The 141,371-nt window shown below is 38.7% G+C and overlaps 3 protein-coding genes across 3 annotated transcripts; all 3 read right to left on the bottom strand.

Moving 5' to 3' along the window:
• Positions 1-11,266: 11,266 nt before the first annotated feature.
• On the bottom strand, positions 11,267-41,462 carry LOC134677398 (uncharacterized). The gene is made up of 19 exons (XM_063535851.1): positions 41,319-41,462; positions 37,153-37,286; positions 36,065-36,181; positions 33,237-33,347; positions 31,360-31,470; positions 29,471-29,521; positions 26,596-26,745; positions 24,812-24,897; positions 23,345-23,423; positions 21,873-21,950; positions 19,741-19,832; positions 18,671-18,767; positions 17,156-17,242; positions 15,301-15,424; positions 14,372-14,557; positions 13,849-13,986; positions 12,933-13,048; positions 12,134-12,327; positions 11,267-11,413 (listed from the first exon to the last, which is right to left on the bottom strand). The coding sequence occupies exons 1-19, from the start codon at positions 41,321-41,323 to the stop codon at positions 11,336-11,338; spliced, it is 2,034 nt and encodes a 677-aa protein (XP_063391921.1). The 5' UTR covers positions 41,324-41,462; the 3' UTR covers positions 11,267-11,335.
• A 34,793-nt stretch (positions 41,463-76,255) lies between these two features.
• On the bottom strand, positions 76,256-80,389 carry LOC134677337 (uncharacterized). The gene is made up of 4 exons (XM_063535772.1): positions 79,485-80,389; positions 78,821-79,031; positions 77,269-77,410; positions 76,256-76,437 (listed from the first exon to the last, which is right to left on the bottom strand). The coding sequence occupies exons 1-4, from the start codon at positions 80,387-80,389 to the stop codon at positions 76,256-76,258; spliced, it is 1,440 nt and encodes a 479-aa protein (XP_063391842.1).
• Positions 80,390-81,276: 887 nt separating this feature from the next.
• LOC134677484 (serine protease Hayan-like) lies at positions 81,277-139,275 on the bottom strand. Its single transcript, XM_063535966.1, has 9 exons — positions 139,117-139,275; positions 95,465-95,548; positions 89,509-90,111; positions 88,713-88,900; positions 87,870-87,973; positions 86,814-86,966; positions 84,119-84,210; positions 83,347-83,507; positions 81,277-82,220 (listed from the first exon to the last, which is right to left on the bottom strand). Exons 2-9 carry the CDS (start codon positions 95,532-95,534, stop codon positions 81,396-81,398), a joined length of 2,196 nt encoding a protein of 731 aa, XP_063392036.1. The 5' UTR covers positions 95,535-95,548; positions 139,117-139,275; the 3' UTR covers positions 81,277-81,395.
• Positions 139,276-141,371: the final 2,096 nt, after the last annotated feature.

Here is a 141,371-nt window from a genome sequence, read left to right as displayed (position 1 = left end):
TACAGTAGGTATTTGTATTTTAGAGGGTATAGTCACCTGCAATAATATGTTACACAACGAAGGCCGCAAAAATATCTGACACGACACAAAAACATCTTGTTTGCAAAGCCATAAGAGCGTGTCACATATTTTTGCGGCCTTCGAAGTGTAACATATTATTGCAGGTGACTGTACAGCAGGTTTTTAGTGTGGTCTCATTTAAATATTCCGAGAATCTGATTAGGTATATTTTTAAGGTAAATAAACAAAACCATGTGACATGTGGGTGAATTTTATTTTTGGGAAGCAGGACCCCTATTCGACAAGCGACGTTTGACGTATCGTGTTGATCTCCCGTTGATGTGGGAAAAATGATAAGTTCTCGAATACGTACAATTTCAAAATTTGACATTAACAATCCACAGTTAGGGTGACAAGCAAACCAAACCGAACCACCTTTAGTTTAGAGTTGAGTTTTGGTTGTACCAAATCATATTATCCAACGTTGATGGAATGCAATATGCAATAAAATCTCAGTATGCAATAAAATCAACTGTTGATTTGACGTGGATGCAAAATCTGACAGTTGTACATGTCGAATTTGGCCCCAGGGAAGCAGTGCAGAGCCCGTCACATTACGCCACAAGGTTTGTTTGTTCAGTCACAAGAAAAGATGCGACTCATCTCGGAATACACAGCAGATGCTTTTTTTTTGACATTTAGATTTTATTCTAGAAATTCTAGACTAGTATTTTTTTATACAATTTTTAATTTTTTTTAAATGTTTGACGATCCTTTTGTGAAATTCTTAGTGTTAAATTTGACATGTATAATAATCCAATTTTATTATGGAATAATATTAACATCAATAAATTGCTCTGATAATTTATTAAGATTAATTACGATTCATAAGAGCTTGTTGCTAGGCCTACATGAATAAAGTATATTTTGATTGATTGATTGATTGATTGCTGTAATAAACATCTGAAGAAGATGTAAAGGCCAATGATGAAGTTCCTTGTTGTACTAAATAAAATAATTCGTCCAAGCTATCATTGCATAATTTTGAACTAAGGTACCTACCTAGGTATATACCTTCATATTATTCGAACTAAAAATATTTTTAAGTACTAAAAGCAATATACATCTTAGGATACAAAACCGATGAGGAATCAAAAATGCATGAATAAAAACTATACCTATTTTATTTTAAAAACTAGTAATTTTTCTATACAGCGTACCCAAAAAAGCTAAAGTGACGTCACAATAAAGTTTGTAACTAACGCTCCCCCTTCCCCTTTGTCACAACATGACTCATTTCGTGAAAGAAACGTGTGACGTAATTAATGGATGACCCCTTAAGTTCTGGTTTCCCAAAGAGCGGTTTTCCTAGGATAGCGGTGCCGTCATATAGCGGCCGTCTCCATACTAAATAATACGGCTAAATATGGATGCTATCCTAGGAAATTGGAGCGTAAGCTACAAAATACTACGACATAATTATGGATGTCGCTAAATATGGATTTAGCCGTATTATTTTGTATAAGGACGGCCGCTAAAAGACGGCACCTCTATCATAGGAAAACCGAGCTTACTAATGCTCTAGTTTCCTAGGATAGCGGTGCCGTCATATAGCGGCCGTCTCCATACAAATACTGCGACATCAATATTTAGTATGGAGACGGCGGCTATATGACGGCACCGCTATCCTAAGAAGACCGATCTTAATGCTCTAGTTTCCTAGGATAGCGGTGCCGTCATATAGCTGCTGTATTTACACAAAATACTTCACCATCCATATTTAGCCGTATTATTTTGTATAAAGACGGCCGCTATTAAATTAAATTATAAATGAAATAAAATATCATTTATTATCAGGCAACTAAGGCCCATAGATATACCTTACATACATACTAACATACATACAATAGTAAAAATCTTACAAGCTAAAAATTATTTCGGCGACACGGCGGTTTTCAGTTGTGTCGCATGTTCCGGTGTAGGATTTGGCAGATTCCCACGGAACCGCTATACGACGGCACCGCTATGATAGGAAAACCGATCTTTAGACAACTAGGGTAAAGGCACCAGTAGTCAGCCTTATAACGACTTTTTTAAGTTTGAACGTTCGGCATTTCTACAGGATTACTCGGATAATTAAACAAATGACATAGTTAGATCAATTGTTTATCATAATTTTAAAACAAAATATTTAAAAAAATAACAATCCTCTTTATAATATCTCTAATTTAGTTTAAACAAAAAGTGACACTTTTCTCCAGTAGTCAGCCTCCAAAATCCAGTAAGCAGCCTCTGTGTACCCAGTACTCAGCCTTTATAATATTCATAATGATTTGATCAAAATCACTTATATTTATATAATAACCAACAATATGATTATCATTATTATTTTTTGTATATCATTTTTTTTTATTAGTTTTGAACCTTATTTCAATGAGATAGGGTTTAAAAATGTGGACTTATTTTTGACGGCGACGTACCAAGCAAAGTCAATGGCTGAGTATTGGATCCGCGAAGTGAAGTGAAGAAGTTCCAGTGGTCAGCCGCATTATAACGTAATTTCAAATGCGGCTGACTACTGGATTTTACTTAAAATTGACTAGGGCATGCCTAACTAAATTTGAAAATGTAAATTTAACGGTCCTAACGGTCGCATTGGCTCGAAAATAATAAAATAAACGAATAACCCAAAGGTCAGCCGTGAGGGGCTGAACACTGGATTTTTTGGAAAAAAGTGTTATCCAGTGGCCAGCCCCCTCAATTTATAAGTGAAATATTGATATTTTCATCAAAACATAATCCAATTTAATAGATAAACTAATAATCAAACCAATCATTAACAAAAATAATAACTTATAACATTAAAACATAGTTTTTCTTGCCTGTTAAGAGAACACCACGTGCAGAAAAAAATATGGCGGACATGACACTTTTGCACTCTTTGACAAACAGCACCTGTATGAACGAGTATATTTCTTCCCCCCGTTCCCTCACCGCACCTGTCGTGTGACGTATTAACCAATAAGGAATCAAAGCTCCTATTTGAGTAATCGCGATTTGTTTAAACGAATATACCAGATATTTATGACCAATAAACGACTCAAAAGGCTGACCACTGGTCCCTGGCTGGCCACTGGTGCTGTTACCCTACGCAATACGCAGTACCAAATACAGATCATTCATTCATAACCCTCTCCGTTCCCTGCGCCCCGTTTTCCGGTCAATGGCCTGCTTGCACAAAAACGCACCCTCTACTCACAACTGCGTCATTCAATAAACTGCGTAGTATTTGAGGGCCTACCGCGAACAACGAAGCACAGAATAAATAATAGTATGACCGTACAGAAAGGACATTTCCTACTAGAGATGCACCGGATATCCGGTTACTATCCGGTATCCGGCCAATCCGGCCATTATTTTACTATCCGGCCGGATACCGGATAGTGACCTACTATCCGGCCGGATACCGGATAGTGACCTACTATCCGGCCGGATACCGGATAGTGACCTACTATCCGGCCGGATACCGGATAGTAACATTGCTTGATTTCGGAGTAAACTAATTGGATTTAAGAAACATACACGGTCATAATCATACTTGTTTATTATTTTAAAACAATTTAATCATTCCACTGACTTGTACGCGCACTCATATCGTACCTAGAAATGTGTCCGCGCGAACGTTTACTAGGAAACAGGTCAAACCTGCAGAATGCGCACCTGAAAAACCGAAATGTAGGTATAGTTCCGCTGGCCGAAGATTCGGCCGATGTTAAGGCCGAATATCCGGTATCCGGTATCCGGCCAAACAACTATCCGTTGCATCTCTACTTCCTACAAAACCGAAGTTCGACAGCGATTCAAGCTCGAATCATGATATCCCTTTCTAATATATGGCAGTACCCCTTTCGGCAATTTAGGGTTGTCACAATTCAAGTAACTTCTTATCTGTGGTCGTGTACGGAAAGGGACGTCAAGTTGTGTCAAGCCTAATAATTACTCGAGCAATGCTGAGCCGAAGGTGCCGAGTTTGCCCGAAGGGAGCAGTGTCTCCACACGGGTGCAAGGGGTCATCCATTAATTACATCACACGTTTAGGGGGAGGGAGGAGGTCAAGAAAATGTGACATGTTGTGACAAGGGGGAGGGGGGAGACACAAACGGGGGGGGAGTCACTTTAACTTCATCAGTCGAAAATTTATTTATATTATTTTATTCGCTGTACATTTCAATAACAAGTTTTTAAAACGATAATCGTTTTTATTCGTTTAATTTTCTTTCCTAAGCAGTTTTAGGTTATAAAATTACTAATATTTATATCGTCAAAAATATTTTGATAAAATATTAATAATACTTAGGTACTTACTTAATTCGATTTGGCGATTTCGTAGAAAAAATGTGACGTCACGCTAGGGGGGAGGGGTTTGCCAAATGTGACCAAGTGTGACAAGGAGGGGGGGAGGGCTAAAAAAACCTAGAAATTCGTGTGACATAATTAATGGATGACCCCCAACAGTGACAGTTGGATTTCGTTCGATGCAGAGCGTAAGCGACTGGCATGTTGGCTACTTGGCCGCCCCCTGCTCTATCTAACAGGGAAGTAATCTATGGCATAACATCTAATTTAGTGTGGAACGGCATTTCATCTTGACCATAAATAAGGAACGCTTTTTAAGTGGAACTGAGTATCAATAACAGTCGCTAGGCGATGTTTACAAAACTTAGCTGCATGTGGCTGCTTACTTGACAGATTGGGTCGATAGGTACATTAAATTTCATTTGATACCACACATCTAATATGAAAATGTTCTTAATTTGCACTGACCACCCATCGGGGCCCAGCCACGTAAGTGCTTTTGCCAGGGGTGCGAAACTCCTGACTTCGGTCAAACTCGGCTCCGCTCGGCTCAGCATTGCTCCGAGCAATTATTACGGTTGGCACCACTTGACTTCCTTTTGCGTGCACGACCACAGATAAGATAATCACTTGATTTTTGACAACCCTAAATAGCCGAAAAGGATAGTGCCATATATTATAAAGGGACAGCATGATTCGACCCTGAACCGCTGTCAAACTTCGTTTTTGTAGGAAGTTTCCTGTCTGTACGGTAGTCCTGTATTAATTATTCTGTGCTTTTGCGCAAATCTGAGGCGCTTTTCGCATTTTCGCTGGCGCCATTTGAAGGGATAAGTATATTTCGGCGATCTCGGAAACGGCTGTAACGATTTCAATGAAATTATGTATATGGGGGTTTTCGGGGGCGATAAATCGATCTAAGGCCTTATCGGAAAACGCGCATTTATGAGTTTTTGTATGTTTTCCAGGACCCCTATTCGACAAGCGTCGTTTGACGTATCGTGTTGATCTCCCGTTGATGTGGGAAAAATCATAAGTTCTCGAATACGTACAATGTCAAAATTTTACATTAACAATCCACAGTTAGGGTGACAAGCAAACCAAACCGAACCACCCTTAGTTTAGAGTTGAGTTTTGGTTGTACCTAATGATATTATCCACCGTTGATGGAATCAGTATGCGATAAAATCAACTGTTGATTTGACGTGGATGCGAAATCTGACAGTTGCACATGTCGAATTTGGCCCCTGATATCATGAAGTACTTTGTCCCGGTTGCCGTCGAGACGGCGGGACCTTGGTGTGCCGAGGCCAAAGCCTTTATTAAGGATATAGGGCGTCGTTTAAGGGATAGGGGCTGCGACCCTCGCTCTGGTTCTTTCCTTGTCCAACAAATATCACTGGCCATTCAGCGGGGTAATGCCGCCAGTATTTATGGCACATTTGGTCCGGGAGACAATCAGAGTGGGGGGCAATATTTTATTTGTTAAGTTAGTTTTACTCATTCTTAGGTTTATTTTAGTTTATAATTTGTATGTTTAATCTGTTTTATTCTAAAGGTTTTTAATAAAACGTCTGTTATTTGAAAAAAAAAATTGTTCAAATATTACTTCTAATAGTAACGAAATAAATGTATATGCAAAGGAAAAAAAACCAAGGCCTCCAGTGCCCAGAGCTGGAATCGAACCAGCGTCCTCCGTTTTGATTGAATGCACCTACCTAGTCGGCAAAGGATAGAAAATCGCGTGCGATTTATTGCTATGTCTGATAGGCTATTGCAAAGTGCCACTTTTATCCCTCCTAGCAGGGAAGAAAAAGCTCATTTCTGAATAGGTGGTGTGAAAACAATTTTGCGGGCCCCTTTCAATGCGCAAGCGCATTTGGTCACGCATAAATAAGGTCAATGCACCATACTTGCTATTACGCAGTAGTCTGGAGGTTACTTGGTGCAAAAGGCCAGGGAACTCGCATACCTTAACCTCTAGCCGCCTAACGTCAAATCTTGCCAAGCAAAATAAAATTTTATTCTATCAACACAAAGTTCTAATTAAAATTGAACAGGAGACCTTTTTATAGGTCTCTGGGCGGCTAGAGGTTAAGGCGTATCCTGACTAGCACAAACTACTAAGAAGATCAGGGGACCGATTTTTTAATTTCGATCGCTCGATTTCATCACTCGAAAATCGGTGCAAAACGGCGATATGCTAGTTTTTGAAATACGAGCGATCGAAATTTGGAATCGATTGGTATTGACCACTGTGGAGATATTATTTAACGAAATACACGAAATCGAGTGGTCGAAATTAAATAAAAACCGGGCAAGTGCGAGTCGGACTCGCGCACGAAGGGTTCCGCACCACAATGCAAAAAAACAAAAAAAAAAAGGATAAAAAACGGTCACCCATCCAAGTACTGACCCCGCCCGACGTTGCTTAACTTTGGTCAAAAATCACGTTTGTTGTATGGGAGCCCCATTTAAATCTTTATTTTATTCTGTTTTTAGTATTTGTTGTTATAGCGGCAACAGAAATACATAATCTGTGATATTTTATTTGTTAAGTTAGTTTTACTCATTCTTAGGTTTATTTTAGTTTATAATTTGTATGTTTAATCTGTTTTATTCTAAAGGTTTTTAATAAAACGTCTGTTATTTGAAAAAAAAAATTGTTCAAATACTTCTAATAGTAACGAAATAAATGTATATGCAAAGGAAAAAAAACCAAGGCCTCCAGTGCCCAGAGCTGGAATCGAACCAGCGTCCTCCGTTTTGATTGAATGCACCTACCTAGTCGGCAAAGGATAGAAAATCGCGTGCGATTTATTGCTATGTCTGATAGGCTATTGCAAAGTGCCACTTTTATCCCTCCTAGCAGGGAAGAAAAAGCTCATTTCTGAATAGGTGGTGTGAAAACAATTTTGCGGGCCCCTTTCAATGCGCAAGCGCATTTGGTCACGCATAAATAAGGTCAATGCACCATACTTGCTATTACGCAGTAGTCTGGAGGTTACTTGGTGCAAAAGGCCAGGGAACTCGCATACCTTAACCTCTAGCCGCCTAACGTCAAATCTTGCCAAGCAAAATAAAATTTTATTCTATCAACACAAAGTTCTAATTAAAATTGAACAGGAGACCTTTTTATAGGTCTCTGGGCGGCTAGAGGTTAAGGCGTATCCTGACTAGCACAAACTACTAAGAAGATCAGGGGACCGATTTTTTAATTTCGATCGCTCGATTTCATCACTCGAAAATCGGTGCAAAACGGCGATATGCTAGTTTTTGAAATACGAGCGATCGAAATTTGGAATCGATTGGTATTGACCACTGTGGAGATATTATTTAACGAAATACACGAAATCGAGTGGTCGAAATTAAATAAAAACCGGGCAAGTGCGAGTCGGACTCGCGCACGAAGGGTTCCGCACCACAATGCAAAAAAACAAAAAAAAAAAGGATAAAAAACGGTCACCCATCCAAGTACTGACCCCGCCCGACGTTGCTTAACTTTGGTCAAAAATCACGTTTGTTGTATGGGAGCCCCATTTAAATCTTTATTTTATTCTGTTTTTAGTATTTGTTGTTATAGCGGCAACAGAAATACATAATCTGTGAAAATTTCAACTGTCTAGCTATCACGGTTCGTGAGATACAGCCTGGTGACAGACGGACGGACGGACGGACGGACGGACGGACAGCGAAGTCTTAGTAATAGGGTCCCGTTTTACCCTTTGGGTACGGAACCCTAAAAATCGGCCCCCTGACTAGTAAATTTTTCGCCAATCTGATTAAATTGCCCGCGTGTGAATCGAATCAGGGCGTGCGGACGCAAACGCCTATTTGTGACGCCAGTGCCCAGTATTTTCGTTCTGGGGCATTTTTTTCAATTTAGAGGGCTCTAAAGCTCTAATATCACCATAAATCTAAAATTGGAGATTGACGCTAATTTCATTTCTGATCAAATCGCTCGATTTGAACATCCCGTCTGGATACCGCTTTATTGTAAAAACGCAACGAAAGAGTTTTCGTCAGATTATGTACTTTTCAATACTAAAGGTTGTAATAAATAAATTCTGAGCGGCCTACCGCGAACACCGAAGTTCGCAGATTGCGGGCATTTTGCCCTTTTACCCAATTAAGGCGTAATTAAAGTGATACAGAAAGATGCCATGCAATAGATAACCAATAAATATAAATAAATAAATAGGGAATATTACGCAAAACTCTGCGTAGGGGGCGCCACTACCACTATCCATCACAATCCGCGAAACAAGAAAATCTAAATTTTGTTATCTAACCTCTCTATCACTCTTGCATATTTGAGCGATAAAGAGGCGGGCATTTTCGCATTTCCCGGTAGGCCCTTGTTAACAAACCTCCTTGATGCATCAATATCATATTTTATTATCTGTGAAAACTTGTCAAAAAAAAGTTTAAGGAGTCGAATCTCCCGTTTCGCGGTAGACCCCCAGATTGTGATGGATTGTGATAGTGGCGCCCCCTACGCAGGGTTTCGCGTAATCATCATCTCAGCCTATATACGTCCCACTGCTGGGCACAGGCCTCCTCTCGAGCGCGAGAGGGCTTGGGCTGTAGTCCCCACGCTAGCCCAATGCGGATTGGGGACTTCACATACACCTTTGAATTTCTTCGCAGATGTATGCAGGTTTCCTCACGATGTTTTCCTTCATCGAAAAGCGACTGGTATATTTAAATGATATTTCGTACATAAGTTCCGAAAAACTCATTGGTACGAGCCGGGATTTGAACCCGCGACCTCCGGAATGCAAGTCGCACGCTCTTACCGCTAGGCCACCAGCGTTCGCGTAATATTACTGGAGTCAGTTATGTAACGCTGCCATACATGACCCAAAAATTTTTTATTAAGCTATGAGCTTCATCACATCTGATATTTGAGTAATTCTAAGCATTTCTAGCCTGAAGTGGGGGGAGGGTGGGGTACAAAGACGGCCGCCATCCGTCATCTTTAAAAAAAATCTACTCTGATCCTGGTGGGTACTAGGGCAAGTTTGGTATCATTTTCGTATAAACCAAAGACGTAGAATTCATTGCTGATATTTGTTTTTTCAATTTCATAGTAATTTTACAAGAAAAACGTAAAAAGGTGAAAAATTTGGTTGGAGATTTTTGCTACGCGGAGCCGAAACTACAAAAGATAGAAAGTTGAAATTTGCACACTAGATTACATTTATAAAGTGTACAAGAGATAAGAAGCGATTTTGAGAAATTCAACCCCTAAGGGGGTTAAAAAGGGGATGAAAGTTTGTATGGGGTTCAAGTTTTATTTTAAGCTAGGAATTTGAAACTTCGTAAAACGATATATTATTAAAATACAAGAAAACTAATTTCAGCGTTTTTGAAAATTCATCCCCTAAGGTGGTGAAAAAGGAGTTGAAAGTTTGTATGGATATCAAAAAAATTTTCGAACGCGGGACTTGAATCTTTGTATTTGGGGATATTATTAAAAGACAGGAAAAGTAATTTCAGCGTTTTGTAAAATTCATCCCCTAACAGGGTTAAAAAGGGGTTGAAAGTTTGAATCCATTACAAATCCGAGTAGACACACATTTCTTATTGCCTCCCAGGCTTGAAATGCTTAGAATTACTCAAGGAACATATGTGATGAAGCTCATAGCTTAATAAAAAATTTTTGGGTCAACTTTATAACTGCTTCCGCTAATATCCCCTATTAAGTTACTTTTATTTAAATAATCAAAGAATCCGTTTAGAAGCGGTTCTTAAACATGTTTATCTAAATTCTAACTTGTCGCAATAGATTTACGGTTGAACGAAGGTCTCTTGAATGATTCTTGGAAACATTGAATGTTTCTCGGAACTGAAGAGTGTATGGGCGCTGTTTGTATAAATATTTTGATTCTACGCCATATTTGACTTTTCCTGTAGGTGCGACGGTCGGCAACAGACGGCCCGCGAGCCATCTGGCTATTTTGTATGTAATATCAGGCGTGGCTCACTCCGCGATTTCGTCGCTTTGCTACAGGTAGCTAAAAGTATATCCGTTCCACACCAATTTTGGTGGCTAGCCATAAGCCGCGAGTGGCTCTGTAGCCACCTAGCGGCCATATTTGTGCTGATCGTCACAGACGCGTTTTGTTAGAGAGTAAGTCTTCTGTACCTAGTACTATTATTTATTCTGTGGTAATATTGACAAACGACAATGTCTGATAAATTCATAAATATTAACAAAGTGCGGCCCGCGTCAACTTCGTTAACTACTATGTGGCCTTTGGCTGCTAAAAAGTTGCGACCGCTGCGTGTAGGTCAACGATTTCTTTGTCTAGTTTAGTATTTTCCTTTTGAGGTACGCATCTCTAAAAAAGAGAATTTGATTCTATATTATCTATATATTATTAAAACTCTGTATTAATATAATTATTGTGTGAATATGTTGCACTCCCGGCTTAAGGATTGAGCCGCTTGTAGACTCCGCTGTCCGTCTGTCTGTCACCAGGCTATCTCATGAACCGTGATAGCTATACAGTTGAAATTTTCACAGATGATGTATTTCTGTTGCCGCTATAACAACAAATACTAAAAATTGGATGGGTGACCGTTTTTATTGCATTATGGTACGGAACCCTTCGTGCGCGAGTACGACTCGCACTTGCCCGGATTTTTTATTATTGTTTTCGGGGGCCCTTGCGGATACACTTCGACCCATAGGGATCGTGGTCTAGCATAAGTTGCGTTCCCGCGCGCGAGCCATACTTGAAGTCGCTCTTCATGTATGGAGTCGCGCGCGAGAACGAAACTCATGCTAGACCATGACATTTATGTGGTTACGACTAGGCCATCCTGACTATGTGGGTACCCCCGTGCCTTTTTTTCTCATGATGACTTTGTTACACAACAAAAGGAGTGTAATGAAACACAGTTGTAAATAAAACTCTATATTAATATAATATAATAATCCATTATTGTGTGAATATGTTGCACTCCCGGCTTAAGGCTTCAGCCGCTTGTAGTTGGCGAGGTGGCTGTTCAGGTGCTGCGCCAGCTGGTCGGCGCGCGCGAACGACGCCTGTCAACAAAAAACTAAATTAAATCTGTCATTGCTTTTTAGTTAGTGTAGCCACCGTTGGCGCTAGTAGTATATGCAGCTGTAATGCTCAGCCATGGTATGGTCGGACCGGATCGAAGCAGCGATTGCGAGCACGATGCTTGTTTTATGTATTAATTAATCTTAATTGTAAATAGTCGTTATGTTGTATTTTCTTGCTGTGTAACTTTTTTTCTTTTTTAACTACTTGTTTACTGTATGTTATTTCTGTCTTATTTCTTCTTGTCTGTTACCTTCCGTGATTCTTTTCACTTGATGGTCTCATTGGAAGATCACCGCTGGAAGCCACCAGCAACATGCTGATATGATTATGGGGCCATTTCGTGGCACTTTAACTAGACTAAAGTTAGCTAAAAATCCCCCCTGTTAAGGTGTATCCAGATTAGTACATTTTTTGCCAATCTGATTAAATTGCCCAATCGAATCAGGTGCTGACGCAAACGGCAATTTGGCTCGTCGATTCGATTGCCCGATCAAATCTGGAGGTGCGGACACAAAAATGCCAATTTTCGAAGCTAGTATCTATGTATGTGCGTTTGTTTATGGTTCTAAAATTGGCGATTAAATTGTATACGTGTGGACGCTAGATGAGACTGGCGTCAATTATTTTCCTGATCAAATCGACCGATTTGATCATGCCCGTCTGGATACCACTTTACCGTGACGTGGATGGACCCTCACCTTGCAAACGACGCATCTATACAGTTGGCGCGCATGGTTGTGCGCGTGGCGGGTGAGCGAGTGCGCATGCGTGAAGCGCTTGCCGCACTGGTTGCACGCGTGCGCGCCGCCGCTGTCGGCGCGCGCGCACGACAGCCGGTGCCGCGCCAGCTGCTCGTAGCGCTGGAACGACGACCCGCAGTCCGTGCATCGACCTGGACACCAATTTTAATATTATTGAAGAAGAAGAAAGCATTTATTAGTACCATAACGTGACCTTAAAACTAAGAATAATTACACAAAATGAAAAGTTGCGCTAAATGGTCCTCACTCAGCTATACTGTATGCAATATTATTCCGTATAATCCAGGTAATCACGGATTACTAATTAAATAATTTTATTCTACTCAACGATAGGCCAAAGGTATGGTGCAGTCTTTTCGAGCGAAGGCGCTATAACCTTTGGCCTACTCGCGAGTAGATGCCGTTAATATATTAAACAAGTTATTCAAATATCAGTGAAAGAATAATGATCAGAGTCAAATGGCGTTCTAACAGTTTATATTTTTGTCGAAAGATGGCAGTAAATTTACAGTGGCTACGTAATCTACTTTGACAATCCGCCTCCATACACTCTATTCTCTTTGGTATGTGACGTTATCTATGAAAAGGGTCCTTATTGTCGATGGCGCTTACGCCATCATTAACTATGCTCCGATAGAAAATACAATGCCGCGCGACGCTGTGCGGCGTAAGCGCCATCGACAATAAGGTCCCTTTTCATAGATGATGCCCCATATAGTCTAGTAGATGTACTGACCGGCTCTGTCGTCGGCGGAGTGTGTGGCGGCGTGGTGCGCTAGTTCCGCATCATCCTCGAAGCATTTGCGGCACACTTCACAGCGGACTGTCATCGCGCCGCGGTGCGCGCTCGCTCTGCAAATACATAATAGTGGTTTATGTGACTGCTACATAATGAAAGGTATTAAAACTCGAGTGTGGGTTTATGAAACGAACGCAGTGAGTTTCATAATAGGATCGCACGAGTGTTTTAATGCCTAATTATGTACAGTCACATTCACTGCTTTATATACACACATATTATATACTCTCTATGATATATTCACTAACCTAACTATGAATTACAGCCGACGATACAGAAGACATTATAGAGGGTTTATGATAATATATGTGCGTAGATAAACGTATTAACCCCCTTATTGTAAAACTTACGGGTCTGATTCAGTTAAATTATGTTTTATCCCTTTCTTATAAATACATAAGTCAAATCGACAGATAAAGACAAACGATTCATAGCTCATTCAGGGCATGAATAACTCCATAAAATTTTTATCTAGCAATAAAATTGGTCAAGGCAGAACTGAGGCCATTACACAACATTAGGTCAATCAAAATTAGATCAAAATTAAAACACAGAATAAATAATAGTACTACCATAGAGAAAGGAATAGTACTTCCTACAAAACCGAAGTTTGAACGCGATTTAGTCACGAATCATGCTAACGCTTTCTAATGCATGGCACTATCCCTTTCGGCTTTTTAGGGTTGTCAAAATTCAAGTCATTATCTTATCATCTGTGGTCGTACATGCAAAGGGGCGTCAAGTGGTGACAACCCTAATATATAATTGCTCGGAGCAATGCTGAGCCGAATGGAGCCGAGTTTGCCCGAAGAGAGGAGTTTCGCATCCCTAGTATAAGTTACAGAGCGCTCACTTGTGGTCCCACAGCTTCTCGCGGCGGTTGAAGGTCATGTCACAGCAGTCGCACTCGTAGCGGTCGGAGCTGCGCGTGCGCTGCCGCGAGCCGCCGCCGCCGCCGCCGCCGCGCGCCTGGTGGGAACGCCGGTGAATCCTGCAATCGCATTTTATTAGCATTCTTAGGGCTCCGTACCCATAGGGACCCTATTACTAAGACTCCGCTGTCAGTCTGTAACCAGGTTGCATCTCATGAACATACCTACATCGGAGTTTTCGGTGCGGGAATGATTTCGTGTATTTATAACTTTGTTTGTTGTAAATTAATTACCAAACTATGAATCAAACGTAGGTAGTAAGGTCCAAAAATGTGCTTAGAAATGTTAAATTAGTATCGTTTTTTACAGTTTTTATCTGTTGTTTAGCTAGTGCTGAAAAGCCCGATGTATGCTCATTTCGAAATTTTTACAGATGATGTATTTCTGTTGCCGCTATAACAACAAATACTAAAAACAAAATAACACCTATAACAAACTACTCACTTCAAGGTGACCCTCGTGGAGTACCACTTCTTGCAGATGTGGCACTGGAAGCTCTTGTCGGGCGACTCGTTGTCGGACTCGCTGATCTCGTCGTGGCGGGGCGGGAGGGGCAGGGCGGCGCCGCGCTCGGGGTCGGAGTCGGAGCCCGACGACACCAAGCCCGAGTACGACCACGCGCCGAACGATCTGAGGAGGGGAACGTTTGAATTAACCATTTATATTTTATACCTTTTTAGAGTTTCGTAGTCACCTAGATACCCTTATAACTCCGCCATGTCTGTCTGTCTGTCCGAGGCTTTGCATTTGCCGTGATCGTTAGTGCTAGAGAGCTGCGATTTGGCATGGATACATAAATCATGTATTGCGACAGAACGGTAAAATAAAAAGTGCAAAAAAATGTTTTTGGGGTACCTCCCATAGCGCGGATCGACGCAGACTGAGCTGCAGCTTTCCATCCAACAGAACGTGAGTAAACCGTTTTAATATATTTATACACATGACATAACCCTAAAGGCCTGTGCATGCCGGATGCGTAACATGTGTAGACGTGCACGTTGTAATATACAGATCCTTATGAAAGACGGCATACCGCTTGCATGACGTGTGCGACGTGTGCGTGCACACGCAGCCGGTGTGCTATGGCATTAAGTCCCTATTGAATTTGACTCCTCCTAAGGATATTTGACCTGAGAACCCTTAATACCTGTCTTCCTCGGCAGACTGAAGTGGGCTGGCGGTTCTCTGCTTAGATTCAGACTCGCTGTCCGAACTGTCTGAAGAACTGGATGCTGGACGAACTGCCTGACTCACCTGTCATCCTCGGCAGGCTGGAGTGGGTTGGCGGTTCTCTTCTCCGATTCAGACTCGCTGTCCGAACTGTCTGAAGAGCTGGACGAGGAGCTGGATGCTGGACGACCTGCCTGACTCACCTGTCATCCTCGGCAGGCTGGAGTGGGTTGGCGGTTCTCTTCTCAGATTCCGACTCGCTGTCCGAACTGTCTGAAGAGCTGGACGACGAGCTGGATGAAGAGCTGGATCCGCTGGACGAACTGCCTGCAATGGGTTTGAAATTTGAGACTTAAAGTCGTAAAAAATAGAGCGCGAGCCCTGTTGCTGGCTATATTTATAAACAAGATAACTCGTGTGGTAAACAAAGGTGTATAATGAAATCTCGTGGATGTCAGCCGCCGCAGGGTTGTGAAATGATGATCAAACGCTAATAAAAAATATTTTTAATAATTTTCATTAAGCAACAGACATGGCTAATGAAAATGCTATTCTCTATAACTTAAACATGCTATTCTCTAAAAAATAATGCAAAGTCATATGAGCCCCTCACCCGCTTAGCTATTATTCTGAAGCTTAACTGAACTGACTGAACAGCGTACAGGAAGTAGATGAAATGTTATGTAAGTTATTGTGTTCTATGCTTCTTACTATGTACAGCCTGGCAAAAAAGAGTAGAAATTAAAAAGTGGCAACACTGTAGTGTCGTCCCTTTCCAATCAACATATACAGGGTGTCCCAGAAATCGACGTCAAGCCGTAAACGGATGATAGACCAAGTCATAACAGTTATCATAAAAATAAAAAAATCCAACTCATGTTTTTTAATAATTATGGTCACTTTAAAAATTCACTAAAAAATCCACACCCTGTAATGGTTCTTTAACTCTAGTTACTACAAATTAATAAAAAATTTATTCTAATTTTTTTATTATTGTGTAATCTTGAATAATTACAGGGTGGATTTTTTAGTGAATTTTTAAAGTGGCCATAATTTTTAAAGAACATGTGTTGGATTTTTTTTTGTATTTTTATGATAACTGTTATGACTTGGTCTATCATCGGTTTAGGGCTTGACGTCGAATTCTGGGACACCCTGTATAAGAGAACGGGACGACACTACAGTGCTGCCACTTTTTAATTTCTACTCTTTTTTGCCAGGCGGGTTGGCCAAAAAGACACCTCTAGGTCCCCTGTATGCGATATTGGACACACGATTTCATACAACGCTCCTGGGAAATTTCAAGGGAGGTTTTATACATTTTAAAGTGCTGAGACTAGAGGGGTTAAAATTAAAAACAAAAAAACCGGGCAAATGCGAATCGGACTCGCGCACGTAGGGTTCCGTACCATAATGCAAAAAAAAACGGAAAAAAATGCAAAAAAAACGGTCACCCATCCAAGTACTGACCACTCCCGACGTTGCTTAACTTTGGTCAAAAATCACGTTTGTTGTATGGGAGCCCCATTTAAATCTTTATTTTATTCTGTTTTTAGTATTTGTTGTTATAGCGGCAACAGAAATACATCATCTGTGAAAATTTCAACTGTCTAGCTATCACGGTTCGTGAGATACAGCCTGGTGACAGACGGACGGACGGACAGCGAAGTCTTAGTAATAGGGTCCCGTTTTACCGTTTGGGTACGGAACCCTAAAAACAAATAATTGACATTGAATAATTTTACGGTTTAGACTCACTTGTTTTTAGTCACTCTACCCGCCACTACCACTATGCCCGCCTACAATAACAGCGGAAGACCTCCCCCAACCTGTTTTCTCGGCGCGCGCGCAGCGTGCGACGCGGCGAGCCGCAGTACGCGATACACGGCCGTCGTGAACGCTGCTCGCACTGTTAGTGCTTGAGAAAGGAGACCTAGGCTCTCCGAAACATGACCCGCGACGCGCGAGTGACTAAAAAAACAAGTGAGTCTAAACCGTAAAATTATTCAATGTTGGTATGTCTCACAACAGCTTAAATTCGACAAATAATTGACGTACCAGAGCCTGAACTGCTGCTGTCGGAGTCAGATCCCGAGCTGTCTTCGAGTTTCTCCACTCGGTCCGAGTCCTTCACTGAGGCCCGACCTGGAAACATACATTTAAAACTAACTGACCTATGGAAACTGGTGAGAGGTTAAAATGATATAAAACTAATAAAATCATTTCTACATTTTTTTTTTTTCATTTTGAGTTTTACTCGTGTGTCGATAGATGGCAGTAAATTTACTGTGACTACAAAATTTACTATGACAGGACCCCTCTATACTATTCTTATCTATTCTTTTTGGTACCAGGTACAGAGGACTCGCTCTCTAACAAAACGCATCTGTCAAAACTATCAGGACAGATATGGCCGCTAGGTGGTGACATCGCCACGCGCGGCTTATGGCTAGTCACCGAAATTGGTGTGGAACGGATGTACTTGTAGCTACCTGTAGCAAAGCGATGAAATCGCGGAGCATAGACTAGGAATCCTTAGACTGAGTTTTGAGCAATTATTTCATGCAACCGATGATGCCAAAAATGCGGGGGTGCGGGGGACGAGGTGAGCGAAGTGCCGTGCCGTGATTGGTCCGTTCAAAGACACGGACGTCCTTAGAGGATATAACCAATTGTTAATTACTCCGAGCGGACGTCACACAAAGACACTTTCGACTCGAACATGGAGTAAAATTACCGTATGCGTGGCAGAGGGGGTAGCGCGACTATGCTCAGTCTGGAGGATGTTTTGGCTGTGTCTCGGAGTGAGCCACGCTTGCTACATATCGTCGGTGCGAATAAAAAAATCACTATGTGTTTTTTTACGATTTTTTGATATTGGCCTATTTGAATTCCTTTTTAAATTTCCCGTCGACCCACATAAATATTTTTGTTATATCTTTATTAGTTTTGAAAATAAAAATTCCGCTATGTGAACACAGAACAACATTTGTACAAAAAAATAACAGAATAGAAACAACAAAATAGCTATGTGATTTTTTAGCACATAACGATATTAAATGTCTTGTTTTCCGTCGAGGGTGATGGCGATAATGTTGCACATGGCGATTTATTGTAGAATGGATTACCCGACAGACCCTAAAATCCGCTATGTATCATGTATCGCACTATGTTACTTTGGCAACAAATCGCTATGTGTATACAAACTTCACACATGACGATTTTTTCCAACCAAATTTAAGTCGCTAAATTTGCAAAATTTGGCCAAATTTTGCTGTAGCAAAATTTGGTTAATTTTAACCAAATTTTGCTACAGCAAAATTTAATCATTTTATGATTATTTAATCATATTGTAAAAAAATACAAAAAAATCTGTTTATATTCTTCATGAGTATCATGTAAAAATCATTGAACTATCAGAAAAAAAATACAGGTGCAACAAATATATTACAAACAGGAAAATAAACAGTTATTTTTGTCTCCTGAAAAGTAGCTTAAAAATACATGGCGATTTTTTTATTCGCACCGACGAATATTCTGTGAGTCCACCTACAGTTATGTATGATGTGGTACCTTCGGAGCTCCTCACGGAGAGAACGTCGTCATCCTGCGCCCGCTCGTCGGGTTTCTTGAACTTGGCCGCCAGCAAGTGTGCTTCGTACAAGTCATCCTGACAATAATTAAAAATGGTTCTTGTAAATAAATATCTGGGGACATCTTACACAGATTTAACCTAGCCCCAAACTAAGCAAAGCTTGTACTATGGCTGCTAGGCGACGATATACATAAATACATATACTTCTTACCGTGTTGTAAGCAGACCTAAGAATGGTTAGACAGCAACAAATTAGCATAATTTCCTGTCGTATACTGATTGTTTACAAGTAAGTTCATTAACCCTGTCACCTGTTAGGGTTAGAACAAAGTAGTTTTTTGCATGGATGTTTAATTTAGAAACGGTTGCCCATATTAACATAGTTTCTATGGAGAAAATATAGAACTAAGGCTAAACTATCTCCCATTTCCGGAAAGGTCCGTCGTCAAATTCCACCCTGTATATGACTCAGGACCAAATATTTGCGTTCATCACAAAAATTAATGCCCTTACCGGGATTCGAACCCAGGACCATCGGCTTCACAGGCAGGGTCACTAGTGTCACTACCTATTAGGCCAGAACGGTCGTCTATTATGTATTAAATTTCAATCAAATCTGAGGAAATCAAAGGTTTTAATCATTTGTGTCGAAAGATGGCAGTGAATGCACTGACTACATAATTTACTTTGACAATATTCCTCTATTTCAAATTCACTTTGCTTTAAGTTTAAAAGAAAACAAACGTAATTCTGAATTTAAATTTTTGACACATTGGTTTGCAGACACTAAACTGCAAAAAGTAATTCAAGACCAAAAAAAGTAAAAAATATTGCCACTTTTTTACTAGCCCGTCTTGTGTTTATGTAAAAATAAGTAAATAAAAGTACTTTTTTAAATTGCACGAGTAAAATTACTAATAAATGAATTATCTTAGCGTGATTATTTATCAGAATTAATTTACTATTTTACAAACAAATTATTGCAGTGGCAACATTGTCTTATCTTTTTTTAGGTCTTGAAATACGTTTTGCAGTATGATTAACATACCTTATCTATGTTAGCGTATTTCTCGTGTATGTGTCTGAGTGCGCGGAGATTCTCGTCGAGGCTCAGAGAATCTGAGGCTTGGCTCGGCGACCCTGCACAATATAAACAAGCACTTGTAAGTCTTACCAGAAAAAAAAATGTTGAAGATGCAACGGATAGTTGTTTGGCCGGATACCGGATATTCGGCTTGACCATCGGCCGAGTATCCGGCCGCCGAATATTCGGCCAGCGGAACTATACCTACATTTCGATTTTACAGGTGCGCATTCTGCAGGTTTGACTTTTTTTCCTATAATTGTGAACGTTCGCGCGGACAGTCGGACACATTTCTAGGTGCGAAATGAGTCCTCAAATCTTAAAGGCATACATATAGTGATTTTTGGGTTTTTATCAACAAATCAAGCATATACACCCAAAAAAGTGACATTTGATGAAGTGGAACTGCTGATGATGATCAGAACGGAACTCTTTAACGACGCATAGTTCACGGTTGGCGATTTGTCCTCTTCGTTATGTTTGTTAAGCAAGTTAAGTTTTTAAGCCACATTTTTGTCAAGCTCGAGTTCTGATGATGGGATCCATGAGGAATCAAGGGAACTCCTCAAATCTTAAAGGCATGCGTATAGAGATTTTTGTATTTACATCAGAAAATCAAGCATTTTCATTAAAAACTGTTGCATTTGATGAAGTGGAACTGCTGATGATGATCAGAACAGAACTCTTCAACGACGCATAGTTCACGGTTGGCGATTTGTCCTCGTCGTTATGTTTGTTAAGCAAGTTAAGTTTTTAAGCCACATTTTTGTCAAGCTAGAGTTCTGATGATGGGATCCATGAGGAATCAAGGGAACTCCTCAAATCTTAAAGGCATGCGTATAGAGATTTTTGTATTTACATAAAAAAATCAAGCATTTTCATTAAAAACTGTTGCATTTGATGAAGTGGAACTGCTGATGATGATCAGAACAGAACTCTTAAACGACGCATAGTTCACGTTTGGCGATTTTTCCTTTTCGTTATGTTCGTTAAGCAAGTTAAGTTTTTAAGCCACATTTTTGTCAAGCTCGACTTCTGATGATGGGATCCATAAGGAATCGAGGGAACTCCTCAAATATTAAAGGCATACATATAGATTTTTTTGTATTTTCATCATAAAATCAAGCATTTACATTAAAAACTGTCGCATTTGATGAAGTGTAACTGCTGATGATGACCAGAACAGAACTCTTCAATGACGCATGGTACACGTTTGGTGATTACGAATTTCGATTTTGACTTGGACTGGGACCCGGACTCGGACTCATACCCGGATCCGGTTCGGACCCGGACTCGGATCCGGACTCGGACCCGGTCTCGGACCCGGACACGGACCCGGACTCGGACCCGGACTCGGACCCGGACTCGGACCCGGACTCGGACCCGGACTCGGACCCGGACTCGGACCCGGACTCGGACCCGGACTCGGACCTTGACCCAGAAAACCACTATGATACCTTAACTAAATAAACAACTATGATTACCTATCATAAAATTAATGTAGGTATAAAGTACGATGATGCCAATCTTACTAGCCCCTCCCGCTTAAACCCCCGTACACCGCACGGCATGCGCCATTAAGTGGGTTAGGTTAGGTTTGAACTGCGATCCTCACAGAACCGAACAAGGATTAGGTTAGGTTAGAACTGCGAGCCTTACAGAAACGAAATGCTACTTGAAAAGTGGGTTTGATTAGGTTCGAACTGCGATCCGCACAGAACCGAACTGCTATCTGAGGAGTGGGTTAGGTTAGGCTAGAACTACGACCCTCATGGCTCCTCTTCACGATGGGCCAACGCCGGCCACTCCAAGGGACGCATTTATGCGTTAGAGGGAGCAAGTGATATTGCTATCTCATTCTACCGCATGGCTGCGTCCCTTGGAGTGGCCGGCGTTGGCCCATCCTGTAGAGGAGCCATTATACAGAAGCGAAATGCTAGTAGAAAAGTCACCCACGTTTTACCTCCTTTTCTACATAGTGTACCATCTACAATAATCTTTCATCGGCCCCCATGGAAGTCGGTTTTTTTTTCTTAAAAATTATTAAGTCTTAATGTATAGTTTGTCATATAACAGTGACCTAACCCTCCACATACCTAGGTCCGGTTCGTCGTCGCTGTCCAGCGTGATCGGCTCGTTGTTGTCAGGCATCAGGTTACTCCTCACACGGATCTCTGAAAACGAACATATTAGCTTTAACCACGATATCCACATAGCAGGCGTGGCTCACTCCGCGATTTCGTCGCTTTGCTACAGGTAGCTAAAAGTACATCCATTCCACACCAATTTTGGTGGTTAGCCATAAGCCGCGCGTGGCGCTGTCGCCACCTAGCGGCCATATCTGTCCTGATCGTAACAGACGCGCTTTGTTAGTGAGTCTCCTGTAACTAGTACCATTATTTATTCTGAGACATAGGTCATAGATACATCTATTGTCACTTGACATTACTACTACTGCTACTTAGCAGTGCTGATAATTCCGCTACTCGATGCTAGATGTCGACTATGAAAATATTTGTTTTTTTGGTGCCAAAACTGATGTATAGAGTGAGCACTCTTGTCTTACTATATCCTCCTAAGGCCCAAGGTCCTACCCATAGTACTTATTCAGTTCAATGAAATTTAAATCATATTCGATTGGAACAGAGTTGCTTTTGCTGTGTTTAGTTCAGTTTTTGAACAACGCAAAATCAACTCTATTCGCTACAGTGTAGGTTCAAATTTCTGTGGCAAATTTTGCATTTTTCATTTGTATGGCTGGGCCTTAGGAGGATATTTCTCTATGATTGTACCAATAAAGATGATTATCTAACCTTATCTCCACTATTTACAAATTTGGGATTTTTTATCTTATTTCTAGTTAGAATCACGAGCTCTTTCGATTGTAATAGAATAATTATTTAATAGAAAAAAAATCATTCATTTCATTGTCGAATTGACAACGGTCGACCGTACCACAGTACAAGAACAGTAGTGAATCTTCATAGAAATGTGCCGCTGCCGGCTTGAATGTGTGCGTGCGCGCCGGACGCCGTGTACGCACGCGCTGCCACGCACACATTAGCATAAAATACGGGGGAATACGGTGGCGGCAGTGTGGGCTGTACCGCGACTGTGATCGCGTACATTCGAGTACGCTGCCCACCCGCTCGCATTTGTCTGCTCTCGGTAGGCCTCAGCACAGCTCGCCGCGGTCGTATTGTATTGTAGGAACAATTGCATCATAAGTCAGAAACCCACATGTGACACCCTTAATATAGGAACATCCATTGCCTACGAATACCGCTTAGCGTTACTTGTTAGTCTCCATAGGCTACGGTGGCTAAAATCGAGAAAAAACTCTTTAAAAATTGAATTTAGCGCTACACAAGTACCAGGGCCCCATGAGTTACGAGAAGGTGTCGTTGACCAACCCGCCGTGGGGCGCCGGGCGCGGCGGCCGGGTCGCGCATCAGTATGAAGGTACAATAAAAGTGGCAACCCTAAGCGCCAACGCAAGAGTAGGCAAATAACTTGCCGAGCGGCCTTAGATTCACTACTGTTCTTAGTGTACTGTGACCGTACTCACTGGGTTGCTGTGGCTTGTGGTTGTTGGCGTCCTTTCGGGGGCGCCCCCGTTTTCCTTTCACCCGCTCGGCTGCTGGCGGCTGGTGAAACATCATTTCAAAAACTAAATACATATACAAATGATCGGTAAATTTTTGGTACAGTCACCATCATATATATCGGAGCGACCAAGGTGTTCACAATATCTGAACACGCACTCTAACGCCTTGACAATAGAGGCGTGCTCAGATATTTGGGAGCACCTTGGCCGCTCCGATATATCTGATGGCGACTGTACAAGCTTTTTCTCAAAAATGGACGGTAAAGTCGACTTTGCCGTCTAAAAAATAGGTCGCGAAGCGCGTAGTTTATGATCAGTCAAAAATTAAAAAGTTAAAAACATTGCAGTCTCGATTTTGGGACTGCAATGTTGCATAGTTAGATAGATTTTTTTGTGTGTGTTTTTTTATCTGTATTTTGTATGTAATTCGACATTAAGAGACCATATACATCTCTTAGTAATTGTAATACGTTAGATTGAATTGTTAGTTTTATTGTATAAAATTGTTGATGTTATTATTTTTGCTTTTATGTAAATTCAATGTTGACGTGTAAAAGTGCCCTTGTGGCCTATTTGCTGAATAAATGTTGATATTTGATATTTGATATTTGCATACAAATTCCATTATTTGTCGAGTTCCAAACTTTTTAAAAGTTGTAATGACCATACCAAATGAAGGCACAGGTCCATTAAACAGCCAAACAGATGATTAGTACCGCGACTATTTAGATGCCTCAAATAGGTTGGCGTATTTTTGGCAGAAAAATACACTTCTATTTTTTATTAAAAAAAGTAAAAAGGCGGGAAGGGCTTTTTTTGTCAAAATATATATGTACAAACGTTGCTTTTGTAAAATATTTCTAAGATATTTATATTTCTTGCACCATTTTTGAGAAAAGCACTATATATGACTCGGCTGGAAGGCTACTTGCTGGCTTCGGATTCAATTAAACGGACTCGCAAGGTCGTCCGTTTAAAACGAATCCTCAGCCTGCAAGTAGCTACTTCCGAGCCTCGACAATAATGTACTATTATCGTTGACTGTTCTTTTCTTTCCACAAGCAACTAATACTCATCGAGACAATTCTCAAATCTCCAAACACAAACCAAGGGGACACCGTCGTCCTTGAAACGTCAGAGGTAAATCTTAGATTTTAAATACGCGATTAAGTCCCGTTGTACAATTTAATAATGTATAAGGGACCCCCACATCTAGCGTCTTTCGAGCGTCGGCGTCTGGTCAGCGCTATGGAAAATGACGTCGCTGCGCAGTTGCGTCGACGTTGCGTCGAGCAGCGGCCATAGAGTTGTAGACGCCGACGCTCGAAAGACGCTAGATGTGGGGGGGCCCTAAGTGTGAAGTCTTCAAAAGACTCACCAATACATGTTTAGAATAAATTTGGAGCATGCTAAACCTAAAAAACTCACCGAGTCCTTATTAGCTCCAGGGGCCCGCTTAGTATACTTGCGCTTGACCCTCGGGGTCTCGCCGGCCGACGAGGACGCCGCCGATTCTGCAAACACAAGCTCATTAGGCCTCCAACCCGCGTGGGCCCCATCATCATCATCATCCTAAATTTTGCCCCGTACTGTGACGGGGTCCGCGCCCCATACATGAGAAATATCCCGTCATAGTATGAGGGATTATCAGTCAGACCTAGAAGATGCAGAAATGTGGATCACTGATCGTTTTGCCACGTTCCCACTAGAAACCACCACGGTGGTAACAATTTAGAATATTTTCCCAATAGTTTTCTTTTGTTACCACTGGGGACAGGTTAAAAAAAAACTCGGTTGTTACCACTAATATCTGCTGTTGGCAAGTAGTGGATGATGTACGGCTTTGCCAGTTTTCCCGGCCTAAGCCAGTAATGTATGCAAATCTATTGGCATTTTGCTAGATTATATCTTCAAGCACGTAATGACTACATTTCCGCACATGTTACAGATAACTTCTGTGTTTGATTTCAATTCTCTTGTGGCTTAATACATATATAGTACTTAATACCTATATTTTAAGGTATATACTCGACAAGTATTGAAAATACGACAAAAATGGCTAAATTGCTAAATTATAAAAAATGGAACCCGTACAGAAGTAAAAAGATATACACTTCACAAAAAACCTGTTTTACAAAAAAAACATCATATTCACCGTTTACTAACTACATAAACATAAAATAAACAAATAACATAAAATACTAATTTATACAAATATTAATTAGTGATATTAGTAAACAATACAATTAGTAAAATTTCTATCTACCGTAAAACCAATCAATCTATGTAAACTTTGGATGCATATGTTTTCTACCAATCAATTTAAAAAAAACTACCATGCCATGATCAAATCTACCAAACTTGAGCTATTTCCATTTATTTCTTGTTTTTCTTACTCAAAGTTTCCTTCCGATCCCAAGTTCTAAATTTAGTTAAGAAATATTTATTTGCAGTTTTCCGGTAGGTCACAAAATATACGTGTAAAAAGTCAAAAACGTCACATCCGGAACTGATATTTTGGAACTTTGAGTGAGAAAAAAGTAATATTTTTTTTAAATGTCTGAAATTCTATTGTGTTCAAAATTTGAACACATGATTTTTTTAATAAACAACCATTTCCTGTCTACATATAAACATAACATTAAGTAACAATTACACCTATTAGCATTACCCCATTTTAAAGGCAATCAGCCCAGAAACAAATTTTTAAATAAATAATTTAAAATTGCTGATATGCTTTCAATCTGAGAGGCACAATTACTGAAGAAGACAGGTTATAAAGACGTTAAAAATTATTTAACAAAATTTGATATAATTGACTAGATTGTATTGCATATCGTAACATTAAGTATCTATTTGTAAACAGTTCTTGCAAATAAATATAAATTATTTAATAATCTTTCCTTTTATTTTAATAGGTACTACTAAAAACTCATTTTCTACCATCACATGTTCGATTTCAATTTGGATTGCATGTCATATATGTGCACCACTTTGTAAAAAAATATTATATACCTCATGCATTGCACTCTTTAATCAGGATTCCGCTCGAAAGAGCGATTTGTGTTTGCGAACCGTTAGTTTTTTGTCATTCACTAAAACATTTTTTTTTATAAGGCTTGCCTTCCTCGAATAAACCTGCGTGCCTCTCATCAGCTTCAGCCGTTACTACCTACACAGCACATGCACGGGCCTAAACATGGACCTTTTACCTTTCCTCCTAATCAATTTCGTATTCCTTCGGATAACCACCTTTTTGTCGCCAATCTTTCGCGCCACGCGCTGCGGGACTTTTTTGAGGGACTTTTTTGGCGGTAACTTTTTCGACCGCGTGAGTACTTTCGTTGATTTCAGTACTTTAGCTTGAAAATACATGAATGATGATACTTGAGTATTTCTAATGTCCCGGGTTAGTATGGATAGTGAATAACACATACGAAACAAAAAAAGCTTTATTACGTGGTGCAAATATTAACAAGATTATACTGTCGAAATTCTATAGACTGTATCTTCAGGTATTTAAAAAAAGAGTAAACAAAATCTATTCTTAAATGGCTTCTTAAGCCAGTTGAGGGTAGATGAAAACATTACATGATCAAATAATGTAGGTTAAAGTCAGGTCGTTCAGTGACAGATCCAGGTGGTTTTGTATTTGGTTGGTTAATGAATAAATGTTATAACTACCCGAAAATGTACAAATTAGTTGTTCACTTTTATTTTAAGTACCTAAAGATATAGAATATAGTTCACGTTTTCGTTCATCATCTAAATAAAAGCTTTATTTATTTCGTAGTGAAGTTACTTTTTGGTTTTAAACAAGTTTCGATTTCGGGAATTGATTTCTTGTAGAAGAAAAAAAATAGTACTTACTAGTCCCATTATTAAAAAAGAATTTAATTTACTAGTTTATCTTATACATACTTGAAATATCATACTTTGTTATTTCCCAAAATCAATACTTTAATTATACTGTGTTAAGTGAATAAACAAAAGAAAACTAAACAGTGTTAAAACACATATTTAATGTTCGAAAATATAGCGAAATGGGTAAAATAACTTGAAATATTTTTTGAAAAATACTTTTCTTTCCTATTTTATTAATACCACAGGTAAGATTAATTATTTTTCAAATACTTTTCAATTCAGGACTATGTTTACTCAATTATTATAATTAGGTCAATCTGGGAAATAAAGATTAAGGCAGCCAGTTTTGATGGATGCGTATATATTTTTGAGATTTTGTTGAGTTGCGGTGCGTCACGCAAAACGTGACGTTTCTGAAAGGACAGTATAGTGTCATATAATCATACTTTTTCTACTGTCCGGATCAAAAGTTAATATGTATTTATTAACTAAATAAATTCCATAAGTTACAATATTAGTAGACTCTTAAGACTACGATTAGAAGGTTTTACTTTACTATATTTTCGAACATTATAACTGTTGAAAAGAAAAAAAAAACAGTAATTTTAAAGGCTATAACAACTTTTATTATAAGAACCACGAAAATAGGAAAAAAAAACAAGTAACTGTCTTATAGAGAACATCTATAATTGATGAAATAAAATTTGTGTTACCGCAGTAAATTATTCAGTTTTACGTACACATTTTATTGTAAATATACCGGGTGTGGCCTGTAATGTGAGCAAAAAATTAAAGTGTAGGCTGTACTCCTCATACTGACCAACATTTGTTCAGCGACTTTAAAAATAACTTGTGGTTTGATTTTTAATACACTTTAAAGTTTATTCTAAAACGCAATGTATTGCGAATTTTGTTATGTTTAAGGCGTGACAAGCAACGTCAATCACAATGATATGGCGTGGCGATGGCGTCCATTAAAGATAATATTTATTTTGTATGAAAAATAGGGAGTCTAACTACTTCATAATTTTTAAAAGTTCTTGAACAACAGTGTCACCGTTTGAGGAGTACAATCTATGTTTTAATTATTTGCTCGTGTTACAGGCCACACCCGGTATACGCCTCGTACTGTACTGTGAATTTCTTAAAAGCTATCTCATGGTAGGTTATGAGACTTATGTGTATGTGTGATATTCTTGAGGTAGTGCTTATACCCGTTATTCATAAAACTTTACAAGCCACAATTAGTTATGTAATTTGTTTTAATCCTTTCTTACAAATAATAAGTCAAAATGACAGATTATAGTTCCTTTTTTTAGCATTAGAAAGAAGGCAAGCGATCTTGACATGTCTTTTAATTGGAAAACGCTTTTAAAAATCAGTAACTATTACTTATGAAATCAGAAAAATATAAATGATCGTATTAGATTCATAATTGTTACATATTTGCTGCGACTTATTTTTCAGACGTGTTTTTCAATTAAAAGACACATCAAGATTGTTTACCTTTTTTCTAATGCTAAAAAAAGGAACTATAATAAAACGATTAATAGCTATAGATAGTCAAGCAAATCTTGTCAGTAGAAAAAGGCGCGGAATTCAAATTTTCTATGAGACGCTATCCCTTCGCGCCTACATTTTTCAAATTTGCCGCCTTTTTCTACTGACAAGATCTGCTTGACCAAGTATAATAGAGGTTTGTAGTGTTTTTATGAATAAGTCCAGTAGACTGGCAACAGCTATGAAGAAACTGGCAGGACAGACGTAACTGTCAGTTACCATATTTAAATGTAGTTCAATGAAAAGTAAGACTTGTAGTGTTCTGACATAATTTAAGCGAAATATGTCCAAGCCGATTCGGGTCACATAATTTTTTACCCCCTTATTCATAAACGTCTACTAAAGTTGACAAGCCGATAATAATCGTTTGTCCCTTTCCATCATACCAATACGCCGGAAAGGGACAAACGATTATTATCGGCTTGTCAACTTTAGTAGACGTTTATGAATAAGGGGGTTAGACTTTAACGAGGGACCTAAGAGATTTTAACCACGCATTTCAAAATTACACGAATACACGAAATTCGCTGTGTTGAAAATCGGCCAAGGCATACCTCGCCTTAATAAATGTGTTGCCAGCACCTTATTGTGAGTCTAGTTAGCACGTGATGTTATTATTATTAATCTGTACAGTTAGTTAAATAATAATTAATAATAACTTACCACCAGCGCCTCGACGTTTGTATTCCCTTTTGGCCTTTCTCTCTAAGGCCTCTGTGAAAAAAAAAACCTTTATAAGTTTAACTTCTTGTCTGTGTATGATGATTTGAACCCACCATTTTTGACCAGCACACCAAAGATATATGTATATAGGGTAATTCGCCAGTAACTGGCCGCCCCATAGTCTAATAAAACATGGTCTTCTCTTCCCAGAGTGACACAAGCCTACGTCACAATAACATGGCCGCTATATATAGCGCTATCGCATATTATCATATAGCGCTGTCGCATGATGACGTAGGCTTGTGTCAGTCAGGTGACCTAGAAAAGACGGGAAGAGAGTAACAGGCGGAGTATATTATTATACCATGGGCCACCCTAAACTAAAAATGAATTCTATTCACCTATAAACAGAATTCATTTTAGTATAAGGTTTCAATAACTGGCCACCTTATACTAAAATGAATTATATTTATAGGTCATGGGTCTCCCTAGGTTCAGCCCTAACCAGACATTAAGTCCGCTGGGCTACTGAACAAGAGAAAATATGCTATAAATATTAGAGATGCAACGGATAGTTGTTTGGCCGGATACCGGATATTCGGCCTGACCATCGGCCGAATATCCGGTAACGGCCGCCGAATATTCGGCCAGCGGAACTATACCTACATTTCGGTTTTTCAGGTACGCATTCTGCAGGTTAGACCTGTTTCCTAGTAAACGTTCGCGCGGACACATTTCTAGGTTCGAAATGAGTGCGCGTGCAAGTCAGTGGAATGATTAAATTGTTTTAAAATAATAAACAAGTATGATTATGACGTCTGTTTCTTAAATCCAATTTGTTTACTCCGAAATCAAGCAATGTTACTATCCGGTATCCGGCCGGATAGTAGGTCACTATCCGGCATCCGGCCGGATAGTAAAATAATGGCCGGATAGTCCGGATACCGGATAGTAACCGGATATTCAGTGCATCTCTAATAAATATGCCAATAAAATATACAGGATGTTTCGCTTCAAACGGCCTCTGGAAAATATGGTTCTGATAATTCGCATCTGATAATTACCGTTTTGGGCGGCACGCCGCGTTTCTCCTATGTAAGCGTGTAAATAAATTTTGGAAATCACATCAAATAACCTTACAATATCAACATATTCATTTAAATTACTAAAAGACATTAACAGGAATATAAAACTAAAACTAACTACAATTAAAATAACTAAAACTAAAAATACCTATCAAAAAATTTGGTGCCCTCGGGAGGGTGCCCAACACGCAGGCAGCGTTCCCGCGCTGGATTGCGATTGGAATTCTCTGCGCGAGAAAGCTGCCCTTACAATTTTTTTTTCTGTTTTGCATTAAAATATGTTTTTCCATTGAAATCAAAGATGTATTGATTGTGGAAAATGTAAATGAAATTTACTTGAAAATACTTGAATCTATTATAAATTCTTGCCTCTTTGTCGAACGTCTTGCCATTTCAGTCAGTCTCGGTACAAAAAGTACTGACGTTGACTGAAGTACCACGACAAATACGAACGTTTGTGGCCTACGCTGGTGGCCTAGCGGTAAGAGCGTGCGACTTGCAATCCGGAGGTCGCGGGTTCAAACCCCGGCTCGTACCAATGAGTTTTTCGGAACTTATGTACGAAATATCATTTGATATTTACTAGTCGCTTTTCGGTGAAGGAAAACATCGTGAGGAAACCGGACTAATCCCAATAAGGCCTAGTTTCCCCTCTGGGTTGGAAGGTCAGATGGCAGTCGCTTTCGTAAAAACTAGTGCCTACGTCAAATCATGGGATTTAGTTGTCAAGCGGACCCCAGGCTCCTATGTGAGCCGTGGCAAAATGCCGGGATAACGCGAGGAAGAAGAAGAAGAAGAACTTACCCAGCTCTCTAGCGCGTTTTCTGGCCAAATATTCCGGACTGGTTTTGTCCACTCTCGGTCGGCCGCGTTTACGCTTCTCCCCGCTCTCGTTGCGATTGTTCATAACGGCCGCTGTAACAACATTTTATTCACATCACCTACTCGAAAAAGGGCTTTTTCTTCCCCGCTAGGAGGTATCAAAGTGACACTTTTCTTCTCTGCTAGGACGGATCGAAGATGTACTTTTCTGTTCTAGGACATGATTTTTCCTTTTTTGTATACTATTTTTTGTGGTCAAATAATATGTACATATTTTGGAACATAACAATTTCCTCATAGTTGATGTGTAAAGCAGTATGTGTCACACGGTATCAAAATTATTTCGTTTTGGGCGTTAACACTTGAATCCCTCATTACACTCAGGGTTCTACTTTAGAATCCATTGCTTCATTCAGGATTCAATGTACGCCCTTGACGGAAATATGTAATTTTGATTCCTTGTAACACAAAGTACTATTTTTTAGTATACACTGAAGTAGATGTCAAACACGAAAAATATAATGCAACTTCGAGCAACACCGGCTTCCGACACGTCGGAAGCGAGGAGCGCGAAAGCGATATCTTACAGTACAAATCATTCTGCCTTTTTTGCGGGGGGGGGGGGGGGGGGGCACCTCTCACTTAATAAAAAATCCAATCTGTATTACACAAATACATAGAAAATGACACAAGTCAAAGACAAATCTTGCACACCTCGATCTCTGTTCGTGTATGGTTCGTACTCATATGAAAATCAACTTGGGTGATTTTTTAAATATAATCCCTATCATCTTATTTTTATTTGATATTGATTTGATTTAGTTTCTTAAAAGTCTTTAGTGAGCAAATAGCTTTCAACATTTGTGAACTGTTACCATTTTGTTACGCACTACACAGTCCACATTAAATTTAAGGTATAAAAATAAAAATTAATTGAATCTATATACGTCCCACTGCTGGGCACGACCCTCTTGCGCGAGAGCCCAATGCGGGTTGGAGTCTTCACATGTATGTTTTAATTTCTTCGGATGTGTGCAGGTTTCCTCACGATGGTTTTTTTAATGGAATATTATACCCTGGATTGGCATGCAGGCTGGCTGGCGCTCTTTAAGCCAAATCTCATAGAAAAGGGGGCAACTTTGACAGTTGCCAACGCCATTATAAATGAAATTACATATTTAGGTATAGTGTGTAGCTTTCAAATAGGGCTCGACGGCTAATCCTATTGTCTATTGTTAAGTAAAACCGCTCGTGCCACGTGCCACAACCACCTGCATAAAAAATACGTACTTCGGTTACTGAGTGCCGGCGAGTCGAACACTACAGTCTAAAATGTGTCATCGAGATGCGTAACAAAGGCGCTTATAATTGTTCGATTTTTTTTGACATTTTCAAAGCTTAAGTCAAATAAAATACATATAATAAAAAACCGGGCAAGTGCGAGTCGGACTCGCGCACGAAGGGTTCCGTACCATAAAGCAAAAAAAAAAAACGGAAAAAAATGCAAAAAGAAAACGGTCACCCATCCAAGTACTGACCACGCCCGACGTTGCTTAACTTTGGTGAAAAATCACGTTTGCTGAATGGGAGCCCTACTTAAATCTTTATTTTATTATGTTTTTAGTATTTGTTGTTATAGCGGCAACAGAAATAAATCATCTGTGAAAATTTTAACTGTCTAGCTATCACGGTTCGTGAGATACAGCCTGGTGACAGACAGACGGACAGACGGACGGACAGCGAAGTCTTAGTAATAGGGTCCCGTTTTACCCTTTGGGTACGGAACCCTAAAAATCGTATCACTTGTTTTCGTTTTATCCTAACCTTTTTTTCTTTTTTTAAGCCAATCGTGTACTCACCCATCTCCTTAGCCTGCTTCCTGGCGGCTAAATTGGCCAGGTACTCGGGGCTCGTCTTGTCGACCCTCGGCCTGCCGCGCTTACGCTTCACCGGGGTCGTTTCCGCCACCGCTAGGGGGGAAACAAAATAAACGGGGTCAAAAAAAGAGGGGAGAAATAAAGTAAGGTGTATTCGAGCAATTCCGACTACTTTAAAATGAAGGCAAATTTTTTTTTTTTATTATTATGAATGGGCTTACTCATGGCCACAGACTAGCCGAGGCGTAGACGTGGCCTACGATGGAGCGAGCTCGCCCAGAAGGTGCCTGTTCACTCTTGATTTGAAGGTTGAAGGTTAATTCCGAAAATCACTCATTATTACAGTCTATTTTTGGGATTACCCGACATTTTAGCCTTTTCGAAATTACTCAAATACAACTTAGTGTGATTTTCATGTGACAAAATAATAGTTATTATAAATTAAGTAAAAATTGCCAATAATAAGGAGGAAATACTAATAGTAATTATTTCTTCTTCTTCTTCTTTATTAGGGGCTATATAAGGCTCCAAAGCCTATGTATCACTGCGACCATTCCTGATCTATTGTGATCGCCACCTACTACAACTCTCGATCCAACCCTGCAACTTCAAATAGCTGCAGGATCTTTTTGGTCTCAAGAGACTTTACCTCCTCTGGGCGTAATATGTGTCCGCCCAAGATTAGGTCACGAGTACGCATTAGGCAAGGGCACTCCGTGAGGATGTGTAAGGGCGTCTCCTCTGCCTCCATGCAGAGTCTGCACCGCCCTATGTCACGTTTCCCCATGGTGTGCATGTGCTTATTTAGGCCGCAATGCCCGGTAAGCACCCTTACCAAGTTGCGCAGTTGGTTCCTAGACAGCGCTAAGGCGTTCGAGGACGCCTTTTTGCTGAAGGCCTTGATAAGCGCTTTGGAATGGTTCAAACCTGTTGTTTCCCTCCAGAGTTGAATGGTTTTGTAGTGACAGTAGGTCTTTAGGGTGAGCCGCGTTAGGCTTTTGGGGATACCACAAAAGGGCTCAGGACTGTAGTTCTTCCCCTTAGCCCCTGCTCGCGCGAGTTCGTCGGTCGCGCGAGTTAGTAATTATTTGGTGGCAAATGAACAATAACATGGAGTTAGAATATTATAATTGATATAAAAATCATAACTTATAAGGAGAAACAATCACTCACAATGCTTAAAATAAATAAAAGTGGATCATTTTTCCACTTGTAGCCGGAGAGCTAGCCACGTCAATATGTATGCAATTTATAGAGCCACGAAATCCCTCTAGTTAGTGTGCCATACTATCATTATTAATTAATCCGGGCGCCTGGCAGCTGTTCAGCGGTGGGTGTGGGAGTGAATGGGCAACAAAGGAGTTGTAAAATCAATTGAAGGTGTGCAATTTATAGAGCTCTGAGTTTGGTGTGATAAAATAGCTAATTATGTATTCTAACTAAGTGTAGTCAATTGCCTCAAATAATGAAGTTATTTAAAATGATATCCCTTAATGGTAGGCTATTACCGTTGCCCATGGACACCTGCAACAGCTTTCTGTAGTATTCGAGTTATATGGACGCTATGCTACTGTGTATAAAATGGTAACAGTCCACAAATGCGCGCCGAGGTGCCGCGAACCAGGTTCTACGTGTTGCCTCCCTGTCACTTACGTACGAATTTACAAGTGCGACAGGGAGGCAACAAGTCGAACGTGGTTCGCGGTAGGCACTCAGGACTAGCAGTACACGTATCTAGTTTGTTTTCCGAGCTTTCTCCCAGATATTAAATATATTATTAGTAGTAGTAAGAATAACTGGCCTCCGGCTTAGGTTAGGCCGCATAGCCAGCCACTAGCCAGCTCTGGAGGCACGGAGAGGGACATGGGACCTATTATACTCAGGGTAGTAGGTACCTACTGTCTTTGTGATCATTATTATTCAGGAGTATTAGTGAGTAGCCATTTTAGGAGCCAACGGCATCATTTTTAGAGACCAAAGATGTTACTTCAGGGACTAAAGAAGTCGTTTTAGGAAGTATAGACGTCACTTTAGGGGCCCAAGGCATCATGGTTGGTCATTTTGAGAATCTCATGCCTTTAAACGTGCAATTCTTGTTTATTTATATATATATTTCGAGGATTTCGGAAACGGCTCTAACGATTTCGATGAAATTTGCTATATGGGTGTTTTAGGGGGTGACAAATCGATCTAGCTGGGTGTTATCTCCGAGAAACGCGCATTTTTGAGTTTTTATGTTAACCGATCATAGCTCGGTCTCCTATAGTTCGTTTTTTTTAGCATTAGAAAGAACTTGCAAGAAGGTAAGCGATCTTAACATGTCTTTTAATTGAAAAACCCTTTTTAAAAACCAAAAACTATTACTTATGAAAGCAGAAGAATATAAATAAATAAATATAAATAAATAAATATTACAGGACATTCTTACACAGATTGACTAAGTCCCACAGTAAGCTCAAGAAGGCTTGTGTTGTGGGTACTCAGACAACGATATATATAATACACAAATACTTAAATACATAGAAAACACCCATGACTCAGGAACAAATATCTGTATCATCATACAAATAAATGCCCTTACTGGGATTCGAACCCAGGACCATCGGCTTCGCAGGCAGGGTCACTACCCACTAGGCCAGACCGGTCGTCAAATGATCGTATTAGATTCATAATTGTTACATATTTGCCGTAACTTATTTTTAAAATGTGTTTTTCAATTAAAAGACACATCAAGATTGTTTACCTTTTTTCTAATGCTAAAAAAAACGAGGTATAGATATTTTAGAATAAATGTCAGTAAGCATAGTTACGTGTTGTGACGACAGGGGTCTCCGGTTTAGGTTTGGCCGCATAGCCAGCCAGCTCAGGAGGTACGAAGTGGGAGACGGGGGACCGGTAGTCCACAGCCAGGGGCAGCCCGCCGGGCACTGTAACAATATATTAAAATAAAAACCGGCCAAGTGCGAGTCGTACTCGCGCACGAAGGTTTCCGTACCATTACGCAAATAACGGCAAAATATCACGTTTGTGGTAGGACTGGTAGGGGAACACTTAAATATTTATTTAATTCTGTTTTTAGTTTGTTGTTATAGCGGCAAATACACACATATAATCACGCCTATTTCCTGGAGGGGTAGGCAGAGACCACGGATTTCCACTTGCTACGATCCTGACATACCTCTTTCGCTTCCTTCACTTTCATAACATTCCTCATACACGCTCGCCGGTTTAGGGTACTCTTGACTTAGCCTTTCTTCAGGATTTACCCGATCTGATCAGAGAAAGTCCGCCATCATTCATCGCATCATTGTAAAGCCCCGTCTCCATATCGCGCGGCAAGCTATCGAACATTGGCTCGCGCGGCAGCCGTGCGCAATGGATATCGGGCTGGCTCGCGAGCCAATGATCGAGTTGGCTGGCGAGCCAGCGCCGCGCGACGAACCATTCATTGTCGGTTTTTCGACGCGCGGCAAAGGAATGTTCGCGCGCATTTGGGACGGGTGTGTATATATTTCAGTTGGCTCGCGCGGCAGCATACATGGATAATGAAAAGTGTCGCACTTTAATTAAATTATTCGGCACTAAACAGTTTCAATGTAGTGATTATTGCAACAGATCATTTTTCTTTTTGGCTATACTTCGTTCCGAATAATTAATTTTTGTGATATAATGTGGCCGATCGTCGGATTGCCTGCCGCGCGCGGCCGCCGCGCATAAGTTCAAGACGGTGCCGAAACTGGCTCGTGAGCCAAAATACAGGTGTGCCGCGGTCGAACATTGCTCGCGCGGCCGCCACGCGATATCGAGACGGGCCTTAAGATTCTAATAATTTACTCTATCGGGCCTTAAGATTCTAATAATTTACTCTATTTTTACTGTAGGTGTGTAAAGTAGCTACCAAACAGATCTCCATTGGGTTCCATCTTGGCCTTCTTATCCGGGCTCTCCTTGCTGCTCTCCGAGCCGGGAGACGACTCGCGCTTAACAGGAATCACGTCCAACTGGCTCTCGCACAACGCCATCTTAGGATTGCTGAAATTATATGGCACGACATAGGGTAATTCGCCAGTAACTGGCCACCCTAAACCAAAAATGAATTCTATTCACTTATAAACAGAATTCAGTTTATTATAAGGTTTCAATAACTGTCCAACCTTTATAACTAGCCACCTTGTAAGGTGAATTCTGTTTATAGGTGAATAGAATTCATATTTAGTTTAGGGTGGCCAGGTAATTCGCCAGTTACTGGCGAATTACCCTAAACAATATAAATTGGATATAAAACTATTGTGCTACAATATATTTAAAAAAAATTATAGGGTACACTTAGGGTCACTTGCACCATTCACTAACAACACTACAATTTGACACTGGGTTAACGGTTTAACCGTTGACCCCGGGTTAGTGGGATGGTGCAAGTGGCACTTATAAACATATACCTACAGTGTAAACTCTATATAGCAACACTCAAGGGACCGGACTTTTTAACAAGCTTTTATTAGGTCGACCTGAATGTAACTACGTAATGGAATCTTGCAAGTTAAATTTGATCCACTTCCCGGTTTCCGGAAATTTTGCGTGCATGTATAAATCGGATGACAATGCAATATTATGGTACATTCGAGCTGATCTGATGATGGAGACAGGAAGTGGCCATAGGAACTCTGTGATGAAATAATACAACCAAATTGTGTTAGGGGTTTTTAGAATTGTCTCGATGAGTATTAATTTGTCTGTCGTAAGAAAAGTGCAGTCAGCGATAAAACCTTGTACCAAAAATGAAATTTTTGCCAAAAACTTATTTTGACGCTATAGAGTTGTCAATAAATAGAGAGTAATTAAAAAGTAAACCAACTGGGGGCAAAACTTTCGACGTTATAGGGGCATTCCATGAAATCGTCTACCGTTTTTCCCATACAAACGCGAATTTTCTGAAGATTTGCAGGTATAAGAGTTTCTTTTTTATGACAATTAGTCAAAAATATGCACAGAAAAATAACAGAAACAGATAAATGCCGAAAAAAAAGTCGCAACACAGGAAATAAAATGCGTTTGTACGGGACAGCCCGTGGAATGCTCGTGGAAAGGGAGTGAAATGTCATATTGATATGGAGTTTCAAGTTATTGTATTTTGCGTTACGCAGAATTTATAGGACTTTAAAGAGGCAATGAGGCTTGAACAGGTTAAAGGAATATCTAGAACTTAATGCATGTTATCACTACATCTTATCAAACAAAGTATCCGCCACATCTGTCTGTTTGTGTGTATGTATGTTCATGATTAACTCAAATACTACTGAACGGATTTTCATGCAGTTCATCTATCAATAGAGTGATTCTTGAGGAAGGTTTAGGTGTATAGCCCGTGTGAAGCCGGGGCTGTTTGCTAGTGTTTAGGGGCTGTCCATAAATTTCGTCATCGATTTTTGCCGATTTTCGACCCCCCCCCCCCTATAATCATCCAAAAATCATGCTTCAAATCACCCCATTTCCTCCTACTTCATGCTACCGTCATCCGATGTCCAGACCCCCCCCCCCTAATTTGAAATGACGTAGTTTATGAATAGCCCCTTACATAATAATAGACCGGGAGATAGTGACACATTTTACTGGGTCATTTGTACCAGTATGGCGGTTCGTCAGGGGTCTAAGCATGTAATGATGGAAAGAAAAATGATGGTCATAGCGCTGGTACCGGCGGCCCAATCGCGTGGGCGTTAGTCGAACGTGTCGGATAAAATACGAGTGTCGAACGATTTGTTCCACAAAAATCCTCGTATTATTCGATAGTCCATAAAAAAGAAGTAGACGGTAGCGTAATGCCATACTTCTCCGGTGTGACTTACAGCCCGCCATACTGAGGCGAACACGTTAATTTAAAAACAACAATTCAATCATTTGTGCCAAGCTAATTTTTGCACAGGTGATCATCGTCGAGCAGCCATTCATGGACATCACCATGCCATACTTTTCGGATGGTTCCAAATGGCCGCCATACCGCCGCAAAGGAGTTAATTTTTTTTTTATTGCTAAAAAAAAATCATTTTTATTTCGTTCATTACGTACTTAGACCCCTGACGAACCGCCATACTGGTACAAATGACCCAGTAAAATGTGTCACTATCTCCCGGTCTATAATAAGCAAGCTTTGCAGAAAGCTCAAGAAGAAGATCAAGAAGTACCAAAGCCTAAACTACGGTATTTACACAGTATTTGCCCTTTAATTTAAATAGAAAACGTTAGCAAGGTAAACGGCCAAGGTGATTTGATTTCTTGTAAGTTTTTTAAATACACAATTAATTAGTTTCTTGTTTTTTTTTTGTTGGGGACTGATAATCAGCACTGTCAGCAGTTTGCCTGACCGTCATCGATCATACTTTAACAAATATTTGTTAAATAGATTATAATTATTTTTATTTTAAATGTCCACTTATGTACACTTATTTCTGAAGATATAAGAAGTGCCTTTATAGGCCGATATGTACAAATGTATAAAGATCCTATTAAATAATAATAAAATAAAAAAAATATTTGTTACGTAATTCTAACTTGGTGTTTATCATGGTGCAACCCCCTTAGGCCGGCAGGGGCTTCGCGACCCCCTGGGGGACCCACAGTAACTGATTATTGTATGGTATACTTCATTTTAGTGTAGGTAAATAAATATATTTTTATTTTTAAATATTTATTTTTTATTGCCTAGGGATTCTAATACATTAAGTGCAAAAAAACAAAAAAAAACGGTCTAAGTGAGAATTACTTATGTAGTCGCCATCAGATATATCTGAGCGGCCAAGGTGGTCAGAAATATCTGAACACGCCTCTATCGTCAAGACATCATGTTAAAGTGCACATTCAGATATATTCGAACACCTCGGCTGCTTTAATATATCTGATGGTGACTGTACATGAATTATGTACTATTGTAAAAGTTTAATACTATGCTTATTTTTATAGAAAAAAAGTACCCATCTATTATTTTTTCTGACCATTTTCATTTGATTTAATGTATTGCTGAATGTACATTTTTCTAATAAGCCTAAACTCAATGTATTGGTGTTTTTCCATCAATGAGTTCCACAAGCTACCATACAACTGCAAAATGTACTTTTACTAGTAACTTAACACCAACTTAAAAATGTATTATAAAATATTTTACGAAAGGTTGTCTGGTAGAGATCGCTTCTTCGCGATAAGACCACCTGTTGTTACCTAGCTCTTAACTGTATTTCATTTTCTGTGTATTTTTAACTGCATGGTGGACAATAAAGATTTACTTTTGGGGTCATAACAAATTGGACATTAAAATATTGTATCAATTTGGATATCAAAATACCTCTATATTGGCTATGGCTACACTGTACAGGGAATGTTCTAAACCAATTGCTGGTAAGATTATAATTTTTAAATAAATTTCAAAATTGTTTTGTGACTTTTCGTTTAATAATACTTTATAAATAAGAATAACAATCAAATAGGTTAAGTAATAATAAATGAGTGTTATTAAGTGAGGGCAAGGTTAGCATTCATAAAGCTAAAAGAAAACTCATTCCAACACAAACAACACTTAATTTCAATCATAATGAACCGGTCTTTAATTGTTACGATATATGAATATGTCATGAAAGGTGGAAAAGTTAAAAAGACACGGCAATCTTATTGAATAAAGTAATTCCACTCAGAGATGCACGAAATGAAGTGAAAATGTAATTACAAAGCTTATCAACATCAGCTAGAACTGTAAAAATATTACTATAGACATAAAACTGTGCTATGGAACTTACCTCTCTCAGAACAAACAAGTGACCATTTTGTGTCGAGTATATTTACGAAAAAAAACCCCTTCCGTATCTTATAACAGTGTAAAACTCACACAAAAACAACTATCATAACAAAATAACATTCATTTGAACTTAAATAACACGATAGATTGGGTTTTTAAACAATTCAATGAGAACTAATAACTACGCTACTTTAGATTGTAGAAGTACATTAGAAGTGCAAAGTAAAGCTTGAACATAATACGAAAAACACACGATTTTGATTGTAATTAAATGCACGCACTACATTATTGTGCCGTAGGAAAGCTTTTAAAACTGATTACAAAAGTTTGCGCCGCCGATTATCGTAGATATAAACAAAATACGCGAAACCTAAAAACTGACTCGACGTCCATTACACTAGCAATAAGGTGATGCTACTGCCTACGAAATGTAAGAAAAAGATAAATGTATTTTTTATTTGGCAACACTGAGCATAATACGGCCATTTTAAAAACACTCGACTACACTGATGTGTCATTGAGATTTTAGTCCAAACTAAAAACTTAGTTCCCATTTCCTATTTCAATTATGTATTTAATGGTAATGTATTAAGTTCGTTTTCATTACAATAAATGGTGCACTTTGTATTTTAATTTAAAAACAAGTTTACTAGATAAGAAACACTATGAAAAATGTAACATTTTATGAAATTAATACATTCAATTGTTAATTTCGTTTCTTTCTACCATCATTCGGACCGAATTGTTTACAATCATCTACTTCCTAATTTAGTCGCTTAGCATTCTAATTTTATAAAATTCGTAATAAAAGGGAAATTTGCGACAAATAAACTGTCATATTTTCCCTAAAAAAATTAGTGATGCGACACGCCTTTTTTCAAAATTTAAAATTATCGATAAAGGGTTGGTCGTTGTCTTTTATCATGCAACATTTTGTTGGGTGTGGGACTGGCGAGTGGAGGAAAGACAGTGTGGAAAAGCGATAGTTATAGGTAGGTCGGGTGTCGAGTTGGCATTGTATTATTACCTACTCGACGTCGTTATCGGCTGCCGTGTTATCGCTGTGCGACCGAGGCGCCCGAGGTTGTTTCTTTTGTGTAACGCGGCATCGCAACTCGTCGAGCGCTTACGTATTCAACCTGTTATAGTTGAGCAAATTCGAACCGACCTTTTTTATATTGATTTTCGTCTGTTTCTTAGGCATTCATTTATCTAATAGGAATTTAAATAATATTTTCAAATTTTATAATATTATCTAAATAGGTGCCTATAAACATAAATGTGTAAATTTAAAGTACTTAATTAACTACTTATAATGTACTTACGTGAGTAAAACATATTTTCTGTTTAGTTTATCTCGTTAACTAATAGTAAAGTTAATTAGGTACCTAGGTTTATTGTGTTAACTATGGTGTTAACCATTAATTAGATTAGTTACCCAACACATTAAAATTATGGTGGTCCCCTAATACCTACCTACTTAAATGAATAAAGATCAATGACGCGAAATAGGTACCCAGGTATTTGTTTGGCGAAATGTTGATCAGGATCTGATATTTATGCCTAGATATACGAGTAGGTAATTATGCATACTGAATTGTATCTTTTGTTACCTATCTAACTCGTACTTCAAATCGATCGGCCTAACCCACATGTAGAAATAATCAATACTTAGCGAGGTTATTCGCTAAAGATTATTAGAAAGAGACAATGTGATTTCCTGTAATGTTTGATACCGGTAATGTTTTCTTTTTCTATCTCTTGTATTATTAGCATAAAATGATAACATTTGTTAACAGACAGATGGCTGCAGACTTCTCTATCTGTTTTGAAAATGACTAAAGTGCAAGCTATAAGTACTTAGGTACTATATTTTTACATATAGACAAATTGATACCATATTAAGCTATCTTAAAATTCAAGATAATACCCCTGTGCAATCTTATTACGAGAACAGGGTCATATTAATATGTAAATTATGGATGTATATGCGAGTTTACCTCAATGTCAGTCTTTTTTTTTTTTTTGCTATCGCCACAGAGGCATTTGCCAGCATCACGTCAATAAGATATAAGACATTGTAATACGGGGTTGGGAATTAAACACGAAAGGTTTGATCAGAATGTCAGTCTTTAGGAATGTTACGTTACTTACTGTCATTGTCACAACGTTCAAAAATAAACAGTAGACCATTCCATCAGCTTGATCGTAAGTATAACGTCTCTCTATGAACCAGAACCACTATTGGCTAAGTGGAGAATAACACATAAAACATTTTGAAGTAATAAAATAAGCTACACGAACATATTTTGAATGAATAATACGTTATAAATACAAGACTTGATGGACCAATCGAAGGACTACTAGGTAAAGTGACCTTAGGTACTCTTTTTTGATCTTATTTTTCTTTAAAATGTAAACATCTAAGGTGAATCCATAGACTTATATCTCAAGACTAGCCATACGGGTACTAAAAATAGTACTATACTTACTAAGTGGTCAAGCAGATCTTGTCAGTAGAAAAAGGCGGCAATTTTGAAATGTATAGGCCCGAAGGGATGTTGTCCCATAGAAAATTTGAATTCCGCGCCTTTTTTTACTGACAAGATTTGCTTGACCAGCTATAGTTCAGCGGTGTCACTCACGAATACGAGCCAATCGTGCAGTCTAACGCAACTAGTTCGACCAATCGGGCGCGTGATGCGAACTTATCAACCAATCGCGATGTAGCGGTGTCACACCACTGTACTGGCCCCATTCATACCATTCTTATTGCCCGTAAAACCAGTCCTGAGATATGATTAGTCCATGGGTGAATCTAAAAACAAACATACCTACCTACAAAAGGAATTAGAGTATATCGACTTGTCCTCTGGGCTATAACCACGAAAATAGAAGTTCGCAAATTGCGGGCATCTTTCTCTATCACTCTTATTACGCCTTCATTGGAGTAAAAGAGAAAAATCCCCGCAATTTGCGAATTTCGGTTTTCGCGGTTGCCCCTCTGACGATTATTTACCCGTCAGGTCGTTGGCCCCTAAACTCCAGACGACCTTAGACGTAAAAAAATTGATAACGTAGATTGTAGAGTGTAGGTAAAGGTAGCCCCAAAATTATACATACATAGACTAGAGTCCGATATCATATTAGTCAGATCTATTCGTATAGTCGCACCAATAAAAGTCTGCAGCGGATTTGATAGCCCACGCAGTGTAAGTGTTATGTATACGTCATAATTTCATACAAGTTTGACGTTTAAAATGACACTTGCACTGCGTGGGCTATCAAAATCGCTGCAGACTTTTTACGGTCTGACTATATCTCTTCCAAATGAGGTAGAATTAGACCAAGATAACTCTGCAACGATTTGGACAGCACATTACTGTGCAAGTGTTATTTAATACGTCATGCATGATTTCATAGAAGTTTGGCGTTTAAACACTTGCCCAATTTGTGATTTGGGCAGTCAAATTCGCTGCAGACTTATCCTGGTCTAACTCTATCGATTACCGTAGGTAGGTAATTTTAGCCAAATCAGGTTTTCCAAGCCCCTACAGTTTTATATTATCTAACGTCAATAAAATAAATCAGACCCATGAGGAAAACGGTAATATCATTAAGTAACTAGGCGTTATAATTAACGAGATCCTCATAAAAATAAGCTAATTATACGGATTATGTAGTGTGTAATGGTTTTTAATTAACCCGAGCTCCTTGCTATATGCTATCGGCGTTCAATACGCTTCTCCTCTCCGCTTCGCGCTATCCATTTGCCTCACTGTCCAATCTTTGTAATCTTAATTCACATTTTAACAGTTTGAACACATGTATAAAGTCTTTGGTTCGACCGGTAAAACCACCCGAATACGAATAGACTTGTTTGTTAATTATAAGCGCCCCGTTAACGTTGCAAATTTTGTAACGAATTACATATATGGTTACTTATTAAATATTTATATTAAAACTGGCAACTTTGTTAAATTTAGTTGCCTAACTATTATTAGACGTTAAAACAACACGCTGGTGCCTTATTTTTCGTTACGATTAGTCAAACATCAAACATCAAACATCAACATTTATTCAGCAAATAGGCCACAAGGGCACTTTTACACGTCAACATTGAATTTACATAAAAGCAAAAATAATAACATCAACAATTTTATAAAATAAAACTAACAATTCAATCTAACGTATTACAATTACTAAGAGATGTATATGGTCTCTTAATGTCGAATTACATACAAAATACAGATAAAAAAACACACACAAAAAAAATCTATAATATTTAGAGGTGTAAATGTCTCTAGGTGTCAGAACTATAAGATTATATAGTTTATCAAGTTATCCTTAGAGATGTATAAGGTCTCCAAGAGTCAATATCCTGTATAATTAATACATTCATTAAAAGAAAAGAAACATACGAGAACAGAATGAGGCGTCTCACTGGAATTAATTAATAAAAGTTACTAAGTATAGTATATATAGCTAATAGCTCGTGTTCCACAAGACTCGAGCCTTTGGAGCTCTTTTTTTAGGGCTCGCCTCGTCTCTTAACGCCTAAAAGGCTAAAATCCTATTTAGCTCTTTAGCCCCCGAGCCTAGTTCTATTCAAGAGCCTAGACTCTTGGGGCTAATAACCTTATTAAGCCCCTAAAAAAAGCCTATTTAGCTCTTTAGCCCCCGAGCCTAGTTCTATTCAAGAGCCTAGACTCTTGGGGCTAATAACCTTATCCCCAATTGAGCCCCAATAGTCTAGGCTCTTAAATAGTACTAGGCTCGGGAGCTAAAGAGCTAAATAGGTGTTTAGCGTTTTAGGCGTCAAGAGACGAGGCGAGCCCTAAAAAAAGTCTCGAGTCTTTTGGATGACTAGTTACGAATCCTACAGACATAATAAAAAATAACTTCATAAATTTGTATATATCGTTAAACGCAGTATGGTATGATCAACACAGCTCTGCTCTGCAAATGTATTTCGTATATGTACCGACTGTGTTGTAAGCTTGTCCACACTTTGTTATATGTAGGTACATATGTACATACCCATATATTGATCTTCCTGTAATATTGCGTAAACTTAATCAACAGGCGTTTGGTGACATCTTTTGCTGAAGTCTTGTCACTAACTAAAACGCAATGAAATAATAATAAAACTTGAGTTGTCAACATGCTATTTCATTTTAATTAACCTTCCCAATCTCTTGTCGCTCTGCTAGCACGTGTTGCATTTAAGTGTGGCGCCAGGCACAGGCTGCAACCAACAGGAAAAGTGTAAGAAACAATGTCAAAGTAATGTCAGTCAAATAAAGTACGTAATGTAAATATATTAATTATAAAATATAGTAAATATATTAATTGTATGAGCGGGGTAATGCCGTGAGTGTTATGGGCACTTTTGCTCCGGAAGCGATAGGAACGGGTTTTGACGGATAGTTACTTTCGTAATTATTTAAGATGTATTATGTATTGTGTCAAAACATTTTAATAAAGTATTTTAAGTTGTTAAATATATTAATGAACAAACCTGGGACAACTCGAGGCACTTATACTAAAGTAACATAGCAAAATATTTTATCGACAATTAAATATATCTATGTTACTGTCGAAATCTAAATTTTCTACAAAATAATTAAAATAAATATATTTATACAAAATCGCTTTGTATACTGCTTCTTAAATTCTAAAAAGGTGTTTTATTTTTAAACCAGGTCAGTATTTCCACATTGTCACTTTGTCAGTCACTAAATGTTTTATTCTAACCATTTTATATCGTTATTTATTATTTCATAAACATTACATTATTATAGTAATCGAGATTTTTCATTGAGCACATGTATTATTATTACGCTGCACAAACTTCTTCATGATAATTATTTACTTGTAGTAGGCGTAATATCATTCAGCCTCTGGCCATGTTAAGTATTCAGAGTACCTAAAATTTTAAAATTTCTCAACGAGAATTCAAAATTTTGTATCAGATTTCTGAACGCATAGTCGCGCCCCCGCGCGCGCGCCGCTTCTGTCGCCCTCATTGACGTTTTTCATGCAGCCGCGGCCATTACGTCCTATTAAAATAAAAAAGTATTTATATCAAATAAAGGACGAAATATGTAAAGAAGAAAATAAAATAGTATATCTTATTTACCAATATTGCGGAATAGAAGAAAAAATAAGAAGATTGGAGAAGATTCAAGAGCATACGCGTTCAAATCCAAATACGGCGTCCTTTCGTTGGAAAAGGCCCAGACGCGTTACATACCGATCGATGGATCATGGTCTTCAACCTATTCTAGGTCTGCAATTCTGCATCATCTAGATCCCTATCTCCGCCAGCGGCGTAGAGAAGTAGATATCGCTCGGTATCCAGATGTAAGCCTCGCTCTCCAATAGTGCCAGCATTCGGTTAATTATTTAATACACATAATATTCCGAAAAGGAACATTAATTATAATCAGGTAAAAAATATGATTTGTTTAAGTTATTTTTATCTGGTGTTAGTGCTGTGCGTTGGAGTGTTATAACTAGCCAACTGGTTGCTGACTGTACTTGGTTATGATGTGCATATGCATTCTGTAGCGCTATTCTCTGTTTCTAACTGCATAAAATGGCTGTGCTAATCATTTTGGAGTGTTAATCTAGACATCTCTGTTTGATATTCGCACTTGGCAACTTTGGCGTACTACACTAGGTGCGTTCACTGCCAATAGCCAGGGGATATTGTCACATATTCCTTGCCAACAACACTGAGACATTGCTCATTTCCTACCTGATAATAGGGTGCATTATAAGCCACCTACAAGTCTTGCTAGATAAACTTACCTACTGGGTTTTGTGGCGTGTTAGACTAGACACCGCTCTTAACCTAATGAGTTAATCATGTGGTATGCCAGATTAGGCCGTCTCTTGATATATACTCATCTTCAAGTAGGTGAAATTAAGAAGGTACTTACTTATTCTAATGTCAGCAAGCGAAGAATTAAGCGAGCAAACCTTGACATTGTCGGAGGGACGCACCAGAATTTTGGATATTATAGGAAAAATCCTTATAGGATAGTGTTGTTGTTTGATTACAGATAAATAATTAAGAACATTATAAAAGAAGTATGACCCGGACAAGATTACAAAAAACTACTCTGCGCTGTAAGAAATTATTGGTCCTCCAAAGATGAACCCACAGACTTAACCTGCAGCTGGCGAGATTCTTGCCAGTGGGGAACGAGGCTAAGTATTGAAATGGTACAAAATAAAGTTTCCTGTTCTCTGACTGTGATGATTTAGCTCTCAAAAATTGTGTACTGTACCAGCTATAAGAAGGTATTGTCACTTCTAAGTGATTCTGTCCATTTTTTGAAATTAAATACTGAATCATAATAAATGGCATAAGAGGTTTATTAAATCTTTTAAACATGCTGTTGACAAGTGATGTTTTAAGAAAATCTAGCAGAAGAAGTTTAAACTCCGGCAGCCCAGCCCGTAAGCCTGGCACTTTAAACTTCAAAGGCTCAAATACCAATCATATTTTCTAACGTATGATTTGCTGTTGTATTTGTTTCATACAATAAAGTATTTATTAAACATAACAATATACAAAAACCCCTGGTCAAAAGCAAGGAAGAGGAAGCAGAGCAAGACTTTCCTCTCTGCAGTCACAATGTGGTCGCCACAGTGGTCGCACACAGCGACATCACAACAGCCTGTGTTCATTTAGAACAAATTCTTAAAAGCTGTGGTTTACTTAATTGTATGTACCTAACCTACCTTTTTTCACACATAAGGATTTTGTCCGGTCTATCTCATACAAAGTTCCTTTTTTATCTGTGCCAACACCTACAAGTATTCCGAAATATGATCACTTCTGTGAAATTGATAGTCGAATACTAGAAAAATATGTGACTGAGGTATATACTGTGTGTACAAATATATGCCTATGATGACCTTATAAAATCATGTTCACTTTATAGGTACCTATAGGCAAGATCCATATATTAATATATAAGCACATTTAGGTAGTGCAACTGAGCGGTTTTAAGTTAACAAGATATTAGAATTGCCAGAAACTAAGAACACAAAATTGTTAAATGAGCACTAGCTCCAAGATGTTTTACTTGATTTCTTGAATGTAGAAAACATATCTGTTTCATGTGGAAAGATGAGATTTCAGTTTTTAGTCTTAACATACCTAGACTATTAAACTAGATATCTCTCTAGCTAGATATATGTGCCAGACCTTTTATGAAGTGTTTAAGATCACATACACACACAGACTGTTTAGATGATAGATATATCTATTGTTGATACTCCTTATAACAAATGTTATACTATGTAGGTACTTATACAGGACACACTTAATTTTAGTCTTGGTACCATTACCTATGTGGAGTTATAATCAAATGGAACTAGCTTCTTAGTACCTCAGAAAGCTGGCTACTATATAGATTTATTTCTTTACCTACTAGGGAAAAAATTCAAAGTTAATCAAAAGATAAAGCCCTTTATAAATTGGTACATTGCTAATATAAATTGGTTGTTTGTATAGTTATAGGATAAGTTTGGCTATCTGTATGTTTACACAAACGCTTTAAGGGTTAAAGAGCTGAAAAGACAAAAATACATACTTAAGTATACTAAATTCAATATATTTTAAGGAAACCTAGTGTGACATTTTTTGGTGGCTCATTAAAATAAAGATTTATAAATATACTTTCTGCAGATATTTACTTACTTACAGTAATAGTTTATTGACACGCTGGGGCGGCAGATTAGAATGAGTTAGCTGTTGGATTATGGAAGGAGTCAAAAAGAATATATATTACATTAAATTTGTTCAGCTTATGGTGGTCTTTTATGTTTAAAGACTTTCTTTCCGGTTTAACAGATTGTGAGATGCTTCTGAGAGCACAGCTTGACAACACAGCTATCGCAATTATTTATAAACCGAATAGGTGAAATTAAATCCTGTATTTTTATGGCTAGGAACATTTTGCAGTGGTGCGAAAAAAGACATTACAATATTCTACTTAAATGATATATTTGTGCTATAAAGCTATTAAGTGATAACTGGGGATTTTAGAGTTAATACAAAGTTTTAATACAAATTTGAAATGTCTTGCAACATTTTGCAACTTCATATACCTATCGAGTTATTGGTAGCCGTGCAGATGAAATATGTGAACGCTATACATATATCCTGGTGAAGTAACCCAGATGTTTTTTCTACATAAGTAGATGCTTTCACGTTTTCATGCATATAAAAATTATTTTATCTATGCTTTTCTTTAATTTGAAATGAAATCTAAGGTATTAAAGTTATAGGAAAACCAGAAGGCACGGTCACTGAAACTACTCAGTTTAACAAAATATTTATGAGTATATGTTACATATAATTGTAAAGAGTAGAGCCCCAGCTCTCAATTAAATAAACTTATTCTATTAACCGATTTCAAGTTTCAACATGGTTATCCCAGTGTTATCCGGGGAGTGTCATCAGCCATCTCTGAACGAGCAGGGAAGAGGAGGAGGAGACAGGAGGAACTTCTGATTGGTGAGGCCAACAGTATGGTGTAATCCCTTGCGCCCAACACCGTCAAGCAACATGATGCCTAAACACTTGAAATACTGGTGTATATTTTGTGAAAATAATTACATTATTTTATGGTATCTGTTCCAGAAGTGCTTGCCGTTTTAATAGCATTACTTATGCTAGGTATAGAAGTGTAATTTTCTGTAAATCTGTTCTTGGGTTTTTATTGGGGAATAGGCTCTCCTCAAATGATACAATTGAACATTTTAGGAAGAACGTTTTTTAGATTACACCCACCTCAACATTAAAGTGTGAGCTGATACCTTAATCAGTCTTAAATTACTTATCAACAATGTCACCAACTAATGAAAATATTTCATTAGGTACAGACAGAAAAAGTAAAAAATTACTTTATTTCTTTTATTAGCCATTGTGATTATACGCAACGTGCAAACCCTCAAATTGATAAAATATGAAACTTTATTCTGATTTTTGATAAAGACCTTTATGGGCTTTATAAATTACAGTAACCTTTGCTACCTTCAAAATTAATTTTTCAAGATAAAACTAAATTGAAATTGAGTAAGGTTGCTTAAGCTAAACATTGGTTAGCTATATATAAATGAATGATAATATTCGTGATGGTAGATTATAAAATTGTTAGTGATTATATATTATTGCCTTCAAAAACCTCATGCAAAATTGCATGTTAACTCCTAATTTCTATAAGTACCTACTACATCTCAAGCAATAAAATTCTATGTCTATTTCAAAGAAAAAATCTCTTCCTAAACGATTTGTAGATGGACTAAGTCCTACTCTTAAAAAATAGTGGTGTTGATATTTTTTAATCCCACCACTCATTTAACCCATTATGCGCAGCCTGACAAGGCTGCTCAGGCTGACAAGCAGCATAATCGTTTAGGAGTTACAAAAACATTACACTTCTAATAATTTTGCTCAATTTCATAATCATAGTTCCATCTAATTCTAATAATTATATAAAGATATATCCTTACTATCTAAAATAAGTGTTACCAAAGGTTGTAAGCAGCAACACACTATCAAGAGTTGCTTATAGTTGTTGAATTCGTTAAAAATTGCATCTCATGCTAACATTTGATTTCTTTGATAGTCCTATAATAATTGAGTTTTAAGTGGTACTTGGTGCTATTAATGAAATACCTATTAATAAGAAACAAATTAATTTTGTTTCAATTATCATATGACAGGCAGTTTGATGAAATAATGATCTCTATATCTATAATGATCACTAGATCTCTAAATAATGTTGTTAACTAAATATACATATATACTGAAAATAGTTGATGATAACTAAAAAGGTACCTACTTTAAAAATGAAATCATAAATCATTGATTTCATTATTGTAAGTAATACAAAGCCAAAACAAACTTTGAATACTTATCTCTAAACATCTACAAGTAAATAATTATCATGAAGAAGTTTGTGCAGCGTAATAATAATTGGAAATTAAACGAACTTACCTGTAAGTGAAGTTCTATTTCAATTATATTAGCTGCACAAACTTCGAAATGATAATCCCTCCCGCCCAGTACCCGCGTTGTCCTGAGACAACCAGGGATTTTAATAGTGAAAAATCCCTGTCAAAGTTTAAGATAATATTGGCTTTGCTGAGTTGCGGGCCAAGCTGTCATATCAGTTGGCATATTCACTGCCAGCGCGAGCTACGAGCGAAGCTGATAATATGCGTTTTCCGCTTTGTAGCGACAAGCGCCTAAGACTAGAGAACCTGCCTAGGTAGCGGGTCACTGGCAGTGAAAGTATTATGTCTTGGCTTGTTACTCTAAACTAAATGAGGGCGACAGAAGCGGCGCGCGCGCGGGGGCGCGACTATGCGTTCAGAAATCTGATACAAAATTTTGAATTCTCGTTGAGAAATTTTAAAATTTTAGGTACTCTGAATACTTAACATGGCCAGAGGCTGAATGATATTACGCCTACTACAAGTAAATAATTATCATTTCGAAGTTTGTGCAGCTAATATAATTGAAATAGAACTTCACTTACAGGTAAGTTCGTTTAATTTCCAATTATTATATATCGACATATTTTTTATCGATATCAAATCCCTAGAATATGCCCCATGTGTCAGTTTATCACAGGTTTGTTTTTGTGTTGTGTCTTTGTGTTGCTGGTATTTTGATTATTTTTGATTCATAAAAAAACTTTAGCGGCTTGATCGTTTAATGTGACAAACTATATTTGCTGGTAGAAAAGGCGGCGAGTTTGAAAATATTCTAGTAAACGGAATTTTTTATTTTGCGCTTATTCTACTGTAAAACATGTTTGCCGGAATATTACTTACGTGGTGACGGTGGTGGCCCCTTCGTCTGCGACAACAATCTGCCCATAAAAAAAACAACGGGTTGCACTCCGGGAGTGCCGGCAGAAGTCAAAACTCAACGACATTGTAACTCAAAATATTAATAACAGCGCCATCTAGTGCAAAATGTCTGCAGAACTATGTATTATTGAGGTTAACGCCATCTAGCGTTAAATCGTCGCATTACTTGAAACCCCTAAGCACATAACTGTGAGTACTACAATTATATTAATAGCAGTTCGAGGGAAATAATGAGAGGGCTAATATAGTTGTGTTTGCTCAGAGCAAAAAAAAATCAACCACGGCGTTGCATGAAAAAGAGATTTCCTTTAGCAGGATTGGTCCTTAGGACCCAAGGATGGATTTAAGAAGTGGAGCCACCCAGATTTTTGATGCAGGTGGGGGGTGGGGGCAGGCGCGGATCCAGCCCTCAAAAAAGGCTGTGGTCACAGACACTCCAAAATCGGCCAAGTGCGACTCGAGGGTACCTGATGATTCCCCGACCAATAAATTCTACTCGGGGAATCAATAGTGCACCCTATTAGGGATGTGGGCATGCCCACCGTGCCCACTACGGTGGATCCGCGCCTGGGTGGGGGGGGGGGGGGTTTAAGCGTCTGTGACGTTTGAGGTTAATAATTCTTGAAGTTTAGGTTCTAAGTCAAGTTTAGTATCATTTTCAACTAAATCAAAGATGTAGACATAGATTTCATCGAAATCGGTTCAGCGGTTATTGAATCCCCATACAAATTTCCTCCTCCCTTTTCACACCCTTAAGGGATGATTATTGAGATTAAAAGTATGCTATGTTATTCCCTGGGACTCAAACTATCTCTGTACCAAATTTTAACTAAATTGGTTCAGCAGTTTAAGCGTGAAGAGGAATTAAAAAAAAAGTATTTTTTTCATATTTTATATATGTGTTTTTACTTCGGAATTGTGTCATTATGATGAATGAATTCGGCACCCCCGATTTATAGGGAAACGATACCAAACTTGACCTAGTAGCTTAAATGATACAGTTATCAAGATCAAGTTGAGAGCCCCCCCCCTAAAAATTTACATCAAAAATCTCGGTGGCTCCACTTCTTGAATCCATCCCTGGGTCCTAAGGACCAATCCTGCCAAAGGAAATCTCTTGTTCATGCAACGCCGTATATTAGGCCCAGCGCCATCCGCTAATAAGATTGTGTGCAGTGTGACCAATTGGGTTTTAAAAGTCAGTTGATAGGATGACGTGGCGCTGCACATGGGATGCCAACTCAGTAATCAATGTTCATCTGTTGGAAGTTTTCAAAGTTAAAAAATGGCGTATGTGTAATGACACTTTCGTGGCGTTACGCCCTTTTTACTCTGATCCCGTATGGGTGATAACACAAAACAAATTAAGCGGCTACAGTGGTTAAGCTATGAAATAGTTGATAATGTTCCTCAAGATGGATCAGCCAGTGTTTGTAGTTGTGCTGTTATTGTTGTTATGCTCGTATCAATTGGCGGTGTCGCAATATAAATATTATGAGCAGTATTTTAAGTTGGAACTTGGTTTGCGAGAGCAGGCTTGGCTCACTCCGCGATATCGTCGCTTTGCAACAGGTAGCTACAAGTACATCCGTTCCACATCAATTTTGGTGGCTAGCCATAAGCCGTGCATGGCGCTTTCGCCACCTAGCGGCCATATCTGTCTTGATCGTAACAGACGCGTTTTGTTCGACTTGTTAGAGAGTGAGTCTTCTGTACCTAGTACTATTATTTATTTCGTGGCGAGAGCAAGGCTGCTCGACTTCGCTGGCTCGGCCATGTGGAGTGGAGGATCGTGCGGCCAAGCGAGCTTATCTGGGCCATCTGGGGCGACCAACTGTGAGACGTCCGGTAGGAAGGCCTAGGTCCCGATGGATCACAATCCTGTATTGTTTATGAATAAAATACTATGACTATGACTATGACTATGATCGACGTGGTCCAGAAAGACCTGTGGCGACATCCAAGCGGGTGAATGGCGTATCGGACAGGATAGGAATGAATGGCGAAATCTAGTGTCGGAGGCTAAGATCCTTCGGGTCGCTGAGCCAGATAAGTAAGTGAGTAGGTAGATATTAGTAAGTATTTTAAGTTGTCAAAATATAAGGAGCTTGCGGAATATGTTCTCTTTAACTATTCAATTGTGGCTACCACCAGTTTGGCTCTGACATAAACGCTATCGAGAACGTAACTTACATTCTATGCATCTCGCTCGTACTTGCATCGTATCGTGCGAGCGAGATGTACCTATAGAAAGTAAATTACGTAGATGTTAGAGTATATGTCAGTTTTGACGCTGTCAGTGACTATGACTAGGCACGGGTAGGCTACGAGCAACACGGAAGCAACGCGACTTTATAATTAACCTCCAGCCGCCCATACGTCAAACCTTGCCAAATAAAATTGAATTTTATTTTGTCAACACAAAGTTCAAATTAGAATGCAACTGGAGACCTTTTTATAGGTCTCTGGGTGGCTAGAGGTTAAAAATCAAAAGCATTTTTAACATCTCTCCCGCATACACCGCCCGGTACTTCTGCTGCTTATATTGGGTATATTACACTGACGGAAGCTAAATCCTTAATGAGTTTTCAACAGTTAATTAACTGGCAGCTAAATATGTTACAGAGATGCCAACATACAGTCGTACACCACGATTACTTCTATTTCGGGAGAAACATTGACGCATACACTTGATTTTCAACCTAAACATAAATAAAATAAAGTCTATATTTAAAACGTTTTTCAGAGTTATAATACTTATAATGCTAATTACATACTTTATTATTATGACATTAAGGTTGAAAATCGAGGCGTAATAAATAATATTTCAGTACATTAATTTTAAGCGTTGTACAAAATGCCCTATGACCCTCGTTCTGTGTTATCACCAGAATATGTCATTTCATAAGGAGAACTCTTTGCACATGGTTTATTGGTGATTTCCTAAATAATATTTTTGTGATTTTGTGTTCAAAGAGGATTGAAAATAGTGGAAAAGGTATGTACCTAAACTACTTACCTACCTACTTTAAACCGTAGCGGCTAAGTCTAGTCATACTTAGTACTATTCAATACTTAAGTTTTTCTTAATTTGGGACAAGATTTCTTTTCGTTTGTTGTATGGAAGCCCCAGTTAAAGGTTTACGTATTATAATTCTGTTTTTAGTATTTGTTGTTAGAGCGGCTACAGAAAAATATCATTTGTGAAAATTTCAACTGTCTAGCTAGGGGTTGTGCACAAATCACGCGAGGTATTTTCGGCTACTTTTTGACCCCCCCTCCCCCTTGGTGATATTTGGTGAGGTTTTTGGTTACCCCCCTCCCCCCACGAAACCTCACGTGTATTTTTTTGAATTTATTTCATTCGACCTAATTCTAAGATAAATAATGTTGTATTTAGAAAATATTGTTTATTTTTCTATTTTCGTTAAATACACTCGCTATTTTGAAGTGCAGAGTGAAGATTTATGTTTAACGAAACCGAGAAAAGGTATTTACTCATGTGGTTGGTTATTTTTCCTTAGTTTCGTTTACTGTAGAAAAATATACGTGAGGTATCCTTATACCCCCCTCCCCCAACGTGATCTATCGTGAGTTTTTCGTGACCCCCCTCCCCCAATCGAACCTCGCGTGATTTGTGCACAAGCCCCTATCACGGAGTTACAGCGCCTGGTGATAGACAGACGGACGGACGGATAGACAGATAGCGGAGGCTTAGTAACAGGGTCCCGTTTGTACCCTTTGGGTACGGAACCTTAAAAACTGGATTATTACTCATTTGGTGTGACTCACTTATTCTTTATAATTAGGTTTATTTATCTGAATAAAGGGAGTAGGTATGTTAGTCAAAATAATTAAATGTGTTGTTTTCCGCTCTCATACAGTCTTGGATAAAGCTGACGTAAGGAGAGTGATCATAATAATATGTTAGAGTTTTAGGTTAGGTATGTGTGTTTTTGTCATTTTAATTATATCAAAGCATACTAAACTTAATTATGGTGTGGTGTCGTTGGCGTTTAGGGTAAGTAATTAATACTCTTCTCAATTTAAATTTGTACCTACTACATTATGCAGAATCATCAGAATAAGTGGGCACATACCTACACACTATTTGATAACAATAACATCAAACTTCATGTAAAATTAGAACAAGACAAATGTTCTTACATATTATTTCGATAACAAACAACAAAAGGGTAACGTTTGGGCAGTGGCGTAGCTAGAGGATATGGCGCCCGGGGCAGGCACCAAATTTGCGCCCCCTCATAGATATAAGAATATATACAGATGCCTTCCAAGCGAGCTGTCAGTGGGACCACTTTTTGTTTAGTGTACGATTAACAAAGCGACCCACTTTGCTGTAGCCATGTCGATAAAGTCATATCGATAAACTACCGCCCATACAACCATTTCCAGTCGCCGTTACGACGCGGTGTAGACACATCTTGTGTCGACACCGTCTGTTTCGGTCACAATTCCAGTCGCAGAGTCGTCGCCGTGTCGACACAGTTACCAGAAATGGGGAAGGGTCGACACATGACACAAAGTGACATAAAGTGTGGTCGCCGTGTGCACACATTGTTTCGGGTTTGCGACTACTTTATGCCAAAATCATTCGTTCATTCGTTCATTTTGTTCCTGTCAAATGGAAACTGTCAGATGGAAAAATAGTTAAATAAAAATAAGTGACATTAATACGCCATCTCTAAAACGGATTACAAGACGTAATTATATATTGTTTGCATTTATATTACAATAGGACTTAAATTATTATGGGGAATTAAACTGCTCGAGTGATTTGATAAACTAAGTGTAATATAATCAACGCGCCACCACATTGTTTTAGTTTAGCCGGAAATGAAATTGTTTACTTCTCAGTGCTTGTGTTCATAAATATATTATTTGATGCATTTTTAGTACTTCGATGCGTATACTATACTTAAATAACAGAAATAACGCTTTACATACTACGAAACTTGTTAATTATGATGTATAAATATGGTTTAAGGCTGAGAAATATTGCAGTCACAAAGTAGTCGCAAATGTTTCGACTTTGTGTCGACTCTGTGTAGACACATGACACGCGCTGTCAAAAGTAATAACAAAGTTACTGGATTTGCAAAATGGCTCCTTGTGTTCATTTGTTTTCAGATATTCTCAAAGTGTAAAAATGACGTGGTCAGAGATGGGACTTAATGGAATAAAAAAAGTTAATCTTCAAATTTTAATCACGATTAGTTTAGTCGACCTAACATAGATTGAAATTGAATTAATCTGAACATTAATCGAATAAATTATCGATTAAATCTCGGTTGGAAGTTGACAGGGGGCCATTTTTGTACGTAAAAATAATAGAAATGTCTTGCATGCAGATGGTAGCCAAACACTTTGTCATAAAAGTCGAGATGGGTGTCTATTTATAGGTTTTAGGGAGTGCCGATTTCGAAAATGATGACCATTTTGGAATCCAAAATGGCGGCCATGCACTGTGTCATAAAAGTCGTCATGGATGTCGTTTTATACGTTTTAGGGGGCCCCATTTTTGAAAATGATGACCATTTTGGAATCCAAAATGGCGGCCATGCACTATGCCATAAAAGTCGTCATGGGTGTCGTTTTATAGGTTTTAGGAGGCGCAGATTTAAAAAATGATGACCATTTTGGATTCCAAGATGGCGGCCATGCATTATGTCATAAAAGTCGTCATGGATGTCGTTTTATAGGTTTTAGGGGGCCCCGATTTAGAAAATGATGACTATTTTGAAATCCAAAATGGCGGCCATGCACTATGTCATAAAAGTCGTCATGGGTGCCGTTTTATAGGTTTTGGGGGGCGCAGATTTAGAAAATGATTTGACCATTTTGGATTCCAAAATGGTGGCCATGCACCATGTCATAAAAGTCGTCATGGGTGTCGTTTTATAGGTTTTAGGGGGCGCAGATTTCGAAAACGATGACCATTTTGGATTCCAAGATGGCGGCCATGCACTATGTCATAAAAGTCGTCATGGATGTCGTTTTATAGGTTTTAGGGGGCCCCGATTTCGAAAATGATGACCATTTTGGAATCCAGAATGGCGGCCATGCACTATGTCATAAAAGTCGTCATGGGTGTCGTTTTATAGGTTTTGGGGGGCGCAGATTTCGAAAATGATAACCATTTTTGATTCCAAAATGGCGGCCATGCACTATGTCATAAAAGTCGTCATGGATGTCGTTTTATGGGTTTTAGGGGGCCCCGATTTAGAAAATGATGACCATTTTGAAATCCAAAATGGCGGCCATGCACTATGTCATAAAAGTTGTCATGGGTGTCGTTTTATAGGTTTTGGGGGGCGCAGATTTAGAAAATGATGACCATTTTGGATTCTAAAATGGTGGCCATGCACTATGTCATAAAAGTCGTCATGGGTGTCGTTTTATAGGTTTTAGGGGGCGCAGATTTCGAAAACGATGACCATTTTGGATTCCAAGATGGCGGCCATGCACTATGTCATAAAAGTCGTCATGGATGTCGTTTTATAGGTTTTAGGGGGCCCGCTTTCGAAAACGATGACCATTTTGGAATCCAAGATGGCGGCCATGCACTATGTTAAAAGTCGACATGGATGTCGTTTTATTGGTCATGGTCATAATTTTCGAAATCTGCTCTTCCTAATACCTATAAATCAACATCTATGACGGCTTATATGACAAAGTGCACGGCAGACATCTTGGAATCCAAAATGGTCATCATTTTCGAATTCTGCACTCCCTAAAACCTATAAAACGATATCCATGACGACTATTATGACAAAGTGCACGGCACACATCTTGGATTCCAAACTGGTCATCATTTTCGAAATCGGCACTTCCTAAAACCTATAAAACGATATTCATGACGACTTTTATGACAAAATACGTAGCCGCCATCTTGGATTATAAAATGATCATCGTTTTCGAATTCTGCACTCCCTAAAACCTATAAATCGACATCCGTGACGACGCAAGTTATCTTTATTTTCAGATCTAACAAATTGCTACAGAATACAAAGGACAAAAAAAGAAGCGAGGAGGTAATGAAACAAGCAAAAATACAGATGATTCCTCGACGCAATTGGATGCTGCTTAAATTGTGTCCAAATTTTTTTGTCATAAAAGTTTTTATTTTTCACATATTACTCTCACAAGTTCCGTGACATTTCGACCTTGTAATTTTTTTGAGTAAATGTTATTAAAAAATGAGGATCTCACTAGAATAATATAATCAAGGTATGTTTATATTTGATGATTGAAATAGTAACGCAAAAAAAATAATATATTTGTGTCTTATATTCCTGCCGAAGACTTTTATTTTTCCTTTTCCTTCTACAGAAGTTTGGCCAAGTAATAAGAATTTAGTGCTCTCAATTTTATTTTGACTTCTACAACAGTAAAGCTACGAGGCCATGTTTGGTATCATTTTCGTATAAATTCGCAGTACCAAATTTAGTTATGGTATCACATTGACACCATTCCAAAGTAAAAACATATAAACTTATTAAAATACTTTCTTTTAAACTCCTCTTCACGCTTAAACTGCTGAACAGTTTTAATTTAAATTTAGTACACATATATTTTGAGTCCCGAGACAGGACATAATAAGTTATCTCAAAAATCATCCTTTAAAGGTGTGAAATGAGGTGTAGGGGGGAATTCAGAATTGACTTCTTGAAGTTAATGGGTCGTTCTACCGTTTCGTGCCGATTTGGTGTCCGAGCCCACATCAAGCCTTAAAATTATAATTTTTTACATGTGGTTATTTTTAAAAGGTATGTTTATATGGTACGGAAAATGCGCCAGTTATGGAATTTAGCTAAACCTAATGATCTATTAAATAAAAATTAAAAACATGCGAAAAATTCATTTCCCTCGACATAAAATGGCGTACCATTGGGTTCAAAAATTTAAAAACACTAGTATTTGCAGATAAACCCTACTTTCCATTATTGTTTATAAATAAGCAAATAATCAGTATTATAATGGTACATGGTACGTATTTTTAAAGTTAAATTATCATAGAGAGAACGCACTTTTTAATTTTGTCACGCGAAAGACTTCATTTTCACTCTAAAAACTTGCTACTCATGCCAAATCTAAACACGCCTTTATTCACGAATACCTGTGATTGCTACTTGTTTTTACTACCTTAGTCTACCGCAATACGTCAACGAAGAAGGTTTCGCGCTCTTGATTTACGAGTAATTTTGGTTCTCCTCACCGGAAAGGCACTTTGTCACGGTTACTACTCATTTCTATCCATTAAGGAATTTGGTGGTATCTATTGCAAAAAAAAATCACCTTGTTAATAATCTGTTAGCATTTTGGTATATCTTCATTACTTTTACTTGATGACATTCTAGCCTTAAAGACGATAAAGAAATTTAAAAAAACCGTCGAAAGTTCATTCCACTCCAATTCATTCCTCTCCATTTCTTCCAATATCTTCGGGTGAAGGAAATGAACCAGTTTGGAAGGAAATGAACAATAATTTTGTATGGCAGATGTGATACCTTTTTATGTTTTTAGCCGACAGCCCAGCCGACAGCCACAGCCGACAGCCGATAGTCCTTGAATAAAGCTCAAGAGCGAGCCCTCCGAGGGCACATATTTATGAGGAGGGTCTCACAAAGATCTGCTACCGGGAGCTTCTTCTTGTGTTAAGTTAAAAATACGAGTTGGCCGTATCAGGGAAATTTCTTGTAACTTTGTAACCGTTTCAAGGCCAAGCTTTAGAAAAATCTAGAAAGTTCATGAAACAATGGTCCAACACCATCTAGAACTGGAGAGGAGCGTCCTATTCCCACCCCTTTCTGCGAGTTCCGCAAAGAAAGAGCAGGCAGCTCGGAGCGTCCGATTGTGGCGCGTCTTCCTGCAAGGCTGAAAGCCGAGCTTTCGCAGGAGAGTAGACCTTAAATTGTTTCAATGCCGAAATGCAAGCGATGGCGAAAGGCGAGCTCCGCATGAGTTGTTCAAAATTTCTTTTAACTATTGGCAGGGGGCACAATCGTGCGAGGTCAAAGACTGAGCTTCAGTGGAGCTGACCTCAAACAAGAACCAATAGCCGAATGTATTAAAAAGCAAGGCCGAAGGCCCGGGAGAGCTTCAGATAGGGGCACATTTCCGTACAAGGCCAAATATCAATATGTAAGAGTGCAGAACTTTGCTAAGTGAGGCCAAAGGCCGAGGTCCGCATAAACGTTGAAGGTCCAGTCCGTCTGATCACGTTGCGCTTCCATAGAAGACCTAACTTGAGAACTAAGAGAGCTTGAAATTTAACCAATGTGATCTCGGACCCTCCTGCGGCTTGACCTTTGCATTTTTCCTCGAAAGTGTGACTTGTTGAGTCTATAACCCTATGGAGTTTGTTATAATAAGTATTTTGATTATTCGGGCGTACTCGGCCCTTGGCCTCTATCTACACAGGGTTTTGGTGTTTCGTAGAGTACGCTCTTCGACCTCCAACGGCTTTAGAGCTCAACATCGTATTTGCGGTCCGCTAGTTTGCTTTTTAATATACAACTATTTGTTCGTCTCCAAGCTCTGCTGTCCTGCAGCTTTACTTCGGCCCGCTGTTCCCTTTGAAACGGCTTATCATGGTAGTGTCCGAAATGTAATATCTGGCCCACTTCATTATTTAAAAAAACAGCATCTGCCCTTTACAAAGAAGGCTAAGTCACTTTACCTACTAGAAAGTTTAAAATTATGCCGCAGTTCTCTCCCGAATAATATCAAAACTAACGATTGTTTTTTATTACAATTTATAGAGTCTGTGCGGAAAGAGAAGAGTCGTGGCAGAAACGGGAACTAACATTTTAAATTTTATATGGCAATCAAACCTTTGACACCATGTCATGTAAAAAGTAAACAAACTTCTGTCATTGTATATTTATTAACAAAAACCGCAAGTTTTATGTATAAAATATTTTCAAAACACGATAAAACCGTACATAAAACCACAAGGAAAATTATATTTAACATTGTTCGGTTTTGTCAGCGGGAAGAAAACGGCTAAAAGCCGACTATCGACTTACAAAAAGTCGCGGAACGTGTTTCCGCTATTCGCGGGTATTGATGTTGTATTTAATATTAAATAATTACCTATTTAATAAGCCCCCTAAGTAACTTGTCTCCGGTACATAATCGGTAAGTGTATTCATTCAAAATATATTAATTTTCATAAATATGCAGGTCATTCATGGTCTTTAAAATAACTGACAAATAGTCTTGATACTTGCCATTTTATGCATATGTAAATTTTTTTTCAGGATTGTGTAAAAGTACCTACGGTATCTCGAATAAAAGACCGCTAAGTAGGTGATATGCAAGAATTCGTAATCTACGTGCCGGATTCAAGCACATCCAGTTCAGATGAAGATAGTTCTATGAGTGTCCCTGGTTGTTCTGAAGCTAGCTCAAACATAAGTGACATTGAATATTTTAATTCAGACTTCGGTTACAAAGAATAAAACTTTTTCTAATAAAATATTTCTTTATTTGTAGGTTCTGTTAGTTACGAAATTATATTTCATATTTACCAGTGACTTTTCGGTGAAGTAAAATATCGTGAGATGAGAGAACCGGACATATCCCAATAAGGCCTACCTACTTAGGGGCCATCCATTAATTACGTCACACGATTAGGGGGTGCAAGGGGGTCAAGAAAATGTGACATGTTGTGACATAGGGGAGGGGGGAGTCATAAACATTGTGACGTCACTTTAACTTCATCAATATTCATCAGTAACCGAAAATTAATTTATATTTTTTTAATCGCTGTACATTTAAATAATGAGGTTTTGGAAGTAGGTAGGTAATTTTCGTTCCTAATTGGTTTTGCGTTATAAAATTACTAATATTTCTTTTACCAAAAATATTTTTATATAAAAAAGATAAAGGCGAGTTAGTATTGCCGATTTCGTTGAAAACAAAATTGCCTAAATGTGACGTCACACAAGGTGGAGAGGGATTTGCAAAATGTGACCAAGTGTGACAAGGAGGGGGGGAGGGGTCAAAAAACCTAGAAATTCGTGTGACGTAATTAATGGATGATCCCTTATGCACTATTTTTATTCATATCCATATTTATTATTAATAATGTACACATACATTACAAGTCAAGTTTACAATGGGTGAAATATATCCCAGATAAAATTACAGTTCTATAGCCCAATTTCTACCCGATCTACCCGGTTTTAATAACTGTTGGACTGCACAGATTAGGCAGTACATAAATGAGACTCTATCTTGTTTGGTACTAAAATTACAGTTGTATTGGGCAGATTCTTAACTAGTTTTAGCACTTTTAGCAGTTTTGTGAATCGCACTGTCACTTTTTAGTATCTGAGACATAAAAACAAGTGTGTTTTAAAAAGAAAACTAGTGCCTACGCTAAATCAGGGGATTGAGTTGACGAGCCGACACCACCACCAGGCTCCGTTTAGTAAGCCGTGGTAATAAACCGGAACAAAAGGGATTCAAGTATCAAGACCTTTAGTGTCGTACTATAATCACGTGACCAGTGTTGTCAGCATAGCAAAAACCATAAAATAGCACTGGCGCGCCCTCAAATCCCACGACTCTTCTCTTTCCGCACAGACTCTAGATAATTTAAGCTTTTTTAATTTCATTTATGTATGCAGTTTTTTACATTACAAATCTCATTATTATATGTTTCTAGTTCTGACAAATAATGAGACCGAAGAGGAATACTGAAACATCGTAAAAAGTATTGTTAAAAAGTAGGTTATTATATTAAACAGGTCAACAGGGTAGATATGCTTTTTAAAAGCCAAGCTATTTATGGTTTCATCGTTTAAAATATTATCACTTTGATTTTGACCAATAAAGTAAATTTATATTTAATCTAATTTCATTTCCTTCTATTCGTGTTTCATTACCTTCCCTTGGTTTTTCATTTCCATCTGTGCCTTCATTACTTTCCTTATTTGTTTTCCAAAAGTATAACTAATATATAGGTGCCTTTCTCAAAATAATATACACAATACGTATACACATTCACAATATCAAAATCTACACTGTAACTTCAAAATAAATAAAAACTCCAAAAAAGTGGCAAATCGGCACGAAATGGTAGAACGACCCTAATACTGTTTAAGTTTAGGTTTGAAGTCATGTTTTTTTATCATTTTTAACTAAATCAAAGATGTAGACCATCCCAAATTTAATATAAATCGGTTTAGCGGTTATTGATTTCCCGTACAAATTTCCACGCCACTTTTCACACCTTAAAAAGATGATTTTGGTTATAAGATCTATCCTGTGTCCTGTTCCGGGACGCAAACTATTTCTATACCAAATTTCAACGAAATCGGTTCAGCGGTTAAGCGTCAAGAGGAGTTTAAAAAAAACCGGCCAAGTGCGAGTCGGACTCGCGTATTAAGGGTTCCGTACATTAAGTCCGACTCGCGCTTGACTGCACATTTCTAATAGGTTTTCCTGTCATCTATAGGTAAATAACTATTTTGTGTATTCAGACGGATAGACATACAGACGCACGAGTGATCCTATAAGGATTCCGTTTTTTGCTTTTGAGGTACGGAACCCTAAAAAGATTTTTTTTAATTTTGTGGAATGGTGTCAATGTGATACCTTAAATGGATTCAGCAACCCAGATTTATAGGAAAACGATACCATACACGGCCTAGCACCTTCACTGATGTAGATATATCAAGATAAAATTGAGAGCCCTAAAGCGCGGATATCTCAAAAACTATTCAACATATCGAAAAAATTGACTGAATAAACTTGTAATAAATATAGTTTCCGAGATATAATCGAAAAACCGGAAAATGGGACATTCAAAGCCCCCTCTCTTCCCCCCGCTCAAGGGCTACGGCCGGGGACTTTTGATATGTTTACCTCCTAACTTGTCCAAACCAAGTTACAGAGTCAAAAATTGTGTTCCGAGCATTTCCCTCTACAACTTTTTTGAGCATTCGTTGGCTGACCTAAGTAGCTTATTGCATTTCTTTAAAAACTTTTCTGTAAAAGGTTGACGGGTGTTGGGTGTTTATATGGTTTTGGTCGATTATTATCATTTGCATCGCCCATGATGACTTACTAGAATTACTTACGAGCACACGAGACACTAATAGTAGTTTGACAAACCTTGGTTTTCAAGAGGTATTTTATATTGACATTTGCTGTCACAAATTTGCTGTCAGATTTAGTCGCAAACCGCACGCAAAGTGCACACAAATGTGTCGACACCTTGTTACGGAAAAGTGTACACACGGCGACGACACTTTGTTTCGAAACAATTCTAGACACATTGTGTGGACTCTGTTACGACACATCTGACATTTAGTTACCACTTTGATGATTCTGCGACTGGAATGGTTATATGGGCGACATTTCTTGCAATTTTAATTTTACTTCAAAGGTTTAACTATACCTAAAATGAACAAAAACGCTTTTTTTCTTTATTGTGGTTATCAGATCACAATTTCGTAGTCACGCCCCAGGAGAGAACCAAGGGAAAGTTCAGATATTTAATTAAAATACATAAATACCTATTAAAATAGGTGGTCCTCAATAATTGAATTATTTTATTACATTATAATATATTCATTATCCATTAGCATTTCAATTATGTTTATGTTTAACGAAGATATTGAAGCTTCAATTAATCGCTATTTCGTTCCGCTGTGTAGCGTTTATCGATATATAACATGATTAAAATCGACTTTTCACATCCCTAAAAGAGCACACATATACGTTTTTACGCACACATGCACAACCCGGGTCGCCTAAAAAGGGGCCACTTGGATTTGAAGTCCATCTTGTCAACAGTATAGTTGTCCTTTTTTGACAAATGGCATTTTAAAAGAGCGAGGAGAGAGAAATGATACTAGTTGCTGCGCCGTCAAATAGAACAATAAAGGTAGGGGCCTTGCGCCCCCTCCCCCCCCCCCAAACGAAATGAACTAACGAAAGGGTTACTTTTTTACTTATTAAAGTTAACTTTTATTTTAGACAAACACAGTGTACGTAGGTATATATATGATGTGTCTTTTTAGTACATCGGTGGCTAACAAGTTTACGACCCACCTGACGGTAAGCGGTCACCGCATCATATGGACGTCTACACTCCAGGGATGTTACATGCGCGTTGCCGACCATTTTAAAACTTAATACACTTCTTTTGAATTAAGTCCCTTTTCTCGACGAATTTCCACCCGCCCGCTGTGAAGGGAATTCCTCTTAAACCGCACAGTGCGCGACCATTTAGGTTCTAGGGTGTGAGGATAAACACTCTGCCTACGGCGAGCGGTGCAGTGATGGCAAGCTGTCACCGTTGGCAAGTAGGCAGCATGTCAAACAATTCTTCAGTCAACAGTTCATTGTACCTACATACGAGCGGTAGAGAACACCCTGCATTCCCGTTGCTAGGGAGGTTTTGGGATTATACTGATCAACTTTTACTATGGGACCAACCCCTAAGTCGTGAAAAAAAATACATTGGGTACATTACATACAATTCAATTTGGCTGGTCTATTCTCTTTCATTTTCATTCATTCATTTATTCACAAGCAATATGTACATCGCATTGGAAATTATACATAAAAATTGGCTAACACAAAAGAAATACACAATAACATACAAAGAATACACGTTAATTTGCCCAACTATCACAAAAGTAATTTACTAATTAAAAAGAAATACAATAAAATATAAACAAGGATTACCTGCACGTTAATTAACAAAAGTAATTTACTAATTTAAAAAAAAACAACAATTACAAAAAATATATAAAATGTCAATCTTAACTTATAAATCTAAAAAACTACAAATATGTCAATTAATGGTCAATTACGGAATAATTATATTATCTATATATGTCATATGAATAATTCTTAGTGTATATATTTAATGTCAATTCAATAAATAATTTCAATTAGTAGGCTGACAAAATTCTTCCACTGAGTACAAACACTTGCTTAGCAAAAAAGCCTTGAGCTTGGTTTTAAACATGTTCACATTGACGATCATCTTCAATTCAACCGGTAATCTATTAAAGAGAATAATGGTCTGATAGCTTGCTGAGTGCTTCACTACTTTAAGCTTAGCCGTGATTGTTTGTGGCAAGTCTTTTCTCCTAGTAGCTAAGCGGAGTTCTCTGTCTTCTGGAGTTTCTATAATAAAAATAGACTTAATTAAATCTGTTAGTATCACCAAGATATACAGACTAGGAACAGTGAGAATTTCATATTCCAAGAAATAGCTCTTACAAGACTCTGTCTGTGGTAATCTAGCTATCGTTCTTATTGCTCTTTTTTGAGCCACAAAAGCTGTTTGTATATTGTACTTGTAACTATTGCCCCAAAACTTGACGCTATATCGTAACCTGGATTCAATCAATGCGTAGTAGACAATCTTTAGTTGAGACAGTTTTGCTTCGTCTCTAAAACTCTTTAGGGCATAGCAAGCAGAACTAACAGAGTTTTCTATTGCTTGAAGTTCGTTTTTCCAATTTAGGTTTTCGTCTATAACAACACCGAGAAATTTAACCGATTCAACTTGGTGGATAGCAGTTCCGTTTGAAAAAATGTTTAACATTTCTTTATTTCTGGCAGTGGATCTGAAAAGCAACACATTGGTTTTCTTACAGTTTAATAATAAGTTGTTAATATTGAACCAGGCATTAAAAAATTTTAAAGCTTCATTTACCCTGTCATTTAATATTGAAGTGCTATCTGCTGATATGATGGCATTAGTATCATCAGCAAAAGCTACAAGCTGAGTACTAGGAAGAGTATTGATTATAAACGTATCTAAATCATTTATAAAAATTATAAAAAGAATAGGGCCTAGATAGTATGGATCCTTGTGGAACTCCTCTTGTTAGTTTAGCCATGCTAGAACTGTAAACTCTCTCCTCATTGTCTGATGTTTTCTTAATTTGTATAAATTGTTTCCTATTATTTAAATAGGATTGAAAGAGTGACAACGTCCCATCTCTAATTCCATAATGTTCCAGCTTGGCGAGTAATATATTGTAATCAACTGTGTCAAAAGCTGAGCTTAAATCTAAAAACAAACCCGCCACTTTCTTACGCTGGTTTAGCTGCCCCACTATGTCTCCAATCAAGGTTGTAATTGCGTCACTTGTTCCCTTACTTTTCTGGTAGCCGAACTGTCTTTCACTTAAGATTTTATGTAGAAAAAGGTGCTTCATCAACCTGTCCTTCATAAGTCTTTCTAGCAGTTTTGAAAGTGTTGGTAAGAGAGATATTGGCCTATAATTTTTTGAATCAGATTTAGAACCCTTTTTATGGGAGGGTAAACTTTTTTTTCGCGATTTCGGGGTTGATCCCGTAGTAAAAGTTGCTCAGTATAATCCCAAAACCTCCCTGGCAACGGGAATGTAGTTATTTTAGCCACCTTGTTTAGGAATCCCCTGTACATACCTACTGTCGTCCGATAGACAACATGTCACAGATATGCAGCAGCAGCTATTGGAGCAGGCTCCGTCTACTACGGCTCATATGCGCCTGCCGTACAAAGGGCTAGCGATCCATTTGCATAGGTAGTCTCTTGGACAGTCCATAAGATGGTAACTTCGACAGGAGACCCCTGACGGAAAAGACGCGCTAAAACGGGACACAACTCTGAAGCACTCGGCCCGCTCGCCTTATAAAACGAAAGCATAACAACTCCCGCCGAATATCCCTCTGCTTGATAGTTTCTGACATAGAGTATTCGCACTGCAGGATGGTGGGCGGTAGGGAGCTACCGTCGTTTTTCAAGGTCGAGTTCGAGGCAAAAAGAGTACCTAAAAGATCGGCTTTCTCTTTTGAGCTGTGGGCCAGATTACCATCCGCATTTCACACTTCAAAGTGGTGGTAAATACGACTGACAAAAGTTTCCCTGCTGTGCCTTTGGCAAGGCGGAGAGGTAGTCTTTTGCCCATTTTTGGCGCCCCCCTTGGACGGCGCCCGGGGCACGTGCCCCCTCCAACCCCCCCCCCCTAGTTACGCCACTGCGTTTGGGTCTATATAAGTACCAACATTAAATAGTTAGTCTCGCCTTTTCAGCTGTGTATACGAATACATGAAGGTATCTTAAAAATAATTACATTTTAATTGAGTTATTCTATGTAATCAATGTATGGGAAAATGAAACAAATTAATATAGTTTTCAAACCTGTGTGACGTGATACATCTAGGTGTACTGTTTAAAATTCACCACTCTCCCCCCCCTCCACCTGACGCTCGACCCCCCCCCCACCTTGAAATGTGTCCCCGTTGGTAGTTTTTTGGCATTCTCACGAAAACTATAATAGATATCAAAAAGGTGCCAAGGACAGAATTAATCCTCATTAAATTTAGAACAAAAATGGTCTTATGTGTTTTATTATAAGTTGGACGGTATTCAAGCTATAAGTAATTGTATAACCTTAAAATAACAAAATAACCATACTAGTATGACGAAATGCAGAATATCTTCAAAACGGCTAGACCGATTTTAATAAAATATACCTAAAAAATCACCGCAGTGAAGCCAGCTATCAAACAAAAGAAACTACATCAAAATCGGTTCATCCGTTTCGGCGTTACGAAGTCACAGGTAAACACAGAAATACAAATTTTTTTCAACTGCACCCAATAATTTTGTAAACCGATTAATTTTGATCAATTATTTTAATGGGATCATGTCCCTTGAAGTTTTAGCTTTACGAAAAGTTAAAAAACATGGAAAACGGCCCAGTATATTTCAAATTATCGGCATTTTCCCGATTTGTGAGTGGTTTCGTGTTATCACGCGCACGAGTTGCCCTTGACCCCTATAAAACTGGGGGTAGGGGAGAGGTTGTTATCAGTCACTTGTCAGAAGTTGACCGGTACACATATCCGCATATTTTCCCGTAAAGAAGACCTGTGAAAAATGGAAACCACTGAAGCTGAAGTCCGCCAAGTCGTCCAGCTCAGCTCCTGCAAGAGGGGCGTAGCCAACGTTCAGTAGCTGCCACGCTGAATTTAAGTCAATCTACACTTTGCAGAGTTTACCAGAGGTTCCAACGGACTGGATCCTTTACTTCAAGACCAAGAAGCGGCCGCAAAAAGTGTACATCAGAGAGGGACGACCGCTTCATTGTCACAACATCTCTCCGAGATCGACACCTGACAAGCGTTGCCATCCAGCAGCGTCTGCGTGAGATACGAGGAGTGGCTGCCAGTGAGTGGACAATAAGAAGAAGACTTAAGAAAGCGAACTTGACACCCAGGGTCGCCTATGGCGGTGGATCCGTGATGTTCTGGGACGACGTTTCCTACGACGCGCGAACAGAGCTGGTTTTCGTGCCTGGCGGGGGCCGTGGCGCGACCCTTTCGGAGAAGCAACATTGGGCGAACCGTTCTTCTGGCCTTCTGTAGACTCTTCCTCTTCGGTCACATCCATTCAAGCATATTCTGCACACGTCTGAGAAGAGAACTGGGGTCCATTGCTCAATGGTCCAGTCCATATGATTTTCTGCAAACTCTCTTCGGGCTGTACGGTGTCGCGCCAGCAATCTGGGCCCCGTTGCAGGCCTCCTGGGTGTCAAGTTCGCTTTCTTAAGTCTTCTTCTTATTGTCCACTCACTGGCAGCCACTCCTCGTATCTCACGCAGACGCTGCTGGATGGCAACGCTTGTCAGGTGTCGATCTCGGAGAGATGTTGTGACAATGAAGCGGTCGTCCCTCTCTGATGTACACTTTTTGCGGCCGCTTCTTGGTCTTGAAGTAAAGGATCCAGTCCGTTGGAACCTCTGGTAAACTCTGCAAAGTGTAGATTGACTTAAATTCAGCGTGGCAGCTACTGAACGTTGGCTACGCCCCTCTTGCAGGAGCTGAGCTGGACGACTTGGCGGACTTCAGCTTCAGTGGTTTCCATTTTTCACAGGTCTTCTTTACGGGAAAATATGCGGATATGTGTACCGGTCAACTTCTGACAAGTGACTGATAACAACCCCTCCCCTACCCCCAGTTTTATAGGGGTCAAGGGCAACTCGTGCGCGTGATAACACGAAACCACTCACAAATCGGTAAATGCCGATAATTTGAAAAATACTGGGCCATTTTCCATGTTTTTTAACTTTTCGTAAAGCTAAAACTTCAAGGGACATGATCCCATTAAAATAATTGATCAAAATTAATCGGTTTACAAAATTATTGGGTGCAGTTGAAAAAAAATTGTATTTCTGTGTTTACCTGTGACTTCGTAACGCCGAAACGGATGAACCGATTTTGATGTAGTTTCTTTTGTTTGATAGCTGGCTTCACTGCGGTGATTTTTTAGGTATATTTTATTAAAATCGGTCTAGCCGTTTTGAAGATATTCTGCATTTCGTCATACTAGTATGGTTATTTTGTTATTTTAAGGTTATACAAGTACTTATAGCTTGAATACCGTCCAACTTATAATAAAACACATAAGACCATTTTTGTTCTAAATTTAATGAGGATTAATTCTGTCCTTGACACCTTTTTGATATCTATTATAGTTTTCGTGAGAATGCCAAAAAACTACCAACGGGGACACATTTCAAGGTGGGGGGGGGGGGTCGAGCGTCAGGTGGAGGGGGGGGGAGAGTGGTGAATTTTAAACAGTACACCTAGACGTATCACGTCACACAGGTTTGAAAACTATATTAATTTGTTTGTCTGAAAACATATAATGACTGTATTATTTGAAATGTAGGTAAACTAATCAATTTTTATAGGAAAACTAATCAATTTCTCGCACAGTGTATCAGCATTGTGATTCACTGACTAATTATTAAATTTAGTTCTGCCACTATCTTTTATGCAAATATATTCAACTAGGCTTTTAGGATATTTATGATTAACGGCTCTAGATTAAACATTTATATAATTTATGAATTAATATTTTCAGGTCAACATGGATGACGACTGTGATCTAGTTATAGACTTAGACGATGAAAGAGAGGAAACACCACAAGGAAGTAACAACAGAAATGAAGAAATGAGGCCAATAATTTATATAAATAATAACAACGAAAACAACACTATGAAACAACATTCTCATAAAGAACTTCAAGAAACTAGAGTAATAAAGAGTCAAAATAGCAATCACAATTCAGATGATGATTACATACAAGTCATATATGATGACATTGATGACGACTACGAGAAGTCGGTTCAAAAATTAATAAGTGCTGCAAATAAAATAGGCAGAGAGTACCTAAATAATAAACAATTGAAAGAAGCGACAGCTAATAAAATACTTAATGATGGTCTAATGTATAAAAGTGACTCAATAAATGGAGCTATCACAAAGCAAGTTCCAGATCACAGGACTCTACAGAAGCTTGGTCTGGGAAAAAATCAAGATAGCATGTGCGATTCAAGAAATCAAGTATTCAGTTGTGTTACAGAAAATCGAATTGCAGAAACAACCAGCTACAAACCGAGTTACGAATCTCAATATGTGATGGAAGATATACCACACCATAGAAACGGAAATACTTTTAGAAGAATGGATGGATATATGCAAGATGTGAGGACTTTACCTGACATTCAACATGCACGACACGCTTATAGGTATTATGATACAGAAAGACCAGAAGTTGATTCAAGCATAGGTTACCATTATCCTATAATGGACAGATATGAATACAGACATACTCACAGACCTGAAATTCCTTTGAGGAATGATCTTTATCCTCATGATCCAATAAACACTTATTTCCATGTTCAAAGACCAACTTTAAACACAAATTGTAGGTATAATGCAATGCCCAGAGATACACACAATCATTACCTACCAGAAGATATGTTAAGCATAGATGAATATAGACGTGCTGAAATGAATAGGGCTCCACAATTTTATTCTCATAGACCCAATTTGATTAGAATTGATGACTATAGGAATACAGCAATAGAAACAGACGCTTATAGCTATGCTTATAGGCCACATGAACCATTGACACGTGATTATGGAAATACTATAAACAATGGATTTCCTTACAGTCATTATATATCTGATCATGCTTTAGATGACTACTGGCAAGGAATGGTGAGCAGACATGCTTACAGACCAGAAGGTGCAATAAGCATGGAAGACTACGAACGCTCCTTGAGATATTGGCATGCATACGGCAATGCTTATAAACCACCAGTAGGTCTAAGTTTGGATCCGTATAGATCAGTAGAATTGCCTCACATTTACAGACCTGATATAGTAAATATGGATACCTGTAGAGAACCGATGTTAACAAGAAATGCATCCTATCCAGAAACTTCAGATATGTATTACCACAGACAACAAATCAGCCTCTACAGAACTGAAATTGATGATGCTAATAGAAACGATGATTATACACTGAATTTATCTCGTAAACAAGAAACAACCAGTACAGCTGTTAATACGCCAAGAAATGTTAGGTACGATAAAAATAAACTGAGAACTATTTTAAGTACAGGAAATCAAACATCAAAAGCACCATTGAATACAAATAAAAGGTTTAAAGAATCTGGAAATCTGGATTTGCCTGTGTATAAATATAAAAACAGTCTAAACAGAACTATGGAAGAACATATTAAAAGCAATAAAACTACTTTGAGTGTGAATAAACCTGAATCAGAACATATGGATATCTGTAAATCAGAAGTGCCCGTTATAACGAATAGACCAGATACAGTAATATTAAGTACTAAAAACGTTTATCAAAAAAGCACGCATAACCAGATTGCCCAGTCTGATGATTTAGCTGCATCAGAAATAATTCGCGAAAACAGTCACAAGATTGAAACAACTGCTAAAGAAATTGAAAACCATGGAGCTGCTTTAGATAAAAAAGCTAAACAATTTACACATGATGTGAACAAGACACATGAGGAAAAGAGAGTTGACCGAGAAACTATAAATGCAGGAGAAAAAGATATTACTGTACAACTATTGGTAGTTTTCTTTACACGTGTAAAGGAGCTCGTCAAAGACACTTTTCCCGAATTTTCAAAGTCGCTTGAAAAGGAAATTGGTAATTTGGGAAAAAGGACGAATAGTGGAAGATTAAAGACAGACATACAATACATTTGTCCATTATATTGTTCTGTGTCCACTTATTCTTTGCCCCGATTTGACAATACTGACGATGATAATAGGATAGAAAAACATGTAAATGGAGCTAAAATTTGTGATGTGTGTAGTTGTATTCAAAACTGTTATAAGTTGTACAAGAAAAAATATTTTAATTTAGTATCCACGCAATCTGCAAGTAAAAAACAAGAAAATGATGCAAAGAAAGGCAATGAAACTATAAAAGTGAATTTGCCAATAGAGAGTGCACGAGGAAATAGGGCACAGACCGTCATATGTCGGCGTCAAGGTACAGTCTGTAAAGAAATTGGTATAAGTGAATCTAGAAGAAATGTGGAGATTAATGAAGAATTGCAAAGAAATCAGCGTCAGGAAAATACTCATAGCATAATATCAAATAAGGACAGATATGGTGCTGACACTAGCACTGTTATTGACAAGGATCCTATAGCTAGCTTACATGATAAAAAGTTACTAGACTCACTATCGGTATTAAATTTCAGTCTACCTAGCAAAAATATTAAAAAAGGAATGAATTCACTAAATTGGGTTCCAACTATAGTTCGTTTTTTTTAGCATTAGAAAGAACTTGCAAGAAGGTAAGCGATCTTGACATGTCTTTTAATTGAAAAACGCTTTATAGAAATATAAAAATATTACTTATGAAAGCAGAAGAATATAAATGATCGTATTAGATTCATAATTGTTACATATTTGCCGTAACTTATTTTTAAAATGTGTTTTTCAATTAAAAGACACATCAAGATTGTTTACCTAATTTCTAATGCTAAAAAAAACGAAGTATATATCTATTGATGACAATGATATTTCATTGCGCATTGATACTCATAACAAACGAATGGAAATTGAAAAACCAGTTCTAAACACCATTAATGATAAAAAAGAAATAATAATTGACTACAGCTGTCAAAACAGACTGAGTTTAACTGAAAAAGTCGATAAGCAACAAGAAGCAAAGCTAATACTTTCCCTATCTTTCAATGAAAGAACTAAATGAAAAATATGCCTCCAGGCCAGGATAGGGAGTGAGCTGATGCCACCAAGGAAACACGTCCGTTCGGTATAGGATTTATTAAAAGAGAGAAAAATAAACCTACCCACATTCAGTCGGCGCCTGATTACTTAATCTGTACATATGTCACACCCCCCCACTAAATCTATATTTACAGTTATGCGTACATAGCTTAATAAGGATTAAATCATTAAACACTAATCGAAGTCGAACCCGTACCTTTTAACGGGTTTCCTACTGCGGATCGGTTTGGGGCCCTCCACGGGAACCGGCAATGTAGGGGGCGCGGCCGGTGCAACCGGCAACGGTGGAGCATTCACGGCCGCGGCCCTTAACTCCGAATTGCTTGTTACCGGTTCTGGTTCTCCCGCCGTCGTACCTGTAGGGAATTCGTTTGGTGGTTCTACCGCAATCGGAGAGTTTGGTACTGACACATCGATCGTGCTAGCCCACTTAGTTTTGAGCTGATCGATATGTCGTTTGATGGGTGGACCATTTTCCCTACCTACAATATAGTTGCGAGATCCTACTTTTTGTTCAATTTTCCCTCCTATCCATTTTTCCCCTCCTGTATAATTACGTGCCCACACCTTCTCTCCGATATCGAACTGTCTAGACGTACCTCCCGCATACTCGACTTGTTTACGTTGACTCTGAATAACCTTCTCTTCTACTTGCCTCCTACACTTCAATAGATCAAGACGAGACCTTAATGTCCTACGCTGTAAAAGAACCGCTGGTGACGTGCCGGTTGTACTGTGGTCTACATTTCGGTAAGACAATAAATATGACTGTAACGCTGCGTCTACATCAACGCCGTCGCGCAAAGCTTTCCGAACTACTCGTTTGCACAGTTTAACTGCCCCCTCTGCGGCCCCATTCGACGAGGGATGGTATACTGGTGCAAATGTCATTTTAACACCGTTAAAAGTCATAAAACGCTCATACTCCTTACTAGAAAACGGGGGCCCGTTATCTGATACAATCTCTTTTGGTAGCCCAAAACGCGCAAATGTTTCCCGTAACACGCGAATAACTTCAGCGGCAGTAGTTTTATACATTTTAAAAACTTCAATCCATTTCGAGGTCGAATCAATTAACACCAAAAATGAGGCACCTTGAATAGGACCCATGAAATCGAGATGAATTCGTGACCAGACCTCTGACTCGTATGGCCAGGGTTGTGGCACCGCCCTAGCCGGAGACGTACTCTCTGCTGTACACGCGGTACACGCTTTACAGACGCTTTCAATTGCCGCATCGATGCCCGGCCACCACACAATGCTCCGCGCGATACTCTTCATCTTAACTATCCCCATGTGTCCGCTGTGCACCTCTTTCAACAACGAATCCTGCAATTTTTTTGGAATAACTAATCTATAACCCCATACTATACATCCTGCATCGATGTATAATTCGTTGCGTTGTGAAAAATAAGGTTTAATCTGTTCATCGTTACAAACTGTTGGCCAACCGGATTGTATAAACAACATTACTTTCCTAAGAACGTCGTCCTTACTAATTTCTTGACACAAAGTCTTCCTTGTAATTGGCATGAAATTTTGAACAAAATTCAAGTAAGTGATTTCGCGTGTATTACCTTTATCGTTTTCCTGTTCGGAACGTAATCCTACTGGCAAACGAGATAGTGCGTCGGCCGCGTTTTTCTCGCTACGCACGTATTCGATGTCATAATCGTAACCCGCGAGGATGACCGCCCAACGCTGCATCCTACTCGCTGCCATTACCGGTATGCCTGACTTATCGCCAAAAATGGAGACTAAAGGTTTATGATCAGTTCTTAATGTGAACCTTCTACCATAGAGATATTGATGGAATTTTTTAATACCATATATTATTGACAAAGCTTCGCGTTCAATCTGGGAATACGCCTTCTCCGCCGAATTCAATACCCGTGATGCATACGCAATCGGCCGCTCGCCCTCTGGCGTCAAATGGGAGATAACCGCGCCTACCCCTACGCTGCTAGCATCTGTGGTAAGAACTAAGCCCAAATGTGGCGAGTAATGAGCTAAAATGGGACTTGAAATTAACATTTGTTTGATTTTGTTGAACGCTGACCTACAATTTTCGTCCCATGCAAAATTAACATTTTTTTGTAAAAGCCTGTATAGTGGTGCTAAAATAGTACTCACGTTAGGTACAAACTTGCCATAATACATAATGAGACCTAAAAACGAGCGAAGTTCCGACACATTACTTGGTTCCCCTACTTCTTTAATGGCCGTTATTTTCTCAGGACACGTGTGCACACCTTTTTTGCTAATGACAAAACCTAAATACGTCACTGACGGCGCAAAAAAAGTGCATTTTTCTTTTTTTACCTTTAACCCATATTTCCGTAACCTCTCAAATACCTCTGTGAGGGTTTCTAAGTGAGCCCGATCGTCGGAACCAGTTATAATAATGTCATCCAAGAAAACGCCTACTGTCGGCAAGTCCGCAAACAACTGCTCTAGCTTCCTTTGAAATATACCGGGGCTAGAAGATAAGCCATAAATTAAACGATTATACATAAACAAGCCTTTGTGGGTATTGATTACGGTGTATTGTTTTGAGTCGTCTAATTCGAATTGCGCGTACGCTTGCGATAAGTCAATTTTCGAAAATTTATCCCCCTTATGCAATTTTGTCAACAAATCATCTACTCGAGGTACTGGAAAATGATCCACTTGCAAACATTTATTTAGTGTCAATTTGAAATCGCCACACAAACGAATAGTCCCATCTTTTTTCATTACCGGTACGACTGGCGTGGCCCAGTCGGAGGTGGGCACGGGCGTGATGATGCCGTCGCGCACCAGCTGATCGAGCGCGCGCTCCACCGGCTCGCGCAGCGCGTACGGCAGCGGGCGCGCGCGCAGAAACACCGGACGCGCCCCCTCGCGCAGTGCGAAGCCGACCTTGCCGCCCGTGAACCGCCCCAAACCGTCTTCAAATACTTCTTTAAACCTGGAACTGAACACATTTTCATCAAATTTTTGGCCAATATTTTCCCTGTCCAATTTGTTACATGGCACTGACACGGGCAAAGTTACCCCGAGTTCATGAATCCATTGTCGACCTAACAAACTCGTCATGCCCCTTTTAATTACATACAGATCTAATTCTTTGTTTACTTTACCATATTGTACATTCACGCATAATTTACCTACGGGTATTACCCTTTCCCCGGTATAATATCGCATTGAGACATCACTCGGCTGTAATTTAAAATTTCCTAAAGTTTTTATGTAACAATCGTAACTAATGCAAGAAATACAGCTACCTGTATCAATTTCCATATCTATATTTCTTTTGTTAACCTTCATTGATAATACATATGGCGGATACGCACTAAAGTCCTTTAAAGCAATAGAATAGTTATAGGTAACTACCTCGTCACTTCCCTCGCTGTCGTCATACGCCACCTGCCCGTCCGCGCCTCCGTCATACAACGCGAACAGCTGTTCCTCGCGTAGTCTCGGACACATCCTCTTCAGATGTCCATCTCGGTTGCACACCCGACACACGTACGCCTTAAATTTGCACGTGTTGGAGTCATGACTGCCGCCGCACGTCTTGCAGCCAGCTGCGCTGCCGTACGCGCCGCGCCCCCGACCGGCGCCCGCGGCGCCCGGCCCGTGTCGTCCGCCGCGGCCGCTCGCGCCGCGCCCGGCGCCTGCCCCGCCTCGCGTAGCCCCCGTGACCTTCCGTCCCCCGGCGGCTCCACCGTTACCGTGGCTCCCTCGCCCCCAGCTCGAGGCCACCTGGTAGACACCCGTACTTCCTCCATGGTTGTCTACTCGCTTTTCCATAACCGCCGATTCCGTCTCGGCCGAATCTATCGTTACGGCTAATTTGAATGCTTTCTCGAACGTGATTTCCTCCTCTGCGAATAGTCGCTGTCGTATAACATCCTTCGATAAACCGCAAACAAATTGGTCCCTTAAATTGTCTTGCAATGAGTCCGCGCCAAAATTGCAAGTCATTGACATTTTTTTTAACGCCGCGACATACTCCGCTATGCTTTCATCACTTGCTTGGCGTCGTTGTCGGAATTTGAACCTTTCTGCTAATACACTAGGTTTAGGTTGCAAGTGCGATTTCATGATGGCCTTCAACTGATCAAAAGTCTTTGTTGCCGGGCGGGCCGGCGTACACAAATTAACCATAAGTTCATACGCGTCCCTGCCTACCACCGTAATTAAAGTAGCCACTTTAACCGATTCACTCACTGTATTCGCTATAAAATATTGTTCCAAACGCTCCACGTATAAGTCCCAACAATCTTTGTCCATATCGAAAGGTGCTATCTTTCCGACTGCCATTATTACTGTTTTTATTCACTGCAATGTACTAAACCACAACACTAAAATGTTCCACACGTAGATCACAGTCCCGTCGCCACTGAAAAATATGCCTCCAGGCCAGGATAGGGAGTGAGCTGATGCCACCAAGGAAACACGTCCGTTCGGTATAGGATTTATTAAAAGAGAGAAAAATAAACCTACCCACATTCAGTCGGCGCCTGATTACTTAATCTGTACATATGTCACAATACAGACATAATATCATCAAAACTAAAGGATAAGATGAGTAAAAAACGTGACACCGTATTCACATGTCATATATGCAGTTGTACATTTACCAATATCCCAACATTTGCAAGCCATATGCGAGTACATAATATAAATGAGATTGACGAAGGTTTAATAGACGAATGTGTTGCGCGAAAATGTCCATTCTGTGGAGTATATTCTAAACAGAAGTATCATAATGAACACGTTAAAAGAAATCATCCTGAAATATTTACGCGTAAAGAAGATAGTAAAGAACTGATAAAAGTGAATAAAAGAAGGAAATCAATGAAAAGGAAATTCATATTTACATGTCTGGTGTGTCACAAGAATCTCAAGTCGTGCGAAGTACAGAGGCATAGAGTGATAGAACATAAGGGATTGAAGGTAGCAAAGATGTTTACTAAGAAACTATCAAGCATGGATTAATTGTTAAAGACCCCAATCTAATGACCCTTAAAATTTCAATAAATGAGTAATTTACAAGTACAGCCCGCTACAGGTAAAAGCAATATCAAAAATACCTCTAAATAAACTAAACATTAAAACAATCAACATATATAGGTATACGATTTCGCATTTTTATTAATTCCTTTGTTTCTTGTGATATAGCTTTCTTGTAATAAATAAAACAAAAGTTTGGTAGTGTACATTTTATATTTACAAATTAAACAATAAATTTAGAGTATTTCCAATACATTTTAACATTAATTTAATACTTATTTTCATCTACCACGCGGTAGAACAGCTTTGTGGTTCATGTTAACCACCATGGTCTATTTATCGTATAATCTTCAACATTTGACTGTCTATTGTCATTATAATTATTCTGTGTTCTTTGTGTTGGCTGATTATTATATCCATAATTATCATTTCTATTATAATTTGTTTGATCCCGACTATTGCTTCCATAATTTTGTGAATTATAATTACTATTGTCATAATTATTATTCCTAACAGGTTTTCGAGTGGTATAATAATTTTGTGAATTTTGTTTATTGTTATAATTACCATTATTATAGTCTGAAGAAATAACGCCTCTATTTGGTTTTTGCGTTGTTGTTGTGTAACTTGGTCTATTATTACTGCCTTGTGTATCGTAATTATTATAATCTTGTTGATTATAAGGTCTACCTCGATTATAGTCGTCCTGTTCTCTATTATTAACACCACCTTGACTTCCAGAATAATTATTTACATTTCTATCAGGACGTTGCGCATTATCTTGACTATTACCTTGTGGTCGTCTATTATTGTAGTTGGCATTATTTGGCCGTTCATTATAAACGCTGTCCTGTCTATTATTGCTCCCATAATTATTGTCAAAATTGTTATTATTTCCAGAATTGGCATTATTATTTCCAGAATTGCCATTATTATTATTATTTCCATAATTCTGATTATTGTTGGTATAATTCCTGATTTTCTGAGAGCCGAAGATCTGAGAGGCCACGAAGGCGCGTTGGATCTTGGCGTACAGGCCTGGGGTCTCGGCGGCGCCACAGGACCTGCCTAGTGACGTCACGCCCACGACACGCCAGATACAGTCCTCTTGAAGCTGAGCGGGTCCACCGGAGTCACCCTGGATACAGAGAAAGTACACTCTACAGTAAAATGATAGATTAATACGGTAAGTGGTGGCGCTCCAAATCCCAACATTGGGTACCTACGCCGGTGTGGTTGCACCTACCAGGGATGTTGCGGATGCAGATTTTTTGACATCCGCGGATGCGGATATTTATAGCCTGACATCCGCGGATGCGGATGTCAAGATTTGTTACTTAAATAACGTCAAATTTCACATTTTTAACATTTTTTATATAAAAAAAAAATTAACGTTTAGTATTTGAACAAGAATAATATATATGTGCGTTTTATTTAATAAACAGTAACTTGGCCGACTTTTTGGGATCTAGACGATTTCGTTATATGTATATAATGACGAAATGACCTAGCACTTACGCCGCCGGCGCCGCCGCTAATACGTTCCTGTTACCGACTTGGTCGACATCCGCATGATGCGGATGCTCCGCATCGATTTTATGTGGATGCGGATGCAGATGCGGATATTGAAAATAATGCGGATGTTCCGCGGATGCAGATGCGGATGCGAATATTCGCAACATCCCTGGCACCTACCACAGTTAACAGACTGATCAACGTCACGCAGCAGAGATCTATGCAATAAAATTTACCGAACGATTTAACGGTGACAGACGATTGTGGTGCAAAAGATCCTAAGCTTTTTAGAAGATGTGGGAATGATGTTAGCATGGTCCTGATATGTGGGTCCATTTTATTCATATCTCCCCTTGTGGGACTCTCACCTACTTTCTTTTGAGAAAGAAGGAGAGGAACCTACCTACTAAACCCTCACCGGAGTGGCGCACTGAAATCCGCAAACAACACTAGACCCTACTCATAGTGTTGTGTTTTGGAACACAACACTATGAGCAGGTAGGGCCTAGTATTATTTGGCATTTACTCACAGGCTTCTGCCAGCCAAGAGCCAAGCCAAGCCTGCTAAGGCTAAGACTAAGGCTGCCGGATCTCAACGAGGGTACGGATGTTAGGGTCGGCAACACACATGTACCAGAGTTGCAGGCGTCCATAGGCTACGGAGACTGCTGACCATCAGGCGGGCCGTACGCTTGTTTGACCACCAACGTAGTATATAAAAAAGCGTTAAGGCCAGGGAGATATTTTACCTGACAAGTATCCTTCCCTCCCCTTTCCTCGCCAGCACAGATCTGGCTGTCGCTCGAAGGTCCCTGAGGCAGCTTGCGCGAGGTCCCGAGGACCTCCTGACATCGGTTTATGTCCCAAACTGGCAGAGACACACTACGGAGCTCCAGTGATTGGTCACCTCCTGGAAGGGAACAGCTTACGCAAATCAACCTAGCCCCAAACCAAGCAAAGCTTGTACTATGAATGCTAGGCGACGATTATATACAAAGATTACAGCCATGACTCAGGAACAAATATCTGTGTTATCACACAAATAAATGCCCTTAGGGATCATCCATTAATTACGTCACACGAATTTCTAGGTTTTTTGACCCCTCCCCCCCGCCCCTCATTGTCACACTTGGTCACATTTTGCAAATCCCTCCCCACCTGGTGTGACGTCACATTTTAGGCAATTTTGTTTAAGAAATATTAATAATTTTATAACACAAAACCAATTAGGAACGAAAATTACCTCAAAACCAAAACTTCATTATTTAAATGAACAGCGAATAAAAAAATATAAATTAATTTTCGGTTACTGATGAATAGTGATGAAGTTAAAATGACGTCACAATGTTTGTGACTGCCTCGCCCATGCCACAAACATGTCACATTTTCTTGACCCCCTCCCGCCCCCTAAACGTGTGACGTAATTAATGGATGACCCCTACTGGGATTAGAACACAGGACCATCGGCTTCGCAGGCAGAGTTACTACCCACTAGGCCAGAGGCCGGTCACTTTGTCTTACCATATTCAGTGCGGCCCCAACCAGTGGCAATAATGGGTTTGCCCACCGCTGGGGCGGTACCCAGGCACGCTGGCTTCACCACCTCAGAGAACCTGGAATTCAAAAACAGATTTTTATACAGGCTGTTTAGTACATCGTTTGCCAAATTAAAACGGCAGATAGGTTGAGTCATTTGCTATCTTACCAGGCCTAGAAATTTTTAATTTAAAAAAAAATGTTTTTTTTTACTACTGCGCAAGTAAAAATTTGAAATTTACGAAAAACTGGCATAGAGCTGAAAAAATATTCGTGCGCAAAATTAAAAATTTCTAGGCCTGGTAAGATAGCAAATGACTCAACCTATCTGCCGTTTCAATTTGGCCAACGATGTACCAAACACCCTGTATAAGTCCTGATTTAGGTAAGTACATAGCAATGTACAAATTGCAGAAATGCTCTCGGAAATTTCAGAGAAATTACATGAAAGAAACTTAGAAAGTTCTCTGTGTAATATATAATATTACACGCCACATAACAGTAAAGCAGGCAGGCGAAATATTTAAAATGGCATGTGTGTACGTCGGTCTTGACACGATCAGATTGTTTATTAAATTTAAGTTCCAGAGAATATTCTTCATAGAAGTTTCGCAACTTAAGAAACGTCTCCTCGGTGCATTGCTATAAGTACAGTATTTACAAATAAAAAGAAAGCTACCAAAATCAGACCAAAATGATTTTTTTAATACAGTTGCTCAAAAAGTGCTACTTTACGTAGCTGTTTAGCGTGCGGAAAGTTGGTTATCTCGAACTAGTGCTTTTTACTTTTCCAATTTTTTTAAATTTATACTTGTTCCAATTCACGACTACTTATTGATGAGTGTTAATATTTGTTTCCTTTAAACGTCGTAATCAGCATAAAAACCTACCGTTAATGTAAGAATACGTAAAATATTACATTTTCATATTTAATTACTTACCTCTTCATCATTATAACACATTTATTTTTTAATATTCAATATTGAAAATTCCGTTCTTAATAAGTTGACTGAATGGAACGGAATAGCTGCCAAACGCCCATAGATATAATATACTTAAAGACGACGTCTAACCGAGCTGTCACTGTTACCACTTTTGTTTAGTATACGATTAACAATGTTTTTCTTATTTTTTCGCAACTGTATTAAAAAACGTCGTTCGATACACGTGCGGAAATGTCATTCTTCACTCGTCCCGAGTCTTGCCACTCGCCTACGGCTCGTGGCAAGATATCTCGGTACTCGTGAAGTAATGACATACCTTCCGCACTAGCATCGAAATGTACTATTTTAATACAGTTGCTCAAAAAGTGCTACTTTACGTAGCTGTTTAGCGTGCGGAAAGTTGGTTATCTCGAACTAGTGCTTTTTACTTTTCCAATTTTTTTAAATTTATACTTGTTCCAATTCACGACTACTTATTGATGAGTGTTAATATTAGTTTCCTTTAAACGTCGTAATCAGCATAAAAACCTACCGTTAATGTAAGAATACGAAAAATATTACATATTTCATATTTAATTACTTACCTCTTAATCATTATAACACGTTTATTTTTTAATATTCAATATTGAAAATTCCGTTCTTAATAAGTTGACTGAATGGAACGGAATAGCTGCTAAACGCCCATAGATATAATATACTTAAAGACGACGTCTAACCGAGCTGTCACTGTTACCAGTTTTGTTTAGTGTACGATTAACAATGTTTTTCTTATTTTTTCGCAACTGTATTAAAAAACGTCGTTCGATACACGTGCGGAAATGTCATTCTTCACTCGTCCCGAGTCTTGCCACTCGCCTGCGGCTCGTGGCAAGATATCTCGGTACTCGTGAAGTAATGACATACCTTCCGCACTAGCATCGAAATGTACTATAGCAGTTCTATAGTGTGTATGTGTGGGGCTGTGAGGGTATAGGGAAGGGAACGTGCAGTGAGTGTGTACGTGTGGGGGTATAGGGAACGTGCAGTGCATGAACTATAGTAGGGGGTAGCATAGGAGGAAAACATATAAAAAATCAAAAATGCGCGATTTCCCAGAGATAAAGACTATATGGGGATATAGCAAATTTCATCGAAATCGTTTGAGCCGTTTCCGAGATCCCCGAAATATACCGGGTGTGGCCTGTAATATGAGCAAAAAATTAAACTGTAGGCTGTACTTCTCATACTGACCAACATTTGTTCAGCGACTTTTAAAAATAACTTGTGGTTTGATTATTAATACACTTTAAAGTTTAAAGACTCAATGTATTGCGAATTTTGTTATGGTTAAGGCGTGACAAGCAACGTGAATCACAATGATATGGCGTGGCGATGGCCAGTGGCGGATTTGCAGTCTTTGCCGGCCTAGGCCCCAGGCCCTGTAGCCGCCCCTTTCAAGGCACCTATAATATTGACTACATTTTGAGTTATTTCTTGTTACCTACCAGCGAATTTTTTGTCACAATTTGCCGCCCTAGGCCCGGGCCTACTGTGCCTTAGGGCAAATTTTGTATGAAAAATAGGGAGTCTAAATATTTCATAATTTTAAAAGTTGTTGAACAAAAGTGTCACCGTTTGAGGAGTACAATCTATGTTTTAATTATTTGCTCATGTTACAGGCCACACCCGGTATAGGTATACATATAAACAAAAATTGCTCAAATTGCTAAAGGCATTAGATAGAGACAGGCACTTACTTGACAGCATTAACTAGCTTGACAAGCGCCAAGTCGTAGTATGACCTTGGTAGCTTATACTTGGGGTGTCTGATGACGGCTGCGACCTTGATGACCAGGGCTCCAGGGTCGTCCAGGTACGAGGAGCCGAGTTGAACCGCGCTGGGAGGTCCGCTGGGACAAATAGATATCAAGATTGTATTTATGCCTAATGTTACAGGGCAGACACGACACGCCATCATAGACTAGGAATCATCTAGACCGAGTTTAGAGCAATTATTTAATGCAACCGATGATGCCAAAATTGCGGGGGTGCGCGGGACGAGGTGAGCTAAGTCCCGTTCCGTGATTGGTCCGTTCAAAGACACTTTCGACTCGAACATGGAGTAAAATTACCGTATGATAATATTATTAGGTACGTTTTCTGTGCCTATGTCAAAAAGAGAGTGATAAGTGTGTGTGATTTTGCATGTATTTGGGCATTTGATTTACTCCATCATATCCTGAAATCCTCTAAAGGTATGGCAGGAAATTCATAATAGTCTAAATTTAAACTTTAAGTTGACGAAGGTTTTTGAAAATATTTTGACACAATGTGTTGTAATATCAATCACAGCTATGCCTATGCTATACGTAGAGAATATATAGTTCTTTACTTAACAACGGTGTTATCCCGGTCCTGAAAGGAGCAGTGCGCAGCAGTCAGGACAAACTGCTCGCTGACCAGGGAGCCGCCGCATTTCCACGCGTAGCCAGCCGCCTGGAGAAAGGATCTGTTAAGAGAATAGTTCCTTACTTAACAACGGTGTTGTCCCGGTCCTGAAACGAGCAGTGCGCAGCAGTCAGGACGAACTGCTCGCTGACCAGAGAGCCGCCCCATTTCCACGCGTAGCCAGCCGCCTGGAGAAGAGATCTGTTAAAGTGAATAGTTCCTTACTTAACAACGGTGTTATCCCGGTCCTGAAAGGAGCAGTGCGCAGCAGTCAGGACAAACTGCTCGCTGACCAGGGAGCCGCCGCATTTCCACGCGTAGCCAGCCGCCTGGAGAAAGGATCTGTTAAGAGAATAGTTCCTTACTTAACAACGGTGTTGTCCCGGTCCTGAAACGAGCAGTGCGCAGCAGTCAGGACGAACTGCTCGCTGACCAGAGAGCCGCCGCATTTCCACGCGTAGCCAGCCGCCTGGGGAAAAGATCAAACTGTTAAGATATTGTAACATAACTACATTAAGAAGCCGGAAAGTCTGCCACACGGTGGACTGGGATAAGAACCTTAACCTACATGAGTTTCTACACCGTTCAAATCATGTACCTTTCGAGTTACTTAGGCCCACTTCCACTAACCTGGGGTTAAACGGTTAAACCTGGAGTTGCCATGGTTACCAGTACAATTTGACACTAGGTTGACGTTGACGGTTAAACCGCTTAACCCCGGGTTAGTGGGATGGTGCAAGTGGGTCTAACATATCAATTGTTAGTACCACCATGGTGAAGAGGCCCCAGGAGTAATATCAAGCGCTTCAGAAATTCACTATTCTATCTAAATCAGAAGACTGTCCTCCATATAATTGTCTGGGCCCGATTCGGATTTTGAAATAGACATCTATTAGATATCTTTTAGACAACACCAAGATAGTATAACGATATGTTTAAGATCTAACTTGTCAAATTTGACATTTGCGCGATTCTGGAGATACTCTTGAACGATTTCCACCGGATATGACTTAGAGATCCAATTCACATCTATGTAATAGATATCTTACTCTATCTAACGTAAAAGTGACATTGGTTGCCCGAATTGCGCTGCAAAAGAGAACTAGTTGATATCTTAAACTATAACCTATCTATAATGGATCTTGTACGTGTCGTCTCTTGTGAATATCTTGAAGTTCGAATACGGCAGTCTGTCTCAAATAAATCACCTGTATTTTTCTCCATCCCAACAGCGCCATGTGTGGGAACTCCTGTATGTCTACCACTTTGCCCCCCACCACCAGAGGTACCGTGGTGGGTGCGCATTTGCGCACGTTGATCTGAACCGGCTCAGGGCGAGGCAGAAGGGGGATGGCTTGAACTGCCTTTGTGCCTAATGCCTTGTACTCGTCGCATTCTGAAAATGATATAGAAAACATGATAAACTTACTTTATGCTTTTAATTCAGCAAAATTTGTTTGAATGGGGTATAAGGTAGAAGTACTAGTGCTCGACGCTGCACTAGTATTCGACATGGGCACTATATGGCAAAGTGACAAGAATTAAATTTGAATACAGAAAAATCTTAACCTAAGATATTACTTTGACTTTATGTCATGTGCCCATGTCGAATATATATTAGTGCAGCGTCGAGCACTAGTACCTACTTTTACCTTATAAATATTTTTTTAAGTGTAACACTTTAAGCTCTCGCGTTTTCTACACATGCAAAACGCATGTATGTTCTTTGTGTTGTTTGTGGCTGAAACGTCGGAAAAATGGTAAAATAGTGAAATTTAATCGCGATTGACCCGTTAATGACTTTAATTACCTATTTATTTTTAATCAATCTTAATTAAATCTGCGTCAGATATAGACAACACGAACGTCTCTAATATTATAAACATTAGAATACACTATTACTCGTACCTATATAATTATTCTGATTCTCAAGAGAGTTTAGATTTTTTTAAAACGAAAGTAAAAAGCATATAATTTTTAGTTATTTGGTAAATATGTACTTACTTCTTTCCGCCAGCTCTATATACCTCTTCTTCTCAACATTACTCATATAATCTTCATCAGGCCCAATAATTATCTCCGGAGTCGCATCATCATCAGGAAACGCTATAGAATCCTCGTCTTTCGGCCTCGCGTTAACCCCATAGTTAGGCCTCTTCGTTACCGGCCTGTTCGTTATAGGAGGCCCGTTGGTAACTACAGGCCTAACCCCTTTATTGAACGGGGTTTCTGTCGTATAATAATTATTATTAAAATTTGGTTTTTGCGTGTAATAATCGCCCACGTCGTTTATTTTTCCATCGTATATATTATTATTATTATATTCTTGTAGATTCTGAGGTATTTTGTTGGTTGTACGTATAGTAGTTTTCTTCTTAGGTTTTAATGTAGTGGTAGTTATATTCTTTTTTCTTCTGTAGTCGTTTTGGTTTCTGTCTAAATTGAATTGTGGTAGAAACGGGTTATTGTAGAGATCAATTTCGTATCTTTTTGTGGTTTCTTCCCGTTTAGTTGTCTGTTTGTATGTTTTCTCGGGTCTTCGTGTTGTGAACTCTGATCCATATGAAGGTTGATTCGTTGCGAATGGTTTGAATCCTTGAAAGAAATCTGTAATAAAAAAAAACAATGTGTTCATATTTATTTTTTATTGTTTTGTAAGTGTTTTTAAATTTTACATTAATATTCATATTATAAAACCCTAACCTAAGACCTAAAGGGGTCCACTGATTAACAGTCCGCCGGACGGCATCGGCCTGTCAGTTAGAACAAAATTTTGACAGTTCCGAACAACTGACAGGCTGATACCGTCCGGCGGACTGTTAATCATTGGGCCCCTTAAGATAAATTTAAAGAAAAATAAACAATATGTTGGGGTGGTATTTCCACATGCCCAATTCCTTTCTCCAATGACAGTGTGTCTCTCTCTCATTAAAGCAAAATGTGAGACGCAATACACGTTGGACAAAGAATTTGGATAGGTGGAAACCCTTAGCATTGAGAGTAATGTCAATTAAATATGTAAGGTCATCCGGGAGATATGCACCTATGGGATTAGGTATTTTTTTAAAAGGGCCTATATAATAGGAAGCAAACGAGCAGACGAGCCGCCTGATGGGAAGCAGTCATCGCCGCCCATGGACATAAGCCCCCCCCCCCCACATCTAGCGTCTTTCGAGCGTCGGCGTCTGTCGGCGTCTGGTCAGCGCTATGGAAAATGACGTAGCTGCGCAGTTGCGCCATAGAATTGTAGACGCCGACGCTCGAAAGACGCCAGATGTGGGGGGGGGGGGGTGGGGCAAAGCAACAAAAGAGGAGCCACTTATGGCTTCTCCACACGATGGGCCAACGCCGGCCACTCCAAGGGACGCAGCCATGCGGTAAATGAAATAGCAATATCACTTGCTCCCTCTAACGCATAAATGCGTCCCTTGGAGTGGCCGGCCTTGGCACATCGTATAGAGGAGCCATTATGCGTTGCAGTCTTTTGAGAACCCTAAATACCTGCTTCTTGAAGAACCCCATGTCATAGCCACGGTACGGAACCCTTCGTGTGCGAGTCCGACTCACACTTGGCCGGTTTTTTTTCTTGTGTATAAACCAAGAGTGCAATGTTTTCATATACCTAAACATATTATTTAGTAAACAATATGATATAAATAGCATATATCTATGGAGAATCTAGCTTCCTGCCTGAGGCCTGAGGTATACTCATTATCGTGTTATGCAATAAAATAACACTTTACCGGTTGTTTGCATAAAATCACCATTACAACGATGACGCAGGGAATATGGCGTGTTTATATAAATATGGAGACTCGAGTGAACATTTCGAATTATATAAATCTTATTTTAATCTGTTACTGATATCTGTTTATTTCTACCGTCCGACACAGATTATGAAGGAATCTTGCGCGTTAGTTCCCTCGCTTTTGTAGCATTTGTAGCCAGGGAGCCGATTTTTGAACTTCGATCGCTCAATTTCGTCACTCGAAAATCGGTCGAAAACGGCGAAATGCAAATTTTTGAAATACGAGTGATAGAAATTGAGAATCTAGTGGTATTGACCACTCGTTTTCAATTCTATTAGTAGGATTTAAATGCCTAGTACTGGAGATATTATTGAACGAAATACACTAAATAAAGCGGTCGAAATTCTAAAATTGGCCCCCTGAATCGAAAACTTTAAACTACTTAACCCTATGAACGCCACGCCTGTCGTGCGCGGCGGGTCATTGTGAACCCTGTGGTAATGCACGAAGGTTGATTTTAAACTGCAGCCGCAAAAACATTAGTCACAAATTAAAACGAAAACAATAATGTCACTTGCGCGTTGTAGGTTCTGCCATCTATTGACATAAATCTGAATCTTAAACTTGACATTTACACTTCATATCTCCTTAAGACTCCTGTGCTGCCCCTATAGTCTGTAATTACTCTGTATGTGGTCTGTATCTTCAGGTATTTAAATAAAAATAAACAAAATCTACCCTTAAATGGCTCCTTAAGACAGAGCTGAGGGTAGATGAAAACATTACATTACTAAATAATGTAGGTTAAAGTCAGCTCGTTCAGTGACAGATCCAGGCGGTTTTGTATTTGGTTGGTTAACTAATAAATATTATAACTACCCGAAAATGTACACATTGTTTGTTTACTTTTAATATCTAAAGATACAGACTTTATGTACAGTTCATAAACTGTCCCCATGTCAATACCCGATCAATCTATTTCAATATAAGCGATGATCTTAACCAATTAAGATAATATTTTAAAAGTAAGAATCGGCTTCGTGGTGTTTCTAATATGTTCTACCCGGGGTTCCCCTGTTACGGACGAGTTCTTATTTGCTTTTACTTTATTATTTTATTGGTTATACCAATAATAAATAAACCAAAGAGCATTATTGTACTATAAAATATTTTTTTTTAGATTGATCCATTATTACCTTAATAGTCAGTTAATACACATCAAATTGTGTAAAAATATTTTCTATAATGTTAATACTTATTCAGAGAGGAAAATGAGAGCTACGTTTGTAGTTTGTACTAGTGATCCAAAAGACTCAAGCCTTTTAGCTCTTTTTAGGGCTCGCCTCATCTCTTGACGCCTAAAAGGGTAAAAGCCTATTTCTATTTAATTAGTAAAATTAAATAAAAATAGGCTTGAGTCTTTTGGATCTCTAGTTTGTACGGAAAGGCGAGGTTTTTAGCGCGGTCGTCCACCTTCCTCTTAAATTGGAAATTGATCAAGGAAATTTATCAAAAAACGACAGTGGTGAGAAGTGCATGAGTGCGCATGAGTCACTAACAACATCCTTTGACCGTCAATAACGTCAACTGACTCGCGGCCACATCCCAGTTATTAACTTTCGCGAATTCCGACAAGGTTCATGGTGACGCGCCGCGCATAGGGTTGCCATATGGAAGAATTAAATGTGATAAAAATCCTGACATCACCCTAAATCCTGACATTTCTTGTGACCGAGATTTGGCGTAGTTTCAACGTCGCCCCGGCGGCGCGCTGCGCTCTGCGGTGTACATCGTGGATCTGTCTTTCCGTTTCCTTCCGCCTGACCCCGCAGCCCCCTCCTCGCGCTTTTTTATGAGTTCATTCCTAAAAATCCTGACATTTGCCAAGTCTGGCCGCAATCCGGATAAAAGGTAAAAAATCCTGACAATAATGTCCGGACAGGCGTCGCGTTCGAAGGGTAACTGATAATTGGGGAACCTGATATGTTTTAAATAAGGTTTACGGTCTTTTAACTGTGTGATGTGTGAACGATTCATATCGAACTAAATATGGATTGCTTTCGTTGATCGATAATGAAGTTAATATAAATGTCAGAGGTCTGCCTTAACCCTTAACCTTTTCCATTCCAAGGCCCAGGGCTTCTTAGTATTCAGATAAATAATAGTACATTACTACAGAGGCCGGGACGAAAGGGGTTGCCGGCCGAAGACATATAGACGGCCGAGCGAAGCGAGGCCGGATAGGTCTGAGCGCGGGCAACCCCATTTCCCGCCGAGGTATGTATAGTGCTTTTCTCAAACATGCAATGAAATAAATAAAATAAAAAATCCACGAAACCCAAGTTTTATTTATAGAAAAAACTAAAAGTAAACTACACCCAAAATATAACCAACACGTACCTATATCAATCACGCGTATGTTTTACACGAGTCGTGTATTTTTACTACCCGTATGTTTTCACGTATCTTTGATTTTTTCGCCTTGTATCCGTCTGACTGTCGTTTTTGTCACATAAGTTTACATAGTGTTTTATGTTGATATCATGTTTCACATACATCGTTGCTTTATGCATGGAGTAAATAAGTATAATTTCCACAGTGTTGACGAATTTGTAGTTACATTCACTTAAAATATGCCACAAAACTGTTTCTAATAAACTGTAAGCCATTTTTCTTAGTTTCTCAAATAATAAAATTGCCATCAGCAACCATAATATATACATACTTCGTCTTTGACTTGGCGGCAGAGGCAGCAAGTTATTTAAAATCAATTCTGCTTACGCTGCCAATTCCAACACCTACGATTACAATTAATATTAATTTCATTATTTCGTCGGAACTCATATTAAAGTCAAAAAATCAACAACGCACCATAAATCCAATAAAACAGAATGAATATTTTTCAACTTTACCTCCATAACAATTTAAAAAATATAACTACGCGTGTTTGAGTAGACCTTTCTACCGCTAACGTTTAGATGAAATATTTTAAATGTTTTTATTTGTGTAGTTAAATTTATAATTTAAAATTATAAAATTATAGAATGTATTATTTATTAAGTTCATGTTGATTTTATACAAATAAAACTGCAAATTATAGCAAACATTGTTTTTTGTTTTTTTTTATAGGCGTAGTGGCAGAGTGTCATTACGAACCATAAAGCAAATACTGCCTCTAGTTTTTTTTAATGGATGAATGCCACGATGCTTTGTCACAAATATCTGTGAAATGAAAATTAAAAAAAAGGACTTTGCCGGCCTAGGCCTGCAAGATGTGTATGAAATTCCATTAACGACCTTTTGTCCTAGCCGCACCTGAAACGTCATACTTCGCAGCCTATTATAAGGAACATAACATCAATATTTCATTGCATGTTTGAGAAAACTTCATTACTTGCCGTCATTCCTTCATGGCACTCCCTACACTATCACTAAAAACGTCATTCCGTCAAAGTAATGTCAGTATCCATGATAGTGTCGGGGCCGTAAGAGTTCTACCTAGCATTATTTACCTCTTGCGTGGTGGTCGCTGACAATGATGGTCCCAATGACAGTTTTTTCAAATCATAAGTAATAGGTATGCCGTAAGTTTAGATTTTTACTGTAAGTAGTATAGTCAGATCATTGTGTTACGTTCTTTCCTGTAGACATACACAACAGTTAAGGGCTATAAATGTTAATTTTCTTATTTAACCCTTACCCACGTAAAAAGGAGAGAAAAATGTACAGTTCGCGCGAACACGCTAGTTTTCTCTCCTGTGGGCAATAGTTAACAGCTTGTGGGCATGTAAGTAATGATTTTATCATAGTTCTGTAAATAAAAGGAGGACCTTTTTACGTGGGTAAGGGTTAAATATGAAAATTAACCTTTATAGCCCTTAACTCTTGTGTATGTCTACAGGAAAGAACGTAACACAGTGATCTGTTTGACCCAGTATGGTATGTAAAAAACTAAATAAAAATGAAAATACAATACTGTTACCATTACCATATTTGATTTTCTGGCCGAAAGGTGTGTGTTTCGGAGGTTCCGGGGCAAACTGCCGATTCCGACACAAGACCAGATGATCAACGGAGCCCCGCCGTTTTGTCGCCTAAATAGTGTTTAGTTTTTTAAGTTTATATAAAATGCATATATATGTTAGTCTGTAAGGTATTTGTAATATGGGCCTCGTTTAAAATGTTAAATAAAAATAAAATAAACTCCTTACCATAAAACTGTGAGGTAGCAGAGGTCACCAAAAACAGCAGAAGCGCGGTCCGACCAACGTTCGACGTCATCTTTAAGGTCCAGTCTGGAAATAGAATACCTGTTCTAAGTTGATATTTTGGGTGATCTTATAAAGAACTTGTAAGAACACTTTTTGAAACATTTTTTTTGGTTCTGGACACATTTAGGCAAACTCAACGCAAACACACGACATTTTTAACCTTTTGCACGCCAATGACCGATATATCCGCACCGGAGGTCCAAGACCAAAGACCGTTTAATCTGTCACAGACGACAGAGCAACACAGACCTACGTGCATATGCATAAAGTTCAATTTAAGTTTTGATATTTCGTGACGTGGCAGCTTTTGTGTTTGACACGGCGTTGAAAAGCCTTAAATCAGTTACTTTTTCAAATAAATAAATAAATAAATATTATAGGACATTTTTACACAAATTGCCCTAAGCCCCACGGTAAGCTCAAGAAGGCTTGTGTTGTGGGTACTCAGACAGCGATATAAATACTTACATATGTATATAGAAAACAACCACGACTCTGGAACAAATATCTGTATCATCATACAAATAAATGTCCTTAGGGGTCATCCATTAATTACGTCACACGTTTAGGGGGAGGGAGGGGGTCAAGAAAATGTGACATATTGTGACATGGGGGAGGGGGGAGACACAAACTTTGTGACGTCACTTTAACTTCATCAGTAACCGAAAATTTATTTAAATTATTTAGTTCGCTGTACATTTAAATAACAAGTTTTTAAAACGAAAATACTTTTTAATCGTTTAATTTTCTTTCCTAAGCAGTTTTGGGTTATAAAATTACTAATATTTATATCGTCAAAAATATTTTGATAGAATATTAATAATACTTAGGTACTTACTTAATTCGATTTGGCGATTTCGTAGAAAAAATGTGACGTCACACTAGGGGGGGGGAGGGGTTTGCCAAATGTGACCAAGTGTGACAAGGGGGGGGGGAGGGGTCAAAAAACCTAGAAATTGGTGTGACGTAATTAATGGATGACCCCTTACCAGGATTCGAACCAGGACCCACCACCCTACCACCACCACCACCAGTGGTGGTGGTGGACCAGGAGCCAGGATTACAACTGTCAAAACGATTTGCTAATATGGAATTTATATGAAACATTACATCGTGACGTCACGGTCAACTCACCTACTTTTTATATTTCTATCCGATTTATTAAATAGAACTTGTGTTTAAAAATAACTACAAATTTTTTCTAATAATTATTTGGTGCTTTATTTCATGCATGGTGTAAAATAATTTCTTTTAAATACGTACAGTATACCTATAATACCCTACAGTATGAGGTCTCTGGAGTTAGAGTTAGTCCGTAAAAAGTCTGCAGCGATTTTGATAGCCCACGTAGTGCAAATGTCATTTTAAACGTCAAACTTCTATGAAATTATGACGTATAAATAACACTTATATACACTGCGTGGGCTATCAAATCCGCTGCAGACTTTTATTGGTGCGACTATAGCGACTTTCATATATTGATTGTCACTGTGACGATTAAGGTACGAAATGGTACAGAAAGTAATGGTAACATTCCATTTCTAACCGCAGCTTCACTACCGGTACTGAACGCGTCGCTGTCATTGTCAATTTCCATAGTAAAATGAACAGTAGTGCAGGGCCCAGTTTTATAAAGTTACAAGTTACAAGTTTACAGGCGTTTACTGGCAACACTTGCTCCGTTTTTTACAATTTGCGTTTTATAAAAGTACTGTGTTACAATTTTACAAGTTACAGGTACAAGTGCCTGTAGCTCAACCATAGATGAAAATACGGGAGTTTTATAGTTTTAAACTCATAATCGAACAAGCGTTTTATAAAAATATTGTAAATTACAAGTGTAGATTGGTACACTTGTAACAAAAACTTACATACGTCTTGAGTCCTGTAACAGCACAACAGCAGTTACTTGTAGACTGGTTTTCTGAGAGATTTTAAACTTTACTCTTTATTGTTAAGCACCAACGCCAACGATTGTGCCAGGGCATGCATACTTTTCCATGCACTGACCTTATTAGTTTTTGTTAATGTATCTGTAATATATAGTAAATAGGAAATATAGTGACAATATGTTTGATACTGATTTTATTGACGATTCGTTTTATTTTATCTACTTGGAAATGGAAAGGGATTATTCCCGATATATTTTGTCGTTGATTTATTAGCATTCGTCTCTTTATTTAAGTATTATAGTGCATTCACATTATGGTAAAGTGTACTATTCATAATTTTCGATACACAGCGTATTTATCTTTGAGCCGCTACCGAAACGATACATGTAAAAATGTGAAAGAGTACTTATTTACATGTTATTTTCTTATTAGGTAAATATTTCATGAAATCTAACTTAATCTGAATCTGAAAACGGCCCAAAAAGTATATCCTTGGCATGGATCGCCGCTCTCCCACTCGATTTTTCCTTCATTTCTGGCCATTTTTCCAGTAATTAATATTTTACAGCAAACAAAAACACATCATTTAGTAGAGCACCGAGTATCTATGACAGACGTTTTTTTTTAAATAGTGATGTACTTCACACCTGTAGATTTCACATGTAATCGAGATTGACCGTGGTTCTTTACAACTGTAATAATTTATGTGTATTTATAAAACACCTGTAGCCGTTCACAGTGCATTACAGGTGCCTGTAGCCTGTACTCTTGTAACCTGTAACTTGTAATTTTATAAAACTGGGCCCAGCTGTCGTTGGAAATGGACTGTCACCTTAAATCTTACGTGGGAATAAAGGAGTTCAAACTTGAATCAGTGTATGACCCGTTACATTATAATGTTGTATATTAAGTAGGTTGGGTGGGATTTCGCCTCTCATTGTTATCCAACCGGAACTCATCGCAGCAAAAAATGGTGTTAAATATAGTTAACATTATATATTTTATTGCACGTCATCTGAACTACATAAACATGTAAGGTAAACGTACGAGTGCTCGACACGCTAGTGCCCAATAGATGACACCTTGCTGTCATCTCTATTGACAATGACTTAAGTTACAAGATGACGTACTGGGACCGCGTTGAGCACCAGTACGTTTACGTCATCATAATACAATATTTTACAGTACATATGGTCCTATTTTCTCGCACTAGTGCGTAAAATAGCACTTTTGCACTTTTCGTGCGATGTCAAAAGTTTAAACGGCCATATGTACTGTAAAACTTGGTACGATACACGTGCGAATAGGTAATACGCAACTAGTGTAGATTTAAAACGCTACCTTCGGTCGTGTTTTAATGTATCGCCACTCGTTTCGAATTTCCTTTTCCGCACTTGTATCGTGAATAACTATTATTCCACGTCATATGAACTACATAAACATGATTGTATGAATGTAGTTGTAGGTGTCCCACCGCAAAGAGGCCGCGTAAACCACAAGCAAATGATGTTTACGGAATTAACTTGTTAGGGTTCCGTAGTGAACTAGGAACCCTTAAGGATGACTCACGTTAGACCGGGCCGATTTCGGGCCGGAGCTTCCGGCGCTTACTTTTCTATGACATGACAGGCGATCACGTGATGCTTTCCATAGAAAACGAAGCGCCGGAAGCTCCGGCCCGGACACGGCCCGGTCTAACGTGAGTCATCCTTTATGATATAGGAGACAAACGACGATCGTCGCCCATGGACACCTGCAACACCAGAGTTGTAAGTGCGTTGCCGTCCATCAAAATGGGAGTACGCCTTTTCTTGAAGGTTTGAAGGTCGTAAGAGCGTATTCACATTGTCCTATTCGATAACGGATGTAGAATCCTACATCCATGATGTCGGGCCGCGCGGCAAGAATTATGCCTACACATATAGGTACGCACACAAACGAAAATTATCAAAAATTAAAGCCTGACAACAGTTTATTTGACCTTCGCCATTTTGCGGATTTTCAATGGTACTAATTTCTTTTACTGGCAACAAGTACCTACTCTTTGACAACGAACGTTGGATGTCATCGAATGTCACCGATGTAAACAAACGGAAAATATGTACGAATATATTCAAATATAAACGGTTTTATTACAAAAATGCCAAAAAAAAATACCAAAGATGTGAAGAAAATTGTAGTGAATGCAATCAAATACTAAAAAAGACGAAGGATTACATAGCATTCTAATAAACAATATTTTAAAGTTGGTTGTTGACATGACCGGTATTGACATTTTATAGTGCGGTTTTATTGAACTGGTTAGTTGTTTGATTTAAACTTTAATATTTCATTTAAGGTTTATGTAGATCGACGATAAAAATCCTATAATCGAATTGGAAACTGAACGTTTTATAATCGAGGTTGGTGGTCCTGAAAGCGACACGACATTTGATGGAAATCAGACTTCGTCAGAGTCAGAAAACGAAGAATATATAAATATTGAATATTTAGAATCAGATTTTGACGAATAGGTAAATTGAAAGAACCGAATTCTCTTTAAGCAATGTTTTGACATTATACGAGTATCAACATGAAGCAAATGCCCACTACCCCGACTATACATGACGTACGCACATTATTGCCATACGTAAGCTGTTTGCAGCGACACTATCTCAGGGTTAAATAAACTGTTGTCAGGCTTTATGACTGAAATAAAAAATTATCGGAAGGATCTATCCGATTATCGGATGTCAGCGGCGGTAGCACACATTTTTATAGCTTGTCACCATGCCTGTCACGTTCTAAATAGTAAGTGCGAAAGTGACGGGCATAGTGACAAGCGATAAATATGGAACCATGGTGCGCACGTGGCCCCTACGGGAAAGACAGATGTTAGAGTGTGTTTTCTTTGCTATGCAGATTTCTTAGCTGATAAAAGAAATATCGAAAAAAGCATAGGTACATTTTAGTTTTATCCGATATCGGGTCGGCCAATGTGAAAACGCCCTTATACTGAAATTTTGGGTGATCTTATAAACAACTTCTAAGAGCACTTTTTGAAACATTTTTTTGGTTCTGGAAACATTCAGGCAATTTTTAAAAAGCCGATCGCTAACCACTTCGTTCGTCTGATTGCGGCCAGACATTTAACTTTGTACACCGTTAAAACAACTAATGTATAACTAATTACGAAATTACCTAACAGGTAAAAGATAAGCGTAATCGGTTTACAAATTTGTGTCTAACTAGGTCGATGGTTAGTGTCATTTCACAATAGTAGAAGGGAAACTACCTAGGCTATTAAAAAATAGCGACATACAATTTTTTTTGTCTTGGATATATATACCTGTAAGCCCCATACGCACGGCAGCTTTTTCAACGCGCGTTAAAAAAGCGTTTGAATGACACAAATGGATATCCATGTATGTATACACACGACTGCGGTGGCGTTTTTTATCAAACGTTGTTGGATTGTCGACTTTAAGCCATGGTCGTTAAATCGAATTTAGAGTGCGGACAGATTCAAGCGCTTTTTTAACGCGCGTTGAAAAAGCTGTCGTGCGTATGGAGCCCCCATATGGTCATATAATTTACAATAAATATATTTTTTCTACTTGGTGGCATGGCTACTTATACTATCTTATCTAACACTATCCACTAGGTTTTTATTTATACTTATAATATAACATAACCGCAAAAAAGTTGTTGTTGAAAATTATTCATCTTGTGGTTTCGAACGTATCGTTACGTTCTTCTACAGATCTGTCGATGGAAAGTTTCCAAAATTGATAAATTTCCCGCACGGAAATATCTCTATAAACTTCTCGGTATTTTAGAAGGGGAATGACACTTCCTATTTACGAAATTTTCTATGGCCTTCGATTGTTTCTCCGAATTTTTAAAACTTTTCACAACTTGCACATCTACATCTAGTACTATAGTCTGTATCTTTAGGTATTTCAATAAAAGTAAACAAAATCTACCCTCAAATCTATAGTTCGTTTTTTTAGGGTTCCGTACCCAAAGGGTAAAACGGGACCCTATTACTAAGACTTCGCCGTCCGTCCGTCCGTCCGTCTGTCACCAGGCTGTATCTCACGAACCGTGATAGCTAGACAGTTGAAATTTTCACAGATGATGTATTTCTGTTGCCGCTATAACAACAAATACTAAAAACAGAATAAAATAAAGATTTAAATGGGGCTCCCATACAACAACAAACGTGATTTTTGACCAAAGTTAAGCAACGTCGGGAGTGGTCTGTACTTGGATGGGTGACCGTTTTTTTTTTGCTTTTTTTTTGTTTTTTTTTGCATTATGGTACGGAACCCTTCGTGCGCGAGTCCGCCTCGCACTTGCCCGGTTTTTTAGCATTAGAAAGAACTCCGCAGAAGCAAGCGTGCAGTTTTTATTAGGCTCGTTAATTGTTAATAATTATTGAATTATCTAATGTAGCATGGTCAATACATATAATTTACTTCAAATTCTTACCGCTAAAAGTGCCAGATTTAGAACTACAAGCGAACTTCTGCGAAGTTCTTTCTAATGCTAAAAAAAATGGACTATACCTTATGCCTTTTGTTATAAGGTCCACCGATGTACATTTAGGAGTGTTGCTGTGTGTACCTATAACTCCTATAAGTAGAACAATAACCAGTTCTATAATTATAAAACCAGTTGATTGCTTTAATTAATGAATCACAGATTCCCAGCGCTCGTCATTAGTATACAGTTTATTCCAAGTTAAAGTCCCCGCCGTGACTATTTGTTATTAATTCTTAATTCGTAGTAAATTGCTCGACCGTTACTAATACTCTGTATCTTTAGGTATTGAAATAAAGGTAAACAAATAATTTGTACATATTTGGGTAGTTATAACTTTAACATTTATTGGTTAACCAACCAAATATAAAAACGCCTGCATCTATACTTCGTTTATTTTAGCATTAGAAATTAAATTTAGGTAAAGGTAAAAAATAAAATTAGGTAAACAATCTTGATGTGTCTTTTAATTGAAAAACACATTTGAAAAATAAGTTACGGCAAATATGTAACAATTATGAATCTAATACGATCATTTATATTCTTCTGCTTTCATAAGTAATAGTTTTTGATTTTTAAAAAGCGTTTTTCAATTAAAAGACGTGTCAAGATCGCTCATCTTCTTGCAAGTTCTTTCTAATGCTAAAAAAACGAACTATAATACTCTGTATCTTTAGGTATTTATATAAATAAAAGTAAACAAACAATTTGTACATTTTTGGGTAGTTATCATTTATATTATAACACATTTACACTAAATAATACAATTTTAAAAGTATTTAAAAAACAGTTGTGCGGTAGAAAGAAGAGAAATCTAATCTTCAAGGATGGGTATTCCACAACCGGCTTCAGATCCAAATCTTTCTATCCTTTATAATATAACATTCATTGGTTAACCAACCAAATATAAAAACGCCTGCAGCTATCACTGAACGACCTGACTTTAACCTACGTTATTTGATCATGTATGTTTTCATCTACCCTCAACTGGCTTAAGGAACCATTTGAGGGTAGATTTTGTTTACTTTTATTTAAATACCTAAAGATACACCCCCTTATTCATAAACGTTTACTAAAGTTGACAAGCCGATAATAATCGTTTGTCCCTTTCTGTCGGAAAGGGACAAACGATTATTATCGGCTTGTCAACTTTAGTAAACGTTTATGAATAAGGGGGACAGAATATAGCAAATGTGCAAGATGCAGAACGTTAGCAAAACTCATGGTACGGGTACAGTCAGCCAAGAAAGTAGTCTACCACTTTTCGACTTTATCATCTGATTGATAGAGTCGAAAAGTGGTAAACCACTTTCTTGGCTGACCGTACAATTTATGTACCTACTCCATAGTTTAAAGCGGGATTTACATTACGAAATTAGTGTCATGCATGTTGAAATCAGTTTCACGAAAGTAGTTTCGATATATGCGGAAGTAATTTTGTGAAATAATTAGTGTCGTGAAATTCACAGTATCGCAGTGACCATGGTCGCATCAGCATCGAAGCTACACGTCCGCAAAGCGCAGACACTTTCGCGACACTAAGTTTTCACGTCGCATTTACACTACGAAATTAGTTGCATGACACTAATTTCACAAAAAAATCGCGCAGAGCACGAAACTGATTTGCATTCGTGAAATTAATGCATGCATTATGAAAGTACTAAATTACACGTGAAACTGTTGGTAAAACTAATGTCACGAAATCAATTTCATGACACTAATTTCGTAATGTAAATCCCGCTTAAGTCCCCGCCGTGACTGAGCGTTTTGATATTAATTCGTACCTAGTCGTAGTAAATTGCCCGACCGTTACTAATTTTTAAACGATTAAGTTATTGGGCGGTGTAAACATGGAACGCTTGAAAAAATTGGTTGAGTACCAAATCTAAATAAAATAAAATAAATAAAATAAAATAAAATGCGTTTATTTCAGACAAACATGGTCCATATTTTGTTAGTACATCTTAACAATTTAAAACTTATAGCTAAGGTTAACTTAAAAATAAAAACTTAAATGACTATCTTAGGTACTAAAGACAAATGCAGAGAGGACCAGTGCCTTATCAGGCCACTGTCCCATCTGCCAGCCACGACGGCCAGGAGACTGTGGCGGCTGTCGCGCACCCTGCGGAGCGTCGCGGCGCAGCGCTTGCGCAGTGTCGCGTGGAATCCGTCCACATGAGCATCAGCGAACATGCCGGACGCACTGCAGTACCGAGGCAGCCGCAACAGTACCCTGAACGCGTCATTATATTGTACGCGCATGGCATTAAAAGCCCTTTGCGTGTATCGAGTCCACAGGCTGCAGGTGTACAGCGATGTACAGAACGCTCGAAATAATGTTATTTTTACTTGCGCTGTACACCGGCTGAACCTGCGAGCTATCATATTGGCCCTCACGGCCAAGGCCCTCCGCTCCCTCTCGATATCAGCGTCATCACGGAAATCGTCGGTTACCAAGTGCCCAAGGTATTTAAAAGAGGTAACCCTTTTCAGTTGCATGCCATTCAAACAAATGGGTGGGATGTGTGATGGGCACTTGCTTCCCGCTTTGAAAACCATATATTCGCTCTTGCTTACATTATATTTAAGGTTATGCGCTAGGGCATATGACTCACACCTCTCAATAAGCAATCTCAGACCACCGACCGACGGGCTCAACAGTACCATGTCATCGGCGTAGCTTATGTTATTGAAGCATACCCTATAAAATTTTCCAGTTCGTTTTAAATTAAAAATTAAATTAAATCAACATTTATCTCAAGCTGGATGTTAGTTATGTACAATATAATATAACTTAAAAACTATGTTAGTAACTAGTTATTAATTTCGTTTAGTTGTACCACTGTATATATATTGTATGTAAATAAATGATTTATTCATTTTGTTAGTGACAATAAATAATAAATATCCTAAAATCACAATAATCTCGCCTTGCATTGCCTTGCTCGGCCGGCCTGTGTGATAACAAATGCGTTGAGTTTGTAATTTTTTTTATATTTGTTATATAAATATATAAGTAAGTTTGAGTTTATAATTATAATTAGTTTAGTCGATATCTGTCACTGTTTACTTAACTATTTGAGTCATCGAGTGACTCAAAGTTCATTACCCTGAACCACAGACAAAACATCCACCAGACTTAGCATAGTCGCGCTACCCCCTCTGCCACGCATACGGTAATTTTACTCCATGTTCGAGTCGAAAGTGTCTTTGTGCGACGTCTGTAACTTTGAACGGACCAATCACGGCACGGGACTTAGCTCACCTCGTCCCGCGCATCCCCGCATTTTTGGCATCATCGGTTGCATGAAATAATTGCTCTAAACTCGGTCTAGGGGATTCCTAGTCTATGCCCTGAACTGAGTGCATTCCAGGGCACAACTTAGTTAAGGAGGTAATAGGTATATTAATTTGAACAAGTTACTAGAGGCTCTGTGAGCCGTAGACCTGGCGAACCCGCATAGCTCAGCCATTTTTAAAAATTCCGTAAAATGATACGACAAACAAATTCTATTTAAAGGTGACAGTCCATTTCCAACGACAGCTGCATTACTGTTCATTTTAGTACGGAAATTGACAATGACAGCGACGCGTTCAGTGTACCGGGAGTGCAGCTGCGGTTAGAAATGGAATGTTACCATAATTCTCGAACCTATTCACGAAATTTCACGAGATTCGGTTGAGAAGTGTGACGTACGGTTATGATGGTCGTTTTTGTCCATGCGATGGCTCCTCTACATGATGGGCCAACGCCGGTCACTCCAAGGGACGCAGCAATGCGGTAGAATGAGATAGCAATATCACTTGCTCCCTCTAACGCATAAATGCGTCCCTTGGAGTGGCCGGCGTTGGCCCATCATGTAGAGGAGCCATGACAGTGTGATAAAACGGTGGCCGTCACTTTCTATCCCGAGGTGTTAAAAAGTGACAGTTATTTTATCACATGGATAAAACCATCCATAATACGCCAGCAGAGATGACAATTGAAAATGTATGTTAAATGCTATTATGACGTTAAATAAGCATCTCTCCTGTGGACATTGATTAATGAATTAAATTGACTTAATCCTAATTTCCGTTCAGGCCGCGTAGCCAAGATGCCAATCGCTTACGCTTCGTAGCGATCGAAACGCAACTGTCACTGTCGCACTAATATGGAAGAGTGATAGAGAGACGCGTTTCGTTATCTGAGCGATAGCGATTGTCACCTTGGCTAAGCTGGCTGAACCATTACCTACAGCCATTAGGTACAGTCAGTAGCAGAAGTTGCTAAGCGGTCGAAGTGTTCAAAATTACCTTGACACGCTCTTATTCTCTTAACAATAAATTCGCTTCAAGATCATTTTGAACACCTGGCCCGCTTAGCAACTTTGTACAAGCCTTCTAAATGGATGGACATATTTTTTACAGTCTCTAGCTTCACCTAAAGCCTCGGACATACTCTTCTTTTGAGAATATGGTTAGATATTAGGTACTAATAAAAAAAGCGGCCAAGTGCGAGTCGGACTCGCCCATCAAGGGTTCCGTAGCAGCAAATAACATAATAAAATTGCGGTTTACGATTTATGACGTATTAAAAAAAACTACTTACTAGATCTCGTTCAAACCAATTTTCGGTGGAAGTTTGCATAGTAATGTATATCATATATTTTTTTAGTTTTATCATTCTCTTATTTTTGTAGTAACAGGGGGCGGGGGGGACAGATTTTACCACTTTGGAAGTGTCTCTCGCGCAAACTATTCAGTTTAGAAAGAAATGATATTAGAAACCTCAATATCATTTTTGAAGATCTATCCATAGATACCCCACAAGTATGGGTTTGATGAAAAAAAAAATTGAGTTTCAGTTCTAAGTATCCCCAAAATTTCTTGTTTTTTTTTTCTATTTTTGTGTGAAAATCTCACTGCGGTTCACAGAATACATCTACTTACCAAGTTTCAACAGTTATAATTCTTAAAGTTTCGGAAAAAAGTGGCTGTGACATACACGGACAGACAGACGGACAGACATGACGAATCTATAAGGGTTCCGTTTTTTGCCATTTGGCTACGGAACCCTAAAAATCTCACTGTAGGTATGTGAAACAAAATGCAGATATTTTACCGCGTTGTTTGGTTGATGAGTTCGCTACACGCGCGGGATTGGTCGCAATTAGTTGTGGTAGACTGCACGATTGGCTGGAAGAATGTCTTATTTACGAGTTTATTAAAATAATACTAATAACGGGTTAGCTTAAATTGAAATTGAAATTGAAAATCTTTATTTCAGGTCTGTCGACCCATATTCTGTTAGTATACACGGTGCTTTTTAAAATATGTTAGTTGAGTACACACATTGTAAAATAAATAAATTAAATAAAAATTAAATTACATTAAACATAATAAAACAATTAAAATCTAAACCACTTAAAATACATAAAAAATAAAAACACAAATCATTTTATTTAACATATTGCCATACTGATTTGTAGAGGGCGGAGTACCGGTGGCAAATTTCACACAAAAGGTATGGAGTCGTTTTTATAATTATTATTTTAGGCTTGAATAATAAAATTATTCATTTACCTAATGTACTTAGTATGGTACCTACTCGTAAATTGGAAGTAAGTACTTAACACTATGCACTAAAATTCCGATAGAAGAAAGTTTTCTGGTAATAGATATAGTTAGGACTATTTTAAGCCTCCAAGGAAGTGAAACCGTGCAAAATAAACTCGAATTGGTTCTAGATAGAAACCCAGATGCTGACGAATTAAGGAATATGATTACAATGGAAAATTATAAACAAGTCCTTAAACATGCAACCATGACATCGGTAGATGTAGAGCGATCGTTTTCCACTCATAAATGGATCTTCAATAAATTAAGAAACCGATTCACTCCGAAAAACCAGGAACATGTGACCATAGTCCAGTCATTTTATAACATGGATACGCACTTAAGTGTAGATTGTGAGGAGGACCTAAAACACATAATTCCAGTCCTCGATTGTAATTGAATGGTCTTGAAAATAATATATCGTTTGGCAGGTATAACTTCTTAGTCTAGTATTTAGTACCTAATGATAATGTTTTGATAAGAAAACATATTATTATGTATTATAGATATTAACAACATATTACATTATATTTGTATGCTCGTAAGATAATTTCTATAAGTTCCTAAAAATAATTATGAAAAATTAATCATTTATTCGTTATTTATTTAATCATAAGAATACTTAGGCGACTCCATACATTTAGTGTGAAATTTGCCACCGGTACTCCGCCCTCTACTGATTTGACTTGCCCAAATAATAAAATTGAAAGTAATGAGAATTTTTATTTTCAAAAACATCAATAAAAACTCAATTGCTATAGGTTTAAGGATTTTAATATGGTATACTCAATCGTGTTTTATGTTTTAATTTAATATTATAATATTGCAAAAGGTCCCGCATGTTCGATTTTTCTTAGCTTACTTTTCACCGTTCGTTAGCATCATCATACGCATTTGAGGATTTTTATGGGGAGAGCAGGGTTGTACTGAGGGGTGAGTTGGCTCGACAACGGGGACAGTTGGGTCATGAATAGAGGGGGGAGTTGGTGTTCGTAGTTCAGGGTTGTCGATTTACATAAGTAGTCAAAAGTGTATTACATTATGATAAAATGGTAAATATTATTAAAAAAAGTCAATGTGCAATGTGCTGTGCTGATCATGCATTTGCATACCTAAATACGACACTACGTCGAAAGACGTCCCTTCTGATAACGCAGTGTCATGCTAGTCATGTGTTTGCACACAAAATTGTGACACTAGGGCGATAGACGTTTCTGTCTGTCGACGTGTCATAGTGTGTCATGCAGGTCATTAATTTCATTTTAATGTTTTTGATGGGATTCACCTTACTAATTCCATATAGATCAAAATATATTTTTATAAATTGATAAAAAAAACTATTTATACGTCATAAAAATAAGGGTCACTATTTACAGAAAATATTAAACCGGTTTAAGTAGGAGCATAAATAAAACATAATTTTGCTACATTAATAAAAAAAATCTCTTAAAAAGTCGAGCTATTGTCTTGATCCGAAAGTGTCAACCCTAGCAATTTTTCCATCTCACCCCATTGCTAGGCCTTACAACCCCGACTACGGGGTGAGCTGGCTTTGCCTACTATTATGAATTTTTTATTGAAACTATACAATGAAGCAACAAACTATCATTGATAAACTAAAATTCATACCTCTGGAACACTTTTTTTGTATATAAAAATAAATTTTTATCCAGGTTTGAACTTCGATTTCGAGCCAACTCACCCCGTTTTACGGTACCATTTTTAGTGCCCGTAAGGCCCGTTAGATATGCGTCAATGAATAAGTATGAATGCTTTTGACTGTAGGTATTGTAGGTACCTATTAATAAATCTGATTCTATAAAATTACACACGCTTGACCAAACCAGCTTCCTCTAAATTCGTCTGACCCAAAAGCGGTTATAAAACACCCCATATAACCATTCCAGTCGCAGAATCATCAAAGTGGTAACTAAATGTCAGATGTGTCGTAACAGAGTCCACACAATGTGTCTAGAATTGTTTCGAAACAAAGTGTCGTCGCCGTGTCTACACTTTTCCGTAACAAGGTGTCGACACATTTGTGTGCACTTTGCGTGCGGTTTGCGACTAAATCTGACAGCAAATTTGTGACAGCAAATGTCAAAATAAAATACCCCTTGAAAACCAAGGTTTGTCAAACTACTATTAGTGTCTCGTGTGCTCGTAATTCTAGTAAGTCATCATGGGCGATGCGAATGATAAAAATCGACCAAAACCATATAAACACCCAACACCCGTCAACCTTTTACAGAAAAGTTTTTAAAGAAATGCAATACGCTTCTAGGTCAGGCAACGAATGCTCAAAAAAGTTGTAGAGGGAAATGCTCGGAACACAATTTTTGACTCCGTAACTTGGTTTGGACAAGTTAGGAGGTGAACATATCAAAAGTCCTCGGCCGTAGCCCTTGAGCGGGGGGGAGAGAGGGGGCTTTGAAGGTCCCATTTTCCGGTTTTTCGATTATATCTCGGAAACTATGCATCTTAGCGACATGGCCACTTATACAAAATGAAAGTTAATTTAATTTGTTACAAGTTTATTCAGTCAATTTTTTCCATATATTGAATAGTTTTTGAGATATCCGCTCTTGAAACTTTATTTAGGGCTCTCAATTTTATCTTGATCTCTACATTAGTGAAGGTGCTATGTTAGGCCGTGTTCCACAAAATTTAAAAACAATTTTTTTAGGCTTCCGTACCTCAAAAGGAAAAAATGGAACCCTTATAGGATCACTCGTGCGTCTGTATGTCTGTCCGTCTGTCACATCCTATTTTCTCGGAAACTACTGGACCAATTAAGTTGAAATTTGGTACATATATGTAAATTAGGGACCCAAAGACGGACATGTAACGTAAACAAATTGATTTTATACCCAAAAAATTACCATTGCCTCCCCCCCCTTTATCTCCGAAAATACTAGGTCTCAAATTTTGAAAAAAATACACAAAATAGTCCTTTACCTATCACGATTATTAAGATGACAGGAAAACCTATTAGAAATGTGCAGCCAAGCGCGAGGCGGACTTAATGTACGGAACCCTTAATACGCGAGTCCGGCTCGCACTTGGCCGGTATTTTTTAAACTCCTCTTGACGCTTAACCGCTGAACCGATTTCGTTGAAATTTGGTATACTTAGAAATAGTTTGCGTCCCGGAACAGGACATAGGACATCTTATAACCAAAATCATCTTTTGAAGGTGTGAAAAGTGGCGTGAAAATTTGTACGGAAAATCAATAACCGCTGAACCGATTTATATGAAATTTGGGATGGTCTACAATTCTACATCTTTGATTTAGTTGAAAATGATAAAAAACATGACTTCAAACCTAAACTTAAACAGTAAGTATTAACTTCAAGAATTCAATTCTGAATTCCCCCCTGCACCACATTTCACAACTTTAAAGGATGATTTTTGAGATAACTTATTATGTCCTGTCTCGGGACTCAAAATATATGTGTACCTTTAAATTAAAACTGTTCAGCAGTTTAAGCGTGAAGAGGAGTTTAAAAGAAAGTATTTTAATAAGTTTATATGTTTTTACTTCGGAATGGTGTCAATGTGATACCATAACTAAATTTGGTACTGTGAATTTATACGAAAACGATACCAAACATGGCCTCGTAGCTTTACTGATGTAGAAGTCAAGATAAAATTGAGAGCCCTAAATTCTTATTACTTGGCCTAACTTGTGTAGAAGGAAAAGGAAAAATAAAAGTCTTCGGCAGGAATTAAGACATAAATATAATTTTTAGAGTTACTATTTCAATCATCAAACATAAACATACCTTGATTATATTATTCTAGTGAGATACGCATAGATAAAAAAAACATGAAAAAAATTACAAGGTCGAAATGTCACGGAGCTTGTGTGAGTTATATGTGAAAAATAGAAACTTTTATGACAAAAAAATCTGGACACAATTTAAGAATCATCCAATTGCGTCGAGGAATCATCAGTATTTTTGCTTGTTTCATTACCTCCTTGCTTCTTTTTTTGTCCTTTGTATTCTGTAGCAATTGGTTAGTTCTGAAAATAAAGATAACTTGCGTCGTCACGGATGTCGATTTATAGGTTTTAGGGAGTGCAGAATTCGAAAATGATGACCATTTTATAATCCAAGATGGCGGCTACGCATTTTGTCATAAAAGTCGTCATGAATATCGTTTTATAGGTTTTAGGAAGTGACAGGTCCAACAATTGTCTACATCACTGTAATTGACGTCACAGGCCTCCATGGGCTACGGTAATCGCTTACCATCAGACGGGCGGTGTGGTTGTTTGCCACCAACATGTTAATTAAAAAAAAACTCCACTATATCGTCAGTTCATAAGTACTGATTTTGCGAAGCTAATGACATTTGTCACAAGAAATACGACAATTGTCACGAAATTCCGACACATAACTCAAGAATTACCGAAAGTTCTTTGAAATCTTGTGACAATTTTCATCATTATCATCAGAAACATCGCAAGAGAAATACCTGTTTTTTGCCGATATACTTAATAAAGTTTTTAAAAATAATACAATGATGGTGACAAACAGGAATACGGCCCGCCCGATGGTAAGCGATAACCGTAGCCCATGGATGCCTGTGACGTCAGCAACAATGAGACTTGTCGAAATGTCGCACCTGTCACGTTACGTCACATTGTCACGCCAGGGAATACATCTGAAAATTGTGTGTTCCCATTTGTCCCCATCCCGATAAGGTGGAAAAAAATGGGAAATATAAATAAAATAAATAAATAAATAAATAAATATTATAGGACATTCTTACACAGATTGACTAAGTCCCACAGTAAGCTCAAGAAGGCTTGTGTTGTGGGTACTCAGACAACGATATATATAATATACAAATACTTAAATACATAGAAAACACCCATGACTCAGGAACAAATATCTGTATCATCATACAAATAAATGCCCTTACTGGGATTCGAACCCAGGACCATCGGCTTCGCAGGCAGGGTCACTACCCACTAGGCCAGACCGGTCGTCAAATATATAAATATTTACATGCAAATCCTATTCCATCTGTTCCCTACGGAGATAAATGGGAATACATCCGAAAATTGTGTGTTCCCATTTGTCCCCACCCCGATAAGGTGGAAAAAATGGGAAATATTTACATGCAAATACTATTCCATCTGTTCCCTGCGAGGATAAATGGCATTACATCCGAAAATTGTGTGTTCCCATTTGTCCCCACCCCGATAAGGTGGAAAAAATGGGAAATATTTACATGCAAATACTATTCCATCTGTTCTCTGCGAGGATAAATGGCATTACATCCGAAAATTGTGTGTTCCCATTTGTCCCCACCCCGAAAAGGTGGGAAAATTGGGAAATATTTACATGCAAATCCTATTCCATCTGTTCCCTACGGGGATAAATGGGAATATATCCGAAAATTGTGTGTTCCCATTTGTCCCCACCCCGAAAAGGTGGGAAAATTGGGAAATATTTACATGCAAATCCTATTCCATCTGTTCCCTGCGGGGATAAATGGGAATACATCCGAAAATTGTGTGTTCCCATTTGTCCCCACCCCGATAAGGTGGAAAAAATGGAAAATATTTACATGCAAATCCTATTCCATCTGTTCCCTGCGAGGATAAATGGGATTACATCCGAAAATTGTGTGTTCCCATTTGTCCCCACCCCGATAAGGTGGAAAAAATGGAAAATATTTACATGTAAATCCTATTCCATCTGTTCCCTGCGGGGATAAATGGGATTACATCCGAAAATTGTGTGTTCCCATTTGTTCTCACCCCCAATAAGGTGGGGAAAAATGGGAAATATTTACATGCAAATCCTATTCCATCTGTTCCCTGCGAGGATAAATGGGATTACATCCGAAAATTGTGTGTTCCCATTTGTCCCCACCCCGATAAGGTGGAAAAAATGGAAAATATTTACATGTAAATCCTATTCCATCTGTTCCCTGCGGGGATAAATGGGATTACATCCGAAAATTGTGTGTTCCCATTTGTTCTCACCCCCAATAAGGTGGGGAAAAATGGGAAATATTTACATGCAAATCCTATTCCATCTGTTCCCTGCGGGGATAAATGGGATTACATCCGAAAATTGTGTGTTCCCATTTGTCCCCACCCCGATAAGGTGGGAAAAAATGGGAAATATTTACTTTCAAATCCTATTGCATCTGTTCCCTACGGGAATAAATGGGAATACATCCAAAAATTGTGTGTTCCCATTTGTCCCCGTCCCGAAAAGGTGGGAAATACATGCAAAATTACATGCAAATCCTATTCCATTTACGTACAAAAATGTCCCCCTGTCAACTTTCAATCGAGATTTAATCGATAATTTATTCGATTATATTCAGATTAATGCAATTTCAATCTATGTTAGGTCGACTAAATTAATCGCGATTAAAATATGAGGATTAACTTTTTTTATTTCATTAATTAGTCGAATAAACAGTTAGTCGATTAATGCCCTCATCTCTGACCACGGCATGGCTCTTACACTTTGAGAATATCTGAAAACGAATGAACACAAGGAGCCATTTTGCAAATCCGGTAACTTTGTTATTACTTTTGACAGCGCGTGTCATGTGTCAACACAGAGTCGACACAAAGTCGAAACATTTGCGACTACTTTGTGACTGCAATATTTCTCAGCCTTAAACCATATTTATACATCATAATTAACAAGTTTCGTAGTATGTAAAGCGTTATTTCTGTTATTTAAGTATAGTATACGCATCGAAGTACTAAAAATGCATCAAATAATATAGTTATGAACACAGGCACTGAGAAGTAAACAATTTCATTTCCGGCTAAACTAAAACAATGTGGTGGCGCGTTGATTATATTACACTTAGTTTATCAAATCACTCGAGCAGTTTAATTCCCCATAATAATTTAAGTCCTATTGTAATATAAATGCAAACAATATATAATTACGTCTTGTAATCCGTTTTAGAGATGGCGTATTAATGTCACTTATTTTTATTTAACTATTTTTCAATCTGACAGTTTCCATTTGACAGGAACAAAATGAACGAATGAACGAATGATTTTGGCATAAAGTAGTCGCAAACCCGAAACAATGTGTGCACACGGCGACCACACTTTATGTCACTTTGTGTCATGTGTCGACCCTTCCCCATTTCTGGTAACTGTGTCGACACGGCGACGACTCTGCGACTGGAATTGTGACCGAAACAGACGGTGTCGACACAAGATGTGTCAACACCGCGTCGTAACGGCGACTAGAAATGGTTGTATGGGACAGTTATACTCGTAAGTGTTATATTTATATTTAACTACTTTAGTGTTGCTATGGTAATATAATTACAAATCGTATTATTAGAGGTCATAATCGTAAACAATCTTTGTTGCTAAGAACTCTAAGACATTACTTTTTATTACGTAGGAAAGGGTCTAGCCGTGTTTGTATGGGGCATCGGCCCCAGAAGCCAAATTGATTGCCGTTTTGCCAATTTATTAGGCCAGATGTAAGATGCTATTTCACCAAAAAAATAACCCTAAAATGCTGCAGGTCTTTGAGAAAATTAAAAAAAAAGAAATTTGGTTTTCATTTTTTTTTATCTAAACTACCCAACCGATTTTTTTGTAACTTATACACATTATGTAAGTAATCTAGATGAATTATTAAAAAAAAAAATGGAGTTTCAAATATCCTTATAACTAATAATATTTTCACTTTTAATTTTTCAAAAAAAATTTTTTTATATTTCCGAAATAGGCACACCCACCAATTTTGGGTATTTTATGTATAAATTAATGTTCTATAACATATATTTTTTTCAAAAATATTCATTTGGCTCAACAGGGTAAAAATACCGTATGTATGTATGTAATGTATGAACAGACACAACCGGGAGAACTCCCGGTCCCATATCGACCACCGCGCCGCTCTGTACGAATTTGAATTTCGAACGTAACAAATTGCTAAAATGGACTATATTATTATTGGCTGTATGCGGCTTGCTTGTCGTCGCGTCACGAAATTAAAAAATAAAAAGGCGGGAAACGCGGCTCACTAAAAAGTTCCGTTTTAATATGAGCTGCCTTGATATTGATCTTGCAATGGAAAAAAAGGAGATTATACACAAAATATTTTCAAAATCTCCAAGATCGTTACATTACTAAAGTCGCACCAAACAAAGTCTGCAGCGGATTTGATAGCCCACGCAGTGTAAGTGTTAAGTATACGTCATAATTTCATAGAAGTTTGACGTTTAAAATGACACTTGCACTGCGTGGGCTATCAACATCGCTGCAGACTTTTTACGGTCTAACTATACGTTCTTAGCAATATCTGCGAACGTCTTCGAGAATATGCGATTGATTATATAGAAAAAAGCCCGCTGTCCTTAGAGGAAAACGTAAGCTCTTATAGGATCACTCGTGCGTCTGTCTGTCTGTCCGTCTGTCACAGCCTATTTTCTCGGAAACTACTGGACCAATTAAGTCGAAATTTGGTACACATATGTAAATTCGTGACCCAAAGATGGACATATTTTTATATAATTTTAAAATACAGTGAAACCTGGATAAGTGAGATCTCAAGGGGCGAGCAAATTTGTCTCACTTAAAGAGGTTTTCCACTTACCCAGGCTCCCAGTTAGCCAGGTACAAATAAATTTCTGTCTCATTTACAGAGGGTTCCATTAATAGAGGTGAGAATAGAGTATATTTCAGTTATAGAGGTGGTTAATAGGGTATTTAGTAATTATCTTTAAAAATACATAAGGTAAAATAATCCTTGTCCCTAAATATTTTTTTAGTCTGTTTAAATATTTCTTTGAATTAATTTTGAATGATTCTCCAAAGGATAGATATTTCAAAATTAAATTAAATTTGATATGGACTTCAATGCGTATTAGAAATTTAATAAATGAAAATTTATTTTTTCTTGTTACTTATCAAAATTTCAGCTTTCGTTTCGATAGTTTTAACTACTGACATAAATTAACTAAATAAACTTGAAGTTGTTTAGACACAATTAGGCAAATGCGGAATTTGTGGATTGACTAAGAGTTAGTAAGAATACGGAAATTCTTCAATGAAGTCCAAGTTAGAGAGGTCATAGATTGACGTTATCTCAGATACAGAAGTCGATTCCCTATAAAATTCCATAAAACAATTAGGAAAATGTAATCTTATAAATATAGTCTCAGTAAAAGAGGTAAAATACACTCTCTGTCTCAGTTATAGAGGTAAATGTGACTATAAAATCACAATAACGAATCCCAGTTATAGAGGTTCGTTTTTTCTCAGTAACAGAGGTAATTCAGTGCTAAAGTGTCGGGACCGCACCATGAGTCCCAGCTATAGAGGTTTCTCACTTATCCAGGTCCCACTTAACCAGGTTTCACTGTACATAGGTTCGAAGTTATTTAAGAAAATAGCCAAAAAATGACCGGGGCCCTTTAATTCCGAAACTACTGGGTCTAAAATTTTGAAAAAAATACTCAAAATAGTTCTTTACCTATAGATGACAGGAAAACCTATTAGAAATGTGCAGTCAAGCGTGAGTCGGACTTATGTACGGAACCCTAGGAACGCGAGTCCTAATCGCACTTGGCCGGTTTTTTAATTTCGTGACGCGACGACAACCAATACAATACAGCCAATAATAATAATATTATTATTATTGGCTGTATGCGGCTATTATAGACTATACATCATTTTCGAAATCTCTTCTCTTCCTCTTCCTTGTCGTATCCTCATGGCTGAGGGACGTGACGAATGTGGACACTTTTCACCAGCGCTCTCCAAGCCACTCTGTCTTGGGCCCAGTGCATGCTAGCCTGCAATGTGGCGTTTGTCTCTGACGTTATTCTGTCCGCCCAACGCGTGGCCATACGTCCACCCCTACGCTTCCTTGCCATACGGCCAGTAATAAGGAGCTTTTCCAGGCTATCTGGCCCTGCCCTGCTCAGATGGCCGAAGAAACCAAGTACACGTTGGGAGCAAACAGTGGAGAGCCTCGTTGTAATGTTAAGTTCGTCGAAAATTGATGCATTTGTACGGCGTTCAGTCCATGAGATCCGGAGCATTCTCCGCTAGCACCACATCTCGAACGCATCTATCCTGCGACGGGTTTCGGTTTTGATGGTCCAGGTTTCGGACGCGTATAAGAAGATCGAGAAAACAAGGGTCCGCATTAGTCTGATCTTTGTTTTGCGGTTTATGCTTCTGTTATCCCATATTTTCTCGAGTCTTTTCACCGCAGCTTTGGCCATCTGTGCTCTTCTAACTACCTCTGGGCCGCATTCCCCATCGTCACTTATTTGAGATCCCAGGTACACAAACTTGTGAACCACCTCCAGATCGTGCAACTCGTATGTTCTCTGCGCTTTACCAGGGCGGTCAATAAACATCAACTTTGTCTTACTTCTGTTGATTTTAAGACCATACTCATTGCTGACGAGCTCAATCCTTCGCAGCAACAGTGCAAGTTCGTTTTCAGAGGCACCTATTATAGTCGTGTCATCTGCAAAACGGAGGTTACTGATTTTTTGGCCACCAACCTGGATACCCCCCTCCCAGCCTTCCAATACCCTTCTCATTATGTGTTCACCGATGAGATTGAACAGCTGCGGTGACAGGATACAACCTTGCCGCACTCCTCGTTCAGCTCTAAAGGGTTGTGACACAGTGTCCTCTATCCGCACTCTAGACTCGCTGCTCAAGTATAGGTTTTGCACAAGAAAGATTAGGTGCTGCGGTATCCCCATTTCGCCCATTACTCCGAACATTTTACCCCAGTTGATGCAATCAAAAGCCTTTGCGTAGTCAATCAAGCACATAGCCATAAAGACGTCGTGCCCTCTGCATTTCTCAATCAATTGCCTCACGTTGAGTATTTGCTCCCGAGTACCTCTACCCCTTACAAATCCTGCCTGCTCCCTGGGTATTTACCTGGCAATATAGTTCTCTAGCCGCTTGTTCAGGATTCGCAAGAAGACTTTGCTGGCATGTGATATGAGCGATATGGTGCGGTAATTTTCACATTTGCGCGTAGAACCTTTCTTGTGCAGGGGTACTACTGTGGATTCGGTCCAGTCCTCGGGCCATACGCCTGTTCTCCAGACCTTCTCGCAGATCTTGTGCATGATTTTCCGCCCTTCGACACCTATACTTTTCAGCATCTGTGCCGTTATGCCATCGCTACCGCAAGCATTGAGCTTCAGCATCTGAATAGCTGATTCGACCTCACTTAGAAGAATGTCTGGTTCCTTTTCTACGTAATCCCTTGGATTTGTGTCTTCCTTTCGAAATCTGCGTCCCCTAAAACCTATAAAACGACATCCATGACGACTTTTATGACATAGTGCATGGCCGCCATTTTGGAATCCAAAATGGTCATCATTTTCTAAATCTGCGCCCCCCAAAACCTATAAAACGACACCCATGACGACTTTTATGACATAGTGCATGGTCGCCATTTTGGATTTCAAAATGGTCATCATTTTCTAAATCGGGGCCCCCTAAAACCTATAAAACGACATCCATGACGACTTTTATGACATAGTGCATGGCACTCGCTAAAACCTATAAATCGACACCCATCTCGACTTTTATGACAAAGTGTTTGGCTACCATCTGCGTGCAAGACATTTCTATTATTTTTACGTACAAAAATGGCCCCCTGTCAACTTCCAACCGAGATTTAATCGATAATTTATTCGATTAATATTCAGATTAATTCAATTTCAATCTATGTTAGGTCGACTAAACTAATCGCGATTAAAATTTGAGGATTAACTTTTTTTATGCCATTAATTAGTCGAATAAACAGTTAATCTATTAAGTCCCATCTCTGACCACGGCATTTTTACACTTTGAGAATATCTGAAAACAAATGAACACAAGGAGCCATTTTGCAAATCCAGTAACTTTGTTATTACTTTTGACAGCGCGTGTCATGTGTCTACACAGAGTCGACACAAAGTCGAAACATTTGCGACTACTTTGTGACTGCAATATTTCTCAGCCTTAAACCATATTTATACATCATAATTAACAAGTTTTGTAGTATGTAAAGCGTTATTTCTGTTATTTAAGTATAGTATACGCATCGAAGTACTAAAACTGCATCAAATAATATAGTTATGAACACAGGCACTGAGAAGTAAACAATTTCATTTCCGGCTAAACTAAAACAATGTGGTGGCGCGTTGATTATATTACACTTAGTTTATCAAATCACTCGAGCAGTTTAATTCCCCATATAGTAGAAGAGCCGGCCGCAAATTTTCTAACCGACTTGATACCACGATGAAATACACAATGGGAAACCATAAAAGTGATGCTAAGTCCGAATTCGATAGTCTGCCACGGCGGAACTTGCCGAAAGTACGAAAAAGAAGGCCACTTCCGGTGCGAAAAAAGGGGGCTGATTTAACCCATCTGATACCGAAATAATAGTTATGGCAGCAGTTAGAAATTTACATGTAGACACATAAAAGCGAAGTCTGCCAGTATTTTTTTTGCCGGAAGTGCTTGGCAGACGCTCTCAAAGGTGGCCAGCGGGACCCCTAATTTAACCCATCTGATACCACCATGAAACCAATTCCAGTCGGTAGGTATGAACCCTCATGTCAGGAATATATAAGTCTGCCAAGGCTTTTCCTGCCGAAACACCTTGGCAGACGAGATTATGTAAGCAAGGTCGGCATCGGTTACCCTACACTAACCCATCTGATACCACCATGAAACCAATTCCAGTCGGTAGGTACGAACCCCCATTTTAGGAATATATAAGTCTGCCAAGGTTTTTCCTGCCGAAACACCTTGGCAGACGAGATTATAAACAAGATGACCATCGGTTACCGTACACTAACCCATCTGATACCGCCATGAAACCAATTCCAGTCGGTAGGTATGAACCCTCATTTCAGGAATATATAAGTCTGCCAAGGCTTTTCCTGCCGTAACACCATGGCAGACGAGATTATGTAAGCAAGGTCGGCATCGGTTACCCTACACTAACCCATCTGATACCACCATGAAACCAATTCCAGTTGGTAGATATGAACCCCCATTTTAGAAATATATAAGTCTGCCAAGGTTTTTCCTGCCGAAACACCTTGGCAGACGAGATTATAAGCAAGATGACCATCGGTTACCGTACAGTAACCCATCTGATACCACCATGAAACCAATTCTAGTCGGTAGGTATGAACCCTCATTTCAGGAATTTATAAGTCTGCCAAGGCCTTTCCTGCCGAAACACCTTGACAGACGAGATTATGTAAGCAGCATCCACATACGAGGGATCCGTATTTTGGGATTATACAGATTACGGACATTTTTAATAGCTGTAGGCTTATTTATTACTTTATGCTTATACATATTTGTATATTATTATGTTATTAATAAAATATATTTATAATTTATTAAACCTAAACTTAATACATTGGGAATTCATTACCTGCTTACGGCAGTAGTAGGGATAAGTGGGTCAGTTCTGGCTCACTGAGCCAGGCCAACAGTCCCTCCCCCTTTTTTCCCTTGTTGAGGCCCTGCAACCTTGCCTTGAACCCAAACTAATGTCATTGTAGCTCGAATCTAACCTAATCTATTTTTATTGCTTTTAGAATATTTCAATTATCTACTTTTGCAAAGTTAAAGGTTGAAATCTCTATTTCGCAAAATGGAATTTTAATGTGACTTTAATGTATGTGCAGTCTACTTAGTAATTGGGTTTAAAGATATAAAAACACACATTTATTTCCTATCCTAAGTATCCTATCCTAAGTTTATTCAAATAATATTCTGAACATATATAGTAATTAGACTGGTCATATTTTTCATAAAATCTATTTCGACTGGCAAAGCATATAACTTTTTGGCAACCGGGTTTTTTAACCTAATTAGATCCCGCTGAATCCGAATTTGCCGGTTGCTCGATCGAAATCTTGACCGGAAGTGAGATATTTGACATTAAAGGTCCCTTTTTTTCGTTTTTCGTAAATAACTCTTAAACGGTGGCACATAGCAAAAAATGTTCTATAACATAAGTATTCTGCATAAAATTGCCTACAAGAAAGATTCAGTACAATTTTTCGCTAGGATCAATATTCAAAGAGATTTTAACGCGGGAAATTTAATTATAATCACTTCTAAGGTCCCGTTTTTTAGGTTTTCGTAAATAACTCATAAACGGTGGCCAATATCAAAAAATGTTGTTAGACGTTAATAATCTACACAAAATTTTGAACAAAAAAGATTCAGTATACTTTTCGCAGGGATCAATATTTAAAAAGATAATAAAGAGGGAAAGTTAATTATAATAAATTCTAAGGTTCCTTGTTTTTATTTTTTCGTTAATAATTTGAAAAGTATGACTCATAGAAAAAAAAATCTTATACATAAATAATAAACGTAAAATTTCCTACAAGAAACATGCAGAACACTTTTCGCTAGGATCAATATTTAAAAAGACAAAGCAGCGGGTAAGTTAATTATAATCAATTTTAAAGTCCCTTTTTAGTTTTTTGTAAATAACTCGTAAACGGTGTCCCATAGCGAAATAGGTTTTTAAGAATAAATTATCTACATAAAATTTCCTCCAAAAAACACCTAGAACACTTTTCTCTAGGATCAATATTTCAAGCGATATTAAAGGAAGAAAGTTAATTACAATCAGTTCACAGGTCACTTTTTTTTAGTTTTTCGTAAATAACTCGTAAACGGTGGCCCGTTGCAAAACAATATTCTCCATAAATATTAAACATAAAATTGTCCACAAAAAAGGTTCTGTACACTTTTTCGCTACGATCAATATTTAAAGAGGTATTAACAGTGGCGGGACTTCCATACAAGCCCAAAAGCCGGGCTTGCCCTAAGGCAACTAATTGCCTTACCGAAATTACGTAGTGATAAGATCAATAAAGATTATTTTGAAAATCGCGCGCCAAACGAACCCGTATTATTAAATTCAAGCCACAGCGGCCTCGAACCGCGGCACGAGCGTGTTGCAAAATTATGCCGCGGCGTGGCGCCTCATCCGCGCGAACTAAATCAGGCGGAGGATGTTCTAGCTATCCTGCTCGAACTCGCACTCGTTGGCTTGCAACCGTGCTTGCTTTTTCGTCCCGCTCTGGGCACTATCAGCCTACAAACCGTCAAAGAACGATGTAACTATTTGTTGGTATGTATAGCAATTTTATAAGACGATTTATGCTTGGATTTTGTGTGAAGTTAGCTGCATAAGTTCGCACAGCGCGCGTTCGCGTTTACTTCAAGTGTATTATTATTTAGTTGAACCGAGTCAGTGGTCGAGTCGAAAGTAACGAAAGTTTGTTTAAGTGAATTTGATTAAATAGTGAATGTGAATTTGTTCATTGTTGTGGCGCTTAGTTTAATAAGTGTTAACAATGGATCAAGAAGTGGTTCCTTGTGACGGTTTGAAATGCGTCCACGTTTTAGTCAACCAAAACAAGGTAAAGTCTTTGACCTTTGTCGAAAAACGGGACCTAATTTCCGCGGCAAAACCAACACCCGACTTGTGTATTTCTCAGTCAAGTCAGTCGCGTAAGAGAAATTTCTGTAGGGCCGTCTACAAAACTCATTGGATTGTTGGTTGTTCCCATACAAATAAGATGTATTGCTGGTGTTGCATATTTTTTTCAAACGATATTAACGTTTGGAATACTTCTGGCTATAATGATTTAAATAATTTATCTGGAGCAATAAAGAGGCACATGAATTCCGGTAAACATATGTGTGCAGTGATTTCTTTTAGCAACTTTAGCAATTATCTAGTAATAGTATGCCCTCAGTGCGCTATGATTAGCTCGCCTCGTCACGCTAGCAGATGCATTTGACCCCGAAGAGTGAAGATTGGACAGTTATTACGAAAACATATCTTTCGGCTTGCCCTACTCCAAAACCCTAGGCACGCTACTGGGTATTAAAGGGGGTAAGTTAATTATAATCAATTTCCAGGTCCCTATTTTTAGGTTTACGTCTATATAGGTAAAGAACTATTTTATTTTATTTTATTTTCAAAATTTAGACCCAGTAGTTTCGGAGATAAAGGGGGGGGGGTATTTTTTTGTATTTTAATGTTTTATTTTGGGGAAGGGGGCTTTATCTCCGATACTACTGGGTCTAAAATTTTGAAAAGATATACAGAATAGAATCTATAGATGACAGAAAAACCTATTAGAATTATGTAGTCAAGCGCGAGTCGGACATTACTTAGTTTTTGAACCGATCCCTACAGGTTTTTTAAAGGCAATTCACTCGCGTTTAACATATAAAATACACTGTTAAAAATTGGGTAATGTACGGAACCCTTGCAAGGCGAGTCCGACTCGCGCTTGGCCGGTTTTTATTCATTTTGAGGTACGGAACCCTAAAAAGAGAAAAGCGTTCCATATGTCTTTCGTAGAAATTTTTATATCGATTATTTATTTACAAGAACATTAAGAACTTATTTTGCTATGAGGCTTATTTTACGAGTCATTTGCGAAATCCTAAAAATAGGGACCTGGAAATTGATTATAATTAACTTACCCCCTTTAATATCTCTTTAAATATTGATCGTAGCGAAAAAGTGTACAGAACCTTTTTTGTGGACAATTTTATGTAGAATATTGTTTTGCAACGGGCCACCGTTTACGAGTTATTTACGAAAAACTAAAAAAAGTGACCTGTGAACTGATTGTAATTAACTTTCTTCCTTTAATATCGCTTGAAATATTGATCCTAGAGAAAAGTGTTCTAGATGTTTTTTGGAGGAAATTTTATGTAGATAATTTATTCTTAAAAACCTATTTCGCTATGGGACACCGTTTACGAGTTATTTACAAAAAACTAAAAAGGGACTTTAAAATTGATTATAATTAACTTACCCGCTGCTTTGTCTTTTTAAATATTGATCCTAGCGAAAAGTGTTCTGCATGTTTCTTGTAGGAAATTTTACGTTTATTATTTATGTATAAGATTTTTTTTTCTATGAGTCATACTTTTCAAATTATTAACGAAAAAATAAAAACAAGGAACCTTAGAATTTATTATAATTAACTTTCCCTCTTTATTATCTTTTTAAATATTGATCCCTGCGAAAAGTATACTGAATCTTTTTTGTTCAAAATTTTGTGTAGATTATTAACGTCTAACAACATTTTTTGATATTGGCCACCGTTTATGAGTTATTTACGAAAACCTAAAAAACGGGACCTTAGAAGTGATTATAATTAAATTTCCCGCGTTAAAATCTCTTTGAATATTGATCCTAGCGAAAAATTGTACTGAATCTTTCTTGTAGGCAATTTTATGCAGAATACTTATGTTATAGAACATTTTTTGCTATGTGCCACCGTTTAAGAGTTATTTACGAAAAACGAAAAAAAGGGACCTTTAATGTCAAATATCTCACTTCCGGTCAAGATTTCGATCGAGCAACCGGCAAATTCGGATTCAGCGGGATCTAATTAGGTTAAAAAACCCGGTTGCCAAAAAGTTATATGCTTTGCCAGTCGAAATAGATTTTATGAAAAATATGACCAGTCTAATTACTATATATGTTCAGAATATTATTTGAATAAACTTAGGATAGGATACTTAGGATAGGAAATAAATGTGTGTTTTTATATCTTTAAACCCAATTACTAAGTAGACTGCACATACATTAAAGTCACATTAAAATTCCATTTTGCGAAATAGAGATTTCAACCTTTAACTTTGCAAAAGTAGATAATTGAAATATTCTAAAAGCAATAAAAATAGATTAGGTTAGATTCGAGCTACAATGACATTAGTTTGGGTTCAAGGCAAGGTTGCAGGGCCTCAACAAGGGAAAAAAGGGGGAGGGACTGTTGGCCTGGCTCAGTGAGCCAGAACTGACCCACTTATCCCTACTACTGCCGTAAGCAGGTAATGAATTCCCAATGTATTAAGTTTAGGTTTAATAAATTATAAATATATTTTATTAATAACATAATAATATACAAATATGTATAAGCATAAAGTAATAAATAAGCCTACAGCTATTAAAAATGTCCGTAATCTGTATAATCCCAAAATACGGATCCCTCGTATGTGGATGCTGTTTACATAATCTCGTCTGTCAAGGTGTTTCGGCAGGAAAGGCCTTGGCAGACTTATAAATTCCTGAAATGAGGGTTCATACCTACCGACTAGAATTGGTTTCATGGTGGTATCAGATGGGTTACTGTACGGTAACCGATGGTCATCTTGCTTATAATCTCGTCTGCCAAGGTGTTTCGGCAGGAAAAACCTTGGCAGACTTATATATTTCTAAAATGGGGGTTCATATCTACCAACTGGAATTGGTTTCATGGTGGTATCAGATGGGTTAGTGTAGGGTAACCGATGCCGACCTTGCTTACATAATCTCGTCTGCCATGGTGTTACGGCAGGAAAAGCCTTGGCAGACTTATATATTCCTGAAATGAGGGTTCATACCTACCGACTGGAATTGGTTTCATGGCGGTATCAGATGGGTTAGTGTACGGTAACCGATGGTCATCTTGTTTATAATCTCGTCTGCCAAGGTGTTTCGGCAGGAAAAACCTTGGCAGACTTATATATTCCTAAAATGGGGGTTCGTACCTACCGACTGGAATTGGTTTCATGGTGGTATCAGATGGGTTAGTGTAGGGTAACCGATGCCGACCTTGCTTACATAATCTCGTCTGCCAAGGTGTTTCGGCAGGAAAAGCCTTGGCAGACTTATATATTCCTGACATGAGGGTTCATACCTACCGACTGGAATTGGTTTCATGGTGGTATCAGATGGGTTAAATTAGGGGTCCCGCTGGCCACCTTTGAGAGCGTCTGCCAAGCACTTCCGGCAAAAAAAATACTGGCAGACTTCGCTTTTATGTGTCTACATGTAAATTTCTAACTGCTGCCATAACTATTATTTCGGTATCAGATGGGTTAAATCAGCCCCCTTTTTTCGCACCGGAAGTGGCCTTCTTTTTCGTACTTTCGGCAAGTTCCGCCGTGGCAGACTATCGAATTCGGACTTAGCATCACTTTTATGGTTTCCCATTGTGTATTTCATCGTGGTATCAAGTCGGTTAGAAAATTTGCGGCCGGCTCTTCTACTATATGGGGAATTAAACTGCTCGAGTGATTTGATAAACTAAGTGTAATATAATCAACGCGCCACCACATTGTTTTAGTTTAGCCGGAAATGAAATTGTTTACTTCTCAGTGCCTGTGTTCATAACTATATTATTTGATGCAGTTTTAGTACTTCGATGCGTATACTATACTTAAATAACAGAAATAACGCTTTACATACTACAAAACTTGTTAATTATGATGTATAAATATGGTTTAAGGCTGAGAAATATTGCAGTCACAAAGTAGTCGCAAATGTTTCGACTTTGTGTCGACTCTGTGTAGACACATGACACGCGCTGTCAAAAGTAATAACAAAGTTACTGGATTTGCAAAATGGCTCCTTGTGTTCATTTGTTTTCAGATATTCTCAAAGTGTAAAAATGCCGTGGTCAGAGATGGGACTTAATAGATTAACTGTTTATTCGACTAATTAATGGCATAAAAAAAGTTAATCCTCAAATTTTAATCGCGATTAGTTTAGTCGACCTAACATAGATTGAAATTGAATTAATCTGAATATTAATCGAATAAATTATCGATTAAATCTCGGTTGGAAGTTGACAGGGGGCCATTTTTGTACGTAAAAATAATAGAAATGTCTTGCACGCAGATGGTAGCCAAACACTTTGTCATAAAAGTCGAGATGGGTGTCGATTTATAGGTTTTAGCGAGTGCCATGCACTATGTCATAAAAGTCGTCATGGATGTCGTTTTATAGGTTTTAGGGGGCCCCGATTTAGAAAATGATGACCATTTTGAAATCCAAAATGGCGACCATGCACTATGTCATAAAAGTCGTCATGGGTGTCGTTTTATAGGTTTTGGGGGGCGCAGATTTAGAAAATGATGACCATTTTGGATTCCAAAATGGCGGCCATGCACTATGTCATAAAAGTCGTCATGGATGTCGTTTTATAGGTTTTAGGGGACGCAGATTTCGAAAGGAAGACACAAATCCAAGGGATTACGTAGAAAAGGAACCAGACATTCTTCTAAGTGAGGTCGAATCAGCTATTCAGATGCTGAAGCTCAATGCTTGCGGTAGCGATGGCATAACGGCACAGATGCTGAAAAGTATAGGTGTCGAAGGGCGGAAAATCATGCACAAGATCTGCGAGAAGGTCTGGAGAACAGGCGTATGGCCCGAGGACTGGACCGAATCCACAGTAGTACCCCTGCACAAGAAAGGTTCTACGCGCAAATGTGAAAATTACCGCACCATATCGCTCATATCACATGCCAGCAAAGTCTTCTTGCGAATCCTGAACAAGCGGCTAGAGAACTATATTGCCAGGTAAATACCCAGGGAGCAGGCAGGATTTGTAAGGGGTAGAGGTACTCGGGAGCAAATACTCAACGTGAGGCAATTGATTGAGAAATGCAGAGGGCACGACGTCTTTATGGCTATGTGCTTGATTGACTACGCAAAGGCTTTTGATTGCATCAACTGGGGTAAAATGTTCGGAGTAATGGGCGAAATGGGGATACCGCAGCACCTAATCTTTCTTGTGCAAAACCTATACTTGAGCAGCGAGTCTAGAGTGCGGATAGAGGACACTGTGTCACAACCCTTTAGAGCTGAACGAGGAGTGCGGCAAGGTTGTATCCTGTCACCGCAGCTGTTCAATCTCATCGGTGAACACATAATGAGAAGGGTATTGGAAGGCTGGGAGGGGGGTATCCAGGTTGGTGGCCAAAAAATCAGTAACCTCCGTTTTGCAGATGACACGACTATAATAGGTGCCTCTGAAAACGAACTTGCACTGTTGCTGCGAAGGATTGAGCTCGTCAGCAATGAGTATGGTCTTAAAATCAACAGAAGTAAGACAAAGTTGATGTTTATTGACCGCCCTGGTAAAGCGCAGAGAACATACGAGTTGCACGATCTGGAGGTGGTTCACAAGTTTGTGTACCTGGGATCTCAAATAAGTGACGATGGGGAATGCGGCCCAGAGGTAGTTAGAAGAGCACAGATGGCCAAAGCTGCGGTGAAAAGACTCGAGAAAATATGGGATAACAGAAGCATAAACCGCAAAACAAAGATCAGACTAATGCGGACCCTTGTTTTCTCGATCTTCTTATACGCGTCCGAAACCTGGACCATCAAAACCGAAACCCGTCGCAGGATAGATGCGTTCGAGATGTGGTGCTAGCGGAGAATGCTCCGGATCTCATGGACTGAACGCCGTACAAATGCATCAATTTTCGACGAACTTAACATTACAACGAGGCTCTCCACTGTTTGCTCCCAACGTGTACTTGGTTTCTTCGGCCATCTGAGCAGGGCAGGGCCAGATAGCCTGGAAAAGCTCCTTATTACTGGCCGTATGGCAAGGAAGCGTAGGGGTGGACGTATGGCCACGCGTTGGGCGGACAGAATAACGTCAGAGACAAACGCCACATTGCAGGCTAGCATGCACTGGGCCCAAGACAGAGTGGCTTGGAGAGCGCTGGTGAAAAGTGTCCACATTCGTCACGTCCCTCAGCCATGAGGATACGACAAGGAAGAGGAAGAGAAGAGATTTCGAAAATGATGGCCATTTTGGAATCCAAAATGGCGGCCATGCACTATGTCATAAAAGTTGTCATGGGTGTCATTTTATAGGTTTGAGGGGGTCCTGATTTCGAAAATGATGACCATTTTGGAATCCAAATTGGCGGCCATGCACTATGTCATAAAAGTCGTCATGGATGTCGTTTTATAGGTTTTAGGGGGCCCCGGTTTCGAAAATAATGACCATTTTGGAATCCAGAATGGCGGCCATGCACTATGTCATTAAAGTCGTCATGGGTGTCGTTTTATAGGTTTTGGGGGGCGCAGATTTCGAAAATGATAACCATTTTTGATTCCGAAATGGCGGCCTTGCACTATGTCATAAAAGTCGTCATGGATGTCGTTTTATAGGTTTTAGGGGGACCCGATTTAGAAAATGATGACCATTTTGAAATCCAAAATGGCGACCATGCACTATGTCATAAAAGTCGTCATGGGTGTCGTTTTATAGGTTTTGGGGGGCGCAGATTTAGAAAATGATGACCATTTTGGATTCCAAAATGGCGGCCATGCACTATGTCATAAAAGTCGTCATGGATGTCGTTTTATAGGTTTTAGGGGACGCAGATTTCGAAAATGATGGCCATTTTGGAATCCAAAATGGCGGCCATGCACTATGTCATAAAAGTTGTCATGGGTGTCGTTTTATAGGTTTGAGGGGGTCCTGATTTCGTAAATGATGACCATTTTGGAATCCAAATTGGCGGCCATGCACTATGTCATAAAAGTTGTCATGGGTGTCGTTTTATAGGTTTTAGGGGGCCCTGATTTCGAAAATGATGACCATTTTGGAATCCAAAATGGCGGCCATGCAGTATGTCATAAAAGTCGTCATGGCTGTCGTTTAATAGGTTTTAGGGAGCGCAGATTTCGAAAATAATAACTATTTTGGAATCCAAGATGGCGGCCATGCACTATGTTAAAAGTCGACATGGATGTCGTTTTATTGGTCATGGTCATCATTTTCGAAATCTGCTCTTCCTAACACCTATAAATCAACATCTATGACGGCTTATATGACAAAGTGCACGGCAGACATCTTGGAATCCAAAATGGTCATCATTTTCGAATTCTGCACTCCCTAAAACCTATAAAACGATATCCATGACGACTTTTATGACAAAGTGCACGGCACACATCTTGGATTCCAAACTGGTCATCATTTTCGAAATCGGCACTTCCTAAAACCTATAAAACGATATTCATGACGACTTTTATGACAAAATACGTAGCCGCCATCTTGGATTATAAAATGATCATCGTTTTCGAATTCTGCACTCCCTAAAACCTAAAAATCAACATCCGTGACGACGCAAGTTATGTTTATTTTCAGATCTAACAAATTGCTACAGAATACAAAGGACAAAAAAGAAGCGAGGAGGTAATGAAACAAGCAAAAATACAGATGATTCCTCGACGCAATTGGATGCTTCTTAAATTGAGTCCAGATTTTTTTGTCATAAAAGTTTTTATTTTTCACATTACTCTCACAAGTTCCGTGACATTTCGACCTTGTAATTTTTTAAGTAAATGTTTTTGTTTATCTATGAGGATCTCACTAGAATAATATAATATAATCAAGGTATGTTTATATTTGATGATTGAAATAGTAACGCAAAAAAAAATTATATTTGTGTCTTATATTCCTGCCGAAGACTTTTATTTTTCCTTTTCCTTCTACACAAGGTTGGCCAAGTAATAAGAATTTAGGGCTCTCAATTTTATTTTGACTTCTACAACAGTAAAGCTACGAGGCCGTGATTGGTATCGTTTTCGTATAAATTCGCAGTACCAAATTTAGTTATGGTATCACATTGACACCATTCCAAAGTAAAAACATATAAACTTATTAAAATACTTTCTTTTAAACTACTCTTCACGCTTAAACTGCTGAACAGTTTTAATTTAAATTTAGTACTTACACATATATTTTGAGTCCCGAGACAGGACATAATAAGTTATCTCAAAAATCATCCTTTAAAGGTGTGAAATGAGGTGTAGGGGGGAATTCAGAATTGACTTCTTGAAGTTAATACTGTTTAAGTTTAGGTTTGAAGTCATGTTTTTTTATCATTTTTAACTAAATCAAAGATGTAGACCATCCCAAATTTAATATAAATCGGTTCAGCGGTTATTGATTTCCCGTACAAATTTCCACGCCACTTTTCACACCTTCAAAAGATGATTTTGGTTATAAGATCTATCCTATGTCCTGTTCCGGGACGCAAACTATTTCTATACCAAATTTCAACGAAATCGGTTCAGCGGATAAGCGTCAAGAGGAGTTTAAAAAAAACCGGCCAAGTGCGAGCCGGACTCGCGTATTAAGGGTTCCGTACATTAAGTCCGACTCGCGCTTGACTACACATTTCTAATAGGTTTTCCTGTCATCTATAGGTAAAGAACTATTTTGTGTATTCAGACGGACAGACATACAGACGCACGAGTGATCCTATAAGGATTCCGTTTTTTGCTTTTGAGGTACGGAACCCTAAAAAGATTTTTTTTAATTTTGTGGAATGGTGTCAATGTGATACCCTAAATGGATTCAGCAACCCAGATTTATACGAAAACGATACCATACACGGCCTAGCACCTTCACCGATGTAGATATATCAAGATAAAATTGAGAGCCCTAAATAAACTTTCAAGAGCGGATATCTCAAAAACTATTCAACATATCGAAAAATTGACTGAATAAACTTGTAACAAATTAAATTAACTTTCATTTTGTATAAGTGGCCATGTCGCTAAGATGCATAGTTTCCGAGATATAATCGAAAAACCGAAAAATGGGACCTTCAAAGCCCCCTCTCTTCCCCCCGCTCAAGGGCTACGGCCGGGGACTTTTGATATGTTCACCTCCTAACTTGTCCAAACCAAGTTACAGAGTCAAAAATTGTGTTCCGAGCATTTCCCTCTACAACTTTTTGGAGCATTCGTTGGCTGACCTAAGTAGCTTATTGCATTTCTTTAAAAACTTTTCCGTAAAAGGTTGACGGGTGTTGGATGTTTATATGGTTTTGGTCGATTATTATCATTTGCATCGCCCATGATGACTTACTAGAATTACTTACGAGCACACGAGACACTAATAGTACTTTGACAAACCTTGGTTTTCAAGAGGTATTTTATATTGACATTTGCTGTCACAAATTTGCTGTCAGATTTAGTCGCAAACCGCACGCAAAGTGCACACAAATGTGTCGACACCTTGTTACGGAAAAGTGTACACACGGCGACGACACTTTGTTTCGAAACAATTCTAGACACATTGTGTGGACTCTGTTACGACACATCTGACATTTAGTTACCACTTTGATGATTCTGCGACTGGAATGGTTATATGGGAAATGATCGTATTAGATTCATAATTGTTACATATTTGCCGTAACTTATTTTTAAAATGTGTTTTTCAATTAAAAGACACATCAAGATTGTTTACCTTTTTTCTAATGCTAAAAAAAACGAGGTATAGTTACTTCGTAACAGATACGACAATCACTTGCCCTGCGGCCAAATTCGACATGTACAACTGTCAGATTTCGCATCCACGTCAAATCAACAGTTGATTTTATTGCATACGGAGTGTTGATTCCATCAACTGTGGATAATATCATTTGATACAACCAAAACTCAACTCTAAACTAAGGGTGGTTCGGTTTGGTTTGCTTGTCACCCTAACTGTGGATTGTTAATGTCAAATTTTGACATTGTACGTATTCGAGAACTTATGATTTTTCCCACATCAACGGGAGATCAACACGATACGTCAAACGTCGCTTGTCGAATAGGAGTCCTGTTTTCACTTGATCCGATTGATGTGGCGCCACTGTAGTGATACTTTTAGTAACGCGCGAAAGATGATGATTTTACAATGTACATATTCATTGGCCTTTACGTCTATTGCAGACGATTTATGGTGTAACATACATTACACCGCCTGGGACGGAATTAAGGAAACGCAGGGATGCCCAGCACCTGCATTACCCTCTCGGCTTCACTGTCTTATGCCACAGGAAAGGCGAGCCAATACGTGTGGAGACAGGTCAGCTGCAGGAATCTGCCGCATATTTCAGGTTGGACCCTACTCGCGCCTTACGGAAACTCCATTCCGGGTACATATTAATAAGCTGATAAAAGTACCTATATATATTACCTTGCGAAAATGCAAACACCCGTATAACTGCTTTGGGTGCATTCAACTGTACCCCTATTGTAAATTCCATTCGATAGCGTGACGTACGCGTTTGGGGATTTTGTGATTCCAAAACGTCCCGCTTGGTGCGCTGTTTAACTTCTAGCCGCCCAGAGACCTATAAAAAGGTCTCCTGTTCCATTCTAATTTGAACTTTGCGTTGACAAAATAAAATTTAATTTTGCTTGGCAAGGTTTGACGTCTGGGCGGCTAGAGGTTTTAAATACCATACAAAATGAGACTTAACGCAAACGCGTACGTCACGTCACGCAATGACATGAAAATCTACACTAGGGATTCTGAAATGGCAACGTAAAAGATTTATTTGAGCCTTAATTCGTCCGTTTTTATTGATTCCATTATAATAAGAATAAGGTAATTATAGCCATTTAAAATTACATAAATTACTTCATTTCATACAAATTTATTTACATAGAGCGGACTCTATATAGGTAGCCAATATATAGGTAGGATAGGTTCGTTAGGTTGCTTCAGATGCCCGAAGGGCAAACTGCCCAGAAATAGGAGCCCCGCGTAGCAGGGCTCCGTCGACTCAGGGAACGAGTCAAAGATTTACACGTTTCACGATATGCCTAGGAATTTCACGATATGCCTAATCTTAAGATCGGCCGCCGACATATATATAATAACTAGAGGGCGGAGTACCGGTGGCAAATTTTACACTAAATGTATGGAGTCGCCTAAGTATTCTTATGATTAAATAAATAACGAATAAATGATTAATTTTGCATAATATTTTTTAGGAACTTATAGAAATTATCTTACGAGCATACAAATATAATGTAATATATTGTTAATATCTATAATACATAATAATATGTTTTCTTATCAAAACATTATCATTAGGTACTAAATACTAGACTAAGAAGTTATACCTGCCAAACGATATATTATTTTCAAGACCATTCAATTACAATTGAGGACTGGAATTATGTGTTCGAGGTCCTCCTCACAATCTACACTTAAGTGCGTATCCATGTTATAAAATGACTGGACTATGGCCACATGTTCCTGGTTTTTCGGAGTGAATCGGTTTCTTAATTTATTGAAGATCCATTTATGAGTGGAAAACGATCGCTCTACATCTACCGATGTCATGGTTGCATGTTTAAGGACTTGTTTATAATTTTCCATTGTAATCATATTCCTTAATTCGTCAGCATCTGGGTTTCTATCTAGAACCAATTCGAGTTTATTTCGCATTTCGGTTTCTCTTCCTTAAAATAGTCCTAACTATATCTATTACCAGAAAACTTTCTTCTATCGGAATTTTAGTGCATAGTGTTAAGTACTTACTTCCAATTTACGAGTAGGTACCATACTAAGTACATTAGGTAAATGAATAATTTTATTATTCAAGCCTAAAATAATAATTATAAAAACGACTCCATACCTTTTGTGTGAAATTTGCCACCGGTACTCCGCCCTCTAATAATAACATGTCCGTTCTTCGAATTTCCAGTTTGTAATGACGGCATTATAACTGACTTATCAGAATAGCTATAAATAAATACTTTTTTGCATATAAATATCATACATAAGTATAACATACCGGACATCCGCCCACGAGCTTACACAGATAACGAGATACTGACCTTGCCGCGGACACTACGGGTACTTGGTTGTTACTAGAGACAATTGAAAACAAAGACCGTCAATTTGCGAGATTTTCGAGGTTCTGGTAGGCTTCAGTAGATCAATTTAGGGCATTATCTATGAAAAGGGACCTTATTGTCGATGGCGCTTACGCCGCACAGCGTCGCGCGGCATTGTATTTATCTCGGAGCATCGCTAATAATGGCATAAGCGCCATCGACAATAAGGTCCCTTTTCATAGATAACGTCACATTTTATTGGTTGAAGCTACGTGAAGCCCCCTCCAGACTATGCGCGTGAATCGCGGGCGAAGCCGCGAACGCGAGTGTGGAGTCGATTTCGCTGTCTGCGAAAATCGACGCCACACTCGCGTTCGCGGCTTCGCGCCGCGATTCACGCACGAGTGTGGAGGAGGCTTAAGGACAGTTCGTTCCTGTGTTACGCGTAGTCGGGATATTACGCAGTCCACGCGTACATTGTAATACCAAAACCCGACTATGGCGGTTCGCTTGTACGCGTAGCTGCAACTGCAAGTACAGACATGGTGTTCCAGGACACGCGAAACCGACTACGCGTACCATTGTGCGCGCAATCTGTACGCAGCCAGGCGTGGCTCACTCCGCGATTTCGTCGCTTTGCTACAGGTAGCTAAATACATACATCCGTTCCGCCCCAATTTTGGGGAAAGCCATATTATAAGCCGCGCGTGGCGCTGTCGCCACCTAGCGACCATATCTGTGCTGATCGTAACAGACGCGTTTTGTTAGAGTGAGTCTTCTGTACCTAGTATGTACTATTATTTATTCCGTGACGCAGCTTAAGATTAAGAGCAAAGCACGAATGAAGGTTTGCGCGATCGAGATTTTCACTAGATGGCAGCACCGTGATGAGACATTTTTTTGAAATCTGCTGTCAAAATCCACCAATAAAAAAAGATTCCATTCCGATCCTTTACACATGTAAAGATATATTTTGATGTGAAACGTAAGGTGAACATCTTTAAAAAATCTAATAATATCAAAAACCAGATATATGTATATAACGACGTCATTGTCACGATGCGGTGGCTTATATGTCTGTAACTATATGTACCTTATATCTATATGAATGGTTTTTATATCAGCGTATAGACGAAAGTAGCCATTACTCGGATTCTGCGCTAGAAACGATGCATTCGGAGCTAAAATAACCCCTATTTGCAAATAGGGGTCATTCATTCATTTTAGCTCCGAATGCATCGTTTCTAGCGCAGAATCAACGCTATTTATATCAGCGGCACATGCAGTTCCGAGTAATGGCTACTTTTGTAGTGGTTTTAAAACCCAACGTGTTTCGAATCTCGGAATCTTCGTGTGGTTGTCACTGTCACTGCTTGATTCAACATTCAACCACATTTAACCAATGAGAGCTCACTTCGCGATTTCGTCGCTTTGCTACAGGTAGGTACAATACATCCGTTCCACACCAATTTTGGTGGCTATAACCATAAGCCCCGCGTGGCGCTGTCGCCGCCTAGCGGCCATTACTGTCCTGATCGTAACACGCGTTTTGTTAGAGAGTGAGTCTTCTGTACCTATTATTTATTCTATGCTCACGCTCAGAAAATATGTGCAATTTGGAAAAATACCAGCCACTGACACTTAAACCTAAAACAGCCTATGCGACTGAGAAAACGTGGATACAATTATTTTTTTACAAACACAATGTCTAATTGTTATTTAATTGATGTCACGTTATAAACAACAATGGTACGTAATAACTTGAAAATTCTTGCTTAATCGCGTCATTTGCGTGTTGTGATATCTTGTTTTGTGTTATATATATAAAGTATATTCTCTTCTTCTTTCCATCCTGTTACCCCCTGCTGGGGTGTAGGGCTCGAATCTTTTTCTTCCACTGACTCCGGTCCTGGGCAGCTTGGGCCTCCTCCCACCCCATCCCCAATACACCCAGCTCTGGCTCCACAGAACGGCGCCAAGTCGATTTAGGGCGACCATGTTTCCGTTTGCCGGGCATCTTCCAGGTCAGGGCCACTTTGGATAAGTGGGTGGGGATAAAGTATATTAGTGGTTCGAATATCGGCCCTATTCGAACTTTAAGCAGGGGTGCGAAACTCCTGAGATCGGCCAAACTCGGCTCCGCTCGGCTCAGCATTGCTCCGAGCAATTATTAGGGTTGGCACCACTTGACTTCCTTTGGCGTACACGACCACAGATAAGATAATCACTTGAATTTTGACAACCCTAAATAGCCGAAAGGGATAGTGCCATATATTAGGAAGGGATAGCATGATTCGACCCTGAACCGCTGTCAAACTTCGGTTTTGTAGGAAGTTTCCTTTCTGTACGGTAGTACTATTATTTATTCTGTGCTTTAAGATACGTCAGCTAATAGATCTAGAAACGATATGGATTAGATATGTCAGTGTCAAATGTGACGTTTCTTCAAACAAAAATTTCACTTTTGACATTGACATGTCTAATCCATATCGTTTCTAGATCTACGTATCTTAAAGTTCGAATAGGGCAGTATGTTGGTTTTTACCCGATTGCGGCAAAAAAGGAGAGTTATTTGTTTAACCCTCCCTATATTATGTAGGTTCAAGATTTTGAACGGTAGAACCAATATTAGTGAATTTATATCGTTACAGTATTTGTATGTTTTTTAGGAGATTCAGATAAGAAATTGAGTCCTTATTTAGCAGTAAAATTGGAAAACATTGGTGGACTGACGGGGCCCGATTCGGATTTTGAAATAGACATCTATTAGACATCTTTTAGACATCACCAAGTTACGATAACGATATGTTTAAGATCTAACCTTTGTTGTTGTTGGGTGCGCGTTCTGGAGATACTCTTGAACGATTTCCACAGGATATGACTTAGAGATCCAATTCATATCTAATAGATATCTTACTCTATCTAACGTAAAAGTGACATTGGTTGCCCGAATTGCGCTGCAAAAGTGAACTACATAGTTGATATCTAAACTATAACGTATCTAGAATGGATCTAGTACGTGTCGTCTCTTGTGAATATCTTGAAGTTCGAATACGGCAGACGACCTGGTAAAGGTCGCGGGAGTCCGCTGGATGCGGGTGGCGCAAGACCGGTCATTGTAGCACTCTATGGGGGACGTTTATGTCCAGCAGTGGACGTCCTCTGGCTGATATGACGATGATGATGAAAATTGTAAAATGGATATTTCATATTTGGCATGTTATATTTCAATAGGATTATTCTTGATCCTCTTGTAGTAGTAGTAGTAGTTAAACACTTTTTTGTACAGATATAAAAAAAAAACAGGAAAAATAACATTTGTCTCTGTTTGAGGCTTCAGCAGGTTAGAATAGAACCCTAAACATAAGCATAGACATGTATAACCCTTGAATAGGTACATATATTTTTGTTTTTGGTCAAATGGTTAGGTGTCAATTATTTGCAAATTTATACTACCAGTTACGGACTTGGGGACCATAGTTATAGCACAGAATAAATAATAGTACTAAGTACAAGAAGACTCACTCTCTAACAAAACGCGTCTGTTACGATCAGCACAGATATGGCCGCTAGGTGGCGACAGCGCCACGCGCGGCTTATGGCAAACCCCAAAATTGGGGCCGAACGGATGTACTTTTAGCTACCTGTAGCAAAGCGACGAAATCGCGGAGTGAGCCACGCCTGGTTATAGTACTGCACTGATATGATGGTCGTTTTTGTCTACGTGACAGCGTGATAAAACGGTGTCTGTCACTTTCTATCACGCGGTGTTAAAAAGTGACAGTTATTTTATCACGTCGATAAACCATATTGTTATATGGATTTTCGGTATTTTAAATTTACTCTGTAACGTGTCCAAGGAAATTACAGAAAATTGCGTTTTTCCTTGTTATAACAGAAAAAATGCGTCAGTTGTGATAAATCAGAAAAATAAGGGGTAGGGGTAAGATTATCATCGGGGTAAGACTATCACTGGTATGGAATCCTCATACTGTTTGTTTTGCCCCGAACAAAATAAACCATGTTAGTCTGACCCCACCTTACCTTATATACCATAAATCGACAAAGTATTAAAAATAACACACTTACGATTAATGATTCACTTAAAACACAGTATCACAAAAACACAATAGTTTTTCAATAGTTTTTCTTTAACTTTTTTCACTACTTTTTGTAATGTTTGTGTATAATTTTGTTTATATTTTTATTATTTATTTTCTCGCACACACGAGCGTTCGTGTCGGAGGATTGTCATATACTAACGTGTTGTGTATGTGTAGTAATGTTTTACGAGAGGGCCTACCGCGAATACAGAAGTTCACAATATGCCGGCATGTTTCTCTTTTACTCCAATTAAGGCGTAATTAGGGAGACAGAGAATAAATTGTGAACTTCGGTGTTCGCGGTAGGACTTCAGCTAACCTGTTATCCTGTTAACAAGCAATATTGAGTCTTATTACAAAGTCATAAGGTCTAAGATCGAAGAATGAGTGGCTGGTAAAGTGCAGGTAATACCATCGCCCACGCTATGAACTGTACATAGGTGGACCTTATGCCTATTGTAATAAGGTCCACCGATGTACCTACAGTTAGTGTTGCTGCTTGTGAAGCAGAGAGGACATGGGGGGGAGGGGCCAAACGACCGAACGAGATGCACTTTATGGAACTTTCAGTAGGAGTAGCAGAGAAAGCGGTATTATTGCTTGTCCTTGTCACAGTCTCACTTTTTGTTTGTTCCCCACCAAAAATTTAGTATGGTTTATGGTGGGCAACAAATAACCCGACCGAATTACGTAGATTGTTTTTGGTATGTTGTTAGGAATGTTTAAACGTGTTTTTAATATTGTCGCTTTGCGTATGTTTTGTCCCTCACGGAGGCACGCGTATACCACTTATATAGGATGCTACTTCTATGTTGTATTAAAGTCAGCATTGCATTTACCTACTTGTGCTGTTGTCTGTATTATGAGTTACTTTTTTATGCCTTTGAGAGGGTAAATTACAATTTGAGTATGATTATATACAGCATATTATTACGTACCATGAAAATGACATATCATTTTTGTTTTTATACTATTATTTTGTTCACCATCGTGAGGAAACCTGCATACATCTGCGAAGAAATTCAAAAGGTGTATGTGAAGTCCTCAATCCGCATTGAGCCAGCGTGGGGACTACAGCCCATGCCCACTTGCGATTGAGAGGAGGCCTGGAGGCCTGTGCCCAGCAGTGGGACTTATATAGGCTGAATTTTTATTATTATTTGTTCGCCATTAAGGTTGACTCACAATAGACCGAGCCAGGGCGGGGCCGGAGCTTCCGGCGCTTCGTTTTCTATGGAAAGCACGGTATCAGCGATCTGACGACATAAAAAACCGGGCAAGTGCGAGTCGGACTCGCGCATGAAGGGTTCCGTACCATAATGCAAAAAAAAACAAAAAAAAAAGCAAAAAAAAAACGGTCACCCATCCAAGTACTGACCACTCCCGACGTTGCTTAACTTTGGTCAAAAATCACGTTTGTTGTATGGGAGCCCCATTTAAATCTTTATATTTTTAGTATTTGTTGTTATAGCGGCAACAGAAATACATCATCTGTGAAAATTTCAACTGTCTAGCTATCACGGTTCGTGAGATACAGCCTGGTGACAGACAGACGGACGGACGGACGGACGGACAGCGAAGTCTTAGTAATAGGGTCCCGTTTTACCCTTTGGGTACGGAACCCTAAAAATGACATGTGGGACACCTCGGCCCGGGTACGGCCCGGTCTAGCGTGAGTCATCCTTTAAAGGTTAACTACATCCACGTCTGGATAGTGAGGATGTTAAGTGCAAACACCTTTTTTTTCTTGATTAAAGCATGAAACTTGGCACAGTTGTTCCTTATATCAAATAAAGCCGATTTCGATCGGTAGCCCGAAGGAGCCCCCCCTCTGGGGCCCGAGAGGGGGGGTCAAAGTACCGCTCCGCCCGGCTTCATTCTTAAAATTCTAACAGGCCCCGTTAAGCTAATAGGTCATATTTGGTATCAATTTCGGATAAATCAATAACGTAGAATTCATTTCTGATATAAAAAAATTGCAATTTGTAGAAAAAAATTTAAAAAAAATTAAAAAATCTAATTTTTCAAGTGTAATATTTATTTTTTATTTAGTATCAAAATTAAACTGCCTGGTTTTTCTACATATAAAAAATATGACAATAAAGCCTATTTAATGCAGATTTTAAAAACGTAACTTTTCCTTACCTTTATTAAAAGAAAATTGCATAAAAAAAATCTTATATCGTCTCGCGCGGTGAATATCTTTTTACCGACATCGGCATCGTTATGGACAACATCCGA

This window comes from Cydia fagiglandana, chromosome 26 (assembly GCF_963556715.1).
Source record: "Cydia fagiglandana chromosome 26, ilCydFagi1.1, whole genome shotgun sequence".
NCBI lineage: Eukaryota > Metazoa > Arthropoda > Insecta > Lepidoptera > Tortricidae > Cydia > Cydia fagiglandana.
This window is presented reverse-complemented; position numbering and strand designations above follow the sequence as displayed.

What these genes read in the sequence shown, in the direction of transcription:
- LOC134677484 (XM_063535966.1), bottom strand. Translation starts at nt 95,534, where the DNA reads ATGACGTCGAACGTTGGTCGGACCGCGCTTCTGCTGTTTTTGGTGACC. An exon ending in TATAGAGCTGGCGGAAAGAA is followed by an intron (nt 88,901 to 89,508) that starts GTAAGTACATAT and finishes TATCATTTTCAG; the next exon opens with AATGCGACGAGTACAAGGCA. An exon ending in GAGGGAAGGATACTTGTCAG is followed by an intron (nt 82,221 to 83,346) that starts GTAAAATATCTC and finishes CTCTGTATCCAG; the next exon opens with GGTGACTCCGGTGGACCCGC.
- LOC134677337 (XM_063535772.1), bottom strand. Translation starts at nt 80,389, where the DNA reads ATGGCAGTCGGAAAGATAGCACCTTTCGATATGGACAAAGATTGTTGG. An exon ending in GGCGCGGACGGGCAGGTGGC is followed by an intron (nt 79,032 to 79,484) that starts GTATGACGACAG and finishes GTTCAGTTCCAG; the next exon opens with GTTTAAAGAAGTATTTGAAG. An exon ending in GGGCCACGCCAGTCGTACCG is followed by an intron (nt 77,411 to 78,820) that starts GTAATGAAAAAA and finishes AAAAAATTGCAG; the next exon opens with GATTCGTTGTTGAAAGAGGT.
- LOC134677398 (XM_063535851.1), bottom strand. An exon ending in CCACAAGCCACAGCAACCCA is followed by an intron (nt 21,951 to 23,344) that starts GTGAGTACGGTC and finishes GTTCGTTTTCAG; the next exon opens with AGATCCGTGTGAGGAGTAAC. An exon ending in CAGCCTGCCGAGGATGACAG is followed by an intron (nt 14,558 to 15,300) that starts GTGAGTCAGGCA and finishes TCCCCTCCTCAG; the next exon opens with ATCGTTCGGCGCGTGGTCGT.